The following is a 122,116-nucleotide window of genomic DNA, read 5'->3' as shown; positions in this document are numbered from 1 at the left end:
TGAGCCATGTGCTTATATAAGTGTTTCGATTCTATCAAACATACTTTTGACAATATCTTAAACATACCAAGACATGAATTGTACCAACAAAGTGTGTCATACATATTTCGCACCAAGATCGTACCAATATGTGCAAGTATGAAATGCACCTTAGCAACCAAATTTGTTGCACAAACAACCATAAACTTCTTTGCATACGATCTTTGAATCATACCACAACATCCATTTCATGTGCTATTACAGATCGACAAGGTATGGTAGCACGCATGGTGCTACCACGATGGTTGGAAGGAAGGCCAACCAAATCCCTCGTCTATGCAGCTCGCAAGGGAATAGGTTGGTGTCACATCACTTAGTGGTTGCAGCAAGGAGGGGTAGATCTCCAGCTTGGTCTAACCAGTTGGTCTGGTCTCACCCGCTCAGCCAACGCAGACATAACACCATATGTCGAAACTACAAATCGGTTTGCATGGAAACTGATTTGTCTAAACATACTTGTTCTTCCCCTTTTCATTTTATTTGCTATTTTATATCTTTTTTTTTTTGAAATACCTGATTGCAGCCTACTCCCACTCGCAGACCTTCGGACTGAGCACGTCCCCAGGCTGTTGGGCTGGCCTAGGATCAGCATGTTGGTGCACCCAACTCGGCCCAGCCCAACATGCTGATAGAGGAGGTGAATTTGTTTCTAATGAATTTGAGTTATTTTGCAAGGAAAATGGTATACACAGGCAATATTCAGTGAGAAAAACGCCACAACAAAATGGAGTGGCTGAAAGAAAAAATAGAACGTTGGTTGAGATGGCACGTAGCATGCTTGTTGAAAAGAATCTGTCATATGATTTCTGGGTAGAAGTTGTAGCAACATTGGTGTATCTTCTGAATATATCTCCTACAAAAGCAGTTCGAAATAAGGTACCATATCAAGCATGGTGGAATCACAGACCCAGTGTAAGTCATTTACGTATATTTGGATGCATTGCTTATGCCTTGATTGATGCTTCTGAACGTTCCAAGTTAGAAAAGAAGAGTGAAAACTGTGAGTTTATTGGTTATAGCCTTGAAACCAAAGGATACCGTCTTTATAATCCAATTACTAAGAAATTGATTATTAGAAAAGATGTGATCTTTGATGAAGGAAGTTGCTGGAAAACTGAGGATGACGGAGTAAAGCATGTACCATTTGAAGAGTTGGAGAGAGACGCACTAGACGAATCTATGTCATCCAGCTCTCTCTCTCTCTCTATATATATATATAGTGAGATTATAATACTGCTTGCTATACTTTTAGAAAGATAGATATCCAAGTAGGGCTGATAGGGTTAACATTTTGTACTAATAAAGTACATAATGTAAATTGTATCAACTTGATCCAACCACATAAATGTGTTGTTAAGGGTAGGACCATAGGTCATGTTTTTAAAGTGCAAGAATACAGATTTTCTAGTTTTTATTTCAACGTGAGCCATTGATTTTTGAAGCTTATGAAAGACTGCTTATATGTCATAATCAAGATTCAAAGCATGTTTTCTATGAAATAGATCACGTAGGTCACCTCTATAGAGTCTATAAAAAATGAAAAAAATATGAAATAAAAGTGATTTCTACTTCATTAGTACCAAATATTTACCTGGCTTACTAATCGAATTATCATTCATTTTCCCTTTAATATTCATTATTGTATCGAATGCATTATCAAACACATTTTTCTCCACATGCATCACATCCAAATTGTGTCGTATCAATAAGGTCGGTCAATATGGTAGTTCCCAAAATATAGATTTCTTTGTCCAATTGTGATCCTTCCCAAATCTAAGGAAGGACATCGAACTACGGGCATCTGTTAATACATCTGGAAAGTATCACAATCTTCTTAAAATCTTTATGCCAGACAATCTTGTCAATGGACCTTCCATTTTAGTTGTGCCTTCTCGAAACACATTCTTTTATCTTCGAAATGGATAGTCGCTGGATAGAAATCGACGATGACACTCAAACCAGCACGGCTTCCTTCCATGCGTCAATCTAAATGATTTTGTGTTCTCCATGCAGTACGGACATGTCAACCTTCCATGTGTGCTCCAACCAGATAACATACCATATGCAGGAAAATCACTAATTGTCCATAGAACAGTGGCCTTCATATTGAAATTTTATTTTTTGTGGGCATCGTACGTGATAACACTGTCATCCCACAATACTTTTAGTTCATCAATCAATGACCTCAAATATACATCAAGATTTTGGCCAGGTGAGGTCAGACCAGAGATCAATAGAGACAAGAAAAGATTTTGATGCTTCATACACAAACTTGGTGGAAGGTTGTATGGAGTTACAAATACTGGCCAACATGAGTATGGAGTTGATCTACACTCAAATGGATTAAATATATCTGTACATAGACCGAGTCTAACATTTTTCACTTCCATTGTGAAGTTCTGATGAGTACGATCAAAGTGTTTCCAAGCTTCCGCGTCAACAGGATGCGTGATCTTGTCTTCATCATGTTGAACTTTATTTACATGTCATCTCATGTGTTTAGTTGTCTTTGAAGACATATACAATCGTTGTAATCTAGGGGTGATAGAAAAGTAGCGGAGCGACTTGTATGAAACTTCTTTTGATCCCGTGCTACCATTGTCTCTTGTCTTTGGTTTGAACTGAGGATGCCTACATGACGAGCATGATATGTTGTTTTCCAGATCCTTGAAATACAACATGCAGTGATTTGGACAAACATCTATCTTTTGATACCCCGTACTTAGAGCATTGACCATAACCTTTGCACGATAAAAATTTTGTGGCAATTTCTCATCTTTGGGCAACATACTCTTTACTATCATGCACAAACGGTCAAAACATGATTGACTCAAATTATACTCAGACTTCAAATTCAATAGTTGAAGAACTGCAGACAAGATAGTGGGACTCTCGCAACCATTCCAAAGTGGCTCATCAGCATCTCTAAGTAAATCATAAAATCTACTAGATGCATCGTTTGATGCTTCTTCCTCTACCCCAATTGTTACATAACTAGGACCCATAACAGAACCCAATTTTATTCCTGTGGTATCAAATATCAAATATCAAATCCATATATGGATTATCGTGTACCATCATGTACCACATCCACCCGTGCGTCAAAATTGTTCCTAAATTCTTCACCATAAAAGATACACTTCCGATAATCACTCACAAAACTCTTTCCATATAGGTGATGTCTAATGTCATGAGGTTCTACAAATCGATTGTTCTTACAAATCTTGTAGGGACACCTAATATGACATGTGAGATCCATTGTACTACCACTTGCCGTTGCAAATTCAATAAAACTTTCAATACCATCCATATATTCATGTGATACCTCATTGTCAACTATCCTACGGTATATCTATTCACGATTTGCAGTCATTTTGTTGTATGATGTTACAAATAGTATCCTAACCAATTATAAGAGAATCATCAGAATGATAACCAATTAAGCATGCTTTCATTATACAATTTCACATGAAAGTCATAATCAAATTGAAAGTAACTACATGCAAGCATGTATACAATCATATCAAATATTGCAATACATTCAAATCATTCATATAAAAAAAAAGTCAAACATGTATCTGCAGCAAACACACTCCAATATCCCGCTAACTACTACCATACCTAGCATGGAATCCGTACTCCAAAAATAAGAACACTTCTATTCACACATTAAAATCATGCTTAACATGATCTCCAAACTCCATCAAAACAGTCCTAGATATCGTTGTTAAAGAAAAATTTAATCAACAACCAGGACACCCTGCTGGATTTAGTTACTGCCTCCATTTATTTACTACATGGGGAGGCTAGTGATACCCTAGAATTGGGCTCACAAAAATCAAGTGTTGGAGAACTACCACTGCAAAACCTGAAGCAGCTCATCTGAGTCACCTGAGTCACCTGCGTACCTACAAATGATTAGTGCAGAGTTTTTTTTGGCCAGGAATGTTTTTAAAAAAAAAAATTGTGGTTAATGCTCCACGTATTTGTAGTTGTAAAATATTTGTTGTTGTTTTTGTGGAACGTGGTGTATATCCACGTTGGAAAAAAGCTAGAAGTTAGGGTTATGAAGTAGTTGTTACGTGAGCCTAAAGAATAGGTTATGGACCTAACTTGTAGGGGCATGTTATTAGTGGGTAGTTTTATTTTTGGCTTTATAAATGTATTAGGTACGTAAGTTATTATGCAATGGAAAAAGTAAATAAAGTCTTTTTTATTAAATGCCTTCTTGTGTTAAGCATTTTCTGTACATTTTTTTCTTTAACGTGTAGTTTGTTTTTATAGCCCATACCAACAAACTGGTATCAAAGCAACCAGGTTCGAGGAGTGATTGGGAATGAAGGCTTTTGCTGAAGCAAAAGTTTGGAGTGTGAAGGTTATTGGGTACGTGAAGAGGTTGGTAAACCATGAATGTGACATCTGGTATGTCTTCTTTGAATTTGTCACAAACTATAGTACCCATTTTCAATGGAGAAAATTATGAATTTTGGAGCATCAAAATGAAAACATTTTTAATTTCTCAAGATTTATGGGAATTGGTAGATAAATACAAGTATTGTTGATGAGAAGTCGCCTGAAAAATCAACAGAGAAGTTAGATGTTTGGAGAAAAGATGTAAAGGCATTATTGGTTTTGTAACAGGCAGTCATCGATATCATTTTTTCAAGAATTGCGAATGCAGTCACGTCAAATGAGGTGTGGACCATTTTAAAACAGGATTTTCATGGAGACAAGAAGGTAACCACTATTAAGTTACAAACCTTACGTCGGGATTTTGAAACATTTTTTTATGAAAAATGTTGAATCAGTGCAAGACTTTTTCTCTAGACTCTTAGTTATTATAAATCAAATGAGATCGTTTGGTGAGGTAATTTCTGATCAAAAGATTATGGAAAAAGTTCTAAGAAGTCTTCCTCCTAAGTTTGACCATGTTGTGATGGCAATTGAAGAATCTAAAGATTTATCATCATATAGTCTCAATGAGTTGACCGGGTCCTTGTTAGCACACGAAAGTCGTATGAATAGAGCTGAAGAAAAAACTGTCGAGTATGCTTTCAGGTTAAGGTGGAAAGTTCAAACAAAGAAAAAAATATTGGTGGTACTAATGATAAAAAAGGTGGATTTAGAGGTCGCGGCAGAGGAGGATATAGAAGCAGCTTTCGAGGCAGAGGAAGAGGTCGTGGTAGGTATGGTGCAGAGTTTTATAAGGAAGGTAACACCCACTGACCAAGTTATAAAGTAAGACGGTGTTTTTATTGTAAAAAGTTTGGTCATATTGAAGCAAATTGCTTTGAAAAAAATAAACAACAGGCAAATATTGTAGAGGAAGATGCTAACTTGTTTCTTACAAGTGTTGATAATGGAAAAAAAGTTGCTTGGTTCTTAGATAGTGGGTGTAGCAATCATATGACAGGAAGGAAGGAACTTTTTAAAGAGCTTAATGAATCAATTAAGCTGGAGGTCTGGCTAAGAGGTGATAATAAAGTGAAAGTTGAAGGAAAAGGTACTGTTGCAGTGAAAGTCAAATCAGGTAATGAAAAATTTATTCAAGATGTTTATTTTGTGCCTGGTTTGTCTCATAACCTACTCAGTGTAGGTGAATTAATTAAAAAAGATTATTTGGTCTATTTTCATGATAGAGTATGTGAGATAAAAAATAAGACCGGCTTAATGATTGCGAAAATTCCTATGCTTCAAAATAGGTTGTTTCTACTTGAGATTACAACTATGGATACATGTGCTCTAGTGACTGGTGTTGATGATCAATCAAAATTATGATATTTACGATATGGGCACTTGCATTATAATGGTTTAAATTTGTTAAATCAAAAGAGTACGGTACACGGTTTACAACCCATTTCTATGACTAACAAAGTGTGTGAAGGGTGTATCTTTGGAAAACAACACCGAATATCATTTCGAGTAAGAAAAGTATGGATGGCTACTAGACCACTTGAACTTGTTCATGCCGATGTTTGTGGCCCAATGAACACATTATCATTTCAAAGTTTTACGCCACTCGTATGATGACCGTAGGTATGACAGGTTGAGCCAGCGCAATCAGGCCTTTGTGTTGAGTACTGTTTCTTCAAATTATAAATGCAAAAAAAAAAAGGTTTTTCTCAACTATACTTTTTATGTCAACAAGTTTTTTACCATTAGAGATGCTACAGTGCTCCCAAGGTATTTACTCTAACATACTAGAAATCATGGTTGTAGGTTGTATCTCCTCAATTAAACCTTATGGATATACTCAACATAGTTTATTTGATAGGAATCATGTCTTGGATTATGTTTTTTTGACATAAAAGTAGGTTTTTTTAATTCATGTAATTTTGATAAAGTGTGAGCCATTGATTTTTAAAGGTCTTAAAAAACATATATATATATATATAAAATCACATGATCCAAACTTGTTTTCTACTAAATAATGATTATAAATCATATCTATAGGGTCTCATCAACTAAAAAGTTTAAGAAATTTGACAATTTAAAGCTTTGGGAGTAGGTACTCCGAGAGCACTATGTCATTACTACTTTACCATATACTTTATATTGAGTCGTTGTTGTTATCATGCTCTAAAATGAAGGTCTGAGATTTATTTTTTAATAGAAATATATGAATCTTTGACTTGACTTTCAATTTTCTGAGGGGGTTACATTCTCACGGGCTTACTTTTTTCAATAAGCCAGTGTGGCGTGACGGTCCTTCCTTACCGCCGCAAGCCTTTCTATCTCTCTGTCGTGGGCATAGAATGCTTTGCAAACCCGCGATGTGCCAAGCTGCCCAAGCTGGTCAGCCTAACAGCCAAAGGTCACGTACCAACACCTTTCCATGTGCTGAATCATTTTCATTGGCCCTACGCACCACCACGTGCGCAACTTTCTAGCGGAAGCCGATCAAGCAAATTTCTAAATGTACATTTCATGTAGTTCATGCCGCTTAGTCCATAGCCATCCCATACCAGCTATCACTTTCGAAAGAGGCACAAACTTTGTCTTAGTCTTGCGTGCCATGAAGCGTATTACAGCTTCATGCGCACAACATAGCAAAGCCTTGCCACTGAAGGGACAAGACCTTGCGACCCCCAATTCAAAGACTAGTTGATTATTGAACATCATAGTGAAGAGCACCATCCAGACTCATTCGTTGGTGCCTACGCATTCACTCGCCTAATCTCGAGTCACCATACTCGGTTGGAATCACCTAATGTGATCCCTGAAGAAATTAGCCCTAACCCACATGCACCCCCATGCATCCAACCGCTACGCGTGGGACAATATTGCAAGCCGAGAGGTCCTTAACTAAATCTCCAAAGGCAACATCATCTAATCCGCTGGCATTGCTTAATCGAACAATGCTTCATGTCTGTACCGCCATACAGCGATGCACTAACGACGATACCGATGTCGATCGCATGTCATGCTACCACCGCATGTCACCGATCAAGTGAACGCATATCGCACGTTCCTACACTCGATGCATTTTCTACTCAGTAGAGCTCCACACTGCATATGCCTCATTCCGAAAGATCGACCTGGGACATTTTCCTCCACTCAAAACCATTGTCGTCGTCGACAATGTTGGTGCAGGTAAGAACAAAGTCTTCACTGATATGTCAGTTTTCCTTTGTACTTATCTTTGGTTTAGTCTTTTTATTCAGCCTACTCAACTTGTTCTGGTTTACATCCACCATCACCGCAACATTAATACGTCAAGTCTCATTCCTTTAACGCATCTCTGATCACTTAGACAGTGGTTTTCTGTTTTATTAACATCGAGCATTCTCTGCTCGTGAGACCCCAGTGCAATCTCAAACACAAATGGGTCATCCTCGCTCGCACGACCAACTTGTCCTCTTCATGCTCATGGTTGGGGTGCCTTCTAACCCCAGCAAGGGCAAGTCCAAGCCCTACATGGTCCTCACAGAGAAAGATGACCATCAATATGTGTCGCAGGCATATCAACTCCCTTAAGCACTAACTTGCGGTTTTCTACTGGTCTAAACTAGTCCTCAAGTGGGGGGGCGCCTTCTTACGTATCACCTTAAAGTGGTCATTTAAAGCGTCTTACTGAGCACTCATCCTCACATGAGCAACTTTGGCCCAATGTTGGAACTCTTCTCTCGAAGCCAGCACGTTGTACTCTCTCTCAGAGTCAGCAAAACGTTTCAGCAGAAACCAGCGAGCCACGAACAATAACTTTTTATGCACATACAATCCATTGAGGATCTGTCAACTCAAGGGACCAAAACAACGAGCATTCGACTCAACGTGGGCACTCCGCTAACCCACAATCTTGTGAGAGTATCTATAAGTTTAATTGAGTTTCTCATACCCAAAGGTGCAAATCCATCCAACTGAATCCAATGTGCATTTTCTGCATGCACAAGGCAAACGTCACGCTCCACCTTTGAGCCTAACACACAACTGGTATGAATCTTTGGCTTATCTACGATACCTTAGCCAACTAAACAACAACCTTACACTTCTGCTTATCATCGACAAGATGTCTCATACCATCCTGCCAACATCTTGCTTTTGTGCTCGATCAACCATATTTCAGCTACGCAAAATTACATAACTAAGATAAACCATCGTTGTCATCTTTAGTGTCACATATAATAAAGGATAAGGTCTCCATGAATCTTTCTACTCTGATGTCAATTTGTCACGGGCTTACTTTTTCCAATAAGCCAGTGCGGTGTGATGATCCTTTCTTACCGCCGCAAGCCTTTCTATCGCTCTGTCACGGGCATAGAATGCTTCACAAACTTGTGACATGTCAAGCTGCCCAAGCTGGCATGCCTAACGGTTAAAGGTCGCGTACCAACACCTTTCCATGTGCTAAATCATTTTCATTGGCTCTGTGCACCACCACGTGCACAACTGCCTAGCGGAAGCTGATCAAGCATATTTTCAAATGTGCATTCCATGTAGTCCATGTCGCTTAGTGCATAGTCGTCTCATACCAGCTATCACTTCCGAAAGAAGCACAAACTTTGCCTTAGGCTTGCATGTCATAAAGCGTATTGCAACTTCATGTGCACGATATACCAAAACCTTGCCGCTGAAAGAACATGACCTTGTGGCCCCCAGTCCGAAGACCAATTGATGATTGAACACCATAGCAAAGAGCACCACCCAGACTCATTCGTCGGTGCCTAGGCATTCACTCGCCTTGCCCCACGTCACCATACTAGGTTGAAATGACCTAATGTGATCCCTGAGAAAATTAGCTCTAATCCACACATACTCCCATGCATCCAACCGCTACACGTAGGACAATCTCGCAAGCTGAGAGATCCTTAACCAAAATTTCAAAGGCAATATCCTCTAATCCATTGGCACTGCTTAACCGAACAATACTCCACGTCTGTGCCGCCACACAACGATGTACTAATGATGATACATGTCGCATGATGTCGTGCTACCATCGCATGTCACCGATCAAGCGAATACATGCCGTGCGTTCCTACACTTGATGCATTTTTCATTTAGTAGAGCTTCACACTGCACATGCCCCATTCCGAAAGATCGGCCTAGAACATACATATCTCAAACTTAATTTCTTGAATCCAAGGACTGAACTAACCCCACAGTCTAACCTAGAATTGCTTAACTGATCACTTAATTATATACCATTAACTAATCACATGACAACATTCATGGGTCTCACAACAACCCAATGCAGCCAAGAGGGGGCTCCGGGTGATTGGTGCTAGTAAGCAGGTTAAAAACCCTAGTGGTAAGATTGAATAATAACTGGTGGAGTCTGCCTAAACCCAGCTTGCCTTAAAAAACAACAACATAATGCAGCTCCACTCAAAATGCAGTCAATGTGATGGGTTGTGTGACAAAACTACGCAACGAGCAAAATCTTGGCAATAAAAAATAAATTATAAATAAATAAATTATAAATAAAAAATAGTTTTTTGCAATAAATAATTGATAAAAACATAATTTTCTCATTTAAAATGTGATATTTATGTTTTTGTTTAAAAAATTGTAAGAAATTGAAAATATTGTGAAAAATTACTGTTTTTAACTTTCAAGTAATTTCTCACGATATTTTCATAAATCTCGCAAGATTTGTCACCATGGTGTCACGTAAGGGACCCACCTGAATCTTTGAAAACCTTGAAAGACGCGGAGACATTCATAACCCTAAATAACCACATCTGCTCCTCATAATCATTTATCATGACCAATGAACAAGATTATATTTCATGGGCAAATGGAGTTTTTTTGAAAATTTTGAGTTGACGTTTTTACCGTACAGGAAGGCAGGCCCATAAAGTGACTCGGTTCTCGGTTTTCCTTTGTCATAAAAAAATGAGTTGACATGATATTTTGAGTTTGTTTAAGCTATATAAGAAGTTATCACAAAGTTGGTAATAACAAGTTTTTACAATTTCTTTGAATTTGAAAATTAAACAGACAATCTCATTGAAACTCCCTTTCCCGGTCCCACCCCCGGCCTTCATATTTTTGTAACTGCACTTCAGAAAAAAAAAACTCTGCTCAAATTGCTCATTGCAGAAAGTATGCTTAAATCCTTTTTTGTGTGAATGAACTTTCTTCACTTTCTCATACTTCATTACATCTTTAAACAAATATGCAAGTGATAGGACATGTATGCACTTCAATCAAAACAAGATTACAGAAGGGGTTGAAGCAGCTCCATCTCAAAATGTAAGGGGATGGTAGAACAGCTGAGAAAAAAAACAAAAAAGGGTTGGTCCAAAAGTCCAAAAGAAGTGTTGCACTGATAATTGGTCTAAAAAAGAAAAAGAAAAAAGTTAAATCATTTGTATCAGCTATCAAGGCACCCCTTGTTGAATATCCATATTAAACTGATGATCTTACCTCAATGAAAGGTTAAATAATGCCCACTGATCCTCCTCTTCTTGTTTATTGTTGTCATGATCATAATCAACATCATTATCATAAAAACTGTTCTATCTCGGAGTAAGTGGTGGATCAAAAGCTGTTTTTATACATTTGATGTGCTTGGTTTTACTCCCATATTAAGAGACGAGTGTTTGGATCCTGAAAAGAATGCAGTACTAAATCTCTCAATCCAGTGTCATTAACCTCACAAAACCGGTGTCGCCAATCAGGTGGCTCAATGGCCTTGGTCCCAAGCCCGGGGGCTCTATCCTTAGAACCCACATTGCTATCCTCACTCCAGTCAGACACATAAGTAGCCACCCTCCTATCAAATTTGTGCTTAAAAACCTCCCACACTTGATATTTATAGTGATTAACCACTAAATTTGCGGCATCCAAGTTTATAAATTTATAATCATCCTTTAGATAAAAATGATGCACCACATTAATCAATGCTGAGCTTATAGCCTCTGGTCTAACTATAGATTTGTGCCTCTCAATGTTGGTCATCCGGCATGTATAGCCCACTGTGACCCCTCTTTCTGGTGCATGAGATAGGCCCGAGGGTCCGAAACTGTGACACGGGATCCGCAACTCGCCCGTCGAGTTTAATTGCGCGTTAAGAATGTCTTCAAGAGAAGCTTCATTTGGAAAATATAGAAACTCATCTGTATCTATAAAGCCAACCCACTCACAAGACTGCCTAGCAAGCATTGCACAATGTGAGAATCCAGCCTCCTGGGTCTTGATCCAAGGCCATACATGCCTGGTTACATTGTAGCCCTTAAGTGACTTGATCACTTGATCAGTGTCATCATCACTGTTGTTGTCATAGATGAACCAACGTTGGACACCAATGTAGTCATGATACATTATCCACTCTCTTAGGAACCTTGCTTGGTTCCTTGCCATAGTGCAACCACACATCAAGTGCTTCCTTCCATGGTGAGAGAACTCACTAGGTACTGGTTTTGCAATTGAAGGCCATATCTTTTTGTGGTACCTGGATCTGATTGAGACCTTGATGGATCGATACTTTTCATGGTCATTCGCTAGACTCAAAGGTGTCTCACATCGGAAGATCTCTTGTGCCGCCGAGATTACTCGGCTACTAAGCATGAACCGGGGTTTGTCGAACCGCCATCCGAAAACACATTGGAATAGAGATGCATCAGTGAGTTTAGCGGGTCGAAGATTCAGTCCTTTCACAAAGACCACTGTTGTGTCCCCATCCATTAGAGCTTCATAAACAAGATTTTGCCAGTCATGGGCTAGTTTCAATGGCTTCCCCATTGGTCGATCAACATGAGCAATGTTTGAGTTCCATGCTAAGGAAATATTGAAGCTTTGATCAGGTTGAAGAGGACAGCGAACAAGTGCAACCCCTGCGTCCTTTGCATCAATTGCTATGACACCAAGCTTGAGTTGTTCTTGTGAGGAATTAGGGGAGGTGTAGGTGCAAAAGAGTTCTTCCTTTGAGAGTGATAAATCGTTTTGCATATTGTCAATGATGACTAACACTTGATCAGGCAACATCACCATATCTCTAATCTCAATCATAGGAAAACCAGCTCTAAAATTTCTCCAAGTGAAGAACTCATGATCCATGGGCAACTTTGAAAACACAACATGAGCAATGTTGCCTGCTTTTCAAATTAAAAAAAAATGACCAACACAGAAAAATGAATACCATTTACAAGAATTATGAATTTCCAATAAAGAAAAACTTAGCCTAGGGAATGCTAGGAGGATTTTTTTTATATATAGCAAGGAGAAACCACCATTGTGATTCAGACACCCTTTTACGAGCCAAGCTGTGCTGTGGCCGACGGAGAAATAGGTGCAATGTGATTGCACACTTTTAGTGTGCTAAGATGAAGGGCGATCAGGTGCAGCAGCACACCAAAAGTTTGCAATCACATTGCACCTGATCTTCTGTCAATGAGGCCATGTTTCAGTATCTGTGGTGCAAAACTATATGAGCACCATTGCCCACTGGGAATAGTTTTTTATTGACTTCGATCATGCAGCAAGTGTCACATAACCGAGGGATTGAACTTGTGACGTCCTTCAATTTGAACGCCTTAAGGCCACAATACTTTGAAATGATAAGGCTATCTCGTGCACCCCACCAGGAAAATTTTTGCAAGGTTGTGGGTTTGATTCATGCTTCCTCTCCTTTGTTTGCATGAGATGCCATTGTTACATAATAATGGATATTTGGGCATGCTTCTATTTCAAAGAATACCAAGAAATAAAGTACACCGGCACCGGTCGCCCAAGTGGCAGTGGGCCTCGGAAGAAGGTGCTGACCCCTTCGTCTCAGGTTATACTCCCACCGGGTGTGCGGGTGCTCTGTAAGGGCTTGGCTGTCGGTGACCCCACCGGGTTTTACCTCGCATGGAGGAGGGCCCATTAAGTCACCCAGTTCTTGGAGAGGATTCCTTATCATAAAAAAAAAGCAAGAAATAAAGTAAAAAGAATTTGTTAAAAAAATATTAAAGAGCAATACCTCTTAAAAATCCAAACAACCAAAGCAAGAGACAACATGTGCTGAAGAAGATGAAGGTGGTGCTGGAAAGATAACTGGTCCAGGTTGGGGCGCTTAGACGCCTCCGGCGATCTTTCATATTTCATAGTAAAGCAGTAACAATGCTAATTGTTTTAGAGATCATTCATAGACCCACAAGAAAACCATTGCCTTGTTTTTCTCTTATTTCTTTTAAGATGAACTTCAGGTGTTTGATAAATTAAGGAAAAAGTAAAAATCATTAGATTGCTTTGGTGGTGGAGGTTCTTTTCGATCAAGTTTGTGACAATCTCCACCACTTTTCTCCTTTCAAAAAATGTCCACCACTTTTTCTTTAGTTTTCTATTTTGTTCTTGCTTTGCATTTGCTTTATTATGTTTTCTGTTATGAGGGAAGCATGTAAAACGCTTTTGTGTGGTTAATTTTTACTTATAGAATAAGTTAAAAATAGTAATGAAGGTGATTTGATGGAAGCCACCAAACCCCTTCCTCACTTGTCCCCTTCCTCGCCTTTTCCTCCTCTCCATATCTCTTCCTTTTCCTTCCATTGTGCCACCTGTTTCTGCAACACCTTCACAGGTTTTTTGTGATTCCGAGTCACATTTTAAAACTTTAATGTTGAAGCCTCAAAACTTGTGAAAGTAACTTGTGAAATTTTTACAATTTTCACAAGCATTAATGTTTTAGTTGTGAATGTGTTAAAATAATGACATAATTCACAACTTAAAGCAAAAAGTTAAATGTGAATCACATAAATCAGTTTCATAGGGCCAAAACTTTTAAGGTTAAATAACCTGTGATCAAAACAAACATGCCCTTGGACTCCTTCCCACCTCTTTCTCTATTTCCCAATACCACATATTCTCTCTTTGTACATTCAGTGGTTGGATATCCTAAATATCATAAAAGCCGAAGAAAGGGTATCAGGTGTCAAAATTTAGATGCTTTATTATATATGTTTTTTAAAATAACATTTTTTTCATGTATTTTGTTTGTGTAATTAAAAATTTGTTTGCACCTTCTCTACGCAGTTTTCAAAAAAAAAAGTTCCTTACCTGGCAAATTTGTAATTTTTCACTAACTGCTGAGTTCCCACTATAACCCCCTCTCTCCCTTTTAATTGTCATAATAAAATTACAATAAAACAGAAAACCTTTGAGAATCTCTCTCTCTTATTAGCACCCACAAAATAAAAAAACTTAAAACGTCCTTCTCCTTCTCTCCCCCTCTTATAGCAGCTACATAAGTAATGAAACCTCCTTGTCGTGGTGGTCCTCGATAAGATTCTCTATTCCATTGGCATGTCACATGCTCCTCTCCATATCTTCTCATACCGGAGTCGCTCAACTATCCCTGCCCCAACTTGGTTTTGTTACCAACATGCTTTTCTTGTAAGTTGTGGGGGGCCCGAGGCCTGATGGAGGACAATCAAGTGCTTAATGCACAAATATTTGTGCCATCATATTGCACCCCATCCGAACTCAAGTTTTCCATACTTGCCTGTATCTCATGAATATATCTTATAAATTTTATACAATAAAGCGGGGCCTCATCATCCCCCAGCTTGATTATTGAAAAAAAAAGTAATGAAACCTCCACACAAAAAAAATCTTATGAACCTTCAAGAGACTAAAATCTAATGAAAGATATTCAAATGTAATTTGCATGAACCTCTTAACCTTCACACAAATATCTTGTAAACCTTTAAAAAATTAAAATTCAACTATGGATATTTGTATGATATTTGCGTGGACCACCAGACCTTTGCACAAATATCTTGCAAACCTTAAAAAAATTAAAATCACAAATTAAGGAGATTCACATGGTATTTGTGCAGACCTCCTGACATTTATACAAGTATCTTGCGAACCTTCAAAAGACTAAAATGCAACTAAGGACATTCACATTATATTTACACGGACCTCCCGACATTTGCACAAATATCTTGCAAACCTTCGTAAAACTAAAATTTAATAAAAAAGAATTGCATAATATTTGCGGAGACCTCCTGCCCTTACCATAAATAGCTTGTGAACCTCTAAAATTAAAATCATAAACTAAAGAGATTCACATGATTTTTGTGTGTAACAGTCGCACAAATACCTTATGAAATGTTAGAAAAACTAAGAAAAAGATTAACATGATATTTATGTGATCATGCTAACAATTGCACTTGACTAAGTAAAAACCAAACTATATTGTTAAGTTAGTTTATTGTATCCAATCTCACTACAGATATAATACTTATCAAATGTTCGTAAGATATTTGTACAAAAGTAAGGAGGTACATGCATATATCATGTGAATTTCTGTAATTGGATTTTAGTCTTTTGATGGTTTGCAAGATATTTGTGTAAAGATCAGGAGGTCCATACAAATACCATGTAAATCTCTTTAGTTTGTGATTTTAATTTTTTGAGGTTTGCAAGATATTTGTGCAAAAGTTTGAAGGTTCACACAAATATCATGCAAATCTCCATAGATGTATTTTAATTTTTTAGAAGTTCATAAGATATTTTTTCAAAGGTCAAGAGTTTCATGCAATTTACATGTGAATCTCCTTCATTGGATTTTAGTTTTTTAGAAGTTTGCAAGATTTTTGTGCTAAGGTCAAGAGGTCCACACAAATGTCATGTCAATATCTTTAGTTGGATTTTAGTCTTTCAGAAGTCCACAAGATGTTTGTGCGAAGATCAGGAGGTCCGACAAATATCATGCAATTTTTTTTAGTTTTGAATTTTAATTTTTCGAAAGTTCACAAGATATTTGTGCTAAGGTTATGAGGTTTTTGTAAATATCATGTGAATCTTCTTAGTCAAATTTTAGTCTTTTAGAGGTTTACAAGATATTTGTGCAAAGGACAAAAGTTTTGCACAAATATCATATGAATCTCCTTAGATTTTAGTCTTTAGGAGGTTCACAAAATATTGGTATAAATGTCAAGAGGTTCATAGATGTGAAGGTTAGGAGGTCCGCACAAATTAAACGAGAGAAGTAAAATGGTCATAAATAAGTCTTGAACCATTAATTTTGGATATGCGCAAAATTTTGACATATTTCTTGGTATTTACAAAAACACACTACAAGAAATCTGTGGATTAGCGACGACCTAAATCTGTCGCTAATCCGACGCTAATTTGTCGCTAAACAGTTTAGCGACGGATTGGCATCGAATTAGCGACAGATAGCTTCCATCACGATTTTTTTGACGCTAATTAGAGATGGAATATATCTATCGTTAATCTGTCACTAATTTGCGATGGATTAACGAATGCCAAAATCTGTCGCAAGGTCGTCGTTACTCTGCGGAGGTTGGTTTTGCGACGGATTTCTAGTCGTCGCTAATCCGTCTCTAAATTCAACGCCTGTAGTAATTAGTGACGGATATATATGTCGCTAATCTATCATAAAAAAAAGAAAAAAATTTAAAAAATATTTGAAAATTAAATATCGAAAAAAAAATTCTCGTGATATAATTTATATTTCCTGTACAATTTATATTTCCTGTGAATAAAAAACAAAGTACACATCGAAATACATATAAAAGGAAACTGAAACAATTAATCGATTCACTATAAAATTCAGAAGTTCTAATTATTTATAATTCAACATTTACATTTTTTAAACAAAAAGACGGTAGAATAAATTCAACACATAAATCTAATCATCGCCAAGATTTTGTGCATCCTCTTGTTCAGTGTCTCGGTCTGTCCCTTCAGCTCTACTACACTGATTATTGCCAGCAACCTACACGAGAAAAGAAATGTCAGTAGTGATAAACAAAATATACTGAAATAAATTATACTCTATATGTGATTCTATCATGCTCATATGTGTTCTAAGGCAGTAAAAAAACTTTATACATGATTCTAGCATGCTCATATGTGTTATAAAGCAGTAAAAAAACTTTATATGTGATTCTATTGTGCTCATATGTGTTCAAAGGCAGTAAAAAATTTGTATATATGATTCTATCATGCTCATATATGCTCTAAGACAGTCAAAAAGTTGTATATGTGATTCTACAATGCTCATGTGTTCTAAGGCAGCAAAAAAACTTTATATGTGATTCTATCATGCTTATATGTGTTCTAAGGCAGTAAAAAAACTATATATGTGATTCTATCATGCTCATATGTGCTCTAAGGCAGTCAAAAAATTGTATATATGATTCTACCATGCTCATATATGTTCTAAGGCAGGCAAAAAACTGTATATGTGATTCTATCATGCTTATATGTGTTATAAGGCAGTAAAAAAATTTATATGTGATTCTATCATGCTCATATGTGCTCTAAGGCAGTAAAAAAACTTTATATGTGATTCTATCATTCTCATATGTGTTCTAAGGCAGTAAAAAAACTTTATACATGATTCTATCATGCTCATATGTGTTATAAAGCAATAAAAAAACTTCATACGTGATTTTATCATGCTCATATATGTTCTAAGGCAGTAAAAAAACTTTATATGTGATTCTATCATGTTCATATGTTTCTAAGGCAGTAAAAAAACTTCATACGTGATTCTATCATACTCATATGTGTTTTAAGGCAGTAAAAAAACTTTATATGTGATTCTATCATGCTCATATGTGTTATAAAGCAGTAAAAAAACTTCATATGTGATTCTATCATGCTCATATGTGTTCTAAGGCAGTAAAAAAACTTTATACCTGACGGGCACCAGAGCTCATGTTGAATGCAAACGAAGTTCCTCTGTCCTGAAAAAAGTTACACAACTCATTACGGACAATGTTGGGAATGACTTCATTTAAAAAGTACTGCATTTTGTCCTCAAAACGCTGACAGACACCATCCCAAGACACAATAGGGTCATTAGGACGTTGAGAGTTGATGCTGGCGGGAGAACTCTGTGGGCCCGAGCTGCAGGAGGCAACAACTGGTGTGATATTCATGTTACTCCCAAACCCAAACAGACGACCCTTTTTGGGTTCACCTGTTGCAGTCACCCATGCTGCAGGATCAGAAGGCGGATGCTGAGTGCAGTCATCGCCATATCGTTGTACCATTTGCTGCTCGTATGACTCTTACAATGTAATGATTAGAATATGAATTAATAATTAAGAATTATAATATTTATGATAACGTAATTCATAGTAACTTGTCTATTACAATGTTTATTAATAAAATAAATACATACCGTTGTTGCTCTCGCCTTCTCTAATACGAACTCTCCTGTGATCTTACGTTTATGTGTTTCAACAAACACATCCTTGTATGGCACAATGTCTCCTTTTTCTGCTTCCTGCGAAGTGAAATGATAAAAGATTTAGTTAACAAGTTTTCAACATTACTTATAAAATTGACAATATATATATTGAAGAGTTAGCATTTTCTCTTGGTGGCTCCAAAAAGTCCTAGATCCACCTGTGTGTAGATGAGCTTCGGGCATTTTTGCTCGATTTTGTGCAGCCTTCGCTGAGCGGTTTCGAAATGCATCCCCACCCCACTTGTCACACATTGCATCACAAACATCTGACCTGATAGTAGGAGGTCCATGGCCCTTCCACTGCAGTGGATCATCTATCCCGCCAGATGTTTTTCTTGCTACAGTCTTCATATTGTGCAGCATGTCTGCAAATCGATTGACAGTCACCTTCTGTCATACCTTCCTTGCATCATGTTTCTCCACCGTATTCGCGAAGCGATTAGAAGCCTACAAATATTTTCAGAAAGTTAGTAGACATGACTATAACAAAAAATTAAATATGAAACACATTAACTATGACAAACAACTGTATACCGTGAATGAGGACCATAATGTGTCTATCACCTCTTTTGGATACTCTTTCCATTGAGTGACCGGTCCTAGTAGATGTTGAAGTAGTGAATTCCTAATTTCACGTACTACTTCATGTGGCTCGAACCTCATGCTGCACATGAATTGGTACACAGTAAATATCAATATGCAATATTTATAAGATATATAATAAGTGAAAACGAAATACTTATGGTCGATTATCAATATACACTATTTGAATGAGTCTTCTTGTGCCAGACTGAGAAGACTCTGCATCCTGTGTTGGCTCCTGACTTGTATGATCAACTGGTGTAAGTGGGTCATGTACAGGCGAAACATCATCTGTAAAAAAATATGTTAGAAATTCTCAGAATGCACATTTCAACTAATCAAGTATCCAATTAGTTAAATAATATACCTATCAAAGGAGCCCGTGAAGATAAAGGTTGAGCCTGACTACCATTGGATAAACGACCACTGTAACCTCCATGAACCATTTTCTAACAAATAAAAAATGTCATGCAATACATTCAAATTGTTTCAAATCATTCACATCAAGTATTTCAATATATTGAAATCATTTACATCAAGTATTGCAATAATACATTCAAATTATTCACATCAAGTATTGCAATAATACATTCAAATCATTCACATCATGTATTGCAATAATACATTCAAAATATTCAAATCATTTAAATCAAGTATTGCAATAATACATTCAAAACAGAGGTTTGTATTACAAGTTTTTGCTCACTAGCTCGAGAATTCTTCCTCGTCACTTGATTGACTTTCTTCTTCTTCTTCTTCTTCTTCTTCTTCTTTATCTTCTTCTTCATTGTTTGTCCATCCACTTGGTATATCATTTGGATCACATTCTTCTATGAATGTTTCATCGACCAATGGCAATATGACATGCATATCATGCGCAACATCGTGACTGTAAGAGAAGTCATAGATATCATCTGATTGATAGTAATCACTCTCTTCAGTTAACTTGTCTTCTTGTAACTGATCATACTCAGGGTATAGTTTGGACTTCACCTTACAAATTACCCACCATTCATTTCTATCTGACTTTTTTGTACTCGGATATGAAGTATAATAAACTTGTTCAGCTTGCGAGGCTAATATGACATGCATATCATGTCGAACTTTATTTGCATGCCATCTCATGTGTTTAGCTATCCTTGAAGACATATACAATCATTGCAATCTAGGAGTGATAGGAAAGTAGCGGAGCGACTTGTATGAAACTTCTTTTGATCTCGTGCTACCATTGCTTCTTGTCTTTGGTTTGAACCGAGGATGCCCACATGACGGGCATCATATGTTGTTTTCCTGATCCATGAATACAACATGTAGTGATTTGGACAAGCATCTATCTTTTTATACCCCATACCTAGAGCGTTGACCATAACTTTCACACGATAGAAATTTTGTGGCAATTTCTCATCTTTGGGCAACATACTCTTCACAATCATGTACAAATGGTCAAAACATGATTGACTCAAATTATACTCGAACTTTAAATTCATTAGTTGAAGAACTACAGACAAGATAGTGTGACTCTCGCAACCGTTTCAAAGTGGCTCATCAGCATCTCTAAGTAAATCATAAAATCTAATAGCTGCATCGTTTGGTGATTCTTCATCTACTGCAGTTCTTACATCACTAGGACCCATAACAGAACCGAGTTTTGTTCCTGCGGCATCAAATATCAAATCCATATATGGATTATCGGGCACCACATTCACCCGTGCATCAAAATTGTTTCTAAATTCTTCTCCATGAAACGTCCAATTCTGATAATCACTCACAAAACCCTTCCTGTATAGGTGATGTCTAACACCATGAGGCTCTACAAATCGATTATTCTTACAAATCTTGCAGGGACACCTAATCCGACCTGTGGGATCCACTGTACTGATACTTGTTGTTGTAAATTCAATAAAACTTTCAACACCATCCATATATTTATGCGATAACTCATTGTCAACTATTCTACGGTACATCCATTTACGGTTTGCAGCCATTTTGTCGTATGATGTTACGAATAATATCCTAACCAGTTAAAAGAGAACCATCAGAATGCTATGATGAAGAAAATATCAAATTTATCATGCAATATATGATGTCATACAATCACAAGAATTATGAGGCATGCATTGATAACTTAATATTTTAATATACAAACTATTCATAACACGATACATTAATTTGAAGCATACTTTCATTATACAATTTTACATGGAAGTCATAATTAAATTGAAAGTAACTACATGCAAGCATGAATACAATCACATCAAACATTAAAATACATGGAAATCATTCATATAAAAAAATGTCAAACATGTACCTTCAACAAACACATTTCAGTATCTCGCTAACTACTACCATGCCTAGCATGGAATCCGTACTCCAAAAATAAGAACACTTCTATTCTCATACATTAAAATCATGCTCAGCATGATCTCCAAACTCCAACAAAGCAGTCCTAGATAGCAACAACTAAGTGAGTGTGTGAACAGTAAAGTGTTGCATCCAATAAATTAAATAACATGTGATGTGCTTGCATCACTTACTCACCATGGGTATTTACCCGGTTTGCATTGTTTTTGTCACTTACTTAATACAGGTGTCGGGGCACAAGTGGGTTCCGTTGAGAAATCTGCAAGAGACACTGTGTTAAAATGAAGTCACTCCCTGCCGAAAAAAAAAACGAGGCAAGGTCGCCCCCTTACCGGAAAAGCAGGGGGGCGACCCCCTGCCCGAATAAAAAAATGACAGGGGGGCGACCCCCTGCCCGAATAAAAAAATGATAGGGGGCGATTCCCTGCCCGAATAAAAAAACGACAGGGGGCGACCCCCTACCCGAATAAAAAAATGAGGCATGGGGGCGACCCCTACCAGAAAAAACAAACGAGGCAGGGGTCGCCTCCCTGCCGGAAAAAAAAAAGAGGTAAGGGGCGACCCCCTGCCCAAATAAAAAAATGAGGCACAGAGGCGACCCCCTGCTGGAAAAAAAAAAACATGCAGGGGTCGCCCCCCCCCCCCACCCCCTGCCGGAAAAAAAAGTGGCAACAAGGCAGGGGGGTCGACCCCCTACCGGAAAAAAAATGAGTGGCAAGAGGGCGACCCCCTACCGGAAAAGTAGGGGGGTGACCCCTTGCCCGAATAAAACAATAAAGGCAGGGTGGTCAACCCCTTGCCCGAATAATTAAACAATGAGGCAGGGGGGTCGACCCCCTGCCGAAAAAAACAAAAATGCAGCAGGGGGTCGCCCCCCCCCCCCCCCCCTTGCCGAAAAAAACAAACGAGGCAGAGGGTCGCCCCCTCTGGCAAAAAAAACAAAACACAGCAGGGGGTCGACCCCCTTGCTAGAAAAAACAAACTAGGCAGGGGGGTCAACCCCCTGCCGAAAAAAACAAAACACAAGGCAGGCACCCCTCCTGCCGCAGGTTAAAAAAAACTGGGATTTACTTTTGACGGGCCGGGCGACGGCGGACCGGGGAGCGACGGGCGATGGCCGGCGGGCCGGGGAGTGCGTTGGGCGGTGGAACGGGGGAAGACGGGCCGAGCGGACCGGGGGGCGATGGGCGGCGGACCGGGGGGTCCCATACATTCATAACAAATATGCTACAGTCGTGCGGTTTCATCTTCTCTGCCTGTAGAAACTTATCGATGATGATGGGATCCCATACATTCCGCAACTCCATATTCTCTGCCTGGATTACATTCGAAGCACATCACTATTTGGACGTGGGGGTGATGCTGATGATAATGTCTATTTTCTTTGATGATGATAGTCATGTATTGTATCTAAGTCAAACTATTAGTCATGATGTATTGTAACTCGATACTCATATTTTTTTTAAATGAATGTGGTTGTAAATTACGTCGATTTGTAATTATGAAGTTACTGTGACAACGATATATCTTTGTTTGTCATTGTGAATGAAATCGATTTGTATTTATGAAGTTATGTCGATTTGTATCGTTGAAGTTACCTCGATTTGTACTTTGTTAAGTCTAAACATCATGTCGATTTGTTTATTGTTTTTCTTTTTCGCCTTTTATGAATCAGTCATTGTGTAAATCATGATAGGACACATTGTTTACATAAATAAAGCCCATAAACGTAAATCGTGATAGGACAAATCATTTATGCTTTATGTCTGTGGCTGTACAAATCATGATAGAACACTTCCTCTATAAAAATAAATCGTGATCTCTTATAAAAAGAATTATATAATTATAGAATGTTATGTTACAACAAAGAATTATAAGTGGTTGCAAGCCAATTGATATCAAGCAAATCGTGATAGCACGTAACCTTCATACGTAAAAATCATTTCAGCCTTTTATCAATCATTATGTAAATCGCGATAGGAAGACAGTTCGTAAAAGAAAATCATAATTTCTATAATACACAATGCTAAATGCTTCTTCGTTTTTTATTTATGAAGGCCGAGCATTACAATGATTTGTTCAGTGACACTTGTGTGTTATACTTATTAAAAAAAGAATTATATAATTATAGAATGTCACGTTACAAAAAAGAATTATAGAATTACAACAAAGAATTATAGAATTACAACAAAGAATTATCGGGATACAAAAATCACATAATGTTTATTCAGTGACACTTGACGACTCAGATGAACTATGACATATAAATTGTCTCTTTCTTTTCCTTGGTGAACTCTCTTTCCTCGGTGGCCTATTGGTTCCCTCGATCTTATTAAAACCATTGGTATTCATCTCTACTAGTGTACCATATTTTGACCGCATTTGTCTCCTCAAATTTTACACATGCTTTTGTAATTCCTTATATAAATCGCTACTGATTTAAATGTATAAATCGTTCATACTTCAAACGTACAAATCTTTATAGAAATCACACACTTCATAAGTACATATCGTTATAACATTTGGGCTTCATAAGTAAACATCATTGTAAGTTGTACGATTTATCAAACTTAAGTACAAATCGTGGTAACTTCATAAATCATAAATACATATCACTACTGTTTCAAACGTATAAACCGTTGTTGCATCGAACGTACAAATTACTATTGCATTAAATGTATAAATCATTGCTACATTCAAACGTACAAATCGTTGTTAAAATTTAACCCTCATAAGTACATATCATTGTAATGTTTGGCCTTCATAAGAACAAATTGTGTTAACTGTTTTTTTATGCCCGAAAGGTGGATAGGTACAAATCGATTTATTTCAGTATAAAAATAGGTGTTATTTAATATGAATAGTACAACCAGTTGTAAGATTTAGCATTCAGATTTATAAATTGATTTTTTTACATAACAAAACCTTACACGAAACTCACCGAAATGACTGAAGTTTTGGTAATCCGACAGTGGAGAAAAAATACTCAGAAGATAGATGCAACCGATGGTGGCAACGATGCTCCCACTATGCAGACAATGGCAAAGGGTGTTCCGACGGCAAAGGGTGCATCGTCAAACGGAGCTCTTGTTACAACAGATGATGTGTCGTCAAAGGGTGATCCCGCAGTATCAAGGGAGCTTACTGCTTAGGGCGAAAATGAAACGTTTGGACTTTGAAGAGTTAAGATCATCCTCTTCTTTTTTTGGATGGAGGACATTTTTGTCTTTTTCTCGAACCATCGTTTCATGACGAGAATGGTGGAAAAGGGTACTTAAGTCTTTGTAACCGCACAAGACTCCGACACTAAGTGATGCCGACACACACGGAAATACAATCCCCACGTGCTTATATATGTGGCGCTCATTCGGACCCCCCAACACACACCTGCGTCTTCGGGGGGAGAACATATAACCTGCTTCAGCGCTTGTGTGAAGGGTGTCATGGTCGCTCACCAGGAACATCCATGTTGCATTAATGGTGGGTAAGAGAGAGAGAGAGAGACGAGATGAGAAGTCCGTATGCTATATTTTATTCTTATTTTTTTTTGTTTTTTCAAAACATGACAAAAAGCATAACACTTCCATTAAGAGCTACGTGGTAAGCATCTGAAACATGTAAACGGATGGCCCAGATGTTAAGATAAGCAAAATGTTTATATAGGACTAAGGGAGCAGCAAGATAGGGATGTTCCGCCTTATTTTTGGAGTAAGGCACATCATTCCGAGAGCCTCAGTTGAGAACTCAACCGCCCTTATCTAGAAAATTCAATAAAGAGAGAGAGCTTTTATGACTTATCTAAAATATGAATAAACTCTTGAGACTTAGAACCCAATTACAAATTATCATTTAACACTCGCAACCCAAATGATATGGTTGTATAACTGGTAGGGACTGCCTAACCTCAGCTTTCTCTGTCAAAAAAAAGGAAAAAAAAGGAAAAAATTGTGAACAAAATGGAGCAAAGGATGTAAGGGACAGACTTGGTCTGGATGTGTGTATTACCAAAATTGACATAATTTTAGATAGTTTAATTGGATTCAGAGTCGCATCCAGATTCAAACAAGAAAAAACTAATTGATAAATGAAGATCCAATTATCTACCTAGCTAATCTGCTGTCTACTACATGTTCATATACATTCGGATGTAAAACTAAAACAAAGTTGGAACCCGGTTATTAACTGCATTTAATTTCTTTTACCTAATCCCACAAAACAGATTCAGATCTTATCCAATATCCTGCTCAATTCCAGACCATTGACATCCTTAGGCCAAGTAAAGGAGTACATGACCTTAAGATGATCCGAAAGTCTAAATTCGGGTTTCCTTTTTTTATACTAAAAACAAAGGTTTCACTTTACTTTCTTTTACCTTTTTTTTTGCCAGAAGTGTTTGAATACGATCAACTTAAAATTCCATCAAAATTGTGGTTTCCTAGGCCACTAGATTCTAGAACTTTCTTTTTTGGGAGGAAAGCTAGATTCTAGAACTTGAATATCTCTCTCTAATGGTTGTTTTGGAATGTCCAGGAATTTAAAACCCAGGATTCGGGTCAAGAGCGGAGCCAAGAATCTAAACTAGGGTGGGCAGAAAATCTAAGGCTGGGAGACGACATGAACAGCTTGCCATTTGGCTCAGCTCGGCTCGACTCAAAAATTGAGCATAGTGAGCTAAGCTCTTAGCTAGCTCATTTAAGTAAAGGAGCCGAGCACAAACATGGCAAGCTCGATTGGCTTGACTCGAATAGGTCATTTTATATATTATATATTATATATCAATATATACTTTTATATTATATTTGTATACATATATAATATATTATATACATAAAATGCATATTATATATGTTTTGTACATGAATTAAACATATATTTATATGTATTATACTTATATTTTATATATTATCAAGCTTTACAAATGCTATTGGGGTTATCCTACAACGTGCCTATCAAAGAAAAAAAGAGTTGCAGCCAACAAACCAGCTTGTGCTTCCCTTGCTAGAGGAATCTAATACTAGCAGTGTGCTTCCCTTGCTAGAGGAATCATACTTTTTGAAATTGTGTTTTCCCAATAAAACCATCGTATCAAAGGCATGTTTGCAATGTCTTGTGATTCTTGAATTTTCTCAAGATTCTGTGATGGTAAATCACAATCACAATATTTTCTCAAGGTTAGTGAAATATGAGAAGAGCACAATTTGTGATTGTGGCTGTGATTATTCTTTCCTTGAATCTTGTGAAAGTTGGTAAAGTGATTGACCTTGTGACCAACAATCACAGCTTCTACTTTCTCAGATTTGATTGCCCATCCCCCCTGTGACCAAAGCAAACACGCCCAAAGATGTATTTTTTGGGGGAAAAAAAAACAAGGCTGAAAAAAATGAACTAAAGCAACGATAACTTTTCTTATTTACTCACTTCTACCACCACCACAACCTACTCCATTTGCCTAATACTTCCCAAGTCACTTCCCAAAGACTTTACACTTCACACATCAAAGCATCTATTGAACATTATTCATTTCCCAACTCCCACTTCATACACTTTTTTGCACCATTTCAATGCTTATAAAAAAAACTATGGTTCAAACTGCGAATCCTATATAAGTTATTTAGTATCATCAAATACTGCATGACAGGCTTCTTGCCTCCGAAACCTCGCTAGGATTCCTCCACAGCTGCAGGCTTGCAGCCTCATTTTTTTACACTATTATATGTTCTTTTACTTCCCCTATCCTCTTATCCAGTGTATGTTTGCATACAACTACTCAGAGATCTTGAAAACCTCAACATAAAGCTTCCAGTAATTTTGTACATCTTTACTGAACACTGTTTTTATCCCCATAGTTGAAACAAAGCAATTATGCTTAACTAAATAAAAATCATAACTAAGAACGTTACTTTCTAGAAGATACATGGACCTAGAAAAAGAACTAAAGGAAAACGGCTAAATCAGACAGCCACCTCGAACTGTTGGACCACCTGTTTGAAGTCGACGAAGATGAACTGTATTAGAGCACTTTGTGCAACAGTAGTATATTCTATTAGTTGAATGATCCACAGTTTCCTGTGCAGAGAGGGAGTTTGGGGGGGAGGGGGGGGGGGGGTGAGGAGGAGGAACTAAGTGACCACAATTAGCTGAAAAGGGAAAAGAGAAAGAATCCGCTGTCATGAGATCAGCTTCCAATGCATTTTGAAAAGATGTAGAGAACTGTTCAAACTCATGATTCCAATGTGTTTCTCAGAAGTGCAACATCGACATCAAGCAAGATTATGTGAAACTATTAAACCACAATCAAATCTATAATCCAACTTACTAACTATATAGATGTTGTTGATCACATCATTATACTAGTCTTTCCTCTAGAAAAAGAACAAAGAAAAAGAGGTCTGAACACAGAATTCAAGGGGCATTACAGTTAATAGGGGAAAAAGGGGCATCGACTCGGTCTCAAAATTTGGCATCATCACTGTTGGGCTCTGCCCAAGTCCCTGGGAACGAAGTAGAATTTACCAATAACATGAAGAACCGCAACAAAAGCTATAAAACCGATGCTCATGATGAGGACAACATTAGGTGAGATCTTGAGCCCCGGTGCATCATCTGTGTAGAACTGCAGCATGGTGTTGCCAGCAGCTCCAGAACTGCCACTGCCTCCAGCAGGCCGCCTCCTACGCAAACTGGCAGCTGCTGCTGCACTGCCCCTAGGGGGTGCTCCACCATTTGGAACGACCATTGTTCTCTGAGACATAATAAGGAGAGGAAAGCAGATATGCAATTTTAAGTTCAGAAAAAAAATCTTATCTATTATCACAGTCTAGATCAGCAAAATTTTCAGATAAAAAAAGCATAGAAAGGAATATAACTGTAGCTGATTCTAAGAATCTTCTGATTTGGACAACTACTGAATGATTCCCTCAACCTGAAGCTGGTTTACAGGATTCGAGATGCATTTTATTTGCCAATACCCTGATTCAAAATTCTGGAACCTTAAGGTGCCGCATGGACTGCATTACTTGTCCGGCAACAGCAGAGACTTGAGGCATAACGGTGAGATATTCACAAGGTCCATGGCTTGATATATCAGTTGTAACAGGGAACATTCAATTTATCATAAAAGTACTTGCTTAAGAGATACTGTAGCGTGGAGTATAATGCAGCCTTTAATGAGAATTATACTCCAACTGTTACCAAATTATGAAGGCTGAAACCTCACAAAGGAAAACCTAGTGTTTGACATGTTCAGCCATTCATTTCCTCACTATTTAGTGGATATGGACATGACCCTTTCCCCTGTTCCCTAAAGGTCAATACTTTGACTTAATGTAACTGTGCAGAAAGAATTTCTGATACAAAGAGTGTTAGGGGGAACCTACAAGAACCAAACAGACTGTGATGTAGTTTATAAGCACATAGCATGGATCATGGGAAGGTTTTTAGAGATATCTCGGTCCAATCAATTGTTGATCTCACCTCTTTTGCGAGGTACTCCTCTAGCCTGGAAGCAAAATGCTTGGGTCCACTCAGACCAACTTCTTATTGAAGAAACCCCCTCTAAAGAATTAGACCAGGGAAAATACTTTGCACTAAAGATTGCAAGAATAATTCATAGGCTACAAACTGTTAGAATTTTCAATATCCACAGAGAAGCAAATGTAATACCAGACCAGCTAGCCAGGAGCACTCACCAATATTGAAAATCCTAGAATCCAAGCACTCACCAATACTGAAAATCCTAGAATCACATGGAAAAATATGGAATACTCATGGTGCACTTTTGCCTGCTGATGAATGCATTGTTCCAACCACAGAAGGCAAAAGATTTACAATTGACATCTTCCTTAAAAAAAAGAGTGTGATCTACAATCAAAGTAAGAAGCAGTCAATGGTTCTAAGCTCATGGCCAACCTAAGTTTTATTAGATGATAGGCCCAAGGTTCTAGATGCAGGCCTAACTTCAAGATCATCAAGCCAAACATGTATTATCCATGACTAACATTTAGGGTGTGTTTGATTACCTCGGATCTCTGAGGAGAACCAAGGTTTTGTGGATCGAGGAGTGGGGCCCATGCCTTGATCAACCTCCTTGACAACCCCACCCCACCCCCAAAAAAATTAAAACAAAAACAAAAACGTGGATTTCAAGTCTGATTGGAGGCCCCCAAAGGTGCTTGGCATAGTGGGTTAGGACCTAGGCCGCTAGGCAGGTGGTCTAGGTTCAAATTCCATTGGTGTCACCCCTTGCGCAAGCCAAAGCGTGGCGACTCCCTGGGGGCAAGGGGTAAGCCCACGGAGCTTTACGCTGCCAGGATAGCGACCGTAAGTACAGTAGAAAAAGCCAGCGTGGCTAGGTCTCTGTTCTTGGGGGTGGTTTCTCCGTGTAAATATCAAAAAAAAGGCTGATTGGGGGGTGGGCGGGGGTGTTGAACTAGATATTCTCGAATCTCTAGTCCAAAAACCTTGGATCCTAGATTTGGGGTAATCGAACGCACCCTTGTACTCAATCAGTTTCCTTCAAACATATAACTTCAGTTAGCTTCCTACAATTAAAACATTTTCTGTTGTTTAACTTTAGAAGGATGAAGAAGCCAACTCTCTTGATCAATTAGGTTGTTTCAACATGAATATGTAAGCCCATACTACTCTCCTACATGAACATACACCAGTTAAAATATTGTATAACAACAAAACAAGAGCATCATAATGTGTACCAAAAATTTTAAGGTGAAAGCTTCAGGGGACCAAAACAACTTTTTAATGTCTTCCCACAAGTATCAATTTTCTTCTTATCAAGGCTTTTATTGGGAAAAAAAGAGGAAAGAAGCAGCAGAAAACTACATATGCATCTAAAAGACCAAATGAATATATAAATATATTTATATATAAGCGTTTCTATTAGGTAAATTTATACCAGTTCAACAAATGGAAGTCCAATCTTCGGATTCTGTTTTGAACTCTATAAAGAAGTCAGTGTATAGACGTGATAAATATAGGAAAACAAGAAAGAAAAAGAGACCAACAAAGAGAAGATGTAATGGTGCACAAGAGACATATAGCATGTGGTGTTTTCATATGTATATCAATTAACAAAAAGTTAGTAATGGTTGACCTTTTGTTGGCTCTTGCCATTATACCAGATTTCTCTATCTCAACACCAAATGAGAGCAACAATGCAAACCACATACAATTTTGTGTTATTTGTTATCTTAGCAAGATATGCCTACCAGCAAGTCATTCAAAGTAGAACATGTCTACGTGTCTATCCCAGCTACAGCACCATCATTCGTTGGGCACTTCAAGACGCACTATTTAGTTCTTGTGAGTGTCAAACGCTAATAGATAGTGACGCTTATTTGTAAAACGAATTTTAGGTTGTTTTGGAATTTTCATTCAAAAATACAGTTTGCAGTTAAATTTTTCAGTTTGATTTAAAATTATAAATATCTATAATTTAGTTTTGGAATCATATGTCTGTATTTTTAGCTGAATTTTCAATCAAGGACTTTCCTTTGAAAACAGCTAGCTCATTAAAGGAACTGTTCTTCAAACAACCTATAAGCATATGTTTCAGCATTTCATGAGAGATGTCATTTCATGAACTCCAGTTTCTCCCTCTCTGCTCCATTGTATAAGCAATATGGTGAATTGCCAAAAGGTATTAATTCCTAAGTCTTTTTTTTCCTCTTCTTTGCTTAATAAAGTATTGGGGAAAAACAGAATTACCTTTATTACTTTTTTTACTACTCTCAGAGCTCCACGATGGCTCCTCTTTTATCTTTCTTTCCCTTCCTTTGATGATGGTTTCTTCGAAATAGGCCATGCTTCATTTTCATTGCAAAATCTCTATTCCTCTTTTTGATGAAGATAAGAAAGGTGAGGAATATCCGAATATGGTTTAACTGAAAAAGGGTTTTCATGGTCTATAGGAGATTTTAATTTTTTACTTCGATAGGATTTTTGGTTGGATTTTTAATCGTGTAGTTTGCAAGTACGCTTGATTTCTTCCAGAATAGGTTATGCTACATTTTCATTGCAAAATCTCAACTCCCTGAAGGGGGAGGAATATGGTTTAACCGAAAACCAAAGGATTTTCTTGGTTTACAGGAGATCTTTGATTTTTTTTTCAATTTTCAATTGGGCTTTTGGTTAGATTTTTTATCGTGTTAGTTTGCAAGTACACTTGTCGCTCAAAAACTTACACCAGAATCCTGATGTACGGAAATTTGTTCAACAGAAAACAAGGAAAAAATTAACTTCTAAACACGCGTTTGGATCCACAAACTCTATCTACCCCAGATTTGCGATTGCGCTCCCAAATTAAAAAGGATTTCTTGGTATGGATTGATTAATTAACTGAAGCCAGAAATTAAGAATTGACTCAAAAGCAAAATTCATTCCTAAACGCGAAGAAAAACATGCAGAAATTTCGCCTAAGTCGATAAGAAGAGAAAAGAACAACCGAAAACCAAACCCCAAAAAAAGAAAAACCCAAGAAAGCGAATCCACAACCGATTCGATCTACAAACTTCGACAAACCCATTTTTTCGTATGAAAGAACCAAAATTATCATGATTTCATCTCCAAATTATGCTTGATCTAACCAAATCTACAAGCAATTCTTGCATATTCTAACACAAAAGTAGGTAAAAGAAAAAGAAGAATCCAGCCAAGGATAGGGTTTTTTCTGCGGCAATCTATGGAAGGATCGAGATCCGAAGGACGTACCGTGATTCAAACGCCCAAAACCAACGGAAAAGGATTAAGGATCGCTCCGATCGAGCTCCGTCAAGCCTCTCTCTCTCTCTCTCTCTCTCTCTCTCTCTCTCTCTCTCCTTGGAATGAGAAACCTACCACGAGGACGGTCTTACATGGCAGGCTGTCGACGAGAGAAATTGCTGCGTTGATACAGAGGTGCACCCAAACGTCAAACCCCCAGCACGGAACGGGTCATAACAATGTTTTAAAAGGCAAACATTTGTCCATGCAAAAAATCGTGTTTTTTTTAAGATATATCACAGGGCCACGCCATTTTGATGGCGTGTTCATGGAGATACGATCGGGGCACGATTTACCTTAACGCTGACACGTATAGACAATATCTTAATAATATTTAATATTTTTATTGCTTTAATTTCAACAAATATGCATTCTTAACATGAAAATGTCAAGAAATTGTTTTTTTATTGATTACAAATTTTAAAAAATTGGTGTCCTCGTGTCGTATTTTTCCCAAAAATAATTCAAGCCTATGAGTTGAAGCCCAAGGAAGGTTGGCGTAGTGAGGTGGGGGCCTTGGCTGCTAGACAGACAGTCATTGGATTGGAGATTCAAACTGGATACGATAATATGGATAATATGTGACCAATTATGGATGAGATCTGACATCAATATGATTGGTTCTACTCAGGTCCAGATAAAAATTAAGCAAAGATAATTGGATTCAGGTTACAATCAAATCTGAGCCACCCCATTGTACCTTTTCCCATACGAAACGCAATAGGTTTCTTTCTGTGAATCCAGTACCACAAGATCACACCTTCCAGGATCCATAGTTTCAGTATGATATCTAAGCGAGAAAGGGACCCGGTTCCAAAACCCATTCTTCAGAAAGCAACAGTGTAGGTTAGGGATGCAAATGGGTCGGATCCAGGATGAAGGTTCTGCAAATTTTGACTGTTCTGAATCCGATTCTGATCCGAATCCCTTTGTATTCAATTGTTCCGGATCCGAGCCGTTTACATCCCTAGTGTCGGTCATGACTAGACCGGCCGATATCTGACATGTTTTCTGTTGGAGAACAGCCCACCTGTTTTGCAAAACTGATTTGAAATCCCAGTTTTGCTCTCAAACCAGGTGTACAAAAACCTGGTTTCACACCCAAAACCAGTCTTTCCAACCTGGTTTTAAGTGTCATCCAAACAGTACCTTAGATGTTTTCCAAATCCAATGTGCATCCACTGCCTATTAGACATAGAGTGTTGTCACAAGATTTTGAAATTCTCCGGAGATCTTCATAGGACAAAATCTCGTTATTATCGCGAGATTTGAACATCTCATCCATTTCAAATATATCGCAATATTGAGACCTAAGGGGTTTGGCATAGAGGGATGGAGCCTAGACTGTTAGACGGACAGTCTAGGTTCAAATCCCATGGGCATCACCCTCTGCGTAAGTTCACATGTAAATGGACAGGGTCTGATCATGAATCGGACTTATAAACGCCGTTGAACTCAAATATAAAAATTCAATACTAAATCCAACCTGATTAACAAACTGAACTTCAAAATCTACATCAAAACCGATCACAAATATGTAAGATGGCCAAGTATCTGACTCAAACCGGTTACAGTGAGCTCTAAAAGGACCCAAAGTATCCCATCGTTGTCCTGCAGCTCCCACTGATATCAGAATGAGGAATATACATGGAGTCAATTTGATCTCTTTCATGTGGCACAAGAAAGCAAATAGTTTACTTTCAAACTCATATGTGACAAAAGTAATGCCAAATATCAACGATATTTTGAAAAATCATGAGAAATTACCGTACTGCTTTTCCGTAAATATCAGCAGAAAATATTTTTGATTTTTAAGTTTTATTTATTTCACTTTTATTCACAAGCACCTCAGTGACTATGCCTTAAAAAGGTGGACATGCATACTTGCAACAACATTTTTTCAAGCTGAACAAGGTAACGGCCCCAAAGGGATTTGGCGTACTGGGATGGGACCTAGGCAGCTAGGCAGGTGATCTAGGTTCAAATCTCATGGGCATCAACCCTGGTGAAAGCCGAAACATGGCAACTCCATGAGGGCCCACAGAGTTTTACGCTGCGATAGTAAGTACGGCAGGCCGAGCCAGTGCGGCTAGGTCTCTGATCCTGCAGCGGTTTCTCAGTGTAAATATAAAAACAAAAAAACTGAAGGTGAATGCCCCTTAAAAATACACGATGCCAAAGGAGCTGTTAGCAAGAGATCAATCAAACCTTCACAGCAAAAAAAATATTGACTGGCTTGTTTTTCAAGCTCAACCCCTCTGGCCTTACCATTCCCTGTCAAAATCCTTCTCCAACCACACGGCTCAGAAGGACCAAGAAAACAAACCCATAGTTGGATTCATCACCAAGTAGACAAAACAGGATGACTGCACCATCCATAAAAAGAACACAAAACTCTAGTCTTGCAACTGTGAATGGCCATGTTACAATAGATCAACCAACCCGTTTCGCCGTCCGCTCTTTCATGGATTGGAACCCCCATTATTGTGGTTTCAGTCTGAGCCTCATATGGCAAGAACATCATATTAAGTTCATTCATGGGCAAACAGTATTCAGCTACTCAGTTCAACCTTTGTTGGTATGTTCTCTTGGATAAACTTACATTCAAATTTGAACCTGGTTGCAGCAAATACAAGGCTCATGTTGTCTTGCTACATTGCTCTTGGATTAAGAAGCAACGACATCAGAATAAATAGCATTTCCTACACATATTACAAAATTTTTCTGCCCAACAACGAGCAGCGCAGCGTATGTAGGAAAAACAGGTGAATGCTCGCTAAATTACAGAAACACAATTCACTTGTACAAACACTCAAAGAAGTGGTAGCGATACCAGTGAAGAATCATCTTTCACAAGGTTAGAGCTGGGAGTTGCTGAGGAATGTGACCATGCATCTTGCACCCTGAAACATCCTGTCCAGTCTTTCCCAGATTGAGCTTTGAACCTCTAGAAGCTTCCTTGCCTTGTCCAATAGTGTCGACTGGCACCTGACAGTTTCCCCATGTATCTGCTCATATACATGAAAAGGAAAAAAAGAAGGGGACAAGTTAGAACTGAGAGGCAAGGTTTTCCCAATAATTGGGCTATTTTAAGCTTAGTGGTGCAGATATGACATAAGCCAGTATAAGCCATTCATTCTGCATCACAAATCAGTTCTTCGCAGTTGAATCTGAGCTTTCTGATGCGTGACCCCACGGAACTGAGTCCCTAGCCCAGACAATGTCTGGCTAAGTTGCATAAGTAAAACTAAGCCATAAATCTGTGAAGGAACTTTGGGAACAGCAATGACAAATACAGAAGCCATTGAAACATACCATCAAAAAGAGCCTGATCATGGCTTGGATTAACTCGAAATTGTTACTGCAAGACAGCTCACAAATGAAATAGTCCAGAAGCAATTCAATTGAATGCAGCTCTGCACTGTGATCATTAATTTTCAGATCTTCATCTGTAATTTGCAGCATTCGAAGCTCTAGATCCAGGGTTGATGGAGAGAGGCTTTTAAGATACTCCGTCAAAGGCCCAACTGCCATGAAGGAGATAATAATTTCTAAATTCCAAGAGCTCACAAAAACAAGGTTTAACATCATCAGCCTCAATGTCCAGGCACGTTCAGATGCATAAATTGGTCGAGAGTACACCAGTCTTAACACTAAGCTTAACTGAAAGCAGGCTATGTGCAAGCAGCTTGGCTTATTAACTAACCCTACTTGCTGATAACTTTGAAAAACTGAAAAAAAAAAAACAAAGTACTATGCAGATACGCTCATTGTGCTGCTATTGCCACAGAGACTGAACATGTGCTACTTTCTGTGCAGAACTCAATAACATAGAGTAATTTTTAAGAGTAATAGCTTGGGGGTATTCAGGAAACTACAATTCTGACAAACCAGACAGCAAGAACCTATGAGATAAGGATATCAACTCAACCTCTGGTTTAGCATGTGCAAATTTAATGAAAACAAATTGCAACTCTGATGGAACAAGTTGAAAACATGTCAGGACACCTCAAGACACTAATCCCATTCTTGCTACCGGAATCAACTGGTTACACATGACACCATTGTGTGACAGTAATGTTCAATCTTCTTGAGACTAAGTTTCCTTGCTCTAAATATGCCAGTGACTTATGACTACTCTTATTATCATTCTCAATCCTTGGCTTATTTTGGCTTTGGATTGGTTTTTCTCAAGCTGATAAACCAGTCGTGATATACAGTCACTGGCTTTATTTTCACATACCTCCAAAACTTGGTAGCATATACCTATCAAAACATTATACTTTCAAAAACTAAATATTTATACTGAATGAATAATGCTTTGAATTTCTAATGGTTGGCAGTGGTCTCAGTTCCACTTCCCTCTAATACTACCGTACTACCAGTGAAGCAGGTGAAACTGTCACCTAGATAAAAATACGGGTACACGGTACAACTCCTATAAAAGCTGGTGTGGCAGGCATATTTTACCAGAAGGTGTAGAAATGCACGTGTTTGTTTTTGTGTGTGTGCACGTGTGAGTGACTGACTGCAAGAAATGACCACACTGAAATATAAAGAAAAGATGATAAAACGTTATAAAACATATGTTCTATATAGCATGCAGTATACACCCAAAAGCACTCAACACTGTTAACCAAGTACCAGTATTGACATGAGTATGCCAGGTTGTTTGAAACACCCAGGCATAGGTGCAAGTATGTCTCGCCAGTTCAGCTTGGACACTGTTCCATCAAGGGCAAAACGCCAAACAACCTTAAGGGAAAGGACAGCATCGAATATATTTTCTCAAATCCAGTGAAAATTTGAAATAAACATGATTCATCCACCAGTCAGCCATAGGATTTGCAGCTACAAGTAGTAATTTCTGTTCAATAATGAAGTGCTTAAATATAAAGTTCAGTGTTTTCAAGCAATTGAAAACAACACTAGAAATCTTATAGAGCTAAAGATATAATAGAACATTTGATATTATCTTTTCCGATAATTTTGGCTCTTCCTAAAAAAAACTGAGCAACCGATGGTACGGTTTAGGAAAAGTAGAACTTTGCACCTTCTAATTCGAAAAAAGGTTATTTGTAAGTTCAAAGAGAGAATGAGAAAGCATGCATTAGTATACAAATGTTATCAAGCACATCAACCCACTCACCTAGTTGACTAGGGACATAGCTATTGGCCAACAACAAACAGGGTCACAGTGTTCACCCAGTCACAGGTATATAGGTAAGAGCCTAGTCAATCTAGATGAGCTAAGTGAGGAACAATGAGGGCATCACCGTTCAAGCATACATTTTTGCTGTAAACTTGAAAATATGCTTCATAGCAAGGAACCTTATCAGTATCGCCCACACCAATGAGAAGTGAAAGACCCAGGAGGTAAAACAGCAAGCGAAACATTGAGACAAAAAAGAGTGGGATATGTGGTTCGTTGCACAATTAAACGATCACTGAATCCACCTGGATGAACATACTCTTAAATGGACAGATGTTGATTGGATCCACCAGGATGATCATTCACTTACATGGACAGATGTTGGGCAAACAAGCAGGGACCCTCAGAGTGCAGGCATATTTACAAGGAGAAAAAGAAGAATGAAAAGAAAAAGTGTGTACATATATAGAGAAAGTGGATGTGGATCCTGAACAAACCTAAGAACGACATTCATATGGAGGATAACGACTTGATGATGACAAGCTTACATTGTTATCAAATAGTGGAAAAGGAACATGGAAGGAAACCATAGGGTTCTTTCATGACTGTCAGTTCCAATTAAACCAAATTATCACTGCCTTTCAAACATTCATCATTACATGTAATAACTAGTTGTCACTTACTACATTGCAGTTCATACTCTAGTCACTAGGTATACCCAATTAAGCTAGGTCCAACGACCGTGATTAACATGATGCTTGCAGCAATGTAGAGCATACTACTAGAAAAGCAATCAGTTTATAGCAGACACTCACAGCTTTTTGTTTCTGAACAGGAGTCTAGAAGTTGCAAAAACTGTGATGGCGATTGGGGCATCCTCCTATCACGTGTCAGTTTCTTAGCCTCTGAGTTCTTGTTCTCTTTACCCTTGTCCTCTTCACCAACAGTTAGTGCATTAGATTTAAACGACACATCACCCGAAAGAGAAGGAACCGAGGGCAAGAAAAAAGGGGCCTTTTCAGGTTTCTTTGGTGGTTCAATTGGTTTGTTTCTGACCTGACAAGATTAAACAATTAATTAAATAAAGATAGAAATTTAGTTAAATAAAGCTATAAATACCAAAAGAAAATAATACATGAAATTGGAACATGACAGAACTTATAACAGGCAGGCACATGAACCTAGACACATGCATGCATATGCATACACACATCCAACATGAAAAAATTAGTTTATTAAAACAAAAAGCTAGGACATACCACCTCAGTTTAGCACATCAATAACATGTGAGTTGCGACACAACGCAAAAAATTATCGTGCATACAACTCTCTCTCTCTCTCTCTCTCTCTCTCTCTCTCTCTCTCTCTCTCTCTCTCTCTCTCTCTCTCTCTCTCTCTCACACACACACACACACACACACAAACATACACACAATGTGCGCATGTGCACCTGTGTGTGTGTGTGTGTGGAGGGGGTCTGTGTGTGTGTTCATGCGTGAGTGCATGTGTGTGCACACACACAATTCCTTATCGTATGGTAGCATTACCTTCCTCCGAGTGCTCCAACTGCTATTGGTGAACACATAGATGCACACACAGACAACAATAGCTCTTGTCCCAATGATGGATGAAAATATGATACGTGCATGAAGATGTGATTCCCTGAAACTCCTCACTCATACATACAGATGATCAAGTTGAGAGGTGATGAGGTTTGCTAAATGCCAAAATTTCAAAATCAACATGAGAAATCACATTATAAGGGGGCATTTGCATCTCACAGAAACAGCTGCAAAAGGAAGCTCCATGCAGAGCCTCCTGCAACACACAAAACCGCCATAGACAACAAAGTGATGAAAACATCACTCAACCTTGGGTAGATGTCACAATTTGTTTACCACAAAATAGTTGCAGCGAGATTTATAGGAAAGTAAGGGCAATTTAAGCAGATTGTTGAAGATGCTACTAAACATGAACACATTAACAAAAACATAATTTCTTGAAACCAAATAAAGGAATTGGTAGCAAGGGAGCTTTTCTTGGATATGAGGGGCAGTGAAAAATGATTGCTGCTGGAAAACTAATAAGGCCACACGAAAGGGAAAAAAGAAAGACAAAAGAAATAGCACTAAGTCATTTAGTTTATGTTTTTAAAAAGAACACAAAAAAAGCTCAAGAGCATCAACAGTTGGAGAGTTGGAGTACGCTATCCAGCATGAATCTTTTGGTTGCAAATGAGACAGATGAGGACATGTTGATGGGACAAAATTTTGGGCACAGCCTAAACTAAAGTAGTTATAACCCATGCGACCTGATGGCTGACAGACTTAAAAGGGCATCAACCTAGGCATGGACCTTTAACCAAATACACACAAACAATTAAGCTGGGGGCTGGCACACTCAACTGAACTCAAAAAAGATATTCCAATGAAAGGCAATTAAGCCATACATATAATGCTTGTCAGACTGGCATAACTCCATATAAACAGAAAAGGTATAAAATAAAACATTAAAAAAAACTTTGATTAAGATATAAACATGAATGCACAGGACTACACCGTACCTTTATAATATCTAAATGAACAAGGCTTTGCCACTGGCTCTTGGGGAGTAAAGAAAGGGTCACAAGATCAGGAATTTGCTCATTAAAATAAGAGGTGGAAGGTTTTTCCTTGGTAGACAACTCCTTGTCACCTAAGTGAGAAATTTCTTCGTCCTCAGATCCGTTGTTTGTAGATACACCAGGCATTTGAACACTTAGAACCTCTTTTCCACTTGCATAGAAGTCCATATCGCAGGATCCAGAAAACATCATCTGATTAACCCTGCAGGGTATCCAAAAATATGTTCAGGGCCAGGCTCATATCAGAGGACAGAATAGATAGCAGAGTGGAAGATGCAAATTGCAAACACATTTAACAGAGACTTGTGGCCAGCTCAACTTCTCAGAGAGGAAGCACATTAAACTGTGAATTTTCATGAATGAATTTAATTACTGGAATATACAGATTTATAAAGTACTGGCTGGTCACCAATAAGCAATGACGATCTCCCAAATTCAAACAAAAGTATTTGGGCTTTTACATGTGAAAAACCAAAGCAAGCCTTGGAGCAGAATACAGGAATTCATAAGATGGCTCATGCTACCTAACTCACCAGAGATAGATACCATTTTGATCAACATGAGAGGTTGCCAAAATATCCATGTTAGGAGACAATGACAATGCAGTAATAGGCACATCAACGTGCATCGCATCTATCTGCCTGGCCAGGATGACATCCCATAATCTGAGACTTCCGTCCATACTGGCAGATAAAAGCCATTTTCCATCTTCACTAAAACACAAATCAGTTATACGATCTGTATGACCCACAAATCTCCGAACCATTCGTACAGCAATAATATCAAATAACCTTATGACCATATCATCTGCCACTGTTGCCAACAGGCCTGAAAAGATAAAAGTCCAACATCTTAAGGTCCATTACTGACATATCATGGCTAATGGAAACATAAAAGGTAGACAGAAATGTTACAGCTGTTACTACAAGATCTACAATGAAAGCAAACATTATTTGCAACCATCTAAAGGTTGAAGTTGTACCATTGCCACGATGGTATACAAATTTGACAACTGAGCAACCAATCTCCCACCTAGATTTCAGTTCACGTCCTTTGAAATCCCAAACCTGAAAAAGCAGCACCAAATTCTACATCAAACATAAGCAAAAGGAAAATTTATAAAATAGGTATCTCATCTACACCCAGTACTGTATTGGACACATAAAATAGCAGAACCTTATCTTGGGTAACACACTCCTATCTCAGACACATTCAGGAGATCTTAGTCTAACCACATCTAACTTCCAGTATAGTGAGCACCGGATTCACATAACACGTCAGGTGCATCTGCTACTAAAGAAGAAAGCAGGCAAACAGGCTCTTCCATCTTTGGCAGCCACTAAGGAGATGAAAATCTATTTAACTGTTGCTACCAAAAAGAGTAAAAGAACACTTAGCACAAATTAACTAGCATACAGAATAAGCTCAGAGTCAAGCAATGGCAGACATAATTTTGTCAGAAGTTGCTATATAATACAATCATTCTACCCAAACTGAAGGAAATAAACTGTAAAATTAAATATAGAAATGTGCAGTTTTTTACTAGTTGAACAAATGTAATAACTAAGCAACGAATCCAAATGACACCACGATTCCCAACATGGACACAGAACTAGATATGAACAACCGCTATGGTGTAAACACAGCATTCAAACTTGAGACTATAACACAATTGGAAGAGCTCTTAACATCTAGAATATATCCTGTAACTGGGGGAAGATCTCATTCAACCTCACAAAAAGTTTTTTTAGTCATTCAAAGGGGGCTTGTATCAGCCTCCATGGAAGTGAAGACCTCGTGGCCTGAGATTTGAAAATATGGTTTTGTCAACCCTACAGACCTCTCAAACTGGAAATCAGGAATTGAAAATGCAACAAGCTACTCCAAACCGCGCTTCCCCAGTTACCTAGGCATTTCTGGTAACTCTTCTCCAAACCTACACCGATTTGGACAACAGATACTCTAGAAAAACATAAAACTACAAAAACTAGAAGCAAACCCACGACGACTCATGAAGGATACCCCTAGACAGATGTTAATATATATATATATATGATTGTAATGGACAATACCCATCAGGGGCATTTTGGTCATTTCACAGTCATGTAATAGGTTGTGTCCATTAGAGACAACAGTCTTTTATATTTTTGTTTCTTTTATTTTTATTTTAAATTTTGTTGAGGGTATTTTTGGAAATTCCCATAGAGTAGTTGGGATCTGCCCAACAACTCTATTTCTAGTTGTTGGGATCTCCCCAACTGCTCTATTTCTAGTCGTTGGGATCATCCCAACGGCTCTATGAGTCATGCTTTTGTGTATATAAGGGGGTGATCCCCCTCTTGTTTTTTCAATGCTTTCTCAAGCATCTTTCCACTCAAAAATATTTATATTTTTTATGTTGTGGCCCTCTACTGGCTTGCGTTTGTGAGATGGAGTTGTATTTTCCCATAAGTGGCACTTTGTATTTGTGTATTTTTGTGCTCTTGTAGCCCTTAGAGGCACTCTTTTTGTATTCCATCTTGTTTCATTACAGAAGACAAGTGAGTCTACAGGCAAAACCCTACAGCTATGCCACTTAAGTGCATGTGCCAGTTGCAAAAAACTTGGGTCTGGGGCTATGTCACACAGATACTCCATTTGGACTCCCATTTTGTATTCCCTTGTATACAACTCAATAAAAACTTTATAAAAATGACTGTCCTCGTATCCACAGTTGTATCGATGTGACATAGGGTGCGGATATGTGTGTGTGTGTGTGTGTGTGTGTGTGAACTTGGTTAAGGTTAACTGAGTCTAGTTTTGGCCAAAAATGGACCCCGGTGCGGTTGATTGCGCCTAACACTCTTGATGGCATGGGTGTGTTGGCCTTTTAGAAGAGTCTGTGTTACATAGGCCTACAGCTACAAAGATGATTAAACCCAAAGGACCCACCTTTCCCATCTGCCTAGCAAGCCTCACTGAGAGTCTTATAACCAAGCCTGAGTCATCAAAACCACCAGTCTCCTTAGGGTCCCAGGAAACCTAGTTCAGTCAAATTCCTTTAGACATGGAAAGATTGGATCACATGTTGTAAATCATCCTTCGACCATAGGTGGCTCAACCAATATGCCACTGGACACCAGGATGGTTGTTACAAACATTCACAGGGATTTCTGGAAGTGATGGTGTAAATTTCGTTAAGCTTTTAGTAATGATCTCAGTATATATTGGTAATGTTTCAACATATATTGTAGATGTTATGATTTATTCAATTTTATAAAATGTGACGCCCTCTTCTTACATGAATGCACATGCACATACGTGCATGTCACACACATGCACATGCAGACAGACTCTCTCAAACAATATAATCTTTCAAAATCACTTTTTGCTCTCCCTCCGTCCTTTTCTTAGGAGAAAAACATATCTAAGTGTTAACTGTAAGGGCAAGGCATCTACTGCTTGACAACATTCAATTCACATGTCACTACTCTGGTGCCTAAGCTCAGGAAAATCCTAATCATGAAAAAAAGGTTAGTTTAACCAATCATATTGCAGTCACAGAGCTGCTCTGCTCATTTCTTGCATGTTAAAATTAAAAAACACATCCATAATTCAGATAAATCAAATGATTCAACTGCAATCAGTGCAACACTAATATCAGGTTATGCTAGTGGACCCCAAGTAAAATATAAGCTTTCTACATGGCTCCAAAATGTCAGGCAAAGAAAAAAAAATGCCATCCACTAGCTTCGTGCAGTTACAATAAGCATATAATAAATGCATGGCAGCTCTTCATAAGCTGTTAGCTGTTAGCTGTCATCTGTCACATGGATATGGCTGCAGATATTGGGATATGACCACTTTTATGAAGTTTCCAATATGACTACTATATGAGGGACACAATACAGGGGCCAAAATGGAGAATTCATGTGACATAGCCTGTTAAACATGTGCATCGTCAACTTCAATTGGAAGAAACAATGACTCTTCATGTGTGATTGTGATTGTCATCTCATGAACTGTTATAACATATGCACATGGAATCCAACTAAACATGGCCGCAGATTTTTCCATTATCATTTCTAGTATGATATATGGAATGAAAATAGAAAACAAATAGTGAATCAGCCCAAGATACAAAGTACACATACATAGGATAGCGTGCATGCCCCTTGTGTTTTCTTTAGCATGATGGCATAAGTTCTAATGTTGAAGCACAAAAATATTTTGTAGAGGAATGCCAATTCAACGACCCTCAGTGTTAGCAACCCGCCAAGCAAAATCTGCTGTGACCATTTTCGATACTCTTCAAGCCATCAAGATGTTCATGCATTTACTAGCATGTGCAACTTTTACTTACGTAGAAAGTAGATTTGAGGTCCAATATGCAAATCCCCGTATAACAATTTTTCTTGACCTACCATATGACCTTTTCAGTAAAGCAATCATCAAATAAGAGGTTATTCTCATTCTTTATATACACCATAGACATTGGAAACAAGGTGATGCTATCATTGACAGGAAGTCAAAATTAATGGGCCAGAACACATTAACTCATTGCAAATCAAATTTAGGATCAACATTGGAAAAAATGAAGAAAATACTGAAACAGATATGCAAGCAAATAATCAAATGGGAAAAGACAAATAGGAAAATAGTCAAAAAAGACCTTTATATCACCATGATATCCACCACTGATCAAATGAGAATTGGTAGAATCACAAGCAATGCTGACCACTTCTCCACCATGAGCACAACCATTTGACTCAGAAATGTCCGCATAACAGCCTCGGCTGACCCCAGATTGGAGATTGAATCGCTCAATCCAACCACCCTCTGTCCCTAGTATAGCAAAGTTACCACAAACACTGATTGCACAGGCCTGCCATGAAAAGATATAATAGTGACAGAAGAAATACATTATAATTAACACAGATTGTACTACAGTTGCCGTCATCAATTTTGTGAAAAATATCAGGCAAGGATTTCCTGGGGAATTTTGATTCCCCTTCAAAAATTGGAAAGATAATGATTTTAGCATAATAAATTCATTTAGCCAATGTTTTAACTTTAAAGCATAGTCGCAAATATTGCTGAGGTTTTGAAAATCTCGCAATTTTATCGTGATACCTTCCAAATGAGTCAAGAATTGGTAAAAATATAACATATAAGCATACCTTAACTGGTGTTGGTTGATTTGGACACGGCGATAGTACATGTTTACCAAGAACAAAGTTTTGAAGCCGCCATACATATGCACGAGGCGTATCCATATGGCAGGTCACAACATTGCACCAATCACGCTCACGGATTTCGGCTGTGTTCGGATTTGACATGGAAAAAGCAGATGACACAGATAATCATAAGTGACCATATTGGGGAAAAGAAAGTTACATGACCAGAAATAAGACCAAGGTTAAATCACCTAGGAGTATCATGAAACATGGAGAGACAACTTGCAAGCAGAGGACGCTAAGGTTGTGTACAAGTCAAAGTTATGCAGGTTTTATGTTATGAGCAGAGTCATAGATATCGGCAATATTTTCAAAATATCATGATATTATCGTTGTATTTTTATCAAACGATATTATAGGTAAAATATCACAATATTTTGAAAACAACGCCAATTTGATAATATCATGAAAATATTGTGATATTATCACAAGAATATCGTGATATTGTCATGATAATATCCCAATATTATCAATTACAATTACTGTTTTTATTTGTTTTCTACATCTTAAATATGTTTTTCTTCTTTATTTTGCATTTTTTACTTATCTATTTTATTATATATGTATTTTGTTATCTAAACATGATATTTTCTTACTTAATTTTGTTATATATATATATATATATATATATATATAATTTTTTTTAAGCTTCGATATTTTTCCGAGATTTATCACAAAAACTATATTATCACAAGAAACACCGAGATATAGCCAATACGGATATTTGTGACTATGGTTACGAGAAAACTTAGCATGCTTCAGTGAAGAAAACTCGTGAAGGTTGTAATTTTCCTCTTCTCTAGAGAAGCAAGATCGAAATCTAAAGAAAAGTATCACTGTAGCATGCATTTGTCCTCATAATGGACAATGCTCCTAGAGATTAGTGCATCCCCTACACCAGACTAGTGTCAAGAGAAATTTCTTTGACAAAGTTCTTTAATCTCAAAATAACTCTACCAGTTCAGACAATTTATATAAAAGGAAAAAAAAGGCTCCAAGAGTCATAGGACCAAATCCAGCCAGGCTTGATCATTCACCTATGAATTCAGAAATGATAACATGGTGAATTGAAGTGTTAACATTTTTGCATCAAAATCTTAAAAAGTCATACCACAGTCAAATGAAATTACTGGCTTTAATTTGACTTCTTCTTCCTGAAAATAACAACAGAAAAGGTTGTTGAGGAACATGCAGGAAAAGAACTGGTAAACATTTTAAAGAAAATAACACACTAACCAATGCCCATTAAGCAGAAGAGAAACTAGTCTAAGAAGAAACAACAAATGATTTAGGGATGGCAGTAAACAAAGTTTGTACCAACATATATAATTGTATGTGGTCAAACCTTTTGTCTATGACTCTATGTCCATACCTTCACCTTATGTTTTTTGGCCCTCTTGGATACATGACGCTGAGAAAGCTCTTTAGATTGTTGGTCCTGACACCAAAAATTATATTTGGCGGTTAATGGAATATCACATTGAAGTTCCCCATTCCATCAGTCCAAAATGGAAACTGATAATACCCCATAAATGACCACCATGCAGAATGAAAAGGTGACATATAGAAATAATCATACTCCAATGCAAAAGAGTAAACAGCTAAATATGACATAAAATTGTAACCAATTGGATGATGGAAATATTGCAAAGTAACAAAATACAAAAAGTTGACGCCTTCTTTATATCTATAGATAGGCCATCGGAACCACCCAACAGCTATCTCATCTCTATTATCCATCAAGCAAGCGTGGAAAAACAAAAAAACTCCTTGCACCAGATTATTATCATAGAAGCCTTAGTTTACTATCATTTTTTGGACCAGAGTAAGCTAGTATGATAGAAATTTTATATAATAAGCTCATATTTTCGACTAGTTTAGCATTGATTGTTGCATGTTTTTCTTGCTGGAAATATCCTGAACCCACTGGTAACAAGTGCAGCCAACTAATTGCCCACAAAGGCTCAACACACCTGGTTAAGTGGGTCAGCTTAAGTTGTTCAAGCTGAAGGACTTCGAGAGTTTGATAACAAAAGTGTGCCCCTCTTGCCACAAAGACAAAGTAGCAGGCTCTCTCATGGGCAAGGGAGGTGGCCGAGGAGTTTTAAGTTTTAACTGCTTGAAGGTGTGCCATACAGAAGGGTGTCATTCTCTCCTGGAGCCCACCACCTCAGCCAAGGATTCCTCTCATTAAATATATATATATATATAGAGAGAGAGAGAGAAAGGGCCAAATAATTTGATTGTTGCTGAACTGCACTACATCATTTTAGAACCAACTAAAGTTGTAAAGAACACTACAGTGGCAATCTAAGGTCTAATACAAGAATGTGGTATCCTTGCAAATGAAACAATGCATCTCATTTGCAAAAAGAGAATCAAAGATTTCATGCTCAAGGTTGATCTCAACAAAGCCTTTGATTCTGTCAACTGGAAGTACCTTCAGTATTGCATAGCCTCCATGAACATGGATATTGTTTGGATTAAGTGGATACTAAACATCCTCCCCTCAAATGAAATCTCGAGAAGCATAAATAGTAAATCAAGCTTCTATTTTCCAATGGATCAGGGATTATATCAAGGCAACCTGTGCCACTACTTTTTGACATTGCATGCAAGGGGCTGAGTGTGTTATTTAGAAAGGCGAAGGAAAAAAGATTCTTCAAAAGGCTTGAAGGATGATGGTGTACCATCTCTTACCCACATCCACTTTGCTAATGAGCTTTTTATATTTGGTGAGGCAGAAAAAAACCAACTTTGGAGATTAGAAATGATTGGAGGAAAAGGATTCATGTGGAAGACCCAAAATGAATTTCTTTTTTGGTTCATATCGCTGACCCCAATTGTTTTGGGATGAAGGCGTAGTTGTTGTTGTTGTTGTTGTGGAGATTATGGATACTGTTTAGATACTTTTTCTCAGAACAAAATCTTCACAACAATGAGAACAAGACAAATTTGTTCAGTTCAATGTACCCCAGTCGTTCAAACATCGGGCCACTGCCATCTTTGAGTTTAATCTAGGCAAACTGCCAATGAAATACCTCAGTTTGAGCCTCAACAATGGTATTTCCATAATTATATACTAGGAAGGAGTTTTGGACATGGTGAAAACAAACTACAACCATGGAAAGCCATGTCTCTCTCTCTCTTGCAGGAAGAATCGTGTGATAAAGTATGTGCTTAATAGCATTCCCACTCATCTTCTCTACCTATACAGGATGCCGAAGAAGATTGAAAAGAAACTCTCAAAATCATTCGTCGTCTTTCTTTGGAGTGGTGTGGGAGACCACAACAAATTTCACCTTGTTAACCTTAGTATTAGGAAGTATTAGGAGATTTGGTACCTTAAGCAAGGTGTTTCTTGTCAAACTGTGGTAGAAGCCTGCTCATAAAAATGGTTGGTGGTTTGCAATGTTGAAGAACAAATATAAGGTAAGTGGTCATCCCTTCAACTGGAACTGGAGGTCGACTAGGAATAATTATTTGGAGGCATGACTAGTGTAAAGTCATGGAGGATTTCAAAGACAAAATAATCCTAAAAGTAGAAACTTGTGAGAAAGATAGATTTTGGTTAACCCATGATTAATGGGATAGCCAAGGTTGTAAGTACCGTATCGTTACCCGTATCGGTCGGGCCCAAAGTAACACCATATCGTATTGTATCGTAAATTTTTAATAAAAAAAATCAAGAAAAATCATAAAAAAACAGCACAAATTCTAAAAAAAAATCATATCACATGAAACAATGACGAATTGCACAAAATATAACCATAAAATTACATATGAAACATTTATTGTGAAATCAAGAAAAGTCCATGAGCTGCTATGAATGGCATGCATATCTCATAAGAAAAAAGTAAATTGTGAAATAATAAATAACACTAAGCTGACAAGTCATAAGATCCATAACACTGGATGTTTACATAAACAAAAACAAAATCCCCAAGTGGTTCTCAATACATAAAAATTTTAAATAACCATTTTTTTTTTAAATTCAAACAAAAATAAAGACTTCTTCTTACAAGAAATTAAGCCCCAAATCACTCTCAAGTTCTTTAGGAGCGAGCACAAACTCACCTTAAGAAGTCTTCATATATATTTCAAAAAAAAAAAGAATGAATTGAATGCAACATAAAATGCACCAATGTTGTTAAAAGCGTTGTGGCGTAGCGTAGCAAGCAAGGTGTAAGCCTCAGAATTTTTTTCTTTAACTTTAAAAAAAACTTTAAAAATATCTACAAATACAAATAAATAATAGAAATGCTTTATTGATAAAGTAACAATCAATAAGTAACAGAAAATTGCAAATAAATAGCGAAATTAACATTTTTTTCTTCTATAGAAAACTGCAAATATAAATAATTTTCTCCTTTTCTTTCTTTTTGTCTCGCTATCTCTCTCTCCCTTTTCTTTTTCTTTCTTTCTTTTTTTATTTCTTTTTCTTTCTTTTTTCTTTTTTCCTTCCGTTCTTCCTTTCTTTCTTTTTCTTTCTTTTTCTTTCTTTCTTCCTTTCTTTCTTCTTTCCTTCCTTTTCTTTCTTTCTTTCTTTCTTTCTCTTTCCTTCCATTTCTTTATTCCTTTCTTTCTTTCTTTATTTCCTTCTCTTTTCTTTTTTTCTATCTTTATTTCTTTCTTTCTTTTCTTTTTTTCTTTCTTTTCTTTTTTTCTTTCTTTTCTTTCTTTTTTTTTCTTTGTTGCGCTATTTACCTGTGCCTCAAAGCAAGCCGCACTATTTGCACCTTGAGGTGCGTTTTTTATAACTATGAAATGCATTAATTGTGCATCGTAAGATACACCCGATACAGGTATGATACACACCCGTGTCGATTAGGCACAAAGGGCCTCGCCTCAAGGCGAGGCGCACTATTTGCGCCTTGAGGCACGTTTTTATAACTATGAAATGCATTAATTGTGCATCGTAAGATACACCTTTTATCGGGGTGTATCGAACGATACACACCCGTATCGATTAGGCACAATGATACATATTGTACGATACAGTACGATGCTTACAACATTGGGGATAGCTTTGCGGTCAGCATACGCTTGTACTATTTACCAGTTAAAGGCATATTGATATCACCTTTCAAACAAACAGTTTCTCACTTGAAATTAAGGATTGGGTTCCCCCAACCAAGTCCTAGCTCCCATGGTTCTAAACTCCTTGAAGACTCCATTATGGTCGGGTAATGGATCTTTCTCCACCAAATCTTGTTACCTACCTTTTCTTGAATACATGAATAGCAATTCCCCTTCGAGCAAAATTTAGGTCCCCTATCCCAACCTGATGTCGATGATGTTCATATGGTCGGTGTATGAAAGTGACAACACAAGAACATCTCAAATGAAACAGGCTTCTATTTCGCAACATACTGTTATTTATGCAGCTCCAATGAAGAAAATTCATGGCACCTGTTTTAGATGCATCCAGCCTTCAATCAACTCCTAAGTTTAGCTTCATTAGATTGGGATCTAAGGCATGGTGATATTGCCATTGTTAGGGACATTTTTACTGGCCCCTTAAATAAGTGAAAAGGGGAAGAGATGGTGCTTTGTTTGGAAATGGTGGATCTTTCTTGCTTGGCGGCAGATCTGGGATAAAAAACCAAAGTTTTTTAAAAGACAGCAACAAGCATTCTAGCTATTCATGGCAGCATATGATCCCAGATTTCTCTCTACAAAAAGCACAAGTGGCCAGAGAATAATAGCAACCGGATAGGCCAAAACAGATTGGGAATGTCGACAACTAACTATGGGGATAGAGAAGGGAGACATTTTCACTTTCTGTTCCGGTTTCTCTTTTTTCCTTATCTTTGTATGTTATTTAATGGGGTTTTGTGCTTTTTAATGAAAGGCTCGTCTTTCCATTCAGAAAAGGGAAAAACCTAAATGTTCAAGGAAATAATGATAAGCAACACACACCTGAATAACTGAAAACAGGCGGAAAGCCCGATCTTGACCAGCTGAGAGAATATGCCGTCCATTGTTATAGAATCTAGCATCAAAGGAATTGATTAACAAAAACTGTTAAATCTGTAAAGAGTGATATAGCCACAATCCTGTTAGAACTGTTCAAAAGAAAATCCAAACATGACATCAAGAAATAAGAATCGATGTCCACATAAAGTATGAAGTTTCCTACATATTGATGCTGCACTATTCTCACAAAAGCACAATAAATACACTTAACAAAATAATTAGAGCAGAAGGCAAACATCACAACAGATGGGATTTAAAAATAACTCAAATGATATCTCGCTTTTTGCTGAACATCGGTGCTTGACCGAGATTTTGAAACAGCAATACCAATAAAGCTATATGCTCATCCATTGATCTTATCAGAACAAAACAACAAACACGGTTTCTTTTGGTAATGTGACATTATATTCTTTTAAATTTGGTTCAAAGAAAAGCCAAAAACACAGAATCTTCTTTCTGTTATCATAGCATTGAAAATGACAGAAGGTAAGTTTGGAAGATCACAAGATTGCAAGCTAAAAGGCATTGATGTACTAAATTCACAGCCTGGATGTGCAGAAAGAAATGAAAAAAAGAAGACCAGATTGCATGAGTACATTCTTCTCACCTTACGCACAGAGGTGGAGCACTATGGCCACTTCGAAAACGTAGCAAACGACCCTCCCCATCACTTGTGTCAAATATCCACATCTAAAAACAAATAGAAGAACCTGCTTCAATTAATGAATAATAAAAGTAAAAAACATATGGCTGCTAGAACCCAACCATTGTCAGGAAAATAAAAGTCTGTTTGCATAAAAATTGCTTTTTAAGACATATATACATGTGTATGTGGTCTGTATACTAAGTTACTAACAATTAACGCAAGTAATCTAAAGATATGCTGAGACACAACAAGAACATGGTTCAGATTAGACATAGAATTAGAACCATCATCAAGCTCAAATGAACAACCAAATGAATTGACTTGCAGGAGCAGATAATTGTCAGCCCGTACAGGGGTGGCTCAATATGCTAGAAAGTGGAACTAGGAAGATAAACGTGGGAGATGGGCATTTAGAAGTTCAAAGCCTATAGTTAGAGCTTGCGCTGGACTCACATTAGGCATGATTGCATAGAGAATGACTCAGTTAATCTAACTCGCTTGCATGACCTCATAAGGCCATTTTGGATCCTGTTGGGCACCAATTCACTTGTTTTCAGCATAAACATATTAGGCCCACTCTTATTCAGGCCTGCTTTCTATTAAGTTCTGTTACTTTTCCCCATTGAAACCTTTAAGGCTATGTTTGGGAGCATTGAATCAGAGGTTGTGCTGTGGTTTCCGCATTCTCTCATACTCTCTTGCTATTTGGGAGCAGTGACATTGCTGAAACGATGTGTTGGGACTGGTGTTGGGCTTGGAGGTTGTGTTGTGGTTTTCGCAATGCTCTTGTACTCTCTTGCTGTTTGGGAGCAGCGACATTGCTGAAACGATGTGTTGGGACAGGTGTTGGCAGGCCCAACACCACAGTTCAACACCTTTCACGAGAGGATGTTTTTGGCAACTCCATCACTCAACATCACACATTGCCAAAACGATGTTTTGGCAACACACTGAAACTGTGTTTCCATCCCATAGGAAGGCTTCCAAACATAGCCTAACATCTCCTTTCCCCAAGCAGGCCTTATGGGGCTTGTGGCTTCTGCATGGCTTATACCTATTCATCGAATTCCTTCACAATTAAATAGGAAGCATGGGGCTATTAACATGGTCAACAGAGATTCCATGTGTAGGGTGGAGGTGGAATCAATTAGAACATTTATTTTGTTCATGTTCCTTCCTTTGAGGTCTGAGTGAGTGAGCTTCACCTGCATGGAACATAGGGAGTATGAGGATTCCATCTATAAGGATGCTTTTCTCATTTAATGGATAAGAAGAAGAAGAAATGGCTGCAGATATGGAAGTGGCAGCTTATGCTTGATAGCACATCTAATTACGGTGGAAAAGAAGACTTTCGAGGAGCTCCAGAAAGTTAACAATACGTCCATCTATATAAGTAGTGTTCCATTTATCTTTTTGTTGAGGACAAATGGGCTAGTCTAGGCCTCAACTGGTTGAGGGAGTGATTAATTTCTTGATTTTACTCTTTTTAACTGTTTTTAATTATTTTTCCACCTTCCTGTTAGCTCTGGCCTCTCATTCACCCTCTTCTTTTTAGTAAAAGTAAATTTCCTCCCAAAAAGAACAAAAAGAGTTCACTCAATTATGTGCAAAGAATTTCATCAAACAACAGCATGCTTGATAATAGACACTAATCAGTTCTCCTAGTGCCTACGTAAAATGAAGACATATCCACACCTAAAACATCTTGAGTATTACCTAGTGTCTATATAGTACAGAAGATGACAATCTCAGAGCAAGACTGAAATCATGTTGCAAGAATAAGACAATCAAGCTTGTGAATGCAATAAAGAACACACATTAATTAGATACGAGAAGAAAAGCATGAAGGTGTATGAAGACCGCAGAGCAGTTTTGCTGTAGATTATATTAAAAATACAAAAATCTCTTACCTTAGGATATCAAAGAAATGTTAATGTTGTAGTTGTCCACCCATCTAAATGGCAACTAAATTTTCCTCATCAATAGTCAGTGCTGATATATAAAGGCACGGCAACGTTTAGGTTTCTCACTAAATTAGCACTTTTTTTGGTGTTGTATTTTTCAGCATGCATGGTCTTTTCGATAAACACCGAAAGTAACTATTAAGAAAAAGAATTACAGCTCTTACAAGCCAACCATAAAGAATTTATATCAAAAAAATAAGTAAATAACAGAAATAGAAAGTAAAACTTTGTTGCTAAATACCAATGAGGGAAAGCAAAAACCGTGCCACATTCAGCACGAAGAAGGTCCTCAATTACCCAAGTAGTAAACACAAACTCTAATAATCCCCGAGATCAGAAAAAATATTAATGGCAATCAGCCCTAATGATGTCGTGCTAGAATATCCCAATTCCCAAGCAATGCCTCTCTTAAAATATGTAAAGTGACATCTAAAGTGCCTGCCTCTAAAACAGAAAAGCCACCCTGTCTTGATTCCAAAAAAGTGCCCTTACGAAGCATAGGGAAATCTTGTAAAGTATTATTCTTGCAAGAAACGAAAACAACCCAAAGGGAATACACCTTTGTAAACATCCAAAGAACAGGCACTTTGTAACTTCTCTTTGATGGTTCTTCAACCAAGATAGTGGAATAATCCGGTGAATATGTTGTTATCCTGGAAGTGTTTACAAAATTCTAGTTAAGATACTCCTAATGAAACTCATGAAGGCACCTACTTTCATTCCTTCAATTATATTTCCATCAAAAGCAAAGGCATCTTGTATAGCATTATAATGGTGTATCCTCAACCAGAAGAAGGAATGTTTCTCTATTCCTAAAGAAGAACCTAGAGAATGTCTTGAATTTTGTGAATAGGGTTTTCTAATAATTTTCTAGGAGAATTGGACTCTGTTCTTGTGACAGGAAAATGGATTGGCCGTGACTCTCCCTCTCCATACCCCAACACACTAATCAGGCAGCCAGAAGATTATTTGATTTAGTGGGAAACAAGGTTAACCAATCTTTGCTCTATGGTGAAAGTTTCCCTCAGCTTCATTACATGTTGGTGCATTCAAACAGGTTTCAATGTGTGAGACTCTCAAACCAGATTAATAAGAATGTTATTTAAACCATGGTAATCATGGAAAATGTGATTTCACTAAAGTTTTGGACTAACAATAGATTAAAAAATTAATTCACAGATATTTGACTTGGTCAACTTCCAGCTGGAGGGGAGTATGGTAACAGAAACAAAAAAATACATTCAGTCGCCTAACCATTTGCTACCTCAAATTTCCACTGAATCAAAAGAAAGAAGTAATTGGACTATGACCAAGAAAAGTTACGAAGGCTTTCTTTGGCAAGACCAAAGGTACTGGCAACCACAAAATTCACTGGAGATAAAATTAATTTCTTTAGGATGCTTGAACAGAACGTGTTTCCAACTTCTGCCAGCTCAAAAACGGGCTAGCTGCACTAAATGTCTCACATTGGTACACAAAAATCAGATATCTAAGATGTCAATCATGGTCATCAAAGTATCTCTTGTTGCACGTAGAATGCTCAACAAAGTTGCAGTTGCAAAATCAAATTTTGTACATAGGAGACAGAGCATAACTCTGTCTGCATCTTCCAGAATGTAGCTCCACATGTAAAAGGTCAGTCTGTTTTTTCCTTAACAAAGTCACAGAAGATTGATTAGTTGACTCTAGTTGAGTGGAAGATAATCTTACCCCAACTGAAAGGACCACCATGATCTGGGCATTGATCAATGAACCAAAACTCACTGACTTACCACAGTGCAGGATGGCCTAAGCAGCCAACTCAAGGTGAACACTTACAATCATAATGGTCTATCCTCTTTGCTCTAGAAGCAATTGCTAAAAGTTGTCGAACCATGAGAACAAGTGAACAAGCCATCGGGAAGCTTGGGTCACTGATTCTGAAGCATGTAAAGAAATGATCACCAGCTTTTAGCGGAAAATAGAAAATATTCTAACCCCACATCTCTAGGTGAAAAACCTTCCTCTCTAATCTTTATTCCCCAAGCATATCTTACTGCAAGATATTTTTTGCATTGTGCAGCTCAAAAGAAGATTCTTGAATGTGAACTTCAAGATATATCCATTCTTAGTACCTTTGACATTCCTATGTCCAAAGAGGTAGACAATATCCTCTAGTAAATGATTCTTTAGAAAATCTAAAACAATGGTTATTCCTACGGTGATACAATCCACAAAGGAAGAGGCAAACAAGTTTGGAGATGGACCAGATGGTTTTCTATGCATTGGACAAAAACAGATACTTCTGCTACTAATCATATACAAGACCAATTTTCCATTTAGCTATTTGCTGAAATGAAGTGGATGTTGAAGCGCTTTTGTGGGGTAGATCCACCCTAATAGAGCAGTGAAGTACATACATTAGCATGTCTTAGCACTTATTGGCTACGTTTCTACATACCACGTGTACCATTCTGATTTATCAATGAACAGAACATTGCACAAAAAGTGACCAGATGACCAAAATATTTTCAAGCAAAAATCCGTCAAGAGTCAAGTTATAAGATGTGAAAAACAAAAAGATCACAAAAATCATATTATGCTACTACAGAAAAGAAAGCTGTAACTTCATGAAAAATAAAGGAAATTCATCAGCAAATCCACAGCAACCAAAATATACATATTTAACCACTAGCTAAATTTTCTGTATGTATGAGTATGAAATGTCAATCATAAGTTTAAGGCATCACACAGCATTAAAAATATGACTACATCTTAAGTTTCACATATTGAACATTGTACATTAATAAATTACAACCACGAACCCACTGATATCCGGCTGAAAAACAAAATAGACCACAATCATATTAATCAATTAAGCCTTTAATGAAAAACACCAATGAAGGTAGACACGTTGTCTATTTGATGAAACAAATTGGGGGGGAAATCAGAAGAAAACCATACTTTGATTGAATTGTCAGTAGCAGAACTCATAAGGACAGGTTCATTAGCAAGGAAGTGCAGAGATGTAATTGTGCCATCATGAGCATCTTTTATGACAGACTGAAGTCTTTGCTTCTCAAGATTCCATACACTGATGATACCAGATGAGCCACCAGATGCAAGAAGAGGCTGTCCATCTACCAAACAAGACAAGGTTAAGATATAATTTAAAATGTTAAAGATCATTAAGAGATCAACAGTTGGATCGATTCCAAAAATATATCACCTTATAAAAGATGTATAAATTCAAAAAGGTTTTCTTCATTCCAAACAAAAAGGTGACGAAATATAAAGCATAACATTGTGAACCACTTTGTTGAGAGCTATCACAAAAGATACTACAAACTGAGAGAAACAGAAAACCAACCACATTTCTACATCACTGTATGACTCAAGGGTTTAAAGAAGTTGAGGATGAAGCTCCCTAAAAAGTTTTCATAACTATGAATTCCATCATGGTCAAGCATAGTTTATTAGATGGTAGATTTTAAATTAACTAGAGGGGCACTCTCAGAAGGGTAGCTTAATTAGTCTGCTCTCATTCTTCATGTTTTCAAATATAATTATCCTTGTAATATAACTTGTGTCCGCCACTTCTTTTGTTCAAGATTGGATAAACATATGCAGATAAGCTTCTGCTTCAAAATGCTACCTTTCTACTGCTAATTTGTAACATTCTATGCAAAGTCGCCCAATGAGAGCAAACCAGAATCAAATAGGGACAAGTAAAAAATAGTGACGAGTGAACCATTTGAATAGATGACTTTAACTGTCCTATCCAGGGAGATGATGCAACAGTAGTACTTTAAGAAAACCATACTGGGTATACATTTATCAGAAAGATCGCTTTTGTTTATTGGGTCAGTGCTTTTTGATTTCCAAACAAATGATGTTATTTTGTGATAAGAAAAGTTACTCCTAATGAAGGGGGTGTAGTAAGATCCAGATTATGGAAAGTGTAGAGCATTTGGCGAAACAGAAGTGCATGTAATTGGCATATACATGTTAGGGCAGATACCTAGATTGGTAAAGAAAGAATACAGTATTAGATAAAATAAAGAAGCAGCAACAGGCATAAGTGAAAACCAAGTACCACAATTTATGCATTCACCTAAAAGCAACCATATACAAGCTGTGAAGAAAATATTGAGGTAAGTGAAAGGCATTATTATAGATGGGTCAGTGTACAGAGCAAACATATGAGGTTCTGCCATGCATACGACACTAATGGTTATGGCATGTTCAGATGCCAATTGGGGTCAGATTCCAATATAAGAAGATCCATGACTGGCTATGTCACATGGGTGCGGGTGCGGCACTTTCAAAAAACCCGGGTGCGGGGTGCGGAAAAAATATAAAAAAAAAAAAAAATATATATATATATATATATATATATATATATATATATATATATATATATAAAGTCCAAAAGTTGGACATAAATGACCCTGGGCGTGTTGACTGTACCCAGGGTCAGGTTGACCGCATCGGGTGCAGGTGCGGGTGCAACACGGGTGCGGCACCCAATTGAAGAGTCCATGTGACATATAAGTCCAAAAGTTGGACATAAATGACCACACCGGGTGCCGCACCCCCACCCGCGTCGCGTCGACGCAGGTGCGGCACCCAGTTGGGTGAGTCCCTGTGACATAGGTTTTAACCTATGTCACATGGGTGCGGGTGTGGGGGTGCGGCACTTTCAAAAAACCCGAGTGCGGGGGTGCAGCAAAAATATAAAAATTATATATAAAGTCCAAAAGTTGGACATAAATGACCTTGGGTGTTAGGGTCGGGTTGACCGCATCGGGTGCGGGTGCGACACGGGTGCAGCACTCAGTTGAAGAGTCCATGTGACATATATAAAGTTAAAGTCCAAAAGTTGGACATAAATGACCCTAGGTGCGGTCACCGCACCCAGGGTCACGTTGACCGCACCGGGTGTCGCACCCGCATGCGCTATTAGAATATGAATAGACATGGATCCCTTATTGGATCCATATCCATTTCATGTTTTATAATGTTGTAATTTGTTTTTCTTATACAGGGCATTTTTGTCTTTGTAAAAGGGTTATAACCCTATTTAATATAATGAAGGTTTACCGCAGCCGACTGTATGAAAGAAAAGTGGTTGCTGATTCTCAGAAAGCATGAGTTCCCCTCTTCCTCCCTTCCCATACCTTTCTCGATTTCTCCAACAACAAGTCCTGTCAGTCGAAGGGCAGTTTTATCATGGTATCAGAGCAGAGAGTCTAACGGCGTCATCAGACTCTTCCAGAAAGTACGTCAAAGAGGTTTGCTTCAAAATCCAAATCCTTCTTCTACTGTCCTCTTATTATTTCTTCTTTTCTTCCTCTGATATTCTTCTCTCAAACCCTTGTCTGTTTCTTTTCCTTCTTCTCTCTTAACGCCTCCTTCTCTCTTAACGCCTCTTTTGTGTTTCTCGATCTCATTGTTATTTCTTAACTTCTGGTGTTACATTATTTATCCTTTTGGGTTGCTGTTAAATTCATCATATTTTTTTTCTCTGGGTTGCTGTTAAAACGTGATACGACTCTGTTCTTTCTTTCATTCATATTACTCTCTGGGTTGTTGTTAAAGCTTTCTTTCATTCATATTCCTTTCTAGGTTGTTGTTAAATCATTATTTTTCTAGGTTACTGTCCTTAAAATCAGAAAATCAATATATTTTTGGTTGATTCCTTGGACTCTGATCTGCATATTTTGTTGTGGGTATCTTTCCTGGATCACATTACACCTTCGTTTCAGCATATGCCTCTTGTTTTACATCACATCAACATATTATTTTAGTATTTGGATTCTGCTGACAACATTATCAGCCTTCAGTTTTGAATATTTGGATTCTGCTGACAACATCGTTAGCCTGCAGTTTGCCTGATCAAAAAAAATCTCTTTGAGCCTCAATTCGGTCATGGACCCTTCTTTCTCCCAATCTGCTCTTTCTTCTAGCTTTTTGGATCAACTCGTTTCAGAGAAACTCAATAACAATAACTTCTTGACCCGGAAAAGACAGATAATACCCTTTATTAAAAGTCAAAAACTCTTTGGACACTTGGATGGATCTGTCCCAGCCCCATCAAAATTTGTTGTGCAGGAAATTAAAGATGCAGGTGAAGCTATCTCGACTAAACTCACTCGAAACCCTGAATTTGTTTCCTGGATGAAACATGACCAAGCTCTAGTTGCATATATTACCTCCACCTTATCCCAGGAAGTTCTTATTGTCATTTCTGATGATTGCTCTGCCAAGGAGCTATGGGAAAGATTGGTTCATACATATTCACAGATTTCAAAAGCCAGAATCATGTACCTTAAGCGTGAATTCCAATTACTCAAAAAGGAGACTATGAATATTATGGAATTCCTAAACAAAGTCAAGAGTATCACTGATCAGCTAGCAGTGGTGGGGTGTAAGGTATCAGATCGAGACATGGTGCAACAGACATTGAATGCATTGGGACAAGAATATCATGTGTTTGTGACCTTGTTATGTCTACCTGAGCTCCCTAGCTTTAAAGATCTACGAGCCAAGATGTTACAATATGAGGCCACGTTGAAGGGTTTAACAGGTGAAGCAAGTGGACAATCTGATTCTCATGAAGTCCTTGCTACAGGCTTTGGTTTAGGGCGCGGACGTGCGGACAATTATTTTGGTGGAGGACGAGGAAGAGGGAGGGGTGGGCAAGGAGGACGAGGATTGCTCCCCACTCCCAGTGGATCATCCAATTTATTTGAAGTCAGAACAATAAGAGTGTTCCCATTTGCTATCAGTGCAACAAATGTGGCCACATCAAAGCCAACTGCTGGTTCAATCCCCAAAATCCTCAAAACCGCAATAGAATACAAAACAATAGAAATGTTGCTACATCAGGATCTGCAGGTATTTTTCGGATCCGTGATGATGCTAAGGATCTTCTCTTGTCTGCTATGGCTAACCTGAACATGAAACAGAATGATGATGGAATATGGTATGTTGACTCTGGGGCAACAGCTCATGTCACTGGCAATGCAGGTAAGTTCTCTACTTTAATTACCTATATTGGTAAATCTAATACTGTAACTGGAGATGGGACTCACCACCCTATTTCAAATATAGGCAACGTCCTCATCCCTTTGTCTGAATTCTCACCCATTCCTTTATCTAATGTTGTCCATGCATCAAATATAAAGAAAAACATTGTTTTTGTTTCTAAGTTTGTTGATTCTACCAATTCATCTGTTGAATTCACTCCTACTTCTGTTTTTGTCAAGGATCTTCAAACGAAGAAGATGTTCACTAAATGGGAGCGACGTGGAAACATGTATGTCTTCAACGAAGATCCAGCCTCCACTGTTCTGAAGCCCCCCAAGTCTGATCACGTCTCTAGAAGTGTTTTGAGTATATCCCAATGTAATAAGCCAGAACTTTGGCATTCCCGTCTTGGTCATTGTAGTCAAGTCTTTATTGAAAAATTAGTGTCCAATGGTTTCCTTCCAGAGTCTGTTTCACCCTCGTTGAAGAATAAAATGTGTTTCAGTTGTCAGGTCTGCAAAAGTCATGTACTTCCTTTTCATCAAATAAATAAAAGAGCCTCCATGCCTTTTGAGATAATATGTTCTGATGTTTGGGAACCAACCCCCAATGTTTCCTCCTCTGGAAGTAAATATTGTGTATCCTTTATTGACAGTTTTTCTCGCTTTACCTGGATATTCTTCATGAAACACAAATCAGAGGTTTGTCTTATTTTTCGTCATTTTCATGCCTACGTTAAAACCCAATTCTTTTAAAATATTCAAATTCTCCATCGGTGAGAGTATTCCTCCAAAGAATTTTTATATTTTCTCCAAGATAATGGGATACATCGTAGAGTTTCTTGCCCGTACACTCCACAACAAAATGGAATTGCTGAACACAAACACAGACACATTGTGGAAAGTGCAATGAGCATGATGCATGGTTCTAACATCCCTGTTAGTCTTTGGACAGAAGCTTTTCATAATGTCACTCATGTGATAAATCGCCTTCCTATGCCCATTCTTGAAAATCAGTCTCCCTATTATGTTCTCCACGGTGTACATCCAAATTATGATAAGCTACGAGTTTTTGGATGCCTATGTTATGTACATATTGATAGATCCCTGAGAACTAAATTTCAGGACAAAGCCTCTATATGTCAATTTGCTGGTTATGCAGATGAACACAAGGGTTACAGGTGCTATGATCCTGCAAGCAAAAGAATCAGAATTTCCAGAAACGTTTTTGATGAAAATAGTTTTCTGGAGAATGAAGCGGATCACAATCGTGAACATATTGACACTACTGATAATTGGTATGATCCATGGCTCAGTGCTGAACTTGTTTCACATGCAGCGGAACACACTAATCTGGCTTCTGAAAGCATATGTGATGAGACAACTTCAGATGAGGCATCAAGAATAGAATGTTTGAGATACAAAGGGAATGTCTATACCAGGAGGCTCAAAGAGCAAACAGATGTGCCTGCTAAAGAACACGTGGCATTGTCCAATAACGGAGATGCACCAAGAAGATCTGGCAAGATAAGACATCCTATTGAAAAGTGGGTGAGTTATGATAATTTTTCAATGGATTTTCAGGTTTTTCTATACAAGATTGAAAAAAACGAACCACTTGGTTTTTGTCAAGCTATTCATTCTAACAAATAGATTAAAGCGATGAATGAGGAAATCGAGGCGCTTCATGAATGTCAAGCATGGGAGATAGTTGGGCGTCCCCCAGATAAAAATGTTGTTGGCTCAAAATGGGTTTATAAGATTAAATATAAACCGAATGGTAGCATTGAACGGTACAAAGCACGCCTTGTTGCCAAAGGTTTTACTCAAGAATACGGTCAAGATTACGATGAGACATTCAACCCAGTGGTGAAAATGGGAACTATTCGTATTATTCTTAGCCTGACAATTGAACATGAGTGGACTCTTAGTCAGCTTGATGTTAAAAATGCATTTCTGCACGGGGACTTAAAAGAAGAAGTTTACATGGAGCAGCCTCAAGGTTATGCAGAGGGAGACCCAAAGAAATATGTATGCAAACTAACCAGAGCATTGTATGGCTTAAAGCAAGCCTCCAGATCATGGTTTGAAAGTTTCTCCTTAGAAATTCAAAACCACGGTTTCATCCGTTCCCAACTAGATCATTCTCTATTCATATACAAGGATGGTACTACTGTGGTTTTCTTATATATGTTGATGATATCGTGATCACTGGTTATGCCCCTTACTACATTCAGTGAATTAAAGTGCTATGTGGTTCAAGATAAAAGATCTTGGGGAACTGAGATATTTTCTTGATGTAGAGGTGGACAGACAGGATGGAAAAATGTCATTGGCTCAACACAAATACACTCTTGATCTTCTAGCCAAAGCAGTAATGAGAGATTGCAAACCTCTGCCTACACCCAGTGTTATCAATCAAAAGCTCAACATTTGTGATGGTGAGTTGTATCCTGATGCAAGCAAGTATCGTAGTATAGTGGGCATGTTACAATACCTCACTTTTACTAGACCTGATATCGTATATTCTGTAAATCAAGTATCTTAGTTCATGCATGAACCAAAAACTGGTCACATGGATGCCGTCAAACGTATTCTTCGCTATCTAAAAGGCACGGTGGGTGATGGACTCACATATGTTCAGTCTTCATATGGGACACCAAAACATGATATATTGGCTTACACAGATGGAGACTGGGCAGGGGACCCAGATGAAAAGAGATCTGTTTCAGGATACTGTGTTTTTATTGGAAAGAATCTTGTCTCATGGAGCAGTAGAAAACAGAAGGTTGTGGCAAGATATATCACAGAAGCTGAGTATAGATCTATGGCAGCTGCCACAGCTGAAGTGACCTGAATTAGGCATCTACTTACAGAAATGGGAGAGAATGTCTCAAGTTCGAATCTTATGTGTGATAATAAAAGTGCCATACAAATTGCAATCAATCATGTTCATCACAGTCGGACCAAGCATATTGAGATTGACCAACATTTCACCAGACAAAAGATAGCAGACAAATAAATTGAACCAGTTTATGTGTCTTCAGAAGACCAAGTCGTTGATGTGTTCACAAAAGGTCTCAAAAGGAACCGTTTACTGGTATCTGAAGACCAAGTCGTTGATGTGTCTTCTGGTATCTGAAGAACAAGTTGCACATGGTTTACTCCCATGCACAACTTGAGGGAGGATATTAGAGGACATGGATCCCTTATTGGATCCATATCCATTTCGTGTTTTATAATGTTGTAATTTGTTTTTCTTATACAGGGCATTTTTGTCTTTGTAAAAGGGTTAAAACCCTATTTAATATAATGAAGGTTTACCACAACCGACTGCATGAAAAGAGGCTGATGATTCTCAAAAAGCATGAGTTCCCCTCTTCCTCCCTTCCCATACCTTTCTCGATTTCCCCAACAACAAGTCCTGCCAGTCGAAGGGCAGTTTTATCATGCGCACCCGCGTTGCATCGCGTCGACGCAGGTGCGGCACCCAGTTGGGCGAGTCCATGTGACATAGATGACTGGTTATTGACTTATTGTATTTATTTGGTCTCTTGGTCAGTTGCACAATCTAATATAAAAGAAGAAAGCCATGCTATGGCTGTTGCAACTGCAGAAGTATTGTTAGTATGTCATTTGTTGTCTTTGCTACATCAAGAAACTGGAGAGCCACTAGTATTTTGTGACAAGCAGAGTACAATTGCAATATCCATCAATATAGTTCAGCATGGGAAAATGAATCATGTGGAATCAGACAAGCATTTTGTTTCTGAGAAGGCTAAAGATATTGTTGAAGGAGATTATCAAATTGTAGATATTTTTTGTGAGGCATTGGTCCTTGAAGACGACACTATCTGTGGCCCTTAACCATGTAGAATTTGAGGGGGGATTGTAAAGAATAGAGGCATTGGTCCTTGAAGACCACGTTTATGTGTTGTATTTTGTATTGTAAGTTTGTAACACAAGGGCATTTATGTCTTTCAAGTCAGATCAGGATACCTATGTACTTTATTATTGCAAACATGGGCAGCTTTGTAATTTATCTTTTACTCCTAATACTAAAAGGAGATGTCAGTCCTCTAAGGCCCTAAGGAGGTCTATTCTGAATTCCTCTTGCAGTTCCTCCCTCACTCGACTCCTCTTCTATATAATCTCCTTTTTCAAGCATCAAGTTACTTCACAATAAAGAGAGATATGAAAGACCATAGCTTGAAATATTTTAGCATAAATAAGATTAAATAGTGGAGTAGGACTTGTGGAATAACACCCATAGACAAGGAGAAGAAGGCCTAACAACAAAGGTAATCATGATGACAAGGGCAACACAATCACTTCAAGTAAATTCTCATCACAAAATTTTATATGCCCATGGCCTCCTCTCTCTTCCTCTAATCCGCACAACTTTAAATGGTTCTTTTTTATTTTTTTGAATTCTATTAAATTATTAAAAGAAGTCGAGTTTCATGGAATTTGAAAGGGCTGGGTGCAAGCAAACTCTAACCAGCTATAATATAGATGACTCACTTCCATCTCAAGCTAGCAAATAAAATCAAACTCGTGAGAACCCAACTCACAAGAACTGTAAAAAGCTAATTGTGTCCCTACCAACCACAGCCACAAATATCGCCGATATTTTGCAAATCTCGTGATCTTATCATAAGTTATTAGAGAAACGAAATATCAATGATAATATAACGAGATTTTGAAAATCTTTTTTGTTCTAAATATATCACAATATTTTTGTGTCCTTTCACGCCTTTCAAATGTTCAAAAAACATAAGGCAAGTCATCCATGGGTTGCCTCACTTTTTAAAAGAGCATTTATTCTTTTAAAAAGTGGTGTCCACCACGTGAATAAGCCTGTTACCCAGATGAATGGGCAGACATGTATGCATGTCAGCATGCTTTTTCAACCTTGAAGTTAGAAAGCCAAAGGGAAAAGCCTCTTACATAGAGGTGCAAGTGGCCCTCCTCCCTCCACGTCATCGATATGGGACTATTCTTTTGTAGTCCCTTTATAGAGTTCTATGAAATGTTTATATTCATGCCAAGTTAAAACCTCTATCGCCCATATCACCCAACTGTGCTAATATATTAAAGTAAAACTTGTATTCACTCATATCACCCACACATAGCACTTGTATATTTATTATAATTTTTATTAATGCTTTTTTATATATTATTTATAATCATGTCTACATACCGAAATTTTTCCAAGATTTCCCCAATAAAAACATTTTTTTTCAAAATCTCCCAAGATATTCCCGAGAACAATATTGGTGACTATGCTACCAACAGAAAGTTGCTTGGTAAGTCATGAAAAACAGCAATAGCTACATAGAGTAATTAGGAAAAAAAATTATGTGATGTATGGGACACAAGAATAATATAGCAATAATAAATATGGTATTTAAAAAAGAAGAAGGCAGATGATGAAGAGGTTACCTGTACAAAAAGACAAGGCAGTTACAGCACCTCTAGAAGAATGTGTGAATGCAACCAGCTCTTCATCATAACGTACATTATGAATATGAATTTTCCCATCTGCACAGCCTACTGCAACCACGTCTAGGGCAGGTGATGATACACAACATTGCAGAGGTGATCCCCAACCTTTAAACTCATAAAGTTTCTTTTTTGTACTGATGTTCCAAAGTTGCAACAATCCTTTATGGCTTCCAATAATAACCTAAACATTAAATACTATAAATGAGTTCATAGACAACCTTCTTTTTTGGACGGACAAGCTAGGGAATATCCCCCATAGGATTCAAACCCAAGACCCCTAGGTTATGATAGTGCAACCTAACCATCTAACTGTGTCATTTGACCCTGTTCACGGATAAACCATTCTCATAGAGAATAAGCACAGACATGCGATCCAAAGCCTAAATTGGGGTCGAGTACAGAAAATGAAAGGAATGGATGAAACAGAAGGACAAACATTATAGCAGAGAGAAGCCAAGGGAAATAACCTTATTAAGGTAAGTATCTGGGTGCATTATGCAGCTAGGAGCATAATTATCATCAAGCAAGATATGCCCAACTGGTGTCAAATTCTGTTCAACTCCTTTAAACGCCCATATGAAAAGATTGCCTTTAACATCTACACTATATATATGCTCACCGAACAGGAGCAACAAATTGACCTTTTCAACATGCCTGCTCCATGTTGCTACCTGCTCAAGAAACTTCCCAAGCATGAGCAACAGCAAAAAAATGAATATAACAATTATAACAGAACTTTAACAATAGTGCATCCATATTAATAGATACCTTGATTCCCCTTGATAAGCAATATAAAATAGTACAAACAATTCCTTTTGATACATGGAGAAAATGACAGAAACTGCATTAAATTATAGGATCACCAACTACATTATGAGACAGAAAGAAAAGAAGCTGAATATCCACCTCGTTAGGTTGCATTTCCTCCAGGTATTTGTCACTTCTCAATTAGTAATGATCTGACCACTATTTATAAGGGTACCATACTGTGTAACTAAGAGGCAATTACCTTATATGAAAATGTCATCTCAAGTGGTGAACAAAGGAGCCATAGGGTACCTCTGTACATAAACTCCATTTTTCAAAACACTAACATCTTATTAAACCTTACAAGCATCTCTGACAGTAGCTTAATACATTTCAAACATGTTTCAAAAAGATGGTCTAAACATGATAAATTTTGTACAAGGATTATCAAATGCCCGTAGAATATTTTTAGGAGAAAACCCATCTCCCACTGTTTATCAATCACAATTTAGTAAGTCATTTACTTAAAAAAGAAAACAAGTCTCAAGAATTAGAACCATGGCAGCATGATATATTCTAGATGAAAGGATGCAAATAGAATTTGCTTAGCTTTTCATTCAATATGAAGAAATTGAGGTAAAAATTCTCAACTTCATCAACAAACCTGATGAGCCCGTTTGAAAACAGCAATGTCATTTCCAACTGCAGCAAATGTAAAATCACGATATGATGCAAGAGCTCGAATCTTTTTTGGCATTTGTGGCCCTTAAATTGCAGTCAAAGAAAAGCAACAGATTAAGGAAAGTCAATTTATTTCCAGTAAATAATAAAGAATGCCAGTATATAACAATATGGATTTTGCTTGAAAAAAGAAAGGAAAAGAAAAGAAACACACTTCATGCTAATATTACACTTTTCTGATATTTGGACATCATGTACTGTACATAAACTACTGTTATAATGAATATTTCATTCTGTATCATTATACATCTGCTTGCATGTGTGCATGCTTGAACGCATAATACTTATTAGAGTGCAAGTTGGGGGTAGTCTGGCTCAAATTTGATCTCTTCTATAAGAATTTCAAAAGTAACAAACAACCCTTTGTGTTTTCATTGTCTTTTTTCAACATTAAGATAAGGTGTTTGTGTTTCTTAGGGACGTAACATGTGAGAGAGAGATCATTTCTCCTGATTCTAAGGTTTCTCATGGTTAAGATAATTTTCCACCAAGTAAATAGTAATTTTTAACTCAGTATATGCTAGGGGTAATCTCCCTTATGGATGAATATTACAATATAAAAAGAAACAGTGGTCAGAATCAACATGCTCATAAAGAGGGAAAAAGTAGTGAAATTAAAGGTACTTTTTCCTTTTATTTCATCTTCTGTTTCTATGTTATTTGGTTTCTCTTTCTTTGATTTTGCTTCAACTGTCAACTTGGACACGCCATTTGACTAGTATCACCATGTGTGTGTGCAGGTATGCACGCATATGTGCGGATTTATGGGGTTCTTCCAATCATTCAATTCAGATGAGCAAATAGTCCTGGCATATTCTAGTTTTTCTTGATCATGATATTAGACAAAATTATATCTTAACCTCAAAACTGGTTAATATTACATAATTAAGTGAGATGCCTGCTACTGAGTCATCTTACTTAATAACATCTCTAAAAATTCAATGTTTCATGTAAGAGGCTAGTTTACAGGAAACTGCACGAATTTTAGGAAAACACTCTTCAGGGTCATACTGATTGGTAGACATGCCTAAAAGAGAAATTTATACCAGGGCAAGATGATTCTGTTGATACCAGATTCAAATGATAATTCACTACTCAAGGGAATACAACAACTTTCATTTGGACACCCAAAAGAAGAATCTATTTCAGTAGGGATCTCACTCATTCCAGCTAGAAGTTGCTTTCTTTCCTCCTAACTTATATTCTACAGATATAGTGCCATTGCATAGAAGCCTTTTATCAACAGAAAACATGACCTAATTATTAGTTGAAATGATGTACAAAACCTATGTACTTGATTAAAACATGTAAGATTTGGAACTGTTTGTTGTTCAGATTTCTTTCAAACAAAACAAAACTTCTTAGTCAGAAGATCAAAGCAAAAAACTTAAAAAATGTAGAAGAATACGATAAGGATTTAGTCCACATCTCAATCAGCAAGAAGACGCAAACTCTCACATGATTCATAACCCACTTGCTATAATAGTAAGCATGACCCATGCCTACAAGAGCTCTATTCATTAGGTGGGGGTGACTTGTTAATGTCACCAAGTTGACAGGACGTCATCTGTTTGAAACCTAAGGGGGGCATTGTAATGAAATAGTGGAAAATACAAAAACAATGTCACTAAGGGCTTTACAAGATTACGATCACAAAAGTGCATAGGCACAAACCAATATCATCAAGGGCTTACAAGTTCGCAATCACAATGTGCACAAACACAAGTCCACTATATGACAAAACAATAGCCAACAAGGGGCAACAACACAAGAACTAAGTGCATATAAAACATTAAGGAACTAAATATAAAAACACAAAATGTAAAAAAAAATATTCACCTTTATTGAGCATAAATGCTTAAGAGAAGCATTAACAAATGAAGGGAAACAAAGCCCCTTTATATACACATTGAGAGAGACCAAATGGAAGCTCCCAATAGTCATTGGGAGCTCCCAACGGTCATATTTATGACCGTTGGATAGCCTCCAATGACTCTATGGTCAAAAGACCATAGAGCCCTTGCTTAAAAGGAAAATTTAAAAAAAGAAAATTAAATAAATAAAAGGAAAAATTGTTCCTAATGAACAGTCCTTTTTACATGAGTAAAATGACAAATATTCCTAGAGAATATTTACCTATTACATTATTAAAAATAATATATATATATATACATGAACATCTTAAAACTCCCCCTCAAACTTACGGTGTGATATACCGAAAGTTTGAAAACACAACAAAGAATTAATGGGAAGGATCTAAGTCTTCAAATGCCGTTATTGGTGATCATCCTCAAACGCATGCATCGGTTATCTTCATCTTCAAGACATGATGCATCGAATATGTCCTTTTTCAATCCATCGCATCTTTAAGAGCCTGTAAAAAGAACAAGCCAAAAGATTCCAACTGTTAAAATGTAAAACTGTACATATATGTATATATAATAATATTATATTATTATATATATATAAATACATTTTTCATTTCTGTAATTTCTGTAATTTTTCTTTATTTTTATTTTTTGTGTTTATGTCATCTAGTTCAGTTTGAACTAGAATGACTGTTGCTAGTCAAGTCCTGTCCAGACTTGACTAGCAATAGAGCTGTTGGACTGACACAGTCCAACAGCTCTTAATTCCAACAGCTCTAAATAGAGCTGTTGGACTGTGCCCAACAGCTCTATTGAGTCCTCTTTCAGCTGTGTATATAAAGGGGTGCAGCCCCTCTTGTATTTCTCTCCAATGCTTCTTAAGCAATTGGTTTTTCATATCAATAAAGAATACATTTTTATTTTTATTTTGTTTCCAGTTATACCCTTTTTAAGGGTTATGCTTTAGTGTCATTCTTGACACTTGCTCTTGTTAATCTAAGCTCGTGTTTCAAAGATCCCCATTTCATTTCATGGTATCAGAGCCGCAGAAGTACTAAATCTTGAGGAAAAGCTGCCTCGGTTTCCGTGCCCGTTTGCAAAAGTGTTCGCCACTTGAAGAAAAGTGTTTTATCACTTCATTGGAGAGGATTTCACATCTTGTTGTATTGTTTTTTTTTTCTTTCTTTTTCATTTTCCTTCTTGCTTCTCTTCTATCCCTATTCTTTCTCTCCTTGTAATCGATGGATGACAATGATAAAGTCACCATCATGCCTATGAAACTAAGTGATACGAACTATGTAACATGGGCTTCAATCATGAAGCACCATATATGGGGAAAAGGCTTATGGGGGATTGTGGATGGTTCCGATTCGGAACCTAAGCTATCTCTTACTAAAAAGGAGGGAGATAAAGAGGTCCCTCTATCGGAAGAAGAGAAAATCAAGGCTATTGCCTCATACGAGAAGAAATGGAAAGAATGGAGAATATTTCATGCGAAGATAATGTCATGGCTTATCAATAGCGTTGACATTAAAAAATGCTCAAGTCTTGTCAAATTTGATCATGCTGATAAGGCATGGGAATACCTTAAGAATATGTATTCCCTTAAAGATATTGCACACGTGTGCAACCTCCAAGAAAAAGTTCGAATGATGACACAAGGAGACAAAACTATTCGTGAATATTACAATGGGTTGTCCGAACTTTGGGAAGAACTTTCCCTTTTAGAACCAAAGTGGCATTGTGCCGAAGACATCGAGCTTCGTCAGAAACAACTCGATGCTGAACATTTTTACCAGTTTATCACTGGATTAAGGCCGGAATTTGAAACCACTAAATCGGCCCTACTTCACCGGGGAAAAATTCCTTCTATTGTTGAAACTATTGAAGAGTTAACAATGGAAGAAAATCGTCTCCGGAAAGGTTCTTTAAAAATTGAAGATGATTCCGTTTTAGCCGTGTCTAGACCAGGGAATCATGTTCGATCATATAGGCCTCCTCACTTTAACCGACAAAATGGTGACTATGATAAGAAGAAAGTTATTTGTCATCACTGTCATGAACCGGGACACTACAGGCCACAATGTCCCAAACTTAAGGAGCTGAGAGAAAAAAGAGCTGCAACTGCTGGATCGGAGCCTAAAGATCAGGATGCACCAGTTTCCCTGGCCCAACTAATGGAGATTCTTCAGCCTCTCATCAAAGGTGCCTCTTCCTCATCTGAAGCTTTAACCGGCGCAGCAGCCTCATCTTTTTCTGATCTAGGTAAAATTTCTTGGCTTCTTGACTCTGGTGCATCTTTTCATATGACCCCAAATAATCAAAGTCTATCCAAATGTGTTAAAAATAAAACAAGTGTGTCAAAGGTCTTTACTGCTGATGGGACTTCTCTTGAAATAGAAGGAATAGGAAATTTTGAAAAAATTTCTAAAACAAAAAATTTTTTTATTCCAGAAATTAGACATGTTCCCAAATTAAATTTAAATCTTTTATCTGTATCTCAAATTTCTGATTATGGGTGTAATATTTCTTTTTCTTCTCATGGTTGTTGGGTACAGGATCGCCAGTCAGGCAAGCTGATTGGGGAAGGCCATAGAGAAGGAAGACTCTATTACATGGATTTTTTAGAAATGCCGAAGAAAGCTTTTTGTTATAATATTCAAAAAATAGAGTTGGAACTGTGGCATAAGAGACTTGGTCACCCACATATAGCCAAAATCCAACATTTTCCAAATCTAGGGAAATTTTGTAACTCTGAATCATTTGATTGTAAAGATTGTATTCTCGGCAAAATGAAAAGATTATCATTTCAAAACAGAACCTTTTTATCTTCAAGACCACTTGAATTAATACACTCGGATGTTTGGGGTCCTGCACCAGTAATTTCTAAAGGAGGATTTGTTTACTATGTTATTTTTGTCGATGATTTCTCCCGACATACGTGGATGTACTTTCTCAAACATAAGTCTGAAGTATTTTCATACTTTCAAACTTTTCATAATATGGTTAAAAACAAGTTTCAAAATGATATTACTATTTTTCGCACAGATTCAGGGGGAGAGTTTTTATCCACAGATTTTCAAAATTATCTTAAATTGCATGGCATCACACATCAAAGATCTTGTCCTTATACACCTCAACAAAATGGACTGGCAGAACGAAAACATCGCCATATTATAGAAACCACTAGGACTTTATTAATAGCAAATCAAGTCCCGAAAGACTTTTGGGCAGAAGCTGCCTTAACTGCCACCTATCTCATTAATAGGATGTCATCTTCTTCGTTACAAAATATCACTCCCATTGAAAAACTTATGAACATTTCTCCAGACTACTCTAGACTAAGAATATTTGGGTGCAAATGTTTTATATTTACTGACAAAAATGATAAACTTTCCCCTCGTGCGATTCCCTGTGCCTTTTTAGGATATGCTGAAAACCAGAAAGGTTATAGATGTTTTGACTTCAAAAATAATAAACTATATGTGTCTAGAAATGTTTCCTTTCTTGAAAAGGAGAGCTTCTTTGATTTTAGAAAATTAAAAGACGTCACTGAGTACTCATTTTTGCTAGATCTAACATCAACATCTCATGAATATGACCTTGACTGTAACTTTGATGATGATCAAAGAATTATTGATCTTAATGTTGAAAATGAAGAAGTTCATAGAGATACTAGTATTCAATATTCCAGGCGACAAGAGTCTAATCCTCCATGTGCACTTGAGAAATATTCTAACATTCCAACTAGACAATCAACCCGAATCTCGAGGCCTCCAGGAAAGTTTGTATCATACGAGTCTTTCTCACCCACATATAGGGCAGTTATTGCATTAATTCACTCATATGAAGAACCATCCACATATTTTCAAGCAAAAAATGATATCAAATGGATAGAAGTCATGAAAGCTGAATTAGATGCACTTGAAAAGGTTTCTACATGGAATATTCAAGATCTTCCTATAGGGAAGAAAACTATAGGATGTCGATGGGTTTATAAAATTAAAACCAAGAGTGATGGTACTCTTGAAAGATATAAAGCCCGTTTAGTAGCCAAAGGTTATGCCCAAGAATATGGGATTGATTATGAAGAAACCTTTGCTCCGGTAGCTCGTATGACTACTGTCCGAACCTTAATTGCCTTAGCTTCTATCAAAAAATGGTCTATTTTTCAAATGGATGTCAAAAATGCTTTTTTAAATGGAAAGCTAGTTGAAGAAGTATATATGGAACCCCCTCCTGGTCTAAGTATTCCTAAGGGTAAAGTCCTTCGCTTAGAAAAAGCTCTTTATGGACTTAAACAAGCACCAAAAGCTTGGTATGATAGGTTTAGTCGTGTTATGATTGATATTGGTTTTCAATTCTGTTTAACTGACACTGCTTTGTTTATTAAGAATTCTGATGCAGGGATCATTGTGCTTCTTCTCTATGTGGATGATATGATCATCACCGGAAGCGATAAACAGGGAGTTGAAACAATCAAAACACTTCTTAAATCTCATTTTGAAATGACTGATTTGGGTTTGTTGAGATATTTTTTAGGCATTGAAGTTGCTTATTCTCCTAGAGGATATTTATTATCTCAGACTAAATTTGCTTTTGATATTGTTTTCAGGTCTGGTATTACTGATGATAAGAAAGTCGACACTCCAGAAGTTGTTAATGTTAAAATGAAGATTGATGATGGAGAACTTCTTGCAGACCCTACTCCTTACAGACAGCTTGTCGGGGCACTTTCCTATCTATCCATTACCAGACCAGATATAGCACATGTTGTTCATACAGCAAGTCAATTTCAACATGCTCCTACTTCTGTTCATATGGGAGCAGTCATGCGTATTATCAGATACATCAAGTCCTCTCTTTCACGAGGACTTTTCTTATCTTCCTCCTCTTCTCTTGATTTAATTGCATATACTGATGCTGATTAGGGAGGTGATCCCAATAACAGACACTCAACCACTGGCTTTTGTGTCTTTTTAGGGGAATCATTAATCTCGTGGAGGTGTAAAAAGCAGCAGAAGGTATCTCTCTCGTCCACCGAAGCTGAATACAGAGCCATGGCAACCACGACCATGGAAGTAGTTTGGCTCCGACGACTGCTTGCTGACATGGGAGTTGAAGCAACAAAGGCTTCACAAATGTGTTGTGACAACAAAAGTGCGATCTATATTGCCAGTAACAGAACATTCCACGAACGCACCAAACACATCGAAATGGATTGTCACTACGTCAGAGAGGAATATCTACACGGGATAATTGATCTGCCATATGTCACTTCAGAATATCAGTTAGCAGACTTCTTTACAAAGCCTCTTGTTGCTCCCCGATTTCACTTTCTCTTAGACAAACTTTCGCTCATTGTACCGTAAGTTTGAGGGGGAGTGTTAAAATGTAAAACTGTACATATATGTATATATAATAATATTATATTATTATATATATATATATAAATACATTTTTCATTTCTTTCATTTCTGTAATTTTTTTCTTTGTTTTTATTTTGTGTTTATGTCATCTAGTTCAGTTTGAACTAGAATGACTGTTGCTAGTCAAGTCCTGTCCAGACTTGACTAGCAATAGAGTTGTTGGACTGACACAGTCTAACAGCTCTTAATAGAGCTGTTGGAATGACACATTCCAACAGCTCTAAATAGAGCTGTTGGACTGTGCCCAACAGCTCTATTGAGTCCTCTTTCAGCTGTGTATATAAAGGGGTGCAGCCCCTCTTGTATTTCTCTCCAATGCTTCTTAAGCAATTGGTTTTTCATATCAATAAAGAATACATTTTTATTTTTATTTTGTTTCCAGTTATACCCTTTTTAAGGGTTATGCTTTAGTGTCATTCTTGACACTTGCTCTTGTTAATCTAAGCTCGTGTTTCGAAGATCCCGATTTCATTTCACCAACTACACAAGGAAAATATCTTACTTAATAGTTATAAAGTTTTATAACCAATATATTTTAAAACAATAATAGAATTTTCAAACAAAGTAGTAATAATGTTTAGAAATCAAATAATCATTAAGAAAGACAAGAGGAGTATTCCTAAGGATGAATTTTTATGAAATCAAACCATAATCATAAAATCAACATATTTTTCAAGAAAACATAACATTGACCATAAGAAAATTTGATCATTAAAAGACATATGATTCATTAAGAAGAGATAAACAATTATGCATAAATAATATCCTAAGCATTTCAATCATGCATATAATAAAAAAAAAAGGTCTCAAAAAAGATCTAATTAACTTCATGCATACAATAATGTGAACAAGATAATCAATATAAAATACACATATATATCCAACATGCAATTAAAGCATATTTAATGCACATAAGATGACAATAAAAATAGCTATTTTTATCAATAAAATGAATGATTTTAATGTAAAGAATCAAATAGCCTTCAATTACCAACAAAAGTGTTTATCAATATCAAGTGGACAACACACAAGTGTTTTCGTAAGGAACACACTCTCAACACTCACAAAGGGGCACACGCAAGAAGACTCACAATATAAAGAATAAGATTTTATTAAACATCACAAGTATGCAAAAAATGCTTGAATTTTGTATCCATAAACATCTTCTGTATAAGAAAAAATTAGTAAAAGATTAGATATTATAAGGAGAGATTTTAAAAAAATATATAATAAAGAGAATGATATTTACAAATCAACAATAATTTGCAAAAAATATGAAGAGATTTAAATTCTCACAAATATCAAAAAGTGATATTTTGCAATTTTCAACAATAGTTTGACCACCAGAAGCAATCACCTCACTAAGCCTTCAAACCTCAAACATAAAATGTATCAACGATTAGAACAAAAGCATAATCATCTTGTCGCTAAAGGGCCAAAGACACACAAAGGTGTGTATAAACATTTATTGTCTACATGTAATGATACTTAAAAACAAGTATATCAGCGACTAAAACAAGAGCATAATGCAAACGATGGGCTAAAATTACATACAAAGGTGTAAATAAGCAACTCTTGTCTACATATAGTGACACTCAAAAATCAAGTACATAAGCAACTAGATCAAGAGTATAATGCCAACGATAGGGTAAAATCACACGAAGGTGTGAATAAACATCTTTTGTCTACATATAATGACACTAAAAAATCATATGTATCAGTGACTAGATCAAGAGTATAATCATAATGTCAACAATGGGCTAAATCACACAGGTGTAATGTCAACAATGGGCTACAAACACACGTGTGAATAAACATCTCTTGTCTACATATAATGACACTTAGATAAGAGGCATAATAGGAGAAAACACAAAAGGTAAAAAAGTTTGTAATGAAAACACACTAATGTTATCAATAAAAATATCAATTTTAATTATTTTTCAAAATATCATGGTTTCAAAAATAGATAGTCAACACAGATAAACATAGTTACAAACATACATAATAACAATGGTCATACAACAAATGAGTGATACAACACACTTAGATTCAGAGATCAAACAATTGTCACTTAGAGCCAAACCATAAGTTGACAATCTAAACTGACATAAAACAAGGTGGACACAACTTACCCCAAAAACATTTAGAAATCCAAAATAATAAGGCCAAGAAAAATGATGCATCATAGAAAATTTTGTGATGAACACAACAAATGCCATAAGAAGGCAATAAATACTCACGAAAATCATTTTTCAAACAAGTGAGTTCAAATATAAGAACCAATTTGAAAAACAAAGTTTCAAATCAAATTCAATAACATTATATGAAAAACTTGGTCTAAATATAATGCAATCATATGCACATACAATCATAAGCATCGTTAATATAAGCAAGCTATATAGAGAGATAGCTTAATCTAGATTACAAGTCTACTATGAGACGATCAATGCCATTAAAGAGGATCAAAACATATATAGAGATTATCAAAGAACCATATAAAAAACTAAGGGAATACACAAGTACAATTAATCATTGATTCTCACAAAAAAATCAAAAGAACTCATATATATATACATATATAATAATCTAAATAACTTAAAGCCGCATATCTTATACAAAATACATGCACAGGAACAAATTTAAGCATATATGCAAGTGATAGATTTAAGGCACTAAGGGCACAATATAAAAATTTATATTTTATAAATAACAAGTATGCAATGAATCAAGAGTCTTTAATCAAGAACACACATGTTCACCAAAGATCTAAATTTACAAACAGATGGACAGGTACTAAAGTGAACCATGAGAAAAACACATACAATTCCCATAAAAACACAGAATTTTCTCATGCTTCTCAGCTTAATATTTTATTAAAAACTAAATATGCAACAAAATATTTAAATCACATGTAAAATAATGTCATGAGACTAATAACATAGTCATAATTACCACAAAAAATATCAACAATATAAACACCTAATATCATAACTATTGTCCCACAAAAGACCCATAAAAAACATTTATTAAAGTAAATGACTTTCCATAAGAAATTATGCTCAATACCTTATGCACGAACAAACAATCTTATTCATCATGTAAGGCAATCATAAGTGCATAAGGATCAAATATCAATAAAAATTAATTTATAAGCTAGATCATAATTGTCGACACTTCATATTCTTCGTTTAATACACCAAGAGAAATATTAAACACAAGTTCAAGCAAAATTTCATAAAAATATACTTGTGAAATACATACAACATCATTATTTTGAAATATCTCAAATTATTTTAAAATATATAACAATTTATCAAAAAAAAACAAAACCAAGTTCAATAATACGAGCATGATTTTATAATCATGACTTGTTCAAATAAAGCATCTAAATGCCAACAATACATGTTCAAGCATACATGATTATATACATATATATCAAATAAAGCAAGTTTTGAAAAATTAAGATTCAAACATGATTTCAAAGCATATATATCTAATTTCTCAAAAATAAACAAATAAGTCTTATAAGATATTTAATAAGAAAACAAGTCCAACGATGATTAAAAAACCATTTAAAGAGATTTTTTTTGTTTTAATAATAACAACAATTATATATATTTAACAATAAAAAAATAAGTGTTTTCTCATGCATAATGCATGGAATAAATAACACAAGAAATACTTAAAGACATAAGATACATACCGGGTCTATATTTTTCTTGAATCCAAGCCACACAACGATTATGAATTATTCACGAAGCACAAACTCGAACCAAAGAATCCCAAGACCCATAAAGACAAAATGCCAAGAAGAATTTCTTGGCTCTGATACCATGTAATGAAATAGGAAAAAATACAAAAACAATGCCACTAAGGGCTTTACAAGATTATGATCACAAAAGTGCATAGGCACAAACCAATGTCATTAAAGGCTTACAAGTTCGTAATCACAATGTGCACAAGCACAAGTCCACTATAGGACAACACAATAGCCAACAAGGAGCAACAACACAAGCAGTAAGTGCACATAAAATATTAAGAAACTAAATAGAAAAACACAAAATGTAAAAAAATATTCATCTTTATTGAGCATAAATGCTTAAGAGAAGCATTAATAAATGAGGGGGAACAAAGCCCCTTGATATACACATTACAAGGGAGAGAGAGAGAGAGAGACCAAATGGGAGCTCCCAATAGAATCGTTGGGAGCTCCCCACGGTCATATTTATGATCGTTGGAGAGCCTCCAATGACTCTATGGTCAAAAGACCATAGAACCCTTGCTTAAAAGGGAAAATTACAAAAAAAGACATAAATAAATAAAACAAAAAATATTCCTAATGAACGATCCCTATTACATAAGTAAAATGATGAAAATACCCCTAGAGGATATTTACCTATTACATTATTATAAATAATATATATATATGAATATATGTATATATGTATATATGTATATATGTGATGCAGTAAGGAGGATTGGTTGTTACGCTGTTGTTGTCGACTGATGAAGGCACGACCCTCACGGTCGTGCGTTGTGCAGAAAAGGAGAGAATGCCCAACGTGAATGATGGACCTTAAACTTTATTTGATAATAAAATCCAATGAACAATGTAAATAAATGTAGAATGACGGGGAACGAACAATGAAATGAAAATAAAATAGGGAAAAGGGGCACGGCTGGAAGGAAAAGACAATTCTGAAAATAAACAAAGAGAGGTTGTTGCTAATCTTCAAAGTTCTCTATGCACAAAACCCTAGGAGAGGGTTTTATAAAGTCGGCTGGCGGATCCGGGTCTCGGGTCCAGTCGTGGGCCCGAGACGGGATCCGGGCTTTCTTCCTGCTGGATCTGGGTCGTCCGGGTCGACGTGCCTCGTGCTCGTCTGGAGTAGGTACGCAGGGGTGCCACTTCCCCACGTCTCAGTACCGTGTTCTGGATCGGATCCACTGCATGGGTCTGATCCTCAATCCCTTCATGCAAATCAGGTCTGCTGCCTGGGTCAGTCTGTATGGACCTGGGTCCATCCTACTCTGTATCATTCTCCCCTGGCTGGGAAGAAGTCGGTTCTGACGACTTGTTGTCTCCACAGTAATCATAAAGATCAGACATATTGAAAATAGGCGAAATATGCCAATCATCGGGCAGCTCAAGGAGGTAGGCATTCGAGCCCAATCGTCGAAGAATCTTGAATGGGTCGTACTTCTTAGGACTCAACTTGCCATAGGTACCTACTGGAAAACGCTCAGGACGCAAGTAAACCCATACTAACTGACCGACTTGAAATTTGACATCACGATGACCTTGGTCTACGAAAGTCTTGTAGGCTTCGTAGCTCTCAACAAGTTTGGTTTGAACCTGTCTATGGATATCAAGCATATACTTGATGGCATCAAATGCATCTGGGGCTGGGTATGAAATGCTAGATGCAGGTGCTAGGTCTACTACATTGGTGGGCGACCGACCATAAACCACTTGGAACGGAGATTTGCCTGTAGACCGGTTGATGGAGTTGTTATACGCAAACTCGGCTTGAGGCAAAACTAGGTCCCAAGTTTTGACGTTCTCCTCTACTAGACTCCGCAATAGGTTTCCTAAGGTGTGGTTGACAACTTCGGTTTGGCCATCTGTTTGAGGGTGGTAAGAACTACTGAATTGAAGCTTTGTCCTCAACAGGGCACATCTGAGGTGATCGTGTGGGGTAACCCATGAAAGCGGGCCACGTCTTTGAAGTAGTATAAGGCGACTAACGAGGCATCAGTGGTTCGCTTGCACGAGACAAAAATAGTCATTTTAAAGAACCGGTCAACGACGACTAAAATGGAATCAAAACTACGTCGGGTTTTGGGCAGACCTACAATAAAATCGATAGACACATGCTCCCAGGGACGCTCCAGAATGGGTAACGGAGTATAAAGACCACTATTCTGACGATAACCCTTAAACACTTGACACACTCGACAACTTTGAATAAACTTGACAACATCTTTGCGCATTTTGGGTCAAAAGTAGCGTTCATCTAACAGAGCGAACGTCTTATCATGGCCAAAATGCTCAGCTAGTCCCCCTTCATGTAACTCGGAAATCAGTTGAAGTCTCAGAGAGAAGTCAGACACACATAACTTGTTACCGCGAAAGAGGTAACCGTTATGTACACTAAATTGTGGGTCGACCGTGTGGTCAAAGGAGTGGCACCCTTCCCAGACTTGCTGAAAATCCGGATATGTCGGGTACAACTCCTTACACTGCTCGAACCCAATGACCCGCACTGACATAGTCATCATAAGGTTATTTTTTCTGCTAAGGGCATCAGCTACCTTGTTCAGAGTACCTGACTGATGGCGAATCGTGAAGGTGTACTCCAGCAATAAACTGACCCACTTGGCATGACAAACACTCAACTTTTTTTTACTATTCAGATACTTCAAAGCCTCATGATCCGTGTACAAGACAAACTCCTTATAAATAAGATAATGTCTTCAATAACGAAGGGCTTATACCACGGCATAAAACTCAACGTCATAAGTGGAATACTGGCACCTGGCCTAAGTCAGCTTCTCACTAAAGAAGGCAACCGGTCTACGATTCTGACTCAAGACTGCGTCAATTCCCACTTTAGAGGCATCGCACTCAACCTCAAAGACTGCACTAAAATCATGAAGGGCTAAAACAGAGGCACTAGTCATTTTCTCTTTGATGATCGTAAAGGCCTTTCCCACCGCAGGCGTCCAATGGAAACTAGTACCCTTTAGGCACTCCGTGATGGGGGCCATGAGGGTGCTGAAGTTTCTCACGAAACGTCGGTAAAAAGTGGCTAACCCGTGGAAACTACGGATCTCTCCTATAGTCTTTGGGGTGGGCCAATCGACAATCGCACGAACTTTCGCGGGATCTGCCTTAACCCCATCAGATGACACAATAAAACCTAAGAACACGACACTGAACGTCATGAACTCGCACTTTTTTGCATTGACATACAATTTTTCTCTCCTCAAAATCTCTAAGACCTAACGCAGGTGACTCAAATGATCAGACAAAGACGAACTATAAATCAAAATATCATCAAAGTATACAACAACAAACTTCCCTATACAAGGACGCAACACTTGGGTCATCATATTCATGAAAGTACTTGGGGCAATAGATAAACCAAATGGCATGACTAACCACTCATACAACCCATCACGTGTCTTGAATGTTGTCTTCCACTCATCCCCCTCCCGGATACGAATCTGGTGATACTCACTTTTTAAATCGATTTTGGAGAAAATGGAAGCATCAGCCAACATATCAAACATATCATCCAAGCGAGGGATGGGAAAGCGGTATTTGACAGTGATGTGATTTATCGCTCGACTGTCTACACACATGCGCATGGACCCATCTTTCTTAGGGGTGAGCAGGGCGGGTACTGCGCAAGGGCTCACACTCTCACGAATAAATCCCTTTCGTAGTAACTCCTGGACCTGCCTCAACAACTCGGCATGCTCGGATGGGTTCATGCGATACGCGGGAAGATTGGGGAGACTCGACCCTGGCACGAAATCAATAGCATGTTGCACAACACGTGTGGAAGGAAGGTTATCTAGAAGGTCATCTGGCATAATGTCGCTAAACTCCTTGGGCGCGATGTTCGTAGGAACTGGTAAGGATGTACTCGTCGACGGCTTAGCCACCAGGGCATAACAATAACCATTCTCATGACAATGGCTCAAGAAAGACCGGTAGGATAGGCCTGCAAGCCGGAGAACTCGCTCAGGCTTATCTACCGTGGGGAACCCCATCTCCTTGATGGAGAGAAGGACTATCTTATGACCCTTAAATACGAGCGAGTACGTGTTCCTACGGCCATCATGAATGGTCTTGCGATCAAACTGCCAAAGACGACCCAAAAGGATGTGACACGCACTCATAGGGGCTACATCACACCACATCTCATCGTGGTAATGCTCTCTCATGGAGAACCGAACTAAACAACGTTGGGTGATGGGAACCTCCTTTCCTTTCTTGAACCACGCCATCTTGTATGGGTGGGACAACTTCTCAGTTTTTAGGTTTAAAGTAGACACAACACTCTCGAACACCATATTCTAACAAGCACCGGTGTCGATAATAACATCACAAGCGTGACCCTCACAGTTGCACCGGGTTCTAAAAATGTTGTTCTGCAACCATTTTGCAGGGGTCGACTCACGGGGTGCGATCAAAACATGACGGAAGGACAATAAATTTTTGGCATTGTCGTCGAACTCTACGACTTCCCTCTCATCCTCGTAGTCGACCAACGGCTCACTCTCACTCTCGGATGCTGACTCCACAATAACCTCAACGAGATGAGTATTCTTGCCCACGGTGGGGCACTTAGACGTAACATGTCCTAATTTCTGACACCTAAAACAACGGATGGTAGACTCACTAGGTTTGGCTTTGGACCGGGTATTGTATGCGGGTCCGTACGGGTCAGGTTTGCTAGGGCCTGCTCTAGGGGTAAACTTTGAGTCCTCCTTCCGAGGGGAGCTTGCTCCCCTGGTTGGGAAACTCGACTTAGGCCGACTGGGCTGTTCACAACGGGTGGTCCTATATTCATGCCTCCTTTTCAACTTTTCCTCGACGTTCATGGCATAACTGCTTGCCTGATCTAATGTCTCAACTGTGATACAACTAAAATCGTCAGAAATAACAAGACGGAGACCAAAAATATACCTCGTGACCTGCTGGCGGCGGGCGGTCTCCTCAACTTGCACTCGCAGGGATAGACGATGAAACTCAATAGTGTACTCCGCCACAGTTTGAGTGCCTTGACGCAGGGTCAGGTACTCCTTATAGGCTCGCTCGGCATGCTCGGATGGGTTCATGCGATACGCGGGAAGATTGGGGAGACTCGACCCTGGCACGAAATCAATAGCATGTTGCACAACACGTGTGGAAGGAAGGTTATCTAGAAGGTCATCTGGCATAATGTCGCTAAACTCCTTGGGCGCGATGTTCGTAGGAACTGGTAAGGATGTACTCGTCGACGGCTTAGCCACCAGGGCATAACAATAACCATTCTCATGACAATGGCTCAAGAAAGACCGGTAGGATAGGACTGCAAGCCGGAGAACTCGCTCAGGCTTATCTACCGTGGGGAACCCCATCTCCTTGATGGAGAGAAGGACTATCTTATGACCCTTAAATACGAGCGAGTACGTGTTCCTACGGCCATCATGAATGGTCTTGCGATCAAACTGCCAAAGACGACCCAAAAGGATGTGACACGCACTCATAGGGGCTACATCACACCACATCTCATCGTGGTAATGCTCTCTCATGGAGAACCGAACTAAACAACGTTGGGTGATGGGAACCTCCTTTCCTTTCTTGAACCACGCCATCTTGTATGGGTGGGACAACTTCTCAGTTTTTAGGTTTAAAGTAGACACAACACTCTCGAACACCATATTCTAACAAGCACCGGTGTCGATAATAACATCACAAGCGTGACCCTCACAGTTGCACCGGGTTCTAAAAATGTTGTTCTGCAACCATTTTGCAGGGGTCGACTCACGGGGTGCGATCAAAACATGACGGAAGGACAATAAATTTTTGGCATTGTCGTCGAACTCTACGACTTCCCTCTCATCCTCGTAGTCGACCAACGGCTCACTCTCACTCTCGGATGCTGACTCCACAATAACCTCAACGAGATGAGTATTCTTGCCCACGGTGGGGCACTTAGACGTAACATGTCCTAATTTCTGACACCTAAAACAACGGATGGTAGACTCACTAGGTTTGGCTTTGGACCGGGTATTGTATGCGGGTCCGTACGGGTCAGGTTTGCTAGGGCCTGCTCTAGGGGTAAACTTTGAGTCCTCCTTCCGAGGGGAGCTTGCTCCCCTGGTTGGGAAACTCGACTTAGGCCGACTGGGCTGTTCACAACGGGTGGTCCTATATTCATGCCTCCTTTTCAACTTTTCCTCGACGTTCATGGCATAACTGCTTGCCTGATCTAATGTCTCAACTGTGATACAACTAAAATCGTCAGAAATAACAAGACGGAGACCAAAAATATACCTCGTGACCTGCTGGCGGCGGGCGGTCTCCTCAACTTGCACTCGCAGGGATAGACGATGAAACTCAATAGTGTACTCCGCCACAGTTTGAGTGCCTTGACGCAGGGTCAGGTACTCCTTATAGGCTCGCTCGGCATGGTCCGAAGGCACGAACTTTGATTGCATCAACCTTTGCATCTCCTCCCATGTCTGTATGCGCCCTAGTCCTTGCCGCTCTCTCGACTTTTACAGCTCAACCCACCATGTTTGTGCTAGGCCTCCCAACCAAGTGGACGCTAGAGATACACGACGGTGCTCAGCAACAGTGTGGTAGTCAAAGAAAAACTGTACGGCATAGGACCAGTTGAAGAATTACTCCGCATCAAATCGTCCGACGAATTCCGGAAGGTCCAGCTTTACCCCGTAAGTGGAGGAGTGCTCTGGTGCTCTCTGCTGACGAGTCTCCACCATTCCTGCGGGATATTCATACCAGAAAGCGTTGTCGTCACATACTGCTTCATCGCCCTCTGCGCGGTATTGCTCGCCTGGCTGCTGGTGCTGACGAACTCCACCGTGGTGTGGTCGGCGCTCAGGTCGTGCCGGTGCCTGCTGATTCTGCCGCGGTCTGGCTTGCCCGCGGGTGGGGCCATCTATGGCTGGCGTTGTTGCACCAGTATGTGAGGAGGTCCTACTAAAGGTGGACGGGTTTGTTGGGTCTCGAGCTCTAAGTGGGTAGGAATGGGGTAATACGGGTTTGGGTTATGATAGTGGTGTTGGATCGGGTGAGGTATTGGGTTTTGGATCGGGAGAGGGTTAATGGGTTGGTTCGGGTTCGGGTATCGGGTCGGATTGGTATAGGACTGGGGTGATTCGCCCGACGGGATATGAATCAGGCCTAATCCTAAACTACTCGTTGGACCCAGATTTGGGTAGGTTGGATCGGGGATCGAGTTGTGGGGATAAAAGGCTTGGTTTGAACTCGATCCACGATTCATATGGTTATGGGTCTGGTTTTGACCCGGCTCAAAATCAAGTTGGAGCTCCGTCCGGGTCCGATACAGGTTTGGGTCAGTGTAGGATCCATTTTGGGGTTCAAAATTAACGGGTTGGGTCGGATTCGGAGCGAACTGTGAACCGAGCCCAACCAGGTAGGTCGGGTATTGGGCTGTTAGGCCCAGACCCGCTCCCGGGAACCCAAAGGATGGTCCTCGGTAGCCAGGTCTGGACCAAATTAAGGTGGGCTCTTGATCGGACCCTGAGGGGTCAGGCACGATCCACAGGTGATCAGTCCCCCTAGCTTGCGAGTGGGTTGCGACTGAGTTCCCGTGCATAGGCGCTGGGAAGGTCGACAGACCCACCCCGGCTCGGGCTGGTGCTGGAACGCCTGCTGCCTGATCTGACATCACGCTCGGGTCACACAGGTCGTGCCCGGCCTGCAGCCCCTGCTGCGTGGGTCGGTGTCAGGCCTACGCACCCAGGCTGCCGCTGGGAGGCCCTTCTTCCCCTACCCGAGTGGCAGTCGCGCCAAAGGTCGGTACTCCCTGCTGGAGCGTCACGTGGCTGGCACCCATGCGCAGTTCCCTTCTAGTGTCTTCTGGTGGCACGGCAGGCTGATGGGCTTGTTGGGCTGGGTTGAATGCCACAGCATCGACAAGGACGACAACACCGTCGCCCACTCCCATATCCATTTGTTGTGTAGACGTCGTGTGTGGTTCCACCCGCGACTCGATGACCGCGATCCGAGTTTCAACCCCATCGAGTCGTTTCGACATGCTGGCCACGTCCCGGCTGACACGCAGCAGATTTTCTTCCATTCGAGTCATCATTTCCATCATACGCGACTTTGGACCCTTGCTTTCGGTGTCCTGCTCCTTTCTGGTTACTGAATCGTTCCCCGCGTCTGGAGGCATGTTGCCGACGACGGAGGATACCCGGTGCTCTGATACCATTTGATGCAGTCAGAAGGATTGGTTGTTACGCTGTTGTTGTCGACTGATGAAGGCACGACCCTCACGATCGTGCGTTGTGCAGAAAAGGAGAGAATGCCCAACGTGAATGATGGACCTTAAACTTTATTTGATAATAAAATCCAATGAACAATGTAAATAAATGTAGAATGACGGGGAACGAACAATGAAATGAAAATAAAATAGGGAAAAGGGGCACGGCTGGAAGGAAAAGACAATTCTGAAAATAAACAAAGAGAGGTTGATGCTAATCTTCAAAGTTCTCTATGCACAAAACCCTAGGAGAGGGTTTTATAAAGTCGGCTGGCGGATCCGGGTCTCGGGTCCAGTCGTGGGCCCGAGACGGGATCCGGGCTTTCTTCCTGCTGGATCTGGGTCGTCCGGGTCGACGTGCCTCGTGCTCGTCTGGAGTAGGTACGCAGGGGTGCCACTTCCCCACGTCTCAGTACCGTGTTCTGGATCAGATCCACTGCATGGGTCCAATCCCTTCATGCAAATCGGGTTCGCTGCCTGGGTCAGGTTGTATGGACCTGGGTCCATCCTGCTCTGCATCAATATGTATATATATACAGTATGAAAAAATATATATATGTATGACAATACATATATATATACATGTACATCTTAACAAGCATCCCTTGCTGCAAGGTTGAAGCTGAGTGTACTATATTGTAGGGAGGGGGACCTCGAGGGTTTTACCAACCAAAGGAATACCAATATGTGGTTGGTGATGGGGAGGTTTTCCCTTGGCCTAACCCAAAAAAAAAGGCAAGCATAACCACATAATAGTCATTTTTTCTTTTTCGTTTTACTAGGCCAAGAAAAAACTCTGTTCTCATTGCCCACGACCAAGATGAGTGCAAACCAAGCCAGCTCCAGTGCAGGCTCCAAAGACAAACAGTGAGGTCAACCATGCCCCCAAGTAGTGCCCACAGTTTTGCCTTACAGAACAGGAAATGCTCCCCCCAGTCCTCAAACCCATGATGTAGGGATATCTCTGCACCACGCGGCCCCCTAGCAGCCAAGCTAATCCCATTATAGACCCAGTTAAAGCATTGCAAATATTTTCACAAGGACCATTTGAATAACTCGATTAGCACACCTGAAGCATATTCAAAGTGACTCAAACTATATTTAAAGAAGAAAGGTTGCAATCAAATATTACACCCATGTTTTTCCAAATCTCATCACATGGTTTCCATATTTAATTAAAATATTAATTTGGGTAAGTTTCAGCAGAATCAATGCTCTCTATAAACAGTCTAGGTTTTGTCTTTTTTTTCTTTGAGAAAGAAGTCTAGGTTTTTTTCTTGAAAATATTAAAAGAAGATGCTTTTACCTGTGACTAAAGAATACTTCACATCTCATTCCCACTTTGCACATGTTCTCCCACAGCACTAAATCCACTTATCTACTAGAGTCCATTTGCATGTCTCTAACAAGCTCCATCTCCAAAACTTCTATTTTTCTTAAGAAGCTTCTAGACCTCAATTTTTCCTAGGAAGCTTCTCTCCAAGTTCTTTTGAGAGAATCAGGAAAATTCATGTCTCATTGTAAAACATGAATAAGTGACCAAATTGCCAAAAAATCTAGGTGTCTCTTTGTAAATTAACCCCTAAAAATTTTGAAGGAAAAGGCAAAAGATAATCAATTTTTTGTCCTATACATGAGGTAATATCAAATACAAAAGCAGAAACAAAATAACATCATGAAATGAATATAGTGACCTGTAGGGGTGTAACGGGGTCGGGTCTTATCAAACTCGATTCTAAATCGGGTATAAAAGTAAGACCCAAACCCGACCTAATTTAATTCGGGTCCGGGTTCAGGTATAGCTAGAAACTGTGGACCCATATGGGTTAACGGGTTCGGTATACATCAGGTTGTTTATAACCGGTTCAAATCTTTAGTAGACCCGTTTTGATTTGGGTCGGTTTCAGGTCTGTGTATGACTGAAAAAAGTAGATCCATATAGGTTAACAGGTTCAGGTTTCAGCTCAATTCTTGATATGATCGGTACGGTATTCTATATCTAGTTACCCGCCAATAAAAAAATGTAAAATTAATGGAATCAACTGTTTATTAAGAAGATTATATGCTAACATACTGAAGTCAATAACAATTCTAAATAATGTCAAAATATGAATTTCATGCCAACCAAACATTTTAAGTTGAAACAAAAAAACAATGATATATCATATTCAAATTTTCAAAATGTATCAAATTCAATGAGATCTCGAGTATTATTCTGGGATTCATTTCAATCCAATAATTCCAACGACAAAAGGGCAATAGGAAGTATATGCAAAAAGGAATTAAAATTTAGATTACTAAAATGCAACACATTAATTCTAAGTTTATCAACATCTTTAAACATTTAATTGAATATATAATATTTACCAATTGGAAACTTTCAAATGGATCGGGTATGAAGCGAGTTCGGGTATAGATCGATTCATGTATATAGTCGGGCCGGTACGGGCCGGTTCAGGACCATGTACATAATCGGGTCGGGTTCGGGTCTTCATTTACTATTCCTGACCCGTTTTCACTACGGGTGTACCCAAACCCACGGGTCCACTAATATTGGTTCGGATCGGGTATAATCAGTTCAGTACATCGGGTCAGGTTGGGTATACCCGACCCGGTTACACCCTTAGTCACCTGCCAATACATTAACCAAATCTCAAGTATCAAAGATGCCATAAAATAGTAAACGATGCAACTTTGTTGATCATTTAATTAAAACAGACAGAGAAACACACACACACATATATAGAGAGAGAGAGAGAGAACACATAATGGCCATTTAGAAATTTTAACATGCTGAAAGAGTCCGATGACTTACCAACAATCACGAGAGTAAGCTTTGAGCACTGGAAAACAGAGAGAACATAGTTTCAGTTAATCACTCCCATGAAGAAACGTTGAACACATAATAGCCATTTTTTAGCATAAAAGGAAAATATTATTAGATATCAAGATCAAGGTGACAAGACATTACAAAAAGCAGTCAAGATTAAATAGATCTTCTACAAATCCCATTAGAGACAATACATGAAATATCTGAACTAGGCCACCTAAAGGTGGCACAAAAAAACAATTTTGACTGAAGTTTTCTATGAATAGCTATTGAGCAAGAAAATTTGTCATTAAATGTTGTGCTGTCTCTCATTCCAAATATACCACAACTCATTCATTATCCACCATTTCCGGACTTGCTGCTATTTATTGCTCTTCCTGAGCAATTCAAGACCGAGTATGAGATTTTTTGTGCAAGAATCAGCCAAACTTACACAAGAAGTTGTGGCCACACTAACCTAAAAAGTTGCTGAAAAGAACTGCAAAACCAAAATATGTGAGCTGAAGATTCTTCAGCCGCACAGCACAAGGCAGCACCTACTAGAGATAAATAAGCCCTTTACCTTCAAATTTTCATGAGTATTCACTTTGTCAAGGGACAGAAGCCAAGCAAACATCCTTGTTGCAGGAAATGGTCTCCAACCCCATAAATCATTTTTCGCAAGAAAGCCATACCAAGTTCAAGAAGCTAACAAAGGGATCCAATAGCACGTCTGAGTAATGTTATCATCTTGGTCACTCGTCTGGAAATGAGAAACCAGATCTATGAGTGCCATGCATTCCTTAATTTCATCTTCTTTGGATTCCCTCAAAAGGTGACACTGCGACCTGCTCTATATTCTACCATTGGCTAACCATGAAGCTTGAATCTCTAGCACTTCCCAAAAGGCTTGGAAATTATCAAGAAAGGTATTGCTTGCACCATTAGTCCCTCCAAAAAACTAGTCCACTCTACCATCCTAGTTTGACTCACACATGCTACTGGAACTCAGCTAAGGCACCATGCAAACCTTTCCAAAGCCCAAACTTCTCTTCCAATCACTATATGTTTCCCTTTCCGTGACATATCTCCTATAACATATTTCCTCCTTATGAGGTGAACAAAAAGTTTAGGTTCCACATGTAAAGACGACCACCATTTACCAATAAGGTCATGACTAAAGGTACCCAATCTCGTAACTTCCAGCATCCCATATCTATAGGAGGGGTCATCACAATATTTTTCTCTTGCTAAGAATGTGAATGAGATTAGCAATGTCGGAGGTTGAATCACCAAACAACTTAGAAACCTCTAACAGGACATTACACAAAGATACCTTTAGGTGAGCATCACCACAGTAGGCTATCCAAATCATCCCTTGGCTAATCCCCATAGAAAGCCTCATGAGACAACCATTCTTGCAATGCAGAATCAATGGGCTCTCTCCTTAGAGATATCTCTCATCCCCATATCACTTTCTAATACTGACAAACCATTCAACACCTATATCTAGCTACACAAAACAACACAAGAATATGGAGAGGGAGAGAGAGAGAGATCTCCCCGACACCCATAAGTCTCTCCTAACAATATAGATTTTCCATCACCCAACATGGCATGAAGTCTGTGTAAAGTAAACCCAACAATTAGCAAACACATTCATACTTCAGGACCACCTCTCCACCATTCATTAGCTTTCCAAATCAAGGAACGACAATAAGAACATGATGACTGTATTGAGGAGATTCACTAGTAGCCCCAAAAAAAGAAGGATCGAACTTATCCGATTAAGATGGTTCAGTCACACAAGATGATGTAAAGAGTTCAAATTCCACTCAGGTTTAGGCATTACAAAGTTACAAACTACAATCTAACTGGATATAACATAGTGAAGTAGAGGCGTAGATTGGGATTTGGGACCAGAATACAGAGATCTCTTGTCAGATCAGAATCTGATTAGTTTTTTGCGCTTTTTTTTGCACGTAACCAAAGTTTGCGCTCAGATTTGAAATCCCCATATCAATTCCAACTGTCCATGTTGTTGGATCTGAATAAGGCGTAGTGAAGTCAACCACAAAGGATTATTTGGATGGGTATTTATTCCACATGTGCAGCATAGTTGACATCCAAGTGTATGAGAATCAGGAGATTGCAGGTACAGAATGCTTAATGAACTAGGATAAGGAGGACGCTGGTAAAGGCTCAGTGTGTTACGATCAGCTGGAATTTGGATTCCATAATTGGAACAGCTTACAGACCCACATTTAAATTGGCAGATGAATGTAATTTGTGGGAATCAATTTTCCGGGATGCCCAAATGACAGGTTTAAACTATTTCTTGGATAGATGGGTTTGAAAACCCTGAACTCATGGAAAAATGAAACCAAAAGCATTGTAACACCCCCTTGACATCCAAGTTCAGAAATTTTTGTGGCGTAGAAGCTCCAATTTCAGTGAAATGTATTCAAGGGAACCAAACACGCCCAAAATAAAGCAATAAATTCCTATCTCAAGATTGACTCAGAGCTTAGCTTTTAATGAAAATGAGGAACATGGCATGTAGAGCCAAATCTATACGTCATGGTCACAGATGTCTATGAGAATTTGAGATTCTCGAAGAATTTATCAGATCTTCACAGTAGTTTTTCAAAAACTCTTCTCCAAGATATCATGGTACCATTGTAATTTTACAGTAACACAATTGCGCTTTTTGTTCTTTGACACTCGGTGTTTTTACATGGTTTTTGTTGTTTTAACTACAAAAGCACTGATCTTTTCCTGATATTTATTGAAAACATTGTGTGGCGAGGTTTTCCTTGCCGAGAAGATCCCAACAACGAAACTGAGTGGCTATGATATGACCCAGATCTTTAATGATGACAATGAATTGTCTCCATGATTCTTGTCTCCGCCTTTTGCAATCACAAATTCTTAAGCATATTAACATCATCGTCAGGCATTGAGATCAATATCTATATTGTTGACACTGATGCATGTATGACGATAATGCCGACGGTGAATTACCACGAATATGGATTCCATACTTCACATCCATGATTTCTTGTCAGAATTAACATCACGACCAAATTCATATCCGCAGGATAAAACACGTTTCTTGCATGGTATAACCGGCATCGTACGAGCAATAGAATAAAGAGGGATAGTGCAACAAAGACGTGAAAAATCACTGCAGGAAGCCCTAAAAGTCATGGACGCATTGAAATCAAAACAATAACCGTAAAAATCATATCAGAAAGGCATGGTTTCTGAAATCTCGACGAATTAACGAACATATCCGGGAACGACAACCGATAGAAACGATAAACGGATTTAAAAACAAATCAATAGTCGAAAAGACTTACGTTAAATGTCTGCCATGCCTTGCCGACACTGACAGTGACGAAGGTCTCGGTCCCCAATCTCTGGACGGAGAAGGGGACTCCGGCCGTGATGTAGCCGATGGATCTGAAGGGTTGGAATATGCCCATCTTTTTCTCCCTTCCAGATGAACGATCGTGAGAAAACTAACGATTGAAGCAACGCTGGGGTTTCAGAGGAGGGGAGGACGACCCGAGCGAGCTCGGAAGATACGAAGAAATCCCGCACAAAAACCCTAAACGCAGAGACAACGGTAGAGAGGGAGGGAGGGAAGAGGGTTTATGTGTTTTGGGGTTTTTTTTTTTTAAGGAAATTTCTAAAATAGCACCTAAACTAAGCACGATAATAAAAAACACACCCAAGTTTTTCAGATTGTTAAAAACGCATCTAAACTTGTTTCAGTTAAATATGATAACTTTTTTTTTAGAATTTTTTTTCCCTTGTTTGTATAGCATGTGAAAAATAGTACAAGAAAAACTTTTGCTTGTTTGGTTGTTCATGGAAAAAAATCTTATATCAAGTACTAACAAATAGTAGTTTTTCTCCTACAATATTGCTAATAAAACAAAATATGCACTAATAAATTTGTGATGACTGCATAAAATAATAAAACTCTTTCACCCATCATCCAAAAAATCACCCCACCAATCAAGTTGAAGAAAAAGGACAAATATATATATATATATATATATATATATATATATATATATATATATATATATATATATATATATATATATATATAATTCATCCCATAACACATACATAGTCCAATAGTCATATAAACCTAATCAACTATACAAATGTAACATCATAGTCTTTGCATTACAATCATAGTTTCTCGCAAGTATTTTTCTTATAAATCAAGTAATTGTAAGACAATGATATTCTCTTCAAAGCATGTTTGCAATTTGTAAATGAAAAACTTTTTTGCTTTCTTGCTTGGCACTTTGAGATGTCTTCAGTTTCTTCATTGGGACAACTACTTAAGTTTTTGTTATTTGTGACATCATCATATTCAAATTTGTCAACACTTGGGTCTTGTTCAACAATAAAATTGTAAAGCACGCACGTTGTAAGCACAATATTTACTTGTCTTATACTCGTATCGTTGAGGTGTTTTAAGCAGAGGCAATTGACCTTTCAATAAACCAAATGTGGGTTCCACAACATTACTCAGTTATGCATGATGATAATTGAATATTTATTCTTTCTTTTTGGTGGATGAGCTTTAAGATTTGTGTATACTTGCAAATGGTATCATGTTTTTCTAAATGGTGCTAGAAATTAAGATATATTGGGATAATTTGCATCTACAATGTAGTATTTTTCTATACATATGAAAACATGCAAACGAGCATGTCAATATACCAATGAGAGCATATACCAAAACTTTTTTTAAATTTAAAAATATACCTTGAGGTACTTGAAGAGGGTCATCGCTTCTACCAAGTGCATCACACAAAATTCTTGAAACCGATGTTGAACCCTCTCATCCAACCAATACATAGTGAAACTTTAGATCAAAGTTTGTTGCAACCATCACATTTTTTTTGAGTTGATTCTTTTGATTGTAAAATCATAATTGTTCTTTTATTGGTACACATACAGGTATATGAGTTTCGTCAATGGCACCAATGCAATCCTTCAAAACATAATTAATATTAATCAATAATGAATTAATTATGAATTAATGTCTTATGAAAAAATGTATTATTAATTAAAGTAAAATTTGTTTACCTTAAATATGGGTATAATTGAAGGTTGCCACTTATTTTTTTATGGAATTCTAGTGCATGGCATTTGAATATACTTTGCTCCAAGTACACAAATTGCTTCTAATACTTCATTAATGTAACGACCCCAACTTGTACTCTTAAAAAAGTGCAGATTTTTTTTTAAGTGCAGAAATATTTCCACAAACTTGGGGCCCTTAGAGTTTCATTCTCAACTGGATAACTCAACCAACCACAAGAGATCTTACACCTCATATTTCAAACCAAACCTAAGTTGAATCAACTTTATTAATTAAGAAGTGATAAAGTCGTGAGACAATTAAATAAGAACATCAGAGTGCATAGAAAGAAAATCAAAAGAGTCACGCTATCTATAGAAGTCAGCCAAGCAGCCATGTCGTCCCCTCATAACTCCTCTCATGAGCAAGTCATCTTACTGTGCATCTGAGGCTACGAACAACACCAAAAGTAGTGTGTCAAAAATAAGGAATTATGCGTATGAATCTCTCTAATGAAACAAATAAGTAAAAAGAACATAAATAAGATTCATGCAATATTTTAGAAAGATACAATTATGACAAATTCACAACTCAATTAACTATTTATGTAATAGAAAATAATTGCAAAGCAAGAGAGATCAATTATTATCAATAGGGACCACAATTTAAGCATTAAAGATATTTTGCATGCACTATGGAACAAACATCATGCCTTTCTTAATACATCAAAATTAAGTGAACAAGTAAATATGCATTATCTAATGCATAGCAGAAATATGCATAATTTCAGTACAATGCATGAATAAATTATTATTTTTTATCAATATTTTATTTTCATATGCATATCTCTATTAAATGCATACAATTTAAGTTCTTTTTTTTAATTATTGTTGCCCGCGGATACTCCAAATGGGTAAAAATTTCTGAGGTCAAGTAGGGTTTTCAGGATAACTTAGCACACAAGTTGTATTTTATTATTGGGTTTCAAATTCAACCCTCGATTGATATCAGGAAATAATATCATCCATCGAAACATTAGAAATCAACATCTAATGTCGGGACACCATAGACATCAGCATCCACAAGTGCCACTTTCTTGGTATACCAAAACAATAGTTGTGTCTACACACCACCCCCAAGCAAAGTGATGGATTGTTCCTAAAATCGTGGTGAGGAGAAGAACCTTAATATCGTGTTCATGGGCAACAACAATGCATATGAAGTTTTAGTATCCTCACGGTTCTTCGAAACCGCAATGTCCAAGATTTTCATACTATAGAAGGGACATCAAGGAAACATAGATTACACTGCTCTTTTAGTTTTTTTATCTTGTTATTAATTCATCTTTTTCAATTTACAATTCAACATGCATAATTAATAACACAAGCTCGCAAATCAACATGCGTAGCTTTTTGCGGGACCACAGCCCATGACAACATAAAATACTGCAATAAAAACAATAATATTATATTTGATTTTTCGCCATGCATAAACAAGTAATCAAGGAGCAACACATGCTCAAGGCTCTCATGGCCTATGATGATCCACTTTTGATCATGAATGCATCCATATGCAAAAATCATAAAGAGCATGCAACTTATGCATTCGTTTCACATGCTTTTTCAATGCACATTCATGCATGCCAATTAGAGATGTATACGAATCAAAACATTCATATACATGTGTTTCTTAAAATCATGTCATTTACATGCTTCCATTCAAGAATAATCTCAAGCACACATGTGAACACTCATGCCATTATGCACATGTCGAAAATACACAACTTCATGTATGCACATGCTCATAAAGTAAATTTGCATTAATATTTTGTTACGACATCACATAGCAAGTCTAAGCATATGAACAATATCATTATTTTGCATGCATAAGGCTAGTCTAATACAAAAAACAAACTCTAGAAGTTAACATAAGCATTTTACACGTGAAGCTGGACCTAACTATGTGTATGTAACATATGAAATTCTGAACACAATCATAAACATTTACATATGTAATTCTAGATATCTGCATATTCACAAGCATAAAATCTGAGCATACTTGTAAATCTGCACTTATATGTGAATTTGGTACATTGACAGGTACCTATACCTGCCCAACAGACCCCAGATCATCTGGGCCTGGCAGGTTGTATACCAACCTTTTTTTTTTTACTATGCAGTTTCACATTTAAGTTTTCTTTTATTATGCAGATTCACGTTCAGGTGTGCATGCATATGCAGAAATCACATTCACATGTACATGTATATGCAAAACTACGTTTAAGATTTTACAAATAGGCAACTCCATAGTTATCCTTGGATATGCACATCCATATTAGAAATTAAATTATCTATACCAGAGTGTGCGACATCACTTCCAAGTTGTATGAGTGTGCGTGAACAAAAGGTAGTGTCACAAGTTCGAAACATAAATTTTTATTTTTATTTTCTATGCAGACTCAGTTCTGCCCAACCAACAGTGGATGGGCTTTACCAGTCATGGAGCTGCTCAACCGACTATCGGCTGGGCCTGTAATAGCTGACATTTGATGATGTTGCCCAACCAATAGTCGGCTAGGCTTCACCATACTAAAGGTTATATATATATATATAATCTTTTACATGTATATACATTTTTTTTAATGAAACCCTTGTTTCGAGCTGCTCTTAATATCTGACGAAGAGTTCACTTTAATAAAGAAACAATGACCTATTACAAATATATAAACAACAACTAAAAAATGAATTTGCACAATAAACATAGTAGGAAGGAATAAAAGTAATGCATAATTGATAAAAAATGTCATGAAATTAAGTTGTATAAATCCAAAAGTTCCAAATGTCCATAGTCTTGCAGTTGACATTCACAACTCAAAAATTTGTATCACTCTTAAAAAAAATCAAAACTCCTAAGTGCCAAGTATTTATGGCCACCCACCAAGGGTACTACCACAATTTCATAAAAGCTAGAGTAATGCCTAACAGTGTGACCTTTCACAAGTCTAGATAACAATTTTCATAAGATGGTTACTTTTTTTTTGTTAAAACTTTAGACCTAAGTTCTGGACCAGATTTGTGCATCATTATGATGGTCAGATCTGTCCACTCCATCCATGGGATTGATCTGTCCAGATTTGCCCAAATATATACATATATACATAGTTTTCACATGTGTGTATATATATACACAAAAAGAAACACATAGGTATATGCATGGATATACACGTAATAAGCTAATTTTATTATTAAATAAATTATGTTTTAGCATAAAAATAGATATGTAGAGAATTTTATTTTTAAAAAGATAAGAAGAATCAAGAACACATCCATGGAAGGGGATCTGTGAATCCTCATCCATGTATTTTAGGGTAAACATCCATATTTACTCATTTTATATATATTTTCATCAAAACGTTGCATGGAAATCCAATCTATATTCGATTTTTCACTTGATTCAAGAGAGAAAACCCATACCTCACATGTAGACCGAAAAGGAATATGGATTTAATGGTGAAAACGTCAGATGATTGGAGAAGAAGTCATCTTCTTCTTCCTTTTCCCCTTTTCCTCTCTTTTCTCTTTTTTTCTCTCGCTTTTCCTTTTTTTCATTCTCTTTCTCTTTCTTTTTTTAACTTATTTATAGAGCTCTAGATGGGTTGGAGAAGAAAGTGCAGCTCCAGTTGGAACTCTCCTCTCTCTTAGAGTTTCAAAAATTTTGAAACTCTCCAAGTGTTGACTTTTTTAAAGTTTCAATTTTAATCAGCTTTCTAAAACCTTCTTAGATACTTCTAGGTACATTTAAGGGCTCTACTAAGAGTCCTAAACAAATGCCAAATTAAATTTTCAGAATTATATTAATTTAATTAATTATTTATGTATCATTAAATAATAAATACATTTTTAGAAGCTTTCAAAATTTACCAAATTAACTTGGGAGGCTTCTTAACATTAATTAACTCCAATTTAAAGGTTTCTAATGAATTTAAAGTTAGAAAAATCGTTGGGCATAGATTTGGGTATGGATCCGGATCCAAGATTCAAATCCATCTAAAAAATTCAAATGGGTCTTGGGCTGGATCAAATCCAAATTAATATGGATCTTGGATAGAGTCCAAATCCATATTAATTTGAATCAAATCCATCAGATCTGGCCCAATTCAGATCTGAATTCGAACCAACAAACTGCTCAATTTTTGAAAAAATGTGAATTTTGGGTCAATCGTAGCCTGAATCAAGAAAAATAAAATATCATTGAGCTCAAAATTTTGAGATGCATCCATCGATATATAACTCAAATTTCTCTTCTGAAATTCGCTAAAAAAATAACCCGAATTTTGCTTGAATTTTACTTAAATTTAAAAGTTGAAAATAAAACTTTTTCTCATGTTTTGAGTGACTTGTTTTGGCCTTGACAATGAGACCTGAGCCAAACTCAGACTCCCAAGCATTGACCTAAAATCGAGAATCTACCGATTTTTCTTCTATACTTAGCCAAATTTTCAAAAATCTCAAATTTAACTAAGTATGAAAATACATGATATTACAATTAAAATATCCATTAATAGTTTCGTCATAATGTTAAAATACATATTGAACAGCCAAATTGCATTCATTGTCTCAATGTTAAGAAGAAAATGACAACTTGTTCTTCAACCATTACATATAGTCAATCACGTAACAAACTTTTTGTTCATAATATATTACATAATTCTTGAAATGTCTTTGGCTCTAAGCACAATAAATCAAAGCAATTTTGATGATTTTCATATAACAAGTCTTATACAACATCCACTCCCTTACGAAGGGAATCATGAACAACATTTTTCATATAATTCTTTTTACAGTGGCTCGCAAGAAGAAGTACCATAATTCATAATAATAGTACAAGTATAATGTTTTCCTTCCATTAGTTATTTGGTATTTCATTGCTTGAATAAAAATATTATCATGTGCTTTTGTCCATGTATTGTTCTTTTTTTTAGAGCGTTGAGACTTTTATTGTGTTTCCGGTATGCTCTCATTAATATTAAATGCATCTTCAACCATACATATTTTTACATTTATAATATACAAATATATGAATAACATGAGAAAAATAGTCATAACAAAAACATATAGAAAGCAATTTATTATTTGTTTCAGCAAAAGACCACTCCAAAATTTCACACATACATTTAAAAGGTATTGTGAATTAACCAGGTATATAACAAAATCTTCTGCAACATATCAGTATTTTCAATGAACTAAAGATCTATTGCACATTATATGTTTCAATGAAAACATAGAGCAACTCGATACCCTACAACCGACCACTCAAAAATATCACACACATATGTTTAAAAGTTATTATGAATTAAACATGTATATGACAAACAAAATAAAATCTTAAAATAGAAAAAAATTGAGTATGTTGATCCCCTTCTTAACAAAATCTTAAAATCTTAAACTTGATCCCCTTCTTAACAAAATCTTAAAATCTTAAACTTGATCCCCTTCTTTCGAGCAAATCCCATTCTTTGATTTGAGTATGTTGATCAGTGTATATTTAGTTTGCATCTTTTTAAAGAGATTCATAATTTGTTCCAACTGATGTTGATGTTAGATGTTACACATAATATTTTAGTACTTGTGAACCTCTTCTTCATAGGATTTTAGTGTGATTGTTAGTAGGCACACACAAAATAATTGTGAATCTCATTCTTTAATTTCAGTAATTCGATCATTCGCATGATACTTGAGTGAATGTCTAGGGTTCCATGGAAATCTATTGATGATTTTATTCCCTCTTTCATCATCTCTCATCTCTCTTATTCTTTTTTCAAGAATTGCTCACCACCATATGAGTTTTCCAAGTATGTTGCAATGTTGGAAAATAGTGTAATAATAGGGTTGCACATCTAGTCCCACATCTCTTTGGGTTATGATGAAAAACATGTTTTGTATTCCGATGATGCATTTTATTAAGAGGCAGAACCAAAGTATGGAGTGCTCTATTTGCTCAAACTCTCTCTTGTTTGATGGCAGTGGACCGGGGCGGGGCGGAGGACAAGGTCTCCAACCCCGCCCTGTCTCCAAAATTTAACCTTCATCCCCGTGGCCGGGGAGACTTTGGACCTCCACCCCCGCTCTGTCTCCAAAATTTAACCCTCATCCCCGTGGCTGAGTAGACTTTGGACCTCCACCCCCGCCTCGTCTCAAAATATTAATCCCCATCCCCGTCCTCATCCCCGCCCCACCCCCACCCCATCATCGTCGGCCTTCACTGGAGCCATTCTTTGTAATCAGAGGGCGGCGACTCAGTTTTTTTTTCTTCAGGATTTTGATTTCTGAGAAATCAAAAACTGAAACGGCCCTCTGTCTTCCACCGACAGATCAGTGATGGCAAACAGTGGTCGTTGTCACCATCGACCAATCTTCGCAGTTGACTACCTAGGTTGGTGACAGACAACCATGATTGGTTGTCGATGGAATGGTTAAAAAAAAAAGCCGCAACCCTTTTTTTTCCATTTAGAATCCTTTACCTTTCATGGCGTTTGCCAGGGAGGTGAGGCAGCCGACAATCGCCAACGACCTTGCCAACGTTGCTGGCAGAGTAGGAGCATCGTCGTTCGCCGGTGGTGTTTTCAGCCGGCCTCAGGATCGGGTGGTCGATGATGGAACCCCTTCGTTAGAAGGGGGTTTCCGCCGTGGATCGCTGACGGCCTTGCCGGCACCGTTGGCTGCAGAGAAGGGTCGCCAGATTTTTGTCATCACCGAACCACTATGCTAGCCGAAACCCCAAACCCATTTGTCGATTGGGTTTTTTCGCTATGGTTTCTAGAGTTGGGTTGTCACCGGAATAGAGGGTTGTCTTTCGCAGGGAGTCACCGATTCATCGGCAGCCTCACCGACAACATTTTGTGTAACCGGAAGGCCGATGGGGCTTTTGGCTACAACTTCTCAGAGATGGTATAAGAGAAGAAAAAAAAACATTTACCTTCTCTCTCTCTCCTCTGAACAACCATGGCTCCGACTGATAAAATATAGGCTTAGGGTTAGTAAGAAGAGTATTTATGAATGTGGTTATTTTATAAATTTATTTTTTATTTAGGGTGTTTTAGTAATATTATTAATGGGGCAGGGATGGAGCAGGGCGAGAACGGGGTGGGGATGGAGCAGAGCGGGAACGGGGCGGGGGCAAGTGTCAGTCCATCCCCGCACGGGGATGAATTTTAACCTTCATCCCCGCCTCCATCCCTGTTTCATGCCCTCCATCTCCAATCCAAATGGGGCAAGGCGGGGCGAGGCCCCGCTTTCCCCCAATCCATTGCCATCCCTATTCCCTTATCATTCTCCTTGACTCTCCTTCTTAAGTTCGTATTCCCTTAACAATATATTCTATCCCACCCCCCTATGACTCAAGGTCAAGATCCAACAACTCTTCAAAAAGATCTTGCCACCCACCAGGATTGTCTTGCAATCAGGTTGATTGTGCAATGATTAACATCTCATCTCGGTATCATTTTGAATGCGAGAAGGGTTTATAATTATGACTGGTTGGTCGTTCATCATCCACATTCTTAGACAAGAAGGTCCTTAAAATATTGAGGAAATGATTCGATTGTTGGGGTCTAATGAACTTTGATTTGCAGGAGGACACCCCCAGCATTGGCGCTATCCATGTCGTGTTTGAGTACATGGACGACATCCAGAAAGTAAAGAACTCAATGTACATCGTTAATGGTATCATGAATTGTTTTTTGTTTAGTTAAACTATCTTAATATATTACTCAGATAGTAGGAACTAGAAACCTTGAGGAATTTATCTCCTTTTGTGAATTATTTTGCCTCAGAAGGAATAAGCTAAGATGCATCAATTGACCGAGTTTACTTCACTATTTGTGAGGATGTACTACTGACCTATGAAATATAGATGATGTGACAAGGTTTAAGGTCATGTTGCCTTGTTGATTGTTGAAATGACTCTATAAACGCATAGTTCATCAATTGATTCAACCAGATCTATCAAGTCTTTTTTAGGAAAAATAGGTTGTTAGTGGCCCCAAAGGGAGTTGGCATAGTGGGTTGGGGCTTTGGCCCCTAAAAAGTCAATTCCATTGGGTGCCTCTCCTCTGAGCAAGCCAACACACAACATAGGCCCCAAGGGGGGAGGGGGTGTCCTAGCCTTGGAGTCTTACATCGCCAATATAACAACCGTAGGTATGGTAGGTTGAGCCAATATGAGAAGGTCTTTATACTAGGTGCAGTTTCTTCGAGTCATAAATAAAAAATGAATAGTTGGTAATTAACACAAACTTAGACTAAGTTGAGGCAACCTGACTCAAATATTCTCTCAATAGCAGGATTATTTTAAGTGGTTTATTTGCTTATTGCTTTCATATGCTTAGCTACCAGGTGTTTTTATTAGGCAGGATATGTGAATCTCTTAAATGATAGCCTTATATCTAATGCCTTCAGTTTATAACCTGGTTTTTAGAGTAATTTTTTTTCTTTGATGCAAGGCCTTATTTATGACATTGCTTCAACCGAACTAAGCTCTAGAGAGTTAGCTTGTGTACACGCACTAGCGTTTAATAGCCCACTAGAACCAAGTTCAAGAAAGAGTTATCCAAGTACAAAAACCTTTTATCAAGAAAAAAAAAGTAGCAGAAAATGTGAAACCATGAATACTACAAACATCATATCAAACAAGCAATTGTTCAACTACATTTTATAAATTTAAATAAATCAGTATTCACACTTAATTAAATTACATTATTCATAATAGACCAGATTTGTAACCAATAAGTCAAAACTCAAAATCCAGTGCCAAAACCCCATAACATCCCAAAACAAGGTCCAACTAGTCCAGTCGTCAAGTTCGAAAGAAATCGAGTGCCAAAGAAATCATCCAATCAAGCCTCCTCACCTAAAATATTAAAATTATTAGGGTGAGAACAACATCCCCACATATGAAAAAATACATGCAAACAGTGCACAAACTAAGATATCATCAAATAATTCTAGTTATTTAATAACTTAACTATGACATGCATTAATCAAAGCTAGATACAATTTTGACAATTAACACATATACATCTAAAGAATATCATTTATGTAACTTTTAACAATTTACACATTTACATCATATTTATACATGAACAGTTAATCAATGTATGAACTTACCAAAACAATTAAGCATCTCTTTAATGCATGAGTACCTTATTATTTTTATTTTTATATATTTTTTACTTAGGTGATGCATGCGATACTTTAACTATATGTATAATACAAAATTGTTTATCTCACAAACGCATCTTGTGGGTACTACACATACCTCCCTGGATCAGAGGCAACAACCTAGGGTGTGTTCTCAACTAATTTGTAACTTATTAACCTGGCCTTGCACAACTTCATTGGATACAAGGTGTGAGGTGATCCAATGTTGAGAAAGTTCTCAACCCACTAACCTGATATATCAGAATTTCCTTCAGCTAAAGATTATATATACTACCCCATGACTGTAGTAGTAGCCTAGTCGCCTCTCTCTGTGGTGGAGAAAAAGCAACTTTTCGTACTCTAATTTTTTTTTCATGGAGCTTAGATTACCACTTACACTATTTTTGTAAGATAAGAGAATTAATGCATATTTCACTATATTTAATTAATTTTCTTGCCATGCATGTATAAACATAATTAATCACACAGAGGGTCCATAGCCATTAATTCAAACATAATAATAATACCACTTTTCGAGCACAAACATTGCCACCCTTCAGGCACAAGCATGCAATAATTTAAACATTATATTAACAAGTAAGTCACTTCGTATATATGCATACCAACATACATTTAATCACACATTCAATGCACATAAGCATATCATCATGCTTTATATATTTTATATTATGTTGCATGTGAACATATTATAATATTATGTTGCATTCCATAAAATCATACAAGCATTTCATAACATAAAGTAAGCATATTAACATATCATGCAGTCCATTTTAGAATTGTAACAGAAAATTATAGCATAAAAATCCAATTATGTTCACAAGTGATGGCACAACTATATAAACTCATTAGGCCCACGCATTGTACACTAGTAGGTCGTGTGTTCATATGGTTCAGCTCTGAAACCAAATCATGTTTATCCAGTTCACTTCTAGAACCATGACATGCATGAAATCTCAAGTTTTAAATTCAGGACTGTTATGATAGAATTTTCTCAGTTACTAGAAATTCTACCATAACTTATATAAAATGATTTTAGCTTTAAGATTTTTATTATAGATTCATACACATGTTAGCTGTCTATAGAAAAAACCTAGATACAAACTCATATTGGATAAGGAAAGAAAAATTATAGTTGCCACTGTTTGTTTTTTATTCACAGTACAATCCTCTTTGGTTCAACATTTTTAAAAGAAACATTAGTCATGTGTTACATAGAATGAAACAAATTATAATATTTTTACTGAAGGTGACTTGGTATGTCTGACACAAGTTCCCAAAAGCCTTGATTAAATTTTATTTTCAATAAAGAGTTAAAATTCAAATAATACAAGTTATTTTTCTTCTTTGACAATCTGCTTCTCAAAAATTATAGATTTTGAAATAATATTTCATGAATTTTAATTTTCAAACCATAAAGAATCAAACAACAAGATTTTTATCATGTGTTCTTAAATATACAAATTAACATAAAAATATCATCAACAAGTCCAAAATATATTGAGAGCAATAACTTTTACAGAAACGTGCAGCGTGCATAAATTTTTTGTTCAGAAAAAATTCTACGTCGACTTGCAAATGCAATATCTCCGAACCTGGAACTCATTTGAGCCCATTTTTTTTTATTTCTTTCATATGTCTAGAACATCCTTCTAAATTTTTTATATTTATGGGTTACCATTTTGAAGAACCAATTTTTTTATAAGACTGGTCAGAATAGAAATATAGAATAACATAGAGTTTTAAAAAAAAAAAAAAAACTTTATGCATTTCATAAAAAATACAAAAAACATGCATCAAACGATTTTTATTCATCAATCACATATCATATTCATGCATATACACATCTAAACATGCTAAAAACAAAGAGATATCATACATACTATGAATCAAATACAAGACCCAATGTTTTTATATAAAAAACCACATTTTCTCAAAAATGATATTCAAAAAAAGATTTCGGTTCATTAAAACTTCTAAACTCAAAACCATATCAAATATTCTATGGATCAAATCCATACATAATAATCTAACCATCCACCATGGTAAACACACAAAAGAATGCATGGTCTGAAGTTGGGTTAATCCAAAATTCAAACTACATACTTTCACGATGTCATTTTGCGTAGTTTCATATAAATTGATGCAACACCTACTTATAGATTCAATTAATGGTTCTAAGCCATGAACTTAAACCAAGATCTAGATTCATATGACCCAATCCTAAATCTGAACCTATTTGTATAGATTTTGCATACATTTTTTGCAAAATCTTGCATTCTATGACTTTGCAGGTCTGAAAGAACTCCCAAAAAATGCTCACAACCAAAGGAAGTCTATAAATCTAGAAGACACCCAATCTAAGTTCAAACTCAGATATGGAACTAAGGTTGAATCCCAAAATACAAGAGATTTCACGTAGGGTACTCACATGGATCAGATCAACCATCATATTCTCTTATGTCTGCACTGGCTTCCTCTTCTCACAGAGAGTGGCATATAGAGAAAAAGAAGAAGAAGGGAGAGATAAATAAAGAAATGGGTTAGAGAGAAATCCAAGAGGGTGTGTGGGGTGAGGGAGAGAAGAGCCCCTTTTAAAGCCCCATGTAGGATTTTCTAATCTCACATGGAAACTCATCTAATTCCTATCATAATTAGATTTTAATTTAATTTTATTTGTATTAAGTGTGAATTTAGAGATTCTAGCTAATTAAAATTCCAAAGTAATTAGGTAACTATGAGATACTAAGCTAATTAGTCTTATTTATAAAAATAAGAAACTAATGAACTCATTAACTAAGGAGAATTCTTAATAGAATTAGGCAATTAAGAACAAAGTAGAGAAAGTAGAAGGGGTCCACATGGGGGGCTCCTACCCAATGGATTTAATTACTTAATTAATTTCAATCAAATTTAAATTTAAATTTAAATTAAAATCTAATCAAAATTAAATTTCAATTTTAAATTCAAACTAAATTCACATTCAAATCCAAATTAAATTCACATTGTAATCCAAATTCAAATTAAAATTTAAATTAAATCTCAAATGAAATTCAACTTCAATTTTAAATCAAATGTTAAAATGAAATTCAATTTCAATATATAAAATTCATCTATAATTATTAAATAATTATAAAAAAATCATAGGTATTACATTATGTGCCATCAGCCAATCATATGACAGTATTCCATTGTCCCACAACAACATAATTCAAGCCCCACTCAAAATGTTGTCATGTGATTGGCTGCGATATGTAAGGAATCACTTAAAGAGATCCTTGGATCCCAAGTTGTGTTTTTGCCCTCCCTATTTGAGGGAGGACAATAGTGACTAGCGTCCTCTTCTAAAAGTCACAACTGCATACATTTTTTGATTAATTTGAGGTTGTAGTTGCGTTTATGATAATTCACTAAAAAACATGTTTTGGATTGAAATGTTTTGATGGAAAAACATTTTTGGGGAAATATGGGCCATTGATTATTAAATATGGTCTCTCTCCATGATATGATTAAAATATAAAAAAAATATATTTTTTCCTCTGGTGATAAAGGGACATGTGTCTTTTCATTCTTGAAATGACTGCCGTTGTCTGACACAATGTCATGCGGGACGCCGAATCGGCAAAGGATGTTCTTGTGAATAAAAGAGACCACATGTCGGCCTTCTACTGTGCGGAGACTGATGGCTTCTACCCACTTGGTGAAGTATTCTGTTGCGGCAAGGAAATATTTGTGGCCATTTGAAGCTGAAGGAGTGATGGGACCTACGACATCGAAGGCCCACATGGAGAATGGCCATGGAGAGACAACAGACTGTAAATAAGTTGCCGGAGCATGGATAGAAGGTGCATGTATATGACATTGTACACACTTCTTCACATAATGATAACAGTCTTGTTGCATAGTCTTCCAGTGAATTCATAATCGTTCCAAGTGAACTGATATTGTTCCAAGTGAACTGATGGTCGTTCTTCATCAAACTGATAGTGTTCCAAATGAACTGATAGTCGTTCTTCATTGAACTGATAGTATTCCAAGCAAACTGATAGTCGTTCTTCATTGAACTGATAGTATTCCAAGCGAACTGATAGTCGTTCTTCATCGAACTGATAGTGTTCCAAGTGAACTGATAGTCGTTCCTAATCAAACTGATAGTGTTCCAAGTGAACTGATAGTTGTTCTCCACTGAACTGATAGTGTTCCAAGTGAACTGATAGTTGTTCTTCATTGAACTGATAATGTTCCAAGCGAACTGATAGTCGTTCTTAATTGAACTGATATTATTCCCACCGATGGGCGTTCTTAATTGAACTAATATTGTTTTCAGCGAACCGATGGTCGTTCTTAATTGAACTGATATTGTTCTCAGTGAACTGATAGTCACCTCCTTTGAGAAAAAGAGAGGAGAATTTTCGTCACGGATGCGTTAAGCTGGACCTCATGTGCTCTCTTTCATCAAGGATTTCAAGAAAATTTTGTCAATTTGTCAATCAATAGTTGATTTCAGAATCTTTATTGCACTAATCAGTTTACCCTCAGCATTACTTCCAAAAGAGCGAAGCTTTTGCGAAAAGGGATTCAAACTTCAAATTCTTTCTATTGGCCAACCAAAAGGATGAAGGATAAGTCCTCGATATGGCCAGAAAAGAAGATTCAATGTTATTGAAAAGTCGTAGATGATTGATATTGATCACAGTTATGGCACATCTTTAAGGATTATTCTTGTAAAGACAAGGCAGTGGGAATATCCTGAGTGCTAGAAAAGAGAGAATTTACCCAAGTCCCATTTCCTCAAAATCACCTAAGCTGCAATTAAATATCCGCAAAAGGGATCTCTCACCTGTCGTCAAGATGAAGGCGAATTAGGCGAGTAGACCCCCGGGGCCAAAGAAGATTCCAAACATCTCCAAGATGACGGAGTTTGTGACGGATCCTTCCAGGGAAAGTCCAAAGCACTGTCGAGATGAAGGCAGATGCGATGAACCTCTCGACAATCCCTAAAAGATATTTAATTTCAGCTGTCACCAAAAGATCTCCAAACCCATCGCCCAAGAAGGATCGAAACATCTCCAAGATGAAGGAGTTTGTGACGTACCCTTCCCAAAAGAGAGAAAGAGAGGAAAAAGAAAGAGAGAAAAAGTAAGAGCATCTCCAAAATGAAGGAGAATATAGCCAAAAAACTCAAAGAAGAGCCAAAAGAGTGCAGAAAGACTATCATGAGAGAAGCTCTCAGGATATCAAACTGCCAGGTCTATCAAGAATCCTCTTTAACTTTGTGAAATTCTATTATCAATACTCTTTCATCAATTACTTTCATAATATCAAATTCTCTTTCCTGCTCATATCAAGGAAATTGATAGCTTCCTTGAAGAAGGTCAATTGCGAGCAATTTGGATTTCACGTCTCGATTCTACAAAGTGAACCTTGTTTGGAGGTAATGCTTTGGGTAGAAAATAAGGAATATCTTTGCAACAACATGCAACATTTTCAAAAATTTTTGAATCAACAACAAAATTTCCAATATTGTGATAATATTTTCTATCCATCCTGACGTGAAGTGAGAGCTCGATATCCATCTTTGATACATCCTGACACCAATTTTAAATCCCTCTTAAGGACTTGATTCCTTCCCTTCTTTGAGAGCATGAACTCTCAGAATTGCACACTTCCCTGTGTCCCCACTGTCCTACCATAGACAGTCCCATTTCGGTTCGAGGTCGAACCACCAATCATTTTCTCGCAAAAGGCAATTTCAAAAGCTGATTTTAGTCTCGGCAATGAGACGCTCAAAACCAATCCCTTTTCAAGCTTTAGGGACCCCATTCTCCTTCCTTTTGCGAAAAACCCTATCGGATTTATTGTGCAAGATCCGAAGGTTCCATCATGGTCTCTTCCTTCGAGGATTCCATCCATTTTCCGCCCGATCAGGATAAGGGTACAAACCTGAGCCTCAATCAAAGAGGTATTCCATTTTCCGCCCAATCAGGATAAGGGTACAAACCTGAGCCTCAATCAAAGAGGTATTTCATTTTCCGCCCGATCAGGATAAGGGTACAAACCTGAGCCTCATTCAAAGAGGTATTCCATTTTCCGCCCAATCAGGATAAGGGTACAAACCTGAGCCTCATTCAAAGAGGTATTCCATTTTCCGCCCGATCAGGATAAGGGTATAAACCTGAGCCTCAATCAAAGAGGTATTTCATCTTCCGCCCAATCATGTTAAGGGTACAAACCTGAGTCTCATTTCGATGAGATATTCCATTCCCCAATCAGGTTAAGGGTTAAAAGCCTGAGCTTCGTTCCATACGAGATATTTCTGTCCCATCCAGGTTAAGGACATAAAACCTGAATTTCGCTCTCACAGAGTGAGTTTTTTCTCTCCATTCTTCGCTTCATATCTACCATCTTCCTCGGGCTAATTTCTTCACACCCAGTCAGATCCTTCTAACTGGGGCATTTTTATGTATAGCCCAAATTTGGTGTGTTTTTCTTTGCCACTAAGCTCGGCCATGAGCCGGCTTAGTAGCAAAGAGGGGCATCTGTAAACACCCCAAATTTTCACTCACCTCCCCGACATTTCCACCAAGCATCATCATTCAACCTTTGAAATCGCCGGAGGGCAAAATGGTCATTTTCTAAGCCTGGACCTTGCAAAAGTCTAAATTTCATCTGCAACTCTCAAAATTTCCCTATTTTTAGCTCAGATGTTCAAAATTTTACTCCTGACAGGAGACAGACATCTCCGAGTCTTGGCTCAAGATTATATTGCATAAGACATGACATTGCCTATCATTGCATGAGCATTTCAAATCACTGCACTGCACAGCATGTCATTTCGAGGTCCAGAACTCTTGATTTCAAAATTTTCAATCCAGATTAGAATTTCAATTCTTTTCAAAATTGATTTCAAAACCCTGGGTCTTCAAAATTATCAATTCTTCCCATTTTACCCCCAGGACTCTGAATGTCAAAATATTTTCTCAGGAAAACGATCTGGATAGTTTTAATATGGATTTCAGCCACCTTATCTCAGATTTTGCCCTTTTGACAATTTCAAATATCTTCTATTTACAAAAATGCCCTATAGGGGCCAACTCTTTCCAAAAATTTCTGTTTTACCAATTAGTCCAAATTTTTATGAAAATTCCAAAAAGAGGTTGTTGTCTTGTTCTTATTCCAATAAAGAAGCAATGTGGGACCCACACTGAGGTGGTGTCACATAGACTTTTCTTTTGAAAAACCTGAACTTTGAAAAACCCAAAAAAATAGGAACCTTTTCCCCTAGATTGGTGCCACTTGTCCTTTCTCTCTCCTCCCATTTACCTGCCATGTGTCAGCATAGGGTTCACCTAGAAGTGCCACATGTCACCTTCTCTCTTTTGCCATCCTTTGACACGTGTCAGCGTGGGGCCACCTTAAGATGCCGCCACATGTCATTAGTCATCCTCTTCATTTTATGCCACTTGTCAATGTCTACCATCTTCACCCTGTGCCATGTGTCATTCCAAGGTCACCATGAGATGCCACGTGTCATGTGTTGTCCTGTTCAGAAAAAGTAGAACTTGTCTCCTCTGAGGTGACACCATTTGAATTATGTCTCCTGCAGGTAACACATGTCACTCTCTCCTTTCCTCAGGAAAAGCAAGCGACATGTGTCAATCTCTGCTCCTTTCAGAAAAAGCAGAGGACACATGTCTCCCTCCTATTTTTCTCAGAAAAGTAGATGACACATGTCATCTCCAGCTTCCTTTAGAAAAAGTAGAAGACACATGTCACTCCCTGCTTTTCTCAGAAAAAGCAAGTGACACATGTCACCCTCTGCTCTTCTCAGAAAAAGCAAGGGACATGTGTCTCTCTCTGCTTTCTTCAGAAAAAGCAAGTGACACATGTCACTTTCTGCCTCCTTCAGAGAAAGCTAGAATTCAAATGTTCAAACTCCAGTCTGAGGTGGCGCAAATCCTGAACTTCACCTTTTCTATTTTGTGTGAGATGGTGCCACGTGTCCCTTTTCCTCCCTCTTGCCACATGTCATTGTAGGAGCCACCCTGAGGTGGTTCCACATGGCAGTCTCTCCTTTCCTCTAGAAAAGGCAGAAATTTAAATTTCAAACTCTCTCTGAGGTGGCACCATCTGAATCCTCTGCCTTTCCTTCTGACACATGTCAATGAAGATGCTCTGAGATGGCGCCACATGTCAGTCTCTCCTTTCATCAGAAAAAGTAGAATTCAAACTCCTCTGAGGTGGCGTCTTCTGCTTCCTCTGCTCCTACCTTCTGACACATGGCAATGTGGATGCTCTGAGATGGCGCCACATGGAAGTCTCTCCTCCTTCCAGAATAAAGCAAAATTTGAATTTCAAACTCCAAGACAACACCCTCTGAGATGGCGCCACATGGAGGGCTCAGATTAAGCTTCTTTGAATTTCAAAATTTCCCAAAAATCTCTATAAATACAAGGCCCCATGCCCAGCCTAGGGGAGCTTCTTTTGGATTTAGCATTTTCACTCTAAGAGCCCTGTTTGAGAATTGAACTTCAGAATTCCATTTTCATTCTTTCTTGGTTTCCTCTGGATTCACGCCCCTCTGGAGCCCATTATCAAGGTAGCCACTCATTTTGGGAGTTCCAAAACCGCTGGAGAACACAAGGTAATCTTCCATTCCTATTGATTTCACTATGATAATTCTTTTGGTTTGATTCGTGTTGTCGTTTGAAGAAAGAGCTCATCCGAGGGATGGATTGAGCTATTCTCATAAAACGACATATATAAAAATACATAATTATACTTCCTTGATGATTTTAACATGCATGTAGTTAGCTAGATTTAATTTGCATTTTATTTCATTCATTTAGTACATTTCATGAATTAATTAGGATTAATTTAGCATTTATTTCAATTCTGCTTATTTTCAGTAGGTCCCTGTTTTTGTCAGTCAGTCCACACGTCATTTAATGCATTTATTTTTTATTAAAAATCCCAAAAAAATCACGGAATACGCCCTTAGGTGTCCCTAAAATTTGCCAAAAATTCGGAGGCATTTGAATTTGTTTACTGCGGTAAACATTCAAAATGGCAAGTCGGGTTTTGTCACCCGGGATGCGTTTTGAAAATCATTTGCCGATTGTAAAATCGAGATATCCCTCAGGGAAGATCCGATTTTCGATTCGAAAAATGTTATGAATTTGGGAGAATGTCTAGTTTTTAATATGATTTTATCAGATTTTTCTGATTTTTTTTATATCTGACAAAAATCCGAGAGTTCGGGACACGTGTCAGAGCCTAATTTGGGCCTCTGAGATCTTGGATCAACTTAGGGCTATGGTTTCTCTTTGTGTGTTGCTCCAAATACAAAACTGTAAAAAGTGAAAGTGGTGTACGAGATGTCCTCTGTTTGAATCTAAAAGCCTGTAATTTTTAGAATAGTGTTGACCCCTGCTTCTGATTTTTCTTGTCAGCCCTCTGTTTTGCTACATTTGTCTGTTCTGTTAGTTTAGGCAGAAATAGTTATATTTTTATCTGTGTTTCCGTTGATCAAATGCTGAAGTCATAAACATGAACGTTGTTCATGTAGGTGTCGTGCATAACTCTAATTAATTTCATAAATTTCCATGGCAGTTTTGTATTTCTTTAGCATTTTTTATCAGATTAGTGTGATTTTTACCTCTGTCAGAACTAAATCTCTGTTATTGAACTCACCATGGCTCAAATCCCGAGGCTGTAAAAACCAAAAATGTTCCATTTCGGGTCTTTTAGTAGTCTGAAAAATATCAGAAGTTTTCATTGTGTAAATCTTGCATTATCATATTAGGCATTGCATTTGGTTCGGATCCATAGGCAAAATCCATCATTTTTAGGACTTTCCTTGAATTTTAGCATTTAAATCATATCATTTCGTGATTTTTAGCATTCTAGGTTGTTTATAAGAGTGTTTAGATGCTTCATACCGAATTTGGTGCAATTTGAAATCCATTTGAGGTTCGGATCATCCATAATACCAAAACAGGGTCCCGCAGGACCCGGATCCAAGCGAAAAACAAGCGAAAATCGTTATTTTTGATAAATTGCAAAATACCAAATTCTGATTTTACAGTCTTAATGTGTCTAGCAACATGTCATCATATCTCTTACTGCATTTTATCATCATTTGATTCAATTTGAACTTCAAAATCTCAATTTTACCAAGTTTTCCTTCAAAGAACCCTGATTTTAAAGGTGTAACATTAATTTTAGGGGTATTTTGGTCATTTTAACCTCAATTCCGAATTTCAAATTGTTTTCTACTGAATTTATAGCATTTTCATCATTTCAAAATATCAAGGAAGCATGAGAATAGGGTTTATATCCAATTAAGTCCAATAATTTCATAATATTATTGGAAAATCTTGGAAAAACCCACATATTTGATCTAACCTTATTTCAAGTTTGGCAAAGACATTCAAAAGAAGGAGCTGAAGTCTGCATATTTCTTTTACTTCCTTTATTTAGTGATGTAATAATGTAAATTTTGGAATAAGAGAGTTAATTTCCCGCTTAGACTAGGATGCATATCATATAGTTTGAATTTATGCAAATATCCTGCTTATGTGATGCATACATCTTATTTCAAAAGCACTATGGATGTTCGCGAATGGCACGTGCACCAACTCTTAGGGAGTTGATGGACTCGGTGGGATCCATATTTACGGCCCTAGTCGAAATATGGACGAGACCCAGATCCATCATCTTTCTACTAGTCACATTGAGCCTACACTCTTAGGCTATCTTAAAATGCACATCATATTTCCAAAGTTTTCAAAATCATGTGCATCAAATCAACTAAGTTCTGAACATATTTATGGCCACAGTCAGAATATGTGAAGGATTTATTTGGACTTAATGCACATTTTCCAACCAATTCCTCAGAAAATCTTTTCAAAGTGCATTCATTTACTCATGTCATTTGCATCATGAAATCATTGATTTTCTCAAGATTTTCTCAAGAAAACTTCATTCTCAAGAAATCGATTTCTCAAGAAATTCTAAGGATTTTTCAAAATCGGTTTTCCAAAGACAAGTTTTTCCACAGTTTTCCCAGGAAAATGATATTTTCTTAAGATATTCAAAAGAGTTTTCCAATCTTTCTTCAAGATCCAAAATCGATTTCCAAGTATTTCAAAAGGTAAAATTCCCAGGATTTCGATTCCCCAAGTTTTGAATTTCCTTCTCCAATGAGTTTTCCTATGAATTTCCATCATTTTCCTAAGAAAACTCTCAAAGTCCAAGTTTTCCTAAGAAGTGTTTCCCTTTTCAAAAGGTTCATCTTTTCTCAAGAATCACTTCCATTTTCCCAAGATTTTCAACTATTTCTGAATTTTCCACATTTTTATAAGCTTTCTCATGTTTTCAAAAACCCCCTTTTTATCTGAGTTTCCTGAGAAATTGACCTTTTTCCTGAGAGATTCTTTCCAACTCCAAATGTTTTTCTAAGCATACATCATGTTTTCCAACTGGCATTTTCCAAAATCTCATAGCACATGCCTGAATTCTCTATGCATTTAGGATAAAACATAACTTTGATAATTTCGCTAAGTCAAGCACAATTTTGGTCCTTGGTTCGATTACCCCTGTTAAAGGTGGCAGGAACGGTCGAAGCTCGTACCGACAGGTCGAGCCCCATCCCATGGATTTTCCCGCAATTTTAAAAAATGGAGGCGAGTATTTCAAAACAATTTCCAAAATCCGGTCAAAGTTTGAGGCGCGAAAGCATTTCTCTCTTTTTCTCTTCCGCAAGGAAGGGAAGGCGGGGGAAAAATTTCGCGATGATAACAGGTTTGGCGACCGTGATGGGACTGTTTGTTGAAATCCCAATACCGACCGGATTGTTATTAATGCAATTGAATGCAAATGAATATGAGTTGATGCATGAATGCACAAGTGCATGAAATGAGGAATTTGTTTATCCTGCCTGCATATAGAATGCTTGAAAACAAATTTTCAAAAAGATGCCCCAGTGTAATGGGGGAGAGAGAATAATAACAAAACAGAACAACCACAAGAAGAATGTCATAATTAAATGAGAAAAGTTGATGATTTTATTGATGCCTAAAAAAGGATGATGACTTGAAAAAGGAAAACCACTAGGACTATATCGTCCTGACAAAATGAGAAGGCATTGGCATTGGCATTGTCATTCTTCAGAGTGATCTGGGAGAGGCTTGGTCAGGACTGCAACTCATCCCTCCCTTTCTTCTGGCACCAAAAGCTCTTTATCGATGTAGTCCTGTACAATATTTTTTAGAACGAAGCAACATTCAGTATCGTGCCCCATTGCCCGATGGAACTCGCAGAAACAATCTTTCCATTTCCCCATGGTGACGGGAGGATCCACAATCCTTGGAAGTTTGATCATATCCTTCGCGAGCGGATATCCAAGAATTTCTTCGATTGGCTCACCTAAAGGAGTAAACTCGCGATCATAACTCCAACCATCACGCTTTATCTTCTTCGGATTGTTGGATTTCTGTTGAATGCTGACTTCTTTGACTTCTTTCTTGGTTAGGGCTACTGGATGTTCTTCTTCTCTGCCTTCAACAAAGAGGTTCTTATCAATACAGTCTTGTACAATATTTTTGAGGACAAAACAATGATCAGTGTCATGCCCTACTGCCCGATGGAACTTGCAAAACTGATTCTTGAACCTTCCCATGATGGTGGGAGGAGTTGTGGCCTTTGAGAGCTTCACTAATCCCTTAATCAACATGTATTCAAGGACTTCGTCGAGTGGCTTGTCTATAGGAGTGAAATCTCGATCGCCGCTCCAGTTTCCGCGCTTTGGTTTTCCTTGATTTTTTTCCTTTTGCTGAGGGCTGGATTGAAAAGGTCTATTCTGGATTCTAGAATACTTTCCTTTCAAATCTTTAGACTCTTCTAACTTGCTGCTTTGACTACCTCTGTTTTTGTTGTTGCTGGGTTTAGAACTGGTTGCCCTGTTGTGGTCTCCAATGATGCTCATAGGGATGGTGATCGATGCCCCTTCTTTAACATGAACTTTTCCGAAATTGGCTGCAACTTGCTCGGATAATATCTCAATCATCATTCTTTTGAACAACCGATATATGGCGGGATCAATCTCCTCCTTGATGGTCTGAGCTCCCTCTTTGACAGACTTTATGGAATCCATTTCTCACTCACTGTCTGTAACTAATGTGCTGAAGTAGCGCGGTCTTTGATCTCGTCAGGATCACACAACTATGCCAATGCCCTCTGCAGAACCACATGGGATGTTTAGCATGATGGAAAAAAAGAATTTTGAAACCAACACTCTTGAGGGAAAAACAAATGATGGAATTGGAAGGACATGTCAAAAATTTGGATAAAATTTGGAAGATATACTGGGAGATATGGAAAAGTTTTTGAAGCAAAATTTGAAATTTCAAAAATTTGCAGGCAGGATTGGAATAAGGCTGGAAATCCGAGATCCAGTAGAACGAGAGAATGAAAAATCACCTGGAGTTTTGAAAGAAATGGGATATTTGAGAAAATCATCCAGGGTTTGAGAAAAGACCTTGTGGAAAATAAGGATATTTAGAAAAAAGACCTAATGAGTTGAAAAACATTGGGAAACATAAAGAATTGAGAAAATCATACATACAATCACATCCTGCACAAACATTTATGCACATTCAGCACTCCCTAAAAGGCTGACTCTAGATGCATCAATTTGAAAACAGCTGTAGGACCTTAATCGTAACTCTAGGTTCAGATCATCTTTGTCCAATCCAGTTATGCCGATATACTCGAATCGAAATCCAAGGTACGTGGCATAGAGTTTCAACTCCGGTTCTAAGGTAAGGTTTTCCAACATCCTTGAGCGCCTACCGATATACTTCGGACTGTGGCCCGCGGTACGTAGTAGGGGGGTGTTAACCCAAATAGTTGGCCCAGTTGTGAGGCTCTGTTCCGAACTATGGTTCTGGAAGAGAGCCCAGCAACGTGAAGACCGGGTAAAGATAGGTAAGGGAGTTTTGAAAAAATGATCACATGCAAGAAATAGAAGGCTCTAAGTCGTAGAGAGATAGATTTTGAAAACTTTGAAGAAGCACACATTGTTAGCATTCAGATCCTAAATTAAGGAGAGTTGTGTTTAGACCTAAGTCTATGTGAGCATGAAAATATCTCCTCAATATGGTCCTACCAAACCATGCCTAAGCTATATGCAATCAATGTCAGCTAGGTCAGAATCTAGGCTCCTAGGCTCACATGATATTGAAAGTAAAAGAGCTGACATTTTGTGAACATAATTTTGATAATTAAACTAAGTCAAGCATAATTTAGGTCAGACAAGGACAGGTCCCATCTCGGTCGCCAAACCTGTTTTCGTCGCGAAATTTTTCCCCCGCCTTCCCTTCCTTGACTCGAAGTCTTCATTTTCCTTTGTTGATCCGAGTTCCGACTCGTGATCTCTCTACTTTATTCGAGCCTTGACTCGAACTCTTCATTTTCCTTTGTTGATCCGGGTTCCGACTCGTGATCTCTCTACTTTACTCGAGCCTTGACTCGAACTCTTCATTTTCCTTTGTTGATCCGGGTTCCGACTCGTGATCTCTCTACTTTATTCGAGCCTTGACTCGAACTCTTCATTTTCCTTTGTTGATCCGGGTTCCGACTCGTGATCTCTCTACCTTATTCGAGCCTTGACTCAAACTCTTCATTTTCTTTTGTTGATCCGAGGTCCGACTCGTGATCTCTATACCTTGTTCGAGCTCAGATTCGAGCTCTTCATTTTCTTTGTTGATCCGGGTTCTGACTTGAGATCTCTTTATTCATTAGAGCTCAGATTCGAGCTCTTCATTTTCTTTGTTGATCCGGGTTCCGACTCGAGATCTCTTTATTTGTTCAAGCTTTGATTCGAGCTCTTTATTTTCCTTTGTTGGTTCGGGTTCCGACTCGAGATCTCTTCGAGGTTGTCATTCTCTTTTGTTGATCCGGGTTCCGACTCGTGATCTCATTACCTTACTCGAACCCTGAATCGAGTTCTTCATTTTCTTTTGTTGATCCGGGTTCCGACTCGAGTTCTCTTTATCTTATCCAAGCTCTAATTCAAGTCCTTCATTTTCCTTTGTTGATCTGGGTTCCGACTCGTGATCTCATTATCTTATTTGAGTTATGATTCGAGCCTTCCATTTTCCTTTGTTGATCCGAGTTCCGACTCGTGATCTCTATATTTTATTCGAGCTCTGACTCGAACTCATCATTCTCCTTTATTAATCCAAGTCATTTCAATCATCAGGGTCTGTCAATTGCTCAAATTTGATATTTTGCTCTCCAAATTCCAATTTAAATCTTCAAATTAGGCAATTCTCCAATTTCGACCTCTGGGTCACCCAATTTTCAATTCTCAATTTCAATTACCAATTTTCAATTCTTGACCTTCGGGTCAATCAATTTCCAATTCTCGACCTTCGGGTCAATCAATTTCCAAATTTCGACCTTCGGGTCAATCAATTTCCAATCTTTGACCTTCATTTCTAAATTTCGACCTTTAGGTCAATCAATTCTCAATTTCGACCTTCGGGTCACCCAATTTTGACCTTTCGGTCAATCAATTCTCAATTTTGACCTTTTTGGTCAAATCAATTCTCAATTTCGACCATCAGGTCATCCAATTTTGACCTTCGGGTCATTCAATTTTCAACAACCAATTTTTCAATTTTCAATTTCGACCTTCGGGTCAATCAATCTCAATATCCAATTTCAATCATTTTCTCTTGCGAGAGACCCTTTTAGGGAGAGTTCGAGGGAGCTCGTTCTTTTCGCATGCTATCCAATTCGTTCACTTAGCCCCTTTTCAGGGAGAGTTTAAAGGGACTCGCGTCTTTGTGAACTGTTTGCAAAACAATTTCCAATTTCACACAAGGAACCCTTTTAAAGGGAGAGGCTCGACGGAGACTCGCTTTTCTTGTGACCCCCCAATTTCATACTAGGTCATTTTCGTTATGAAGGACCCTCTTTGCAGGGAGAGTGTGATGGACTCGTTCCTTTCATGACCCAATTTTCAGACCTCACTATTATCGGCCCCCTTTCCATAAGAGAAGCCTAATATTAGGGAGCTTTGACGAAAGCTTAATTTCTCTTCGAAAGTTCGTTTTGCAAACACCTCCTCTTTAGGGAAGAGAGAAGTATTTCCCATTTCCCATTCAGGTAAGGGCTAAGCCTGAGTCTCTCTTTTGGGGGAAAAAGAGAGGAGAATTTTCGTCACGGATGTATTGAGCCGGATTTCAAATACTCACTTTCACCAAGGATTTCAAGAAAATTTTGTCAAATTTGTCAATCAATTGTTGATTTCAGAATCTTTATTGCACTAATCTCTATCTCAATTTACCTTCAGCATCACTTCCAAAAGAGTGAAACTTTTGCGAAAAGGGATTCAAACTTCAAATTCTTTCTATTGGCCAACCAAAAAGAGGAAGGATAAGTCCTCGATATGGCCAGAAAAGAAGATTCAATGTTATTGAAAAGCCGTAGATGATCGATATTGATCACAGTCAATGGCGCATCTTTAAGGTTTATTCTTGTAAAGACAAGGCAGTGGAAATATCCTGAGCGCTAGAAAAGAGAGCGTTTACCAAAGCCCCGTTTCCTCAAAATCACCTAAGCTGCAATTAAATATCCGCAAAAGGGAGCTCTCACCTGTCGTCAAGATGAAGGCGAATTAGGCGAGTAGACCCCTAGGGCCAAAGAAGATTCGAAACATCTCCAAGATGACGGAGTTTGTGACGGGTCCTTCCAGGGAAAGTCCAAAGCACTGTCGAGATGAAGGCAGATGCGATGAACCTCTCGACAATCCCTAAAAAATATTTAATTTCAGCTATCATCCAAAGATCTCCAAACCCATCGTCCAAGAAGGATCGAAACATCTCCAAGATGAAGGAGTTTGTGATGTACCCTTCCAAAAGAGAGCAAGAGAGGAAAAAGAAAGAGAGAAAAAAAAGTCAAAATATCTCCAAAATGAAGGAGAGTGTAGCAAAAACCCAGAGAGCCAAAAGAGTGCAGAAAGATTATCAAGAGAGAAGCTCTCAGGATATCAAGCTGCCAGATTTATCAAGAATCCTCTTTAATCTTGTGAAATTCTATTATCAATACTCTTTCATCAATTGATTTCATAACATCAAATTTTCTTTCCTACTCATATCAAGGAAATTGATAACTTCCTTGAAGAAGGTCAATTGTAAACAATTTGGGTTTTCAAGTCTCGATTCTACAAAGTGAACCTTGTGTGGAGGTAATGCTTTAGGTAGAAAAGAAGGAATATCTTTGCAACAATGTGCAACATTTTCAAAAATTTTGAACCAACAGCAGAATTTCCAACATTTTGACAATATTTTCTAGCTATCCTGACGTGAAGTGAGAGCTCGATATCCGTCTTCGATGCATCCTGACACCAATTTTAAATCCCTCCTAAGGACTTGATTCCTTCCCTTCTTTGAGAGCATGAACTCTCAGATTTGCACACTTCCCTGTGTCCCCACTGTCCCACCATAGACAGTCCCATTTCGGTTCGAGGTCGAACCACCAATCATTTCTCGCAAAAGGCAATTTCAAAAGCTGATTTTAGTCTCAGCAATGAGACGCCCAAAACCAATCCCTTTTCAAGCTTTAGGGACCCCATTTTCCTT

At 37.8% G+C, this 122,116-nt stretch overlaps 3 protein-coding genes across 3 annotated transcripts; all 3 read right to left on the bottom strand.

Moving 5' to 3' along the window:
- Positions 1-10,606: 10,606 nt before the first annotated feature.
- On the bottom strand, positions 10,607-12,474 carry LOC149843314 (C3H4 type zinc finger protein (DUF23)). Its single transcript, XM_090000882.1, has one exon. The coding sequence runs from the start codon at positions 12,472-12,474 to the stop codon at positions 11,059-11,061; it is 1,416 nt and encodes a 471-aa protein (XP_089857008.1). The 3' UTR covers positions 10,607-11,058.
- A 15,450-nt stretch (positions 12,475-27,924) lies between these two features.
- Positions 27,925-32,503, bottom strand: LOC149843313 (uncharacterized). Its single transcript, XM_089999715.1, has 2 exons — positions 32,363-32,503; positions 27,925-28,379 (listed from the first exon to the last, which is right to left on the bottom strand). Exon 2 carries the CDS (start codon positions 28,371-28,373, stop codon positions 28,104-28,106), a length of 270 nt encoding a protein of 89 aa, XP_089855841.1. The 5' UTR covers positions 28,374-28,379; positions 32,363-32,503; the 3' UTR covers positions 27,925-28,103.
- Positions 32,504-34,964: 2,461 nt separating this feature from the next.
- On the bottom strand, positions 34,965-93,764 carry LOC149843312 (transducin family protein / WD-40 repeat family protein). Its single transcript, XM_090001778.1, has 18 exons — positions 93,500-93,764; positions 90,144-90,171; positions 67,923-68,023; positions 66,979-67,182; positions 66,449-66,692; positions 56,937-57,112; positions 51,991-52,073; positions 51,327-51,399; positions 46,777-46,842; positions 46,516-46,558; positions 45,348-45,487; positions 44,840-45,052; positions 41,171-41,255; positions 40,722-41,016; positions 40,129-40,390; positions 38,381-38,621; positions 35,729-35,940; positions 34,965-35,421 (listed from the first exon to the last, which is right to left on the bottom strand). Exons 1-18 carry the CDS (start codon positions 93,623-93,625, stop codon positions 35,272-35,274), a joined length of 2,742 nt encoding a protein of 913 aa, XP_089857904.1. The 5' UTR covers positions 93,626-93,764; the 3' UTR covers positions 34,965-35,271.
- Between the last annotated feature and the right edge of the window lie 28,352 nt (positions 93,765-122,116).

This window comes from Nuphar pumila, chromosome 3, assembly GCF_984573655.1.
Source record: "Nuphar pumila chromosome 3, dmNupPumi1.hap1.1, whole genome shotgun sequence".
Classification (NCBI taxonomy): domain Eukaryota; kingdom Viridiplantae; phylum Streptophyta; class Magnoliopsida; order Nymphaeales; family Nymphaeaceae; genus Nuphar; species Nuphar pumila.
The sequence above is the reverse complement of the archived record's forward strand: the minus strand, read 5'-3'. Positions and strand labels throughout refer to the sequence as shown.

Excerpts from the sequence above, each read along its gene's own strand:
- LOC149843314 (XM_090000882.1), bottom strand. The coding sequence starts at position 12,474 with ATGGTGATGTTGCCTGATCAAGTGTTAGTCATCATTGACAATATGCAA.
- LOC149843313 (XM_089999715.1), bottom strand. The coding sequence starts at position 28,373 with ATGGTCGTTCCAAATGGTGGAGCACCCCCTAGGGGCAGTGCAGCAGCA.
- LOC149843312 (XM_090001778.1), bottom strand. The coding sequence starts at position 93,625 with ATGGGCATATTCCAACCCTTCAGATCCATCGGCTACATCACGGCCGGA. Across the intron at positions 41,256-44,839 it reads GATATCATGGTGATATAAAG|GTTTGGGATTTCAAAGGACG; the intron begins GTCTTTTTTGAC and ends CTGCTTTTTCAG. Across the intron at positions 40,391-40,721 it reads CAAAATGGTATCTATCTCTG|GGTTAATCAGATGATGTTTT; the intron begins GTGAGTTAGGTA and ends GATACCCTGCAG.